A 144,179-nucleotide genomic window follows, 5' to 3' on the forward strand; every position below is an offset into this window, starting at 1 on the left:
GTACTGCCAGTACCACTTCAATAAAAGCTGCTGTAGACCTCCCTACCTTTTAACAGAAAGAAGCAGGCACGTCTATGCGTCTTTGATAAAAGATTTTTTTTATCAAAACTCACAGTGTTCTAGCCACCTTCTTGTCTTCCATCTCGCGTCGACCCTAACTTCAAGAGCAGCTCTGACAGAACAATATCTACTTCCACTCCTACGATCCGAATGCATCGTATGAATGGCATCACCTTCCCGCCTTTATAGCCAGCAACCCTCATCATGCATCATTCAAGAATGCCAATTTAATGCGATTAAAGCGCTGGCTTCGCAGAAATTCCGGCGTCGGCGTCGTTGGTTGCGAGCGAACAATCAACATTGTCAGGGAGAAAGAATTCGAGATATTGTTGAAGGCAAATCTCAAGCGTACTCTAAGTTTTTTTTGTAACACTACTGCTTTCTGTAGCGCCGCAAGTCGCATTGGGAGTATTAATAAATAAATAAATAAATAAATAAATAAATAAATAAATAAATAAATAAATAAATAAATAAATAAAAACACACTCACAACAATCCTATGTCAAATTATACATACTATTTTCGAAAACAAATCCACCAGGTCTCCAAAATCCGAACTATGGGATGGACAAATGAATTTTTTTATGTATTTACAGTTACTAATAAAATATCAAGAAACGGTGATTTTCATGTTTCATTGAAAATATTTTGAAAAATATTCTAAGGAACATTTCATTGATAACGGTCTGCGTTTTGTATAACATTGTTTTTGGTATTGTAAGCTCAGAATCTGCTTTATATAGTGCCTGCAAGTGCAGCTCATTTATACTGTCATGTTTTCTTGTATGTTTTGTATGCTTTTACGTAAAACTGTACAGGGTAGCCGAGGCCTATGTCTGGGATTACAGCCCTTGCCTCCGGCATCCTCCTTTGTGGCGGTCGTCGCTGCTGCCTGCGTTGTTGATGTTGCTGTACAGTCAGACTGTATACACCAACATACACTCACGTGCAGTGTTTCCTTAAAATTCCTGAGCATTCCAATATCTCCTGAGTATTATTCATCTCTTTCCTTGCTACTTGTACCATACCTTACATCACGATCATGTTTCCTCTATTGCATTATCGGTCTATGTTGGTTCCGAAAGAGGTTCCAGCCTTTACGTAGATTTGTTCTACAAACTCGTCATGTAACGCCAAACATTAAAAAAAACGAAGATTAAATAGTGAACGCGGCAAGGGTTTGCTTGCTTGCTTGTTCCTTGCGTTGGCTCTTGCCCACTACGGGGGATCGGCCATGAAACCGGCGGTTAATAATATATTCAAAAAAATTGTTTTTTTAGCCAAAGAATGAGGAATAAATCAATTGCCGAAAGAATAAACGAAAATTTAAGAATGGCTTGTCGATATGGAATAAGGAGCAGAATAATACAGCAATATGAGAAACAATGAACGAATGAAATGAATTCTGGAGTACGAAATTTTGTTCAGGAATAAGGTAACAAGGAATTCTTCGTGTTTCACCGAGAAATTCGCATAGGGCTGAGCAGACGTTCCTGTTGCTGAAGCCAGAGAAGCCGCTCCAAGGGAAAGAATATAGGGTGTTGCGCACTGCACTCTTGTTCCCACTGATTGGTTTTCGTTTTTATTTTCGTTGTTATGTATCAGCACGTTTTACAGAAAGACGGACATGCAATGAAACAATTTTCTCAATTATATATCCAGCGGCATCGTGCTGCGGATGGGCCAGTCCGATTTTATTGATTATATTGGCGCCTATGGTACTGGAATTATTAGTAAGCGCAAACAAACAGTAATTAAGCAAGTGTCGCGTCTCGTCGAATGAGTCACATGACGAATGCTGGGCTGTCGGCTTTTTATTGGGGGGTTCTGAAGTTCCGCACCGCTTCCCACCGCATTTGACCGTGTTTACTAGCGCGTGCTAATGACAGCATCTAGCTTTCCAACTTCTTGTGCGACAAATGATCGAAATACTGCCAACAAGGATCGTGCTGCGTTCAAGTTGAGTTATAAATATAATTATTTACATGCCAAGTTATTGGGAGTGAAAAGCACGTCGGCCTTAATGGTTGTTTCGCGGAAAAAAACGCCGATATCCGAAGGGGGTCTGACGATAAGCTTGTGTGTATTTACGAAATGTGAAACGTCGTGCTTCGACATCTCATACACCCATCAGTCCAAGATGTTCGCTTTTACATGTTTGCACTTTGGTGCGTAAGCCACGTGCCGCATCCTATGCGATTTTATCGACGGTTGCTGTCGTTGTGACGATCCAAGCATCTAAGCCTTTGCGTCGCGGAACGATGTCAAAGAGACGCGTGCAATTTGAGTTTCTAAATACTCTGAGAATTCTTTGGTGTCTTCATTGATTTCTGCGATAACATCATTTTCGCGGACACAAATGTCAACCTGCAGAAAGGCAAATTGTTTCGGTTAGAGAATTGCGTAAAGAAGATGACGTAGTGCGACATATGGTCCACTGATTACCTGATTCTTTGGTTATAAGTACTTCAGTTCGACAAAAAGAGCTTCTTTGTCTTCCTCGTCATGAATAAGTAGACCGAGCGAACCACGGTATGACGAAGACATTCCTGAAAGTGCAGCAGCTCGAAGTTCTTTAACGGTATAGCAGCGGTTATCCTAAGACCACGATGGCTCAAGGTGGCTTCGGGAACCTTGTCCTCAAAGTTGTCAAGGGACCAGTAAGTATTTTGTGCTTCGAATCCCTAGCGGACTACTACAAAAGTCACCTTCAAACTTGATAGTAGCTGGTCGAGGTAGAACAAACAGCGAATACAATATCTTGCTCGGTAATTGCATAACGTAAACGTTTCCTTGTCATTTTCCGTTTTTCTTGTTTCTCTACTGTTACAGGAAGCCTTGTTATTCTAGCACAGACTGATTCTCTAGCTCTCATGAGTGTGTCCACATAAGATTGAACACTAGGTCCCGGTCACCATTCCCAATTTTGATGAAATTTTGTGTTGGGTTGGAGGTCAGTTTTGTGAAAAAAAATTTTGTTCGTCTGAAAAAATATGTATATTCATTTTGGCCGCAAAAAAACACCTTTCCGCCAATTTCGCAATTTATGAAATTTCAGTGCACCTGGGGGAAAAACGGTGCAATCTTTAGTGACAATATTTATTCCCCTCAAAAAGACAACTGAAATAAAATGGTATGAGTCTATTATTTGCCTTACCTGCCGAAGCACTTTTGAAGACAAAATCACAAACACGGTGAATCGCACAAAATACCTCTATTGAGGAATTTATGCTGCAAACAATGAAACATTGGATAATAAAAACCTGTATATATTGAATTTGATACTTTCGCTCTCTGTGAATGTAATTTCCGTCGTTTTAGCATGCTTCGTTTTCCTCCATATTTGTGCTAAAACGTAAGTGGTTTATTAAAAATGTCGAAGTTTGACAACAGTTTACTCAAAAAGGCCATTTTTAATTTTTTTAAATTCCTCTGATTGAAGTCACGGGCGTCATCTACCATTCTGCGCATTATTTTGGTTGCTAAGAAGTTATAATGCGTCAGATGTGACCAGGTCATCCCAGCGGCCTCGCCGTTTATTATGTGCTGAAAATCGGATATAAGTTGTTCAAAATAAATGCACGCGACATAATCACAAAGCATCAGTTCCACAACAACAGATGCGCAGCCAGGTGTCATGGTTCAGCAAGCTCTGCCTTGCGATCAGCCGCATGCAAAACCCGCGTCTGGGGCCGCTCCATGCTGCGGGTGTTTACATTACATGAGTGCCGCTTCGACTGCAGACTAGTTCCGCTTGCTTGCCAAAACTACGCTCAGAGGACGGACGAGATAAAGAACGCATCCATGTGAAAGGTAAAGGGTGTTAAGTGCCAACAAAAGCCATATTATGCAATGAAACCTCTGCTGGCAATATTGCAGTGGGTCCCTCCGTAGTGCGCTCATGTGTTGCTTCCTCTCTTCTAATGGGCTAAAGATAACTAGGCTCACTTTATCAGCAAAACATGAGACACAATCAAACGACTGACATCTAAAGAAAGTTGTCATACGTGCTTACGAATGTCGAACAACTCATACTACAATAGCTCTCCATCTAGTGCCAGAACACCCTTGTCAGCCGGTTGTGAACAGAAGTGTGTCCAAGCCTTTGCTTTACTAATGCCCCGCTTTTAAAATACTGTATTCTTATGTGTCCAGTGGTATAATATTAAACGCAATCCGCACATTTATCACGATATTTAGTGGCTTCGGGCAAAACAGCAGTGCGAAAAAATGCGTGCGTGCTGTATACTGAAGGCACTCACTGCATAATTGCAGTCATTTTTCGTTGCATAATATGGCTTTTGTCGTCACTTAACTGCTTTTCACTTTTACAGTGATGCATTCCTTATTGACACGTGAGTGTCGAAGCGACACTCATGTAATGTGCGCGCCTACAGCATCTAGTGGCCACTGCTGCGGGTTTGTCAAGCGGCTGATCGCAAGACAAAGCTTCCTGAACCATGATACCTGGCTGCGCATTAGTTGTTGTGGAGCTGGTGCTTTGTGATTATATCACGTACAATTATTTTGAACAACTTATATCCGATTGTTAGCTCATAACAAACGGCGCGGCCGCTAGGCTGACTTGATCACATGTCACCCATTTGAACTTGTTAGCAACGAGAATAATGCAACGTTTATTTTTGCGCAGAATGATAGATCACGTCCATGACTTCAATCAGAGAGGTTTAATAAGAATCAAAAATGGCCTTTTTGGGAAAACAATTTTCAAAGTGCGGCGTTTTTGGTAGACTATTACGTTTCAGCACAATTATGAAGTAAAACGAAGCGCGATGAAACTACAGAAATTATTTGAGGAGAGAGCGCAAAAAAACAAAATTAATATGTACACATTTTTATTATTCTAACTTTAACTTGTTAACAGCAATAAATTCCTAAAATCCAGGTATTTTGTGCAATTTGCCATGTTTGTGATATCTTTGTTCAAAAGTGTTTCGACCGGTAAGGCGAATAATAGACTCCTAAGATTGTAGTTTACATGTTCTTTGAGGGGAATAATTATTGTGAGCAAAAAATGCACCGTTTTTTCTAGGTGCGCTGGAATTACAGACGTCGCGAAATTGGCGCGAAAGTGTTTTTTTTTTTTGTGGCCAAAATTTCCATTTTTTAAGGCGGACACATTTTTTCACGATACTAACTTCGAAACCGTGGTTAGGGGTCTAATGCCTAGGCCTACAGTAAATTTATTCAGAATCAGGAATGGTGACCAATACCTCGTGTTTGATCTTTTCTGGACACACTCTCATACATTTTGTAAACCTACTTTAACACAAGACACCGCTTCCAAACATTCACGCAGCACGGCTTGTATTGAAAGCTTGTGCCATGGTCAAATATCCATAGGCGCATTTGTGAGCCGCTTGTCTTGCTGCCATTAAACAAGCTTATGCTCACGCATGTATCAATTATTAGTTGTAGTCCAATTTTAAGTGAAGTGTATTTCAATCTTGAGAATTCAGGTAAAATGACAGTCATCATTCAGTATTTGACTCGTAATGTAGCATCGTAACTGCAGTTGTTCCACGCTTGGATAAAATGAGTGCTACAAGTCACGCCAAAGGATCACAATGAACAGAGATGCTTGCCGTGCTCACTTGCTCTACCACTTGACCGTACTTGTATGGACTGTTTAAATTGCCTTTTCGAGGATGAGACATGTATACCGTAATAAAGACTGCTATAACATAGAATGTACGGCTACTGAATTATGACGCGCTAAAGAGGTCTCCACAAACAAACGTTGAAACCTTTAGTGAGGGAAAGATGGCCGAAAGTTTGCCTAGATAATACATCGATAACAGAGAATCTTAAAGCAAACAAAAAGAACCAGGCGCCCGGAATTCATGATTTGGCCGCAGGTGTACACAGCTAAACTTGGTGGGTAAAAAGTGTTATCAGGAATGGCAGAAGTGCTACTAAAGAAACGTTTTTATGTTTAAGGTATTTATCTCATGCATAAGTAAAATTTCGAAAGTATGCGTTGATCGAAGCTATGAGAAAAACTATAGGCATTAATATGTGCACATTTGCTTTAACTGAAGTCGAACAATGAGACTAGATCAACTTAGGAACAGACTCCTCGTTCCGGTATAACAGATTAACAAGGCACGTAACTGCATGTTTCTCCGTGCACTTCGATCGCTTTATCACGGCAGCAAACTCACGTATCACTGCCTATCTTTTTTCACCGGGTAAAATGACATAACCCATTTTGTAGCATGAAAATATACAAAAACATGTAATCTATTGAACATTCCGTTATACTTGTACATCATAGTCCTGTGCAGTATGGCAATTTTAATAATTTGTTGATATGTTCTCACGGCTTCCCTTCACTTCAGTTTGAGTACTTTCCCTACACAATGACCGTCGTCCGTGATGGTAAGAGACAAGTTTACGGCATTACCGGTTCCCTCTTTGGAAATATCACGGCGTCGCTCAACATCAGGTACGATGTCCATTATTATTCGAGCTCTCTGGGACTGGCTTTTGATTCTTCTCCTTACTAAATGAAATTGCAAAATAATCCAAACATAATACTCACAACCTAATAAGTTATGTGGTTTTGCATGCCAATACCGCGATAAAATTGCTAAAGGCACAAAAATACTGAAGTCATATTGTTTAACTCATTAAACAAAGATACGTGCCTTTCTGAAAAAAAAAAGGTTATGTGAAGAATAACTCTGCCTGAGGGAATCACCTGTAATTATCAGCGTTCACTATGTCGTACAAAAGAAAAAACAAAGTAACAGTCGCCAAGGCAGAAAATGAAAGCAGTTTTGAGGAATAAAAGAAAATCATGTGTGGCTTCTATTCGCTGCATATTTGTTGTTTCTTCCCTTTTTAAGTGTGCACTATTATTCGAAGAAGTGTATGCACGTGCCCCAAGAAGGTAAGCACGCATGCTGACTTTTTCTTAAAGGATCTCAGTCGCCTAAAGGTCAGAATGGGGATATTAGCATCGTACAATTACACAATAGTTTCAAAGCTAAGCAATATTAATAAAATGTGAAAGGACAAGATTAATGTGAGAGCACTGAATATATTTTAAGAGACTCGCTGTTTTACGGCTGAGAGCTTATTTCCATGCAAAATTTTATTTTCATTATGCAAGATGCATTAGCGCCATCTTGTCAAACTTAGCCTTGCATGACGACGCCCCACTGAAGCCCAAAAATGTGTGCTCGAAGAACGGCAATTAGGCGCAAAGTATAGTGCTGCCGTTGTATTTCGTCTTCGCTTAAACATCCCGAAACACAGAAGCAAATCATTTTCTCTTCCTTTACTCCAGGGGTGTAGTAAAAAAGTTTTGCCAGGGGTTTCAACCGGCCTTTATGTACAATCGTGTGCGTTTATATGTGTTCGTGTAAACCTAGGCATGCGAAATTGAAAAATTTTGGGGGCAAAAGAGTTTTGAACTCCTCAACCCCCCTCCGCTGGCTAAATATGTCCTTCACTCATAAAGCAAGTTGTATCAGGTTCCTTGCGATCAGAATATTAGGCAAATCATTTTTGTTTCAAACCTGCTTCATAATTAGTTGTACATGTTAGCAAGGCATTAAATTACATTAAAAACACACTACAAAATATTTTACTGCACAAACCATCGCTTGACGCCTTCCTGAATGCACGTATTTATGTTTAGGATCTTAACATACTTTTTTGACCGCGTTAGTAGTTGGATGAAGTTTCTGTACAAATTTTATCATAAGGAATAGACTAGCTGTTGGCATGCTAAGCGTGCAATATGGTAAACTTGGGTTGATAAAAAAAAAGTCTACAAAAAATATCAATGTGCTTCTGCAGCTATGAACTATTAGACACCGTGGACACGCAATGGGGAAACCTACTGGACGATGGCAACTTTACTGGCGCTCTTGGAATGTTACAACGAAACGTAAGCTACGCCTAATTCGTTTCCTTCTTTTTATCGGCAGCCATATAAGAAATGCTTAACCACAATGCCCTACATAATCACCGCTACCAGCCGTCCTTTGGTGTTGTCATGAAATGTATACAACAATAAATTCTGGAATATTACCACCCAAAATCACGGTATTATTATAGAGCATGTGTTTATGGTGAACTCCGAAATCATTTTGGCCACCAACGTTTCTTTATTGTGTGCCTAATTGCAGGGGTGTTGTTGCATTTCGCCTTGATCTAAACGTGGTGCCTGAGGTCGGCAATCGGACGCGCGTCGTTAAGTTCAGCAACACGACACCTCAGCAGCTAAGCAACCACGGTTGGTGTCCCATATGCTGCACAACGTTAAAACACATTAGGCTTATCATAGTTTGCTTTCGCTCTCAATATTGACGGATGTGGCAGAGTGTAAAGGTTCGAGGTGTTCACAGACATCTCCGGTTCTATTTTTTATAAGAATACAGCTGCAGGTAAGTAATTACTTAGGGTCTAAAGGTGCATGTATTGCGCCTTGTCATATTCAGTTTGCAAGAGATCGACAGATTCACCATTCAAATATGATATAGGACGTAGGTCTACATTTCCCGCTGTGGGATTAGTAAGCATATTAGAGATTTAGAACAAGAAATGTCTTTGTTCTGGTTACTGCCATCAAAGACAAGTAGTTATTGATGTTGATTTGGGCCCGTGGCGTAAATATATGCTATTCGGACAATGGTAATGTAATTACTGTTTGGAGAGCGCCACAAAAGCAGATGTTTGTCTGCCGCACAGGCCGATACACCGGAAATATTGCTGACAATGATGGAAACAAGCTAGCCGAGGAAACGATTAAAATATAGAAATAAAAACAATGTTTGAACATTGCTGACGGTAAAAGCTCGTAAGATGCAAGGTTCCCTAGTCGGCATACATGAGTTATGTGCGCAAGACATATTCCAAAAACTAATAAACGCAAGAAAGGCATCATGACCATAATATATCGTGAAAAAAGGTGCACCACACTAATCAACACAAACTGCCTGACAGGTGAAAATCGTCAATACATAACTTTGTTGTTAAAGCTATGCCACAATGTTCAAGTGTGCCGAGACATTGTCGACACAGCGGTACCTATATGGGCCTATTGATACATCGTAAACTTCTTTGTAGCATAGCCCGCAAACAAACGAGGACGAAAGATGAAGTAACAGACAGACACATGTGGTAACTTTGAACAAAGAAATTTTATTTTCATTTTTATTGCCACTGTTGCGACGTATTTATCGTAGCGTCATTTTTTTTCAAAAGTTGTCTTTGCTTTACACAAGAGGCCGATGTCGCTGTTGGACCGTTTTCACTCAAAGTGGATTATCTGCGGTATATGTACGCCGCCGAAGCACACGTCTACGTGGATGTGCCAATCTTATCTGCTCTGCGGAGACCTTATCTCCCAGGCGCATTTTCATCCACCGACTCCTTCGAACCTAAGGTGGTTCCGTGTTTCACTCCAACTAATATCCACATCGCACGCTTTTCCTTCTCTGCGGCTCTTGAAGTTGAAGTTGAAGTTTATTTCAGGCAGAAGCAAAAAAAAGGTACAATTTGACTAGGGGCGAATTGTACCTTTTGTAGGGTACATTTCGAAGAGTGGAAAGGAGATCCCATTACAGCAGGCTTAACTACATACAAAGTTTCCATGCAGTGGTTGTTGAATCCATGATAATTACATTACGCAAGAATATGCGAGGCATACTTTACAACACGACAAACGCGGCGTACTGGAGCTTGTGTCCCGGGCTTTTAGGGATCCTATATTTTGCAGTATTTCTTTAGAACGCAAAAATAACGATTCAGAAGAACGAAGCCCAGAAACTCTGAATTGGATGATACCTAAATCGCTCTAGAATTGTCCAGCTGGAAATCTTGACTTTAAGTGTTTTTTTATGTGCGATTTTGGTTGAACATTAACTAATTTTAAGACTAAGCAGATTTCAAGATGCAGTGCGGTATACGGCGTACAACATACGCCATACATACCACTCCAAGTCCATGGAAGAGAAATTGGTTTATTGATGCCTTTGCTACTCTGCCTAGAGACGGTATCTCCCTCTCGCCACTTATTAGATGCGAAGTATCTTAAGGCGGAGCTCAATCCGGTGGTGGTGGTGGTGGTGGTGGTGGTGGTGGTGTGCGGCGTGACCACCCTTACTGCGCATGCGCATACCCTCTCCACACACCTCCTCTCCCCTTCCCCTCTCCACTTTCTCTCTCCCCTCCCCCTCTCCCATACCCCATCTCCCCTACCTCCCCTCTCCACTTTCCCTCGCCACTTTCCCTCTCCCCTCCCCCTTTCCACTCTTCCTCTGAAACGCGGGCTAGACATGCCGAAATTCTCTCCTGCGCAACGCCGCGATGAGCTCGAGCGCATGCGCGTCCCCTCCCCTTCTCGCTCCTCTCCTACGCTACCCCCCTCTCGCCCGCCTGTCGACCGCGTTCCCCGCTCGCCGTGTGAGAATTAACGGCCAGGCTAGATGGAAGATACGACGCGCGTAGCGTCCCTCTTCGCGTTCCACGACGCGAGGTCGGTGGCATGCCCAACGAACGCCAACGGAACGCGATCGTGCAAGTGCTCCGGCTTCGCATCGCCTCATGGTCCCCTTTAGCGGAAGATGGTGTAATTTTTTCTTCAGAGAACGCATGGGCAATGTCAGTACTGAGTGTTGAGCCTAGCAGGATTTCGCACCTTTCCTCTACAGGCTGTTCATTAGCATGCGCACTCGAAAACGCGCGAAACGAAAACGACACAAGGCTGAACGGGCACACAGCAGAATGGAAAAGCAAACGCCATGATAATGATCACGTCCTTCTATATCGCCTCGACATGTTCGTTTACCTTGGATAAGTTTTGCTGAAACGATAGAAGTGAGCAACATATAGCATGTACCAACTTTTGCCTGGCGAGTAACATAGTTTTATTGAGGATTTATTCGCCTGCTTAAGCTTGTACCTCGTTAACTGTTTTTCTAGTAAGCTTACAGGCGCTCCATTATTGTAATTCATCTTGGTATTTGCAATGCGTGTTCTTCCTGTGTTCTTTTGCGGCTTTTCACTATCTCCGCATATTGTATTCTCAACCTTCAGGCAACACGTCACAACGTAGGAATAAACCAGTGTTGAGTACTGCACACAATCCTCTTTCTTTATCTCTATATACGTATTTAGTACTCAGTGTAAGATGAATTTATTACCTGCCACCAACTCATCGAATTCAGCAGTCTTTCGCACTCTTCTTCCTACAAACCTAGACAATGACGATGCTCTTCGCGTGCATGCTGGTACTGGGGCTGCTGTCAACATGGGCACTGGGCGCCACACGGCTGAAATGGGCAATGAGGATGTACACGGTCTTCTGGGTGTTCGCTGAGTCACTCTTCCTGAAATGTGAGTGTCTCAGATTTCTGGCAATATTGGCATGTAGGAATGTTTTCACTAAACAAATAGATCAGCTGAAAACGTACAATCGTAATCACGCCCTATAGAATTGCCGTCGCAACTGTGAATACTAAATGCTGATATCTTAAGCAGGAGCCACTATGCAATTGTGCTTGAATGGCCCCAAAATCAATCCGAGGTTCAAAGACGAGAAAGTACCTTGTTTCTCGCCTTCGCTACTATGCCATGAGACGATATTTTCTTCTCGCCTCATATTTCTTTGGTAGTAGTAGTAGTAGTAGTAGTAGTAGTAGTAGTAGTAGTAGTAGTAGTAGTAGAAAAACATTATTGTGTACAGAAACTACACAGGCTAGAACCCCAGTGCCCGCAGGGAATATGGGGGTGAAAAGCGTAGCCTGTCCGGCAGGGTGGTGCCCCTGTTCCAAGGCCCCACTAGCACGAGCCATCCGTTCAGCTTTTTGGATCAGTCGTAGGGGATCTTTCAGGGCCGGGAGACAGCAGCGCTTGCCATTCATCTCATGTGTCATTGGTGTCGTGCTCTTCTCCATGCTCCGCACACTCCCACGTGATGTCAAAAGCTGTTGGTGTTGCTCCACACCAGAAAACGCATAGACAACGCCAGTACTAAGCGTTCAGCCTAACATGAATTCGCGCCTTTGGACTACGAGCAGTTATCTCCGCATGCGCATTCGAAAATGGACTATAGAAAAGCGAGACAAGGCACAACGGGTCGCAGCATAGCCTTAGTTGCTTTTGCGCCACAATACCCAACGTAGAACGGCCGTGCGACTGCAAGGAAAGGCATGATAGGAGACAAATCATAACTGAGATGCCCCGTACATGAACCAATTGAAAGCTTGTACCCTAATGACGTGCCGTGAATCGAACTGCTGGCGTGACGAAGTCAGTCGAAAAGATGAGAAACGCCAACAGAAAATAAAACGCTCGTTCTCTGTATTTTCAGAGGCTGCTTAGGGGTCTATAAGTGTAGCAGGACATTAGCAGAAGGACCGCATATAAATGCATTGGTAGTGTTTGTTAGACAACTACCACCCATATTTAACAAGCCTTTGTAATTGAGTCATTAGTAAGCAATTCAAAATACAGTAGTAAGAATAGTAAGCAATAGTGACTGTCACGACATTGTCATTTTTTTTTCATATGTTGTTTGTATAAATAATGTTTCATTCAGACGAAGTGCGCCTTGTAGCCTGTTTGAAAAAATCCTCGCAAAAAAAGCCACTCGCAACTATGCGAACAGTAACCAACTCAACAGAAAACCCCTTGCTGGTATGGGCCACAGAATTTTCTCAAACCCTACAACTCGCCACTGATCCACTAAAAATAAACGGATAAAAGAAAATAACCAAATAAATAAGTGTATTATCCCATAAATAGGTGTCTAAATAAATAAATGAAATAAACAGCCCGCGCGCTGTACCTCCGGTACACACAAATCGATTAGGTAGTGCTTTTAAGGAACATGCGCGGAATTTAAAAGAGAGTCTTCGTACCTTTCATCAAAATTCTGTGTAACCTCAGTGCAGTTTGTCACACAGCATCGCTGGTCCCACACCTTCACTGGTCCCACACCTTCACAGAATATTTAAAACTATTCTTTTTCGTACGGTGAAAACAATCACCACCGCTTAGTTTCTTGTTACGTGTAGATACTTCTAGCCTTCGTTTTCAACATGTGCTGTTGCTTTTTTAATTGTATTTACAGATGTTCCAGTCTTTTATTGCGTTGGTATGCCTCTTTCTCGTCAAGCCGTTTTGAGTGCAGAGCACTTTACGGGCCCGCCTTCTCATCTCATCTGGGGTGATCTCGCTCAAGATCAAGTGATAAATACAGGCCTAAAACAAGGCTTGCGTAGCTCAAAACCGAGTTTCAAAAACCAGTGTTGTATGCGTTTCCGGAAAAAAGTAACTAAATACGTTACCGTTACTCGTTACGCTAAAGAAAAAGGAACGCGTTACCGCCCTGCGTTACCAATAAAAAGAGTTAACGCGTTACCGTTACCGAAAAAATGTAACAGAGGTTACTTCTGCCGCTACTCCATATCCAGAAATCTTAATCAGTGCGTCTTCGCCTCTAGAACCTACAATAGCTACTTTATAAAACTCATATTTACATATCACGTTAAAGTTGTCGTCCAAACAAAAATCCAACCCCAGATACTGATTAAACGAGAATAATTTGCAGAAACGTGCCTTATATTCCTAGTACTACAGTGGCCTAAAGTTGCCTGTACAGTTACATGTGATGGCTTCTAACCCTGTGGCACACGGGGAAGCTGTTTTTCGGAGTGGCTGATTAAACACAAAGTAATCGATTTCATCATTAACGCTGTCTCGAATGAAAACGTCACTGAACATCTTGCAGAATTAGGACAGCGTGCTTCTGCTGCCAAGATCAATGCGCAAATTTTGTAGCAATAAAGCAATGCTTAAATGGCATAAATCTGGGGAAAAGTATTTGCGCACTTAAACAAGCTTCTTTTTTTTTCAATTTTACCTGTATAATTGCCGCAAAAATTGCGACTGCGTACGTGAAAGTGTTCGAAGCTCAGCCTCGCTTGCTCCAGAGTTAATAACCAGAAACGTAGGCGCCGTTGCAAATATCAAGAAGTAAAACTAATTTTGAATACGAAGTTCATAGACAGTGCTAGAGTAGTACAGGAACAGTTTTCTAATGTTATTACAAAGCGCTTAATAAAAGATACAGCTGCCTTTCAAAGCTTTAATCGACTGCTTGACTCCCTTATTAGCGAATACGTCCACACCACGTCGGCGGACGCACTCTATGGTACTCCCGTATTCACTTTCAGGAAGAGCTGATGAAAGCGCGGAGAGTTGTCTTCGAGCCCGCTCATGGCGCTGCTATGCGACACCAAAGGCAGACAGTCACTCATCCTCAGTTGGCGATTATGTTCTGAGGAGATTTGCGAAGAAGTCATCCTTCCTTGGGCTGGAGGGGCTCACACCGAGCCCTCCATGTCAGCAAGCCGAGCATATCTCGACAACTCGCTTTTGACGTTTACAAGGACCGCATTACACTTCGCTTCATGGACAATCAACGAAACATGAAACTCGATAGCGAGGTAGCCGAAACTATATCAAATCCATTTATGACATTTCGGCAATTTTCTCCCCATTCCGATTCCCCCGCGTACAAAAGGACCCGTCCATGCAATCTCGCTTTGTCAGTGCTTGGCGGGCCGAGAGCAGTCCTCGGCAGCGGCAAAATAACGTCGGGGCAAGCTCTGAGAAAAACACTCCTACAAGACAAATGAATTTTCTGTAAGACTGCGAGTATAATTTGATTTAAAAGTAACGAGTAACGTAACACCTCACGTTACAGAAAAATGGTAACCAAAGCACGTTACCCGTTACAGTTCGGAGATAGTAATGAGTGCGTTACTTAGTTACTGAAAAAAGTAACGCGTTACCGGTAACGCCGTTATTTGTGACGCGTTACCGCCAACAGTGCAAAAAACTAACAAAGTCTAAAATAATACAATTACACAAATAACCCAGAATTAATCGCAATGATAACCTAAAATTGCTAAAAATGCTTCACGAACATGGGGCTGAGACCCGCGTCGCGCAAGAGGAGGCGCCATCGCCTCGACAAGCGCGCGAGCGTGACTGCTAATTCCACTGGTGCCTTCGTAGCTATATCTGAAGGGGGAACAACCTGACAGAACTCGCTGCAGACGACAGGTATCTCAACAGCCGTAACAAGCAGGAAGTCGATACAGCGCAGCAAAAAGTAGCGCGCGTGTCATACACCCGGTTTGAGAATCTCCGTAACAAGATCCTAACCGTGTCGATGAAACCCTACATGCTTACCTCAAACATTGGTGTCTTCGACGGTTACGTAAACAGCGCAGTGGGAACTCTACGCACGGGAATAGCTGGTTGAGCGTGCTACGCACTTACTCAGGATTCACAGTACTAGAGCTATTTTTTTTTCTTCGGAAATATGTTTACATTGGTTCGTTCCTGCATGTACGCTTTCAGCTACAAGCACGAGGCATCTGAACAATACGGCGTCCCGCATTCTTTTCGCATCCTGGATGATTGGCACTTTCATCATCGGCCAGTACCTTACTGGTCAGGTGAGCGCCAGATGCATACTATTTTAGAGACATGCTCTTTTTCTCTCTATCTGGAGTTCCTTTGCCGAGCGTTAACATCAGATAAATCATTAGCTTCATTACGTTTATTGTTACTTTGTGTGCGGCCGTCCTGAGGAGAATGTTGCATGCAAGAAGTGCATGCAAGATAAACACGCCCTATGCGTATACCTCACAGGCAGCCATCGATTGGACAATGAAGTCTGCTTCAGACATCAGGTAATTGTTTAAGGAAATGAGTGTAGGTCCGATAGTGGTGTCACCGTAGATGAATTAAGTCGTCCATAAAGTTCAAAGATTCCACATAACTCACACTTTAAACTTAGTTTAATTCCCCACGCAGTGTCAAATATTCCGTTGTTCGTATACTATCACATATTCGACCATGAGACTTAAATTACGTCCAAGCAGTGTGCCAGGGGTATTTCGATCACGCTCAAACCCCACGTGCGTTTTGTGCGTCGCCCAAGGCTCCTAATAGCCATTTCGCAATACGCCGCATAAAAAAAATTCATATTCTGATTATACTTAATATGCCGGTGCATGTAGCTAGCGTGACCATGCTTTGTCCTGCCACCCATACATAAATGACAGGTCACTTTTCCTTAAGGCATAATGATCGGTGTGTGCATTATTTGGGGTGTTTGGTGTACATTGTTTCGCGTGTGTACCAAAAACACCTACCTGATAAGGTTGTGCGCATAGAGAAAATAGCAGTCAGTTTCGTATACTCTATTTAATCTAGACAACCCTGTGTCTCTGAACTATTAGCGAAACCAAACTTAGAGCTACTTTCAGAGCAAGGAATAATTCCGAGGGTTAAATTCATTTTATCATCTTTACCATGAACAATTCAAAATTCCACAGCCAAGTTATTTACTTCACCCTTTCCCACAGTGGTCAAGAACATACCACAGTGAAATGGTTCGACAGTCTTGAAGACTCGTTAATACAAGCAAATATTCACTATTTCCCTCAGCGACCCCATACTGGAACAATTTACGTAATAGTGATGCGAAGCGGAATACTGTACCACCGTTTCTTACTAAGCTGCACGTCAGTAGTTTCTGTTCTGAGTTCCTTTTTTTTTGTTTTCCCCTCTGTAAGCACTCCTGCACGGGCCGTTTGAGCCTACAGTACGTTGAAATAAAAAACATGTGAACCTGAACGTCTCTGAAGGGTGTTAACTGAAGTAGTGTTTAACTGTATCTGCTGCCATGTATCCACTGATCTTAGCTGGTTGTAGCACGGTAGCCGCAGCTCGTTAGAACGAGGCTATTTCGCTCACCTTGATGTAGTTTAGCAAAGCCGCGCCAACAAGCATGGCTATTATTATTATTATTATTATTATTATTATTATTATTATTATTATTATTATTATTATTATTATTATTATTATTATTATTATTATTATTATTATTATTATTATTTAGTGTTCCATCTCCCCTTCCCTGTGGCTACATAGGTGAAGGCAGCGTTGCTGATCCGTTCCCCAGCTCCTCGCATTGACACTCTCGAGCAGATGTTGGAAAGGCGACCGCCTATACGACCAGTGACACTCACAAGCACACCCCTGATGAATATGCTCAGGGTGAGCCAGACTCACGCGACACACTGCGAATGCGCAGTGGTGTGCTTGAAGACCATTCGTATCCGGTCCGTAACGTTCTTCTCTCGTCATGGTTGCAGCTCTCCGGGCTGGACTCTTACCGGGCACTGCACGACCGCATCCGGCGCATGCGCAGCGAGGTACCCATCACCGACATCTACTCGCTCCGCACCCTGCGCCAGGTGGTCGCTGGTGACACGATTATCCTCATGGACGCCACTGGCAACCGGGTGTACGTGGCGCCTCACTGCGAAGCGCTGCAGCCGGCGTACTTCCACATGTCGCAGCAACGGCTAGAAACGGCGGACTTCCGCTGGTACATGAACAAGCGTCTGGACCCCAAGCTGGTAGCTGCTATGGACCGCAGGTGAACATTCCAAAATTATGAACCCACTGTAATAAGCATATCCACCGTGTCATAGCTTAGCCGCGATACATATTATAGGCCACAAGGCGAAGGCGGCGTTTGTGGGTTATCACCATCAACCCTGTAGCGACGCCGAATTTTTTTCCTCTGGTCAACGCTTCCTTTAGAAAAAAAATCACAGCATATCCACGGGGTGAATGATGATGAGTGGGGCGAAGCTACGGAGGGAATCATCTGTAAACCGTGAAACTCTTCCGTGAAATGCGCCCAGTACATAATATAAAGAGTGTGAAACATCGTGTATGTATTAAACATGAAACTTTTATTGTACTGTTGGTTTACGTGGTCCCTTCATTATCACTTGTGATCGGTGAAATGCAAGGAACAAGTCCGCTCCCGAGCGAAAGAGCGCCAAGAGCGACCGCATTCCCCGCTCGCCCTGTGCGAATTAAAGGCAAGGCTAGAGGGAAGACAGGACGCGCGTTCCACGACGCGAGGTCGGTAGCATGCCCAACGAAAGCCAACGGAACGCGATCGTGCAAGTGCTCCGGCCAGTGGAGTGATATACCCATAGGGCCAATGGGGACGTTTTTCCGCTTCCGGCGACGGTGGCGGTTCCTGGGCTGGGCGGTAGTTGACTGGATTTTGGATTTCTGCTGGAGGCGAGCCAATCCGAAAGGAAAAATCCAATATGGCCGCGCCCGTTTGCGGTCGCTTCCTCGCTCGTGGTGCCGCCGGCCCCGCGGCCGCGACGTCGGTTCGAGCGTTTGCGCACTAATTGCTTCTGCACTGTCTTCTCTCTTTATTGCCGATGTACGTACGTAATGTGTGTAGTTGTTTTTCTGCTTCGTTGTAGCCTCTGTGGTAGCATGGCGAATGGTGGCGAGCGGCGCCGTCGCAGCTGCATAGCAGCCGCTTTCGACGCTCGCTCGAGAAGCAAAAAGCGCATATAACTTTCTTCACATGACATTTTATTGAAGGAAACGTAAATTGCTGCACGTTTAGGCAATATTTGGGCTATGATATCGGTAACAATCACAAAAGGAAACGAAAAAGATTCGAAATACTGCTGTGGTAAAACCTGAATACAGGAATGCGTACATCGAGCACGCGTACAATATAAATAGGATACGAAAACGCATAATACAGCATAATACAATCACATAAGCAGGGTAAGCATATAAAGTGCTACATCAGCGTAAATAAGTGTACACATACGAGTTGTACAGATTATGACTAGCAGCATGAAGCGAAACAATCCCGCGCATTGAAATATATCATGTGAGAATGGCAGACTGGGCTTGTTGGTTACACATATTTGAAGTTTTAAGGCGCGAATAAGACACGGACGAAGAATAGGAACACACACACGGAGCGCCAAGCACAGAACATATATATCCACCACGCGCGCCGTCAACGTGCCTCAATGCGCAGTCGCATTCAAGTAGCGTAACTCTTTTGGTGATAATGAAATGGAGGCAACGCTGACGCATTGGTCACCTGATTCGATTATTTTCTTGGCTTCAATAATTAGTCGCACTGATTTATCTGGACTTCGGCCGACTACCGCGCAAGCGCTAAAGTTCGCAACGCAATGACAATCCCGGCAGTGTATCGCGAGGTGGCCCTCTCTGCCATTTCTGACGTTATTATTATGCTGTCTTAGCCTGTCATTCAGGCACTGTTCGGTCTGGCCAACGTAAGTTCTACCACACGACAAGGGGATCTCGTAGACCACGCCCTTCTGACAGCTTACATACTTGTTCTTGTGGTTGATAATACAGGCCGGAGCTTTCCTGGGGAAAGGGTTAGTCATCTTGCAGAGCCTGGAGAGTTTTAACGGGGCAGAGAAGACCACCTTTACATCAACATGATCGGCAATCTTTTTCAAATTGTGGGATACGCGGTGTACATAGGGAATCACAGCAAGTTTGACATTGCTCTGGGGCGGCTCCTCACTTTCGTGGCGGTTCCGCGACTTCCTCAACATCTTCTCCGCCACAGACACCAGAATGTGCTGCGGGTAGCCTGCCTCCTCAAGACGGTCAACCTGCTTGAGGAAACTGTCAGCTGCTCTGTGTGGGCAGGATTTCTTGAAAGCATTCAGCAGGCACATGTTGGCGATGCTACGTTTAACAAGCTTAGAATGGGACGAGCTAAAAGGCAGCAGTGCAGCAGTGAGCTAAAAGGCAGCAGTGCGCTCCGTGTGTGTGTTCCTATTCTTCGTCCGTGTCTTATTCGCGCCTTAAAACTTCAGAAATATATCATAACAAAACAAGTTGTTCGAATGGTTGGTGCATACTGTGCAAAAGATAATGACGCAACGCAAGCCGAAGAAAACAAGGGGTATAGGAAAAACACCCTTTCCTGTACTTTTTTTTTTATTGCCCTGCGTTGTGTCACTCCCTTTTGCACATACACACACACACATACTTTTGCATATATGTACACAAAAAGTGCACCTAACAGTCATAGCCTTTGGCTCATGTAGACGAACCCATGGAGCATAAGTAGATCAATGTCATAATATGTTGTGACTGATGCTGCAGTTCTACAGCATATTATTTTGTAAAAGCAGTGAGACAAATCTACCATTTGGCTCAGCTATCCCTGATCATGTTTTCCTCCAGGTAAATGTGTTGTAGGCAAGCTCACGTGATGTGAACAGGACACAGCATGCTTTAATTTTCAAGTAATAAAGGGAGAAGAACGCAACAAAGAGTGGTCTAGACTCAGTTGCAGAGGTGACCTTTGAAATTTGTGGAAACATTGTGGTTGTGACTGGTGCATAACAGGAATGATCACAGGTCATTAGTCAAGTTCGAAGTTGTGCGAAATACTCAAGGTAACATGAAATATACACGAAGATAAGCATCTTATCAAAGAAATAAGTAGAGTAAAGTGCAAAGTTGAACGCAGCTTCCCTATTATTTTTCTACCAGGTATCATGTTGGATCCATCACAATGTCAGAAGATTTTCTGAGCAGCACTTAAATTGCAGATGGGGAACGCTGCACAGTTTCATCATAATGTGTCACTAACTAGAACTGCATCGCTTGTCATTCGTTCGTTCAGGAAGTGGAATGTCAGAGTTTGCAGAGTTTAGTTAAACAAGAAACACAGTTGCTCTACACAAACAGTACGTTGTGAATAGTTTCAGTGAGTATGGATGCATGCTTCTATTTCAAACTAACATGCATGTCAACCGAGTCGCAGCTTCTGCACAAACCCCTCTGGAATCCTCACAGAGCTGAGCACTTCATCAATGTATCTTTTATGCCTGTGAATAGCTGACACCATCAGTTCTTTGCAGTGGCACAACAGTCATGACCAGAGGTTTGTAATTGAAAAGTGACAGAGCCCCTGGGTGCTGAAAATCTTTTGGACTTGGTGAGCACCTGAATTCATGCATGCTTCAACCTTCGTGGCCCGTCGCAGTGGTCTAGTGGTTACGGTGCTCAACTGCTGGCCCCAACGTAGTGGGATTGAATCCCGGCTGCATATCAATGGATGCAATATGCTTGAGGCCCATCTGCCTAGATTTAGGTGCACGTTAAAAAAACGCCAGGTGCTCAAAATATCTGAAGTGCTCCACTACTGCATGCCTCATATTCGTATCATGGTTTTTGGACATAAAACCTCCACATTTTTTATTAATCAACCTATTTTTGCAACGTTCATTGTGAATTAATCACACTGTTACTGTTTGTAAAGACTGCTTCAGTGTAAAACGAGTCGTCAGTATTATATAAATGTTGGCATTTTTTGGGAGGCTGGATGTTTGATTGCCTTCCAAACCATGTCAAGCAAACAGAAAGAAAGCAGAACGAGCAGGGTTTTCCAGTGCATTTTGGGAAGTGTTGGCATTTCCCAATACTAAAGCAATCCAGAACCTCTGGTTGTAATACTCATGCTGATAGGGGCACACAAGGCTTCAAAAAAAAAGTTAGTCGGTTAAACTTGTATAATACAAAAGTAACGCAGCAGGAGCAAAAGTAGTCAATGCATTACATACAACCACAGCAGAATTATAAATACACATATATAAATATATACCTACATAAAATATACATATATACATAAAAATACGTACATATACACATAAGAAAAGAAATAGTGCAACACATCTAAAAAATGGATAGGAAATGGGTGCAGAAGGCTGCACTAGAAATCCAATTTACATAATCATGTTCTAGAAAGGCACAGGATAAATTTAGCCTGCTACTTTACGTCATTGCTGGCAGAAGCACTGTGCCTTGACTTTGTTTCTCGTGTGTTTTTGTTTACAAATGTAATGTGCCAATGTAGCCTTGTGCGGCAGAATATTAAGAAATTTCTCAGTGCAGCCAACTGAACAGAAAATAGCTTGCCGGATTGGCATCCTTTCCACCAGATTTTTGCACACATTGGAAAAATGTGCACAATAGTTGATTTCATGTCTGGAGGCTGAATCTAATTCCTTTATGTAATTCAGACATGATTCAGAGGTTACTGCAATGGAACCGAGGAGTTTCTCGGGTACACCACTTTCCTTGAGTAGTGCAAAGAATTGGTGTCGTCCATGGAGAGAGCCTCCATCCACTTCAAGGAGTGTTCTCTCACATATGCACTCACTAGTCCTCAGTTCAAGAAAGCTGTTCACAAGAGTACCAGCGACATGGTACACAACATTTTCATACACCATGTCGGTCGCATCTTGTGAAGATGCCTGCACATCAGATGAATCAGAGGCCTGCTGCGTGCTGTGGCTTGTGGTTGGTGTGCTGCTATAGTTGACAACAATGCAGATGCACTCTCCAAGTTGTTGAGGAAAGCAATTGTTGTCACCTCACAGTTTCCTTGAGAAAGCTTGAAGAGCTTGCCAATCCAAATATGTTTTAGAGCCGCCACGAATTGGTACACATTTGGTGTCTCATTGCAGCCATGTTTTTGACAAATGATTCCAAAAAAGTTTTCTAGGGGATCTTGCTGCAATCAACGTGTGAAAAGATGAGTGAAATCAAAGTCCTCTTTTAAACCAGTCCACAGCAACAACAAGGCTTTGATTCTAATCTGCCAACCTTTAACAGTGCGCGGCTGCTAGTCCCGAGGACTACCAAAGTGCCATTGGGCAATCCAACTGATGCATGACTCAAGGGAAGCACGGTGTTCCGACCCATCAATCATTGCATACCGCAACTTGTCATCCTGATTTTTTGGGGTCGAACTGTTCTGGCTGTTAAAAATCTTATCCATTCTTTCTGTGAACAGAGCTGTAAATTTAGCATCAAGAGGAAGCTCTTGAATGGCAATGAGAGTGGGGAGTGCCACAGAGACAGATTCACTGAATACTTGTGTGGCATACTTCACTCTTATGTCAGCCACGGCCGCTGGATGAAAAAGCGCACTTTTTATCCAGCGGCCGTGTGTCAGCAAAGGGCATCTTGTAGATATGTTGCTCTTTGAGCTTCCTTAGCAATCTTTCTTTTTTAGATGTTCAGTTGGTGTGTTAGAGGCGTGATTTGCGAGTATTTTTGTAAAGGTTTCAATGTACGCCCAGTCAACAACCTCGGAGCCAATCGTGAGCTTGTGTTTTCTCAAATTATTCCGCGTGCATTTTATCAGGTGTGGGATGTCAAACATGAAGTATAGTTTGCAGTTGTTGACAGTAAAACATGGTTCATGAAGAGAATGGATCAGCATTCTTGACAGGCTGACATTGTTTGACCCTTGATCATAGATGACCACTTTTACCAAAAGACCTTTTTTTTTTTTCAAGCTGCATAATTACATCTAATAGCAGCTTGTGCATTGCAAGAGCTGACGTTGCATTGCGGGACACTGCAAAGGCTACTGGCTGCATCCAAATTCTCGATATGCCAGACACAGCCATTAGAATGGCTGCATTTGCCACACGAGAAGTCCTTGTGTTTCCATCATATGTGTAGCCAATCACTATATCTTTTGATTGATTGTACATCAAATGTCTTTTCAAGGCTATTTAATCGAATAAAAGACAGCATGCTTTGTCTAGCAGAGGCCAAGCTTTAATGACTGATTCTATTGCATCCATGGCACCTGGAATGATACCAGGTGTCATTGGGATGTCTGCCAGCCAGCACCTGAGTGTCCGCACATGTGGCAAGTGAAGCATTTCTCTGAGGAAGCGTGAATTGAGAGTGAATTGTTTCATCCATTTGGACCAACGTTTTTTTTTTTTTTTGGGGGGGGGGGAATTTACCAAGCCTGATTCGTGCTTTAAGCAGTTCAAAAAAGGTCCTTTGACAAATCCGGTTCAAGCTTGTTTAAAACCTCCTGCTGCGTTACTCGCCTCGACTCGTCCCTTTTTTTCATCTGACCGACTGCCTTGCGGTACCTTTCACTTCGTGAGTGAAGTGTTAGCAGCTTCTTTTTGGTGCGAAGGGTGTGCACAGAGCTGCGTTTTCTTCGCCCACTTTCTTGGCGTTTCTTGCATCTGCTCCGCGCTGCTGCCCTCCTTGGAAAATTGGAGGCCGCTCGGACTAGGCTCAGCTGAAAAAAAAAATACATGGAAGAATGCGAAGGTATAGGCTTTCATCAGTCTTGTAGAGAAAACAAAATCACGATTAAGCTATCAGGGCGCAATCACAGGGCTACTAATATACGGACCACTATGTGCTGCCATGCCATTTTTCATTGGAAGCAATGTGTATTCTGCGACTGAGACAGGAATCATAATTGATTTATACATTCCAAGCATTTTATCTTCAAAGAATCATCCATGATTAAGGAAATATCACAAAGCATTGCAAAAATGAACATTTCATGAAATGCTGAACAGAGGCAATGACATTTACAAAGTGGAGGATTTTGAATTATTCATCTCATAAATAGCTATCTGGGCTGCATAAGCCACATTTACATGAATGCACACCTTGATTGTGCATCATATTTCGCTGGCCTATCTCGCAGAGCTACTTTCATCACAACAAATCGGACAGCACAATTTTCAGTGTGAACCATGTAGGTCCAACTGCACCCACCTTATATTTGAAATATAAATAATTGCGTGAACTAAATCACGGGTTGCAGGCCCTGAACTATATGTATGGTTTTGTCAACATTATAGGTTGTGACAATATTACACAGGCTTAGGTGTCCATATCTACTAGGAAAACATCAAGACTACTGGTCCATACTTCCTTATGCAGATGCAGGATGTGTACTTTGCAATAATTCTCTCTCTCACTTTTTGCACTTACCATCACTTGGTGAAACCTGTGACGGTGGTGTGGGCCTTCTTGTGGTTGTGCTTGGCGAAGCGGCTGTTGAAAAAGAAATAAATATGCTATAAAAGGCTGGCAAGCAGGTATTTTAATACCCTCACTTTGCATTGCACGTGTGAATACTGAGCAACAGACTTATGGAGCAATTTTCACATGTGCCTGAGGAAAACTACTCAGTGTTTTCATCTCTATGAAATGAGCTCAACAAAGAAAGCACTGAGTCTATGCATTGATGTAGAAAAAGAAAAGATATCTATACCACGCAACAAAGTTTTCTTGCAGGGAGGTTGGTTTGTTGTGAACTCATACCGAGCTCCACAAACACTAGAGGAGTAAGGACGGAAACAGGACAGAGTACAAACTATTTATACTGTGAGATGCCAAAAGCCATTTTCGCTGCTCTATCTCCCTGTTTCTTCATTTTGCGTTTGTGCAGCATGCTATCAGTTCATCTATACCATGTAAACAGTGCATTCAGACATTCTTACTGGAAAGCATGCAAAATGCTTCTCTATGAGTGCAAGCAAACAACATTTTTTTCCCCTAGAGTACATTTCCTGCATTTAAGGTTTACGTACAGCAATTGTTCTCATAGCACTGGTAATTGAAAAACAGCTGTGGCATTTCTACCTACTGTTCTAATTTCAGAGAACAATCTGCTCGAGTGTGCAGGTGTAGAATACAAAATAGTACCGCTCTTTGTTTTTATTTTTTGCAAGCTATTCGTGCAGTATTACAGTGGCACCACCAACCAAATATTCTGTACCCTTTCATTCCAAGCAGAAAGGTGAAACAGATCCTTGTTCGGTACACCTACCTTCCACACTAGGGGGCAGTCTCAGCAGCAGGGACGGCAACTCGCTTGCAGTAAACTGGTTGTCTGCAATTAAAGTACTCGAACTTAGTCACCCTACGGTGAAAAAACAGCTGGTAGAGTAAATACACTTGCAAGCTTTTAAAGGCATGGCACTAAGCTTAATAAATGTGCTTGCTTTTAATCTCCACTAAATTATAATTACAGATAATTACATATATCCCGACAATATTCTCTGAATTAAAACTTGATATATGAAACACAACTCGATCGAGTTCTTGTTTTTCCACTGCTTTTGCGAGTCGAAACGATATTGAAAGCTTATAAGGAATTATGGTGTGTAAACGCCTAGCGCAAACAGCGCATTGAAAAAAAAATACAGAAAAGTGAAAGGGTGGCGGTGGGGATGGGTCCAGATTAGAGAGGGAAAAAAAAAAAGTGACCCCGCGCGATAAGCGCGGCCTGTTTCATGAACATCCAAAACCGAGCTTGGCCATGCCTTCGCCCGTTGGAAGCATCACGAGGGAGTAATGAAGAGATAAGCGAAACTGTTTCCGGTAGCTTCCCGAGAGCGAAAAGGGGCAGGTGGGTATCACGCTTGGTTCAAGGTCCCCCGTCGAGCAGCGCGGCAAGGTACGCCGAAGGGAAGGAATGCGGACAATTTACGGCGACAAAAATCCGAGCAGGCGGTCGGTGTGTAAACAGACACACAGATGAGGAACGCGGTGGTTTTCACTTGTGCAACACCGCAGCGCACATTCGAATCTGAGGGCAGCGTCCCGAGATCGCTACTGGGGCCTCCGCAATAACTTTGCGAGCGATACTTTCGTCGGCTGCGAGCACCACCCATAAACTACACGGACATGTTGTATACGCACGCATTAAAGCGCTTAAAAACACTGCTGCAGCGAGCACAACAACTATCCCACTCCGTTAATGTTACTAGCACGCATAAGTTAAAGTAACACGTAACAAAACACCCTGAAGACACGGTTGCATGACACGGTAATCCGAATTGGTTAGATTTCATGAGATAGTAGAGGTAACGTCAGGCAGTGAGGCACGCACATATATACTAACGTGAGCAACCATAACTAGCGAACAGCTCCGCTTTTGAGAGGTGACGCGCGTCGAGCCACAAACTGCAGCCCGCCCACTAATTTTAACTTATTATCGTAACCACTTCTCAAACAGATAGCTGGAGCAACGAGTGGCAGCAAGAAAATTCGCTGTTCATTCAGCAGTTTCAAATCATAACGGTCAACGACAGTCAAATCAAAACTTTGCGAACATCTTGGGAAATATATAATAGTGAAAGTATAAATACCTGTGGTCAGCAGGGATTCTGAAGAAGTGTTCGCCTTCATTCCCCGAGGAATCGCACCACTTCACGCCGCAATAAAGGTGCGACATCGCTGCTCCTCGCTGCGGTGGTAAAGTTTGCGTTTCTATGCGCTCTCGTGCTTGCGCGTCGTCTGCTTGTGCGCTGCGCATGCGTGATGGCGGCGGTACCTAGCGGAGCCACGCACAGTCATGTTTACAAAACTTCTTTAAAACTTTGCCTTGTAATACTCGTGGCTGGTTATAGTTTAATGCAGAAGCACGTTTTTATTTACTGCTGTGTACTACCGTGGCCGCGTTATTTTATTTTAATTAGGCTTACTGAGGCCTTCACTCCCCGCCCGTACCAGGTTCGCTGCGATCGTTTCGACGGTAGCGACGCCCCATGGCTCGGACGCCAAACTGCCATCATGCCTCGGGCCTGCTCCGGCTTCGCATCGCCTCATGGTTCCATTTAGCGTCCCAAAACCGAACATATTGCTCAAGGTGTGCCTTGCGTTTTTCGTAGAAATAATTTCTTTATCATGTACATTAAGACGAAAAGTTGAAAGCTCACTAGAGTGTATCGCCCGCAAAGTATGTCTTTTAGTGTGATTTAACTCTCGTACGGCAGGGTCCTCGCGCCGTTGCCGGTCCACCTCGCCCGTTGACGATCGGGCGAGGTGGCTACATGCAAGTACTATACTACACTTTAAGAAAAACATCTGGCGTTCTTTCGTTCTGCTTTTACAAAACATCTGGCGTCTTTCGTTGGTTTATTTCATCAATCAACGGCGTTTTGAACAAAATTTTTATTGTTTAATCACGCACAGGGGAAATCTCACCAGGCACTACCTTGGAGGTAAACAATGGCTGCTAATGGCAATGAGAGACAGAAGAAGTCGGCTTTTAGCTAACACTTACACTTCTACTTCTACTAACGTTTCCTACTGGAACATGCCAATGGCTGCTAATGGGGAATGAGAGACAGAAGAATTCGGCTTTTAGTTAACGCGCACGCTGCGAATTTTTTTTTGTTCAACAACGCACAGGAGAAATCTCCCACCGGCACCACCTTGGAGGTCAAAGCGTAAGACTTGTTACTCACTACTACGATCACGACGACTACGAGGGACGAACGGGTGCCGCCTTAAGGAGCTTCGCCCCTAAAAATCTTGGTGGTTCGGGAGGAAAAGGAAAAAGGCACCTAATTTCTGTCTGCCTATAGGCGACACGGCGCAGTCAAGGAGGTTAAAAAAAAATTCTGGAGCGGAAGCTCTCGCAACGCCTTGCCAGCACAAGTGAAGCCAGCTTTTGCCCACCAAAGAGCTCGGAAACATGCTCTTTTCTGGTGGTACCTACTAAGAGATCAAATGGCTTTGATCTGTTAGTATAAATACTACGTTAATTATAAAATAAAAGATAGTTGTTGCCGACAAAAGTAACCCGTCGAGTGGAGTATTGGCGATTGATCTCCAATAAAATTTGCCATGACTTTGAGGCTTACTGATGAAAACTAGTAACACAAAGACACGCTTGGAGCAGTATCTGACCCGTCAAAGTTGCCATATTAAACTCGTCTGGCGTGCGTGGAAAACGCTCGCTTTCCTTCGCCAAAAGCCTATGATTTATCGTGCCCCTACTAAGATGGCGGCCGCAGCCGCCATCTTTTGGTGGGCACGGCTTCACTCTTGCGCAATAATCGCCACTCCAGCAAATTTTTTTTAACCTCCTTGGGCGCAGTGCCTTATAGGGGTGGGGTAAGGGGGGATAAAAAAAAGTAGAAAGAAATAGGGAAGGAAGTGATCGGAAGTCGGCAGGCGCGACGAAGAGAGAAGTGGACAGGAAAGATTGGGGAGCCGGTCACAGGAGTTCACGGACGGGACCACGATTCAGCCAGGGGCACGATGCACGTCGGTGACGAGGCGGCGAAGGCCCCGCCGATGAGAGGCGCACGGCATGGCGGTCGAGGCAGCCGTCACAGAGCGTCGACGGCGAGAGGCACGAGCGCGTCCTGAACGGAAGAGCGGGGCATCGCGGGCGACACGTCCGTCTCGCGTGAAATCCTCCGAGCAACTAAGAAAAATGCCTGCGTGTGTGTGGGCCAAAAGCCTCCTGCTCTTCCCTTTCCCTCTTTCCTCGTTTTTAATGGCGGCGGTACCTAGCGAATCTTGCGGTTGCCTCTTGCAACACACATGCGCGCATGCGCACTCCGCCACCTCAACGCCACTGAAAACAAAAGGATAGTACATGACGCCATCTCTCGACAGGCGGCCACAACTCAAGGCAGGACGGCTGGAATGGGTTAGCGAGCGACGCCTCACGCATCTTTCTAGGGGAGGCATTGCTCTAATCGACAGCACGTGTGGCGTCATGCCACAGAAGCATACAGCAAGCGCTCAAATAACCGACGCAAAGGCGCGGCGATATCTGACACCCATTTGAAGTCACCGCTTTGGTACTTCGCCGCAGTCGTGTACTACCTGCCCAAGGAGCTACGCGGCGCCGGATTGGCCGACGCCAACTCGGTAGCGCTTAAGTGTACCGGCAGCACAGTAAGAGCTCAGTAGCCGACGTGATGCCTGCTCAGTTCGCCATTGTAAGTACGACCACGCGCACATAGTGAAATGGGAAGCAAGAAGAGCCGACACATAGATTGCTCAATCATTTTGCGCCCATACTGAAGCTATGAATCGCTGTTTGATATAAGCTACCGTTATCAAATCACCTCCGGAAGAAAAAAATGCACCAATTCAAAACCCTGTGTGTTGTTGCAAGTGGCTTTCAAATTTAGAGGTGAATTTGAATCAGCTGCACATAATCTGCGCTACGGAGAGAACTGCACGCTCGCTTTGCACGGCATGCAACTGACTCGTGCACCGTCTTTGCACTACATTCCGTGTATAGGGCGATGGCGACGGACACACTCAAAAAGAAAGTTCAGCTACTTGGTGGGGAATTATCATAAATGTTAAGGCGTGCGAACACTGGGTTTTTGATGACTTCTTCTCTAGTGTCCATGTCTGCATGCCTTACATTCCATGATGAACGACACACCAAGCGCTAGCAGCCTCAAATGAAAACGCACCCAATATAATGCCGAGTTGATGATGAGCTCTAATTATGATACCTCACATCTGCCTAAGCATTCCATCTACGAATGACGCGTATGCGTTGTACACAGTGCAGTACTTTCACGTATGGGCACGCGACCATGACGAATATACTTTTACGCATTCTTGAATCGCAACTGCGCTTAATTATGACAGCAAACAAGTGTTTTGGTCCCGTCGTTACAACGTTTGGTCACACACAATCTCGACAGCCGTCTATGCAGCGAGCTTTTAAATATCTTATACATTTCTCGCGAAGTTCACAACTCATACAAAAATGTGCAGAGGTCATTGCGAATCACTCACGGTGCGCGTTCGGGTTCAACAGTGCGGGTGACACCGAGGACTCAGCATGAAGGGGTCGGCCGCCGATCAATATGGCTACCGCAATACATAAAACGACGACAGACCATCACGCACGCTTCAACGCGCTCCAATGTGCGGATTCTGACGTGCTGCTCCGCTATGCGTGCAGTTCTGAAGGCTCACCAACACTAAGGCGCCGTTACTCCGCTGAGAAAAGCAGACTGTTCACACTGCGCGAGATATTTGAAAATCACGGAAATAACCTGAGCGAAGCTGACCCTCAGGATGTCGCCGTGACCGATAGCTGAGCATGATTCTGTTCGCTGATTCGCTTGCCTCCAAATGGGAAATGGGATTACCTCAAAACTCCGTAAGCACGAAACTTGCGTTTTGCCACGGCGCAAAAAAAACGAAGAAAAAAAAAAAAGAACGTTACCTCTCTAAATTTCCCGTCTGCACCCGCACTCGATAACCGGGGAAAATCACAACTTTTGACCATTTTCTTTTGTCTCAAATAGTTCATATTTTGCTCTTCGGAGGCAAAAGGGCATATTGATTTGTGAACGAAGAAACAGCGCTAGAACAAGACGAAAACGAGAGGACACAAACACGGCGCCTACTAACAACCGTATTTTATTTCCTTTGCACGTAAATATATACAGGGAAAAACACAATCAGTATACACACTGGGGAACAAGATATCGCTGTAACATTGCCAAATCAGCGTTTTGAAAGACATCATTTTATTTTCGCCAAGCGATAGCGAAGCTGCGGCGACACAACAGTTTCCACTTTTCTGAACGTAACATGCCTCAACGCTTTCACGTTGGCGTTGCTCTGCATAAGTGCCTAGTACTTCACAATCTTTCAAAACTGGTTCGGAATCACACTTCCTACAGTGATCTACCAGATTACTGATCACGGACCCTTTTAGCGAGCAGGCATGTTCTCGTGCAGACTGAAATGAAATGATGTATTTTTCAAAACGCTGATTCGGCAATGTTACAGCGATATCTTGTTCCCGGATGTGTATACTAATTGTGTCCTTCCCTGTGTATATTGAAGTGCCAACGCACTAAAATGTGATTGTTCGTACGCGCCGTATTTGTGTCCTCTCGTCTTCGTCCTGTTCTAGCGGTGTTGATTAGTTCAAAAGCCAGTATGTACCAACCAGCCCAATTCAACGCGCTAAAAGAGCATGCCACCTGCGAGAACTCCCGTATGGGCAGACTTGTGTTTGCATTGCAGGCTGTTTTTGTGTGTTTGTGTTTGTGTGTGTTCTTTCGAGCAGACCATTCTTTACGGCATAATAAATGTAAGACAAACCAATGCATACGAATTCGACCCTTTCAGCATGCAAGAATGACTGCAATATTCTGTAATTGGACATAACTTGATTACATATGATGGCCAGGTGAAATGAAACACCAGGAAGAAATTTAGGAAGAACTATGAGCTATACTGCAAGACCTTTCTCCTGCGGACTTCTCACATGCGGCGTAGTGGTTATCTTAACATGCGAAGCTGTTCTTATTTGGGCATTCATGTCCGGAGCCGCGGTAACGCTGACCATGAACGGGTATGTGGCACAGAAATTGGGTAAACCCCACTACTCACACCTGGTTCACTGAAAATGAAGAAGAAAACTCATCAAATAGGTATGCAGCACTGTGCGGCCTATCAGAAAACTGTCGTCATAAATGGGTATGTGCAAAAGAAATTGGGTAAATCCCAGTACTCCTCACTGGTTCACTAAAAATGAAGAAGAAAACTCGTCATAAAACTAATATGTGCCACTGTGCGTGCTATGAAAAAACTGTCACCATCAAAAATCGGTATGTGCCACATAAATTGCGTAAATCCCACTACTCACCACTGGTTCACTAAAAGTAAAGAAGACACGTCATCAGAGCGTCTGCGCCACTGTGCGGCCTATCAAAAAAATATCACCATCATAAATGGGTATGTGCTACAGAACTGGGTAAATACCACTACTCACCACTCGTTCACTAAAAATGAAGAAGAAAACTTGTCATCAAATGGATATGTGTCACTGCGTGCTATGAAGAAACTATCACCATCATAAACGTGTATAAATCACATAAATTGGGTAAATCCCACTACTCACCACTGGCCCACTAAACATGAAGAAGGCCACAGTTCAAGCTTCTTTGTAAACTGTGTAAGAGAGTGCTATGGTCAAGATGCAACAAAACTATACCACCACTTCGAAGCTTAACAAAGATTGTTTAATAAAGAGCAGTGATACAACAAACCTGAAACACTTTGCAACACATAGGAATGCGTTAGCCTGGCGAGAGAACGCCACCAGCTTTGTTGTTTCATCGGTGTGCGAGAAGCTAAGCTGGTTTAATTTTAATAGTACTGTGTGAAAGGTGGACAAAAGGGTACAGGCAGAATTCTGGGTGTATCTCTGTTTCCTGTGCCATTTTTGTCGTGCTAACCATTTAATATAATGCATTCCCAAAACAAGCAAGTTCTCACCATGTGTTACTTAACCGAAAAATGGCAACACTGGTCGAGACAAGTCGTCATTTATCCAACACTGATATTCATTTATTCAGCTCTAGCTAAAACCACCTGATTTTAGCCATTATTTACTCAGCATTACCATTTTTTGGTAAGTTACTCGTCGCGGCAACTAAACACGCAACCCGCGAGTTCAGGAGAGCGAACAACTGAGGACAGGAAGCGGCTCCTTCATGTACTGAGATCTTTTCACCTTAAGTGGCGTCTTTATTAACCATTTGATCAAAGCAAACGTTAACCAAAATGCCGAAGAACCCGTTTTAGCTATTTGCTTACGTTAATGTTTAGGCCGGCTGAATGACGTGGCTGTACTTTCGGCAGCAATTGTAATGTTTTCCTTGCTTTTTTTTATGCTATCTGTCTGATGTACTTGCTCCCTCCGGCAACTGTAGCGCCCATTCCATTTCCGTGCCAAGTGTTTTTGTTACGCAGTCAGGGTGCTACTGCCCTCCACCTAACATCCAATCTTTTTTTTTTTCAGAAGACCTAGGCAAATCGGGCATCCGCACTAAAAGTACCACGCAAGGCAGTGTAATGTTTGAAACAATGTCTTCTCACTATGCGCAGGATTCGATGGCTTCTGGAATGCAATGTGCCGTTCATGCATCACCACGAGATATTCCGGAAGCCGGCCACCTGCTTCCTTGACCAATTAGCAGGAAGAGGAAGTGACGCAGCTGCCGGGAGCTACGAAGTGTTGCGGCTCGAGGACGTGCAGGCCGCCATCCTCATTCTCTTCTGTTCTCTGGCATTCAGCATAGCTGTGCTTCTCACTGAGTTGCTGCTTAACTTTTGTCAGCGTTCCTGGGTAGAGAAAAAGCTTGGCGTCAATAGTGGGACGTATTTTAATTCAGGAAACAAGTTTGTGCTGAGAGAATCAGCGTAAGAGCTGCCTTAGGCTAGTTTAGGCGTATATATATTACGAGAAAATTATATCTATAGACTGAAAATACAATCACGCTAGGACACCTAATGCATAGTTTTGTTGAGCAAAATAGTCTTGCGCATGAAAGCGAACCGATCGTGTACGTTCAAAAGTGGCACCTGAAGCACTGACAAATTTGACCAAATCAGTCAACGCGATAGAGACTGACGACAATACACTGAGACTTCGGTGTGATGGTTACGACTTGACTATGACAACAATTATGGGGGAGTGACAGGAACAGATTCGTTTAGCTGGTGTATTAAAACAGAGAAAGCGTGCTTCAATTTTGTAATTTTCATAACACGAACGCTGACGTTCAGCACTGTAGGTGCTTAGAGGTGTCAGTACCTGAAAGTGTGTGTAGTAGCAATGTTACTGAGAGTGTAGCTGGTCTGACAAACTTGGGGATCGATCACGCTATAGTGTAAAGCTGCAAGGTTAAGCGTGGCAGCGGAAACGACGACGTATGTCCTTGTTTTTTCTGTAGGCCATCGTTTGCCCTCCGTGATGCGCATGATAACCAGCAGTAGTTAAGGTGTTGCTACGCTGACCTTCAGGTAACGGGTCTCATTCCCGGCAACAGCGGCAGCAACAACGGCGACGTGGAAGAATACCCATGCAGTTCATTTTCATATCAGAGAGATCCCGGTAGTAACACATATCACTGAGACCCCCTCTACTGCATGCTTTGGGCACGTAGAAAAATCGTAGGTTTGGGCACGTAGAAAAATCATAATTCAATCCATTTTGTGGGAAGTTTTTAACGCGATAGCGTCAAAGTGCTCGTTTGGAAAAAAAGATGCCCCCACCTCCCCGAAGGGAATCGTGAGGAAATGCGAATGCATTTCTTGCTCCGAGAGTACACGGCGTAGTAATTTTAATGGCGTAAAGCTGCACACATCGACGCGCTCAAGTGTCTCCCTTTTGGGCGCCTCGTTCAACGAACGCTTTCAACGAACGCTTCCTACGCGCGTTCGTAATCACTTCAGGGATGTTGCCACCGCCTTCAATGCAGCACAAACGCGTTTAGAACGCGCTGTTTTCAGGCTGTGCCAAGGCAGCACAAACGCGTTTCAAACGCACTGCATTCAGGCGGTGGCGCAGGGAGGAGAGAGAGCGAACGGCGAGAGAAGGAGCGGCGAAGCACTGCACCTTCCCTTTCGTACACTCTGTCCACACACGCGGGAGCTCCGCCGAGCTCCCACGATGCGAGCGCCCTCACACGCCAGAGCGCGCTCCTCCTCTCCACTCACTCTCCGCTACTCCGCCCGCACCACCTGCTCCGGTTGCTAGGGGCGAGGACAAGCGCGCGCGCCCGAAGCTGTTGCCATGGGAGAGGGAGTGAGAGCGGAGAGGCACGCGGACAACGCCGGATGCCTTACATAGCCGGACTAAGAAATGCATTCGCATTAAAAAAAAAATTCGGTATTAGCGTCGGCGGCGGTTGATGCCACTGGTCTCGTAACTTTCTGCCTCAGTCTTCTGCGCTTGCGCTGTTTTAGAATCCAGTATGTTACTCTTAATGACCGGCATTTACCTTGGCTTCTGAATACATGCATCTTCCTGTCCCCTCATCTTCATTACCCTTTCTCCCCCTTCCCCTTTTCCCTTGTGCAGAGTAGCAGGCTAAAGCGCTCAAGCTAAGGCCAGCCTCTCTGACTTCTAGTAAATTCGATCTCTCTCTCTCCCTGCCAAACCCCATGTCTTCTTCATCACACCCTATGAGGCGTCAAAAACACGTGTTTGTTCCCACCCTGTCTACTCTCTTCTTGTCCCTTTAGACTATACCTATCATCTTCTTTACCATGGCTCGCTGCGTCGTCCGCAATTTAAGCGTAACCCTTTTCATAAGCCTCCAGATTACTGCCCCGCATTCTGCGCACGTATTAGTAGTGTATAAACGCCGGTCTGTCATTTACGAGGGCGCACTGAAGGGCAATCCAGTCAGCCGGAAGCGTCTTTTATGGACTAAGCATTGCCTTCGTACTTCGCACATAAGTTGTGGTATACTGCTAATTACCAATCTTGGGCAACTGATACGCTCTGTATCTTATGTACTTCCTGTCTGTATAAAATTGATGTTAATAAGGCGATAACCCCAGATGCCTTATCAAACGCGAAAATTGACCGGTGTCCCACGTCGGCGTCCACCGTCGGCGGCGTGAACACGAGTGTTGCAAAAAATCATCATTAAAAGTGCGATCTATCAATACAAGAAAACATTTGCAAGTTTTCGATGCGTTTTTATAGCATCTTTGATCCCAGAAGGGTCGGAGTCAAAGGACCCGCGCATACACAAAACTGTTCTCGGATGGCTAAGACATTAGTGATAAATAACGATGAGAACGAATGACACGCACACCATCGGCGTAACCAATGGGGGGGATAGAGGGGAGGGGGCTGTTCAACACCCCCTTTCCACAGAATTTTTTAGCTTTGCATCTCTATGTATATACACGCACACATGCAAACACACGCATGAACATACATGAAGGGCAGTTGAACCCACCACCAACGCCATGGAAAGACTTTCTGGCCACTCCCCTAACGCGCACCATACAGACAATTCGCGAAGTTTCAAACCACGCCTACACGCCCAACCCACCTTCATTTTTTCACTCGTAGCTGGAGGTACATGCTTCACAATAAATGACTGCTCGAGAAAAGGGAACCGCGAAGAATGTTCACAAAAGAAACGTGGAGTTTCAAAGGTAAGGGCGCGAGGAAGTTCTGTAATTCAGGGGCACATATGGTTCTAGAAACGAAAGGGCGCACTTGCGAAAATAGCATGCATTATACTGGTTTGTGAACCGTTTTGGCCGTGGCACAGCCTCCGTCAGAATCAAAACATTCACTAGCGCGCGTGCGAGCGCTTGCGTGCGTGTGCGTGTGTGTCTGTGAGTGTGGGCGTGTGTGTTGGTTAGTGGCACATTAACTACTTTAGGTCGCACGTCAGTTCCATCGGCAGTGAATAATTGCCTCGATGGTATTTCGACCTAACTGCACCATTGACATTTCTGTTGCAAACTACTGAACAGAAATTCTGTTCATGAAATATTTCCTCAGTTGTATTTCAAAATAATTGCGTCAATGAAATTTTTGTTGCAAAGTGCTCAAGATAAATATTGTTTACCAATTTTGTCCTCAATGGTATTTTGATTTAAATGAGTCAATAAGATTTTTATTGCAAACTGCTCAACGGAAATGTTGTTGAAGAAGTATTGAAGCAAGTAAATGAGTATTGCGGAATCATTGATAATCAATGAAGTCAATATTTCTATCATAGTCCGACAATGGAAAATCATCAGTCATTTTCATCAGGGGTCTCAAACTCGCCTCAGCTAGCGGGCCGCAGAAATGAAATTTAGTCCCGCAAGGGTTGGCACGGTGTGAAAACGGTTGAAGTGGGGAGAGGGGCCGGTAAGGGGGTGTTGAAGAAATCGTCACCTAAAGCTGCCACTCGAAAGAACGCATTTACTATATCTCATAGATGGAGCATTCCTACAAGTGATATCGCGTCAGGAGTCTAGAAACACGCCGATACTTATATTCACGATAACTCAAATCTGGATGCCGAGTCTGGACTACAGATATTTTGTTCCGCGCCTATGCTTCAACACATGGCGACCGCATGGTGTGCCTCACGAAAGAAATGTTTGATACCAGTCTTGCCTCTGTAACTGACCCGAGCGAATCGTTATTACTGTTAATAGGCGAGTAAATAATGCGAGTACCAATCCGCAAAGAGAGAAACATTTTATTCATTGTGAAGCCGCAGGCCGCATCTTTTATACCCCTGCTCTACGTGGTTTTGCCTGCCTGACGCCGAGCGACGACGTGAGATGACAGGAGATCACATGAGATCGTATGAGACTACAGCCCGGACCACTGAAGTGCTCCGTACTTAAAAGACCAAGACGGACAAAAGGGGGGTTTCGACACGAGCACTGACTCCAAGCTAAATGTTTATCTGAAAAAGAGAAAAAAAAATCAAGATTATATACAAATGTCAACCTTCCAACAACCAACGATCGCTCGTGCATAGCTCAAACCACTCGGCAGAAGAACAAGTCATTAGAAATGAAATCAACAACTGGGTCAAAAACCAAACAGAAGCGAAGAATAAAAAAAAAACTGCAAGAATGCCTTGCCCAGAAAATTCATAAACACAATCTGAAGAACGTGATGATAAAGTAAGCCGTTAGCATTTAAAGACCTTAATTATCGCTGGCTAAGAGCGACAGACGGCATGCTTAGACGTCATTTTCCTTCCCTTTCAATCGAAAAGTATTCTAAAATTTCCCTCGGGATCTGTTACGTATGACTAAATAACATGTCGGTGTTTTTCTGCTAGCGTTTGGCACAAATACTTTCTGGAACCCGAATACAAGTGCAAACCGCGTCAACCTTTCAGCAAAGACACGCGATTTATTAATCTCCCGGTCATACAGTAGCTTGTCTGGCCTTCATAGACTAGCCCACAATGCAGAGGTAATCTTCATACGACACATGCAGACAATCTTCAACGAATGTGCATACGAACGTGCAATACCGCATTACTTTTCCTTTCTTCCAACTTACACACCGTCAAAGAGGCCACATGCAATAAGTCATTCCTTATAACTACGCAGTCAGACTATTCATCTGAATGCTTATAAAAGCGCGTATTTAACAGCAGCGATAACCTACGCGCAGAAGAAGCGCGTCTTTGACATCTGCTCCGCCAGGTGTCGCAACAATCGCAGCTGCTCACAGGAAAACCGTCTGCTCTTTTGAATGAGCTCATTCAATTAGTTTTCATAAGTAATCCTGGCAGTTAATTCACCCTAAAGTAAACTTGTCTACGATATCTTATGTATACAATATAACTCCTAACATCAACCAGACCAATCGATTTCGTACCAGTTTTATGTTTTAGAAGACTTCTGAATATTCAGAAAACCGGAAGTAAGTGCCCGGCAGCAAGTGCCCGGATGAGGAACGAGAGCGTCACTCGTTGATCGTGCCGCTAAAACTAAAAGAACAAAAATTAAAATTCACGAGCATGTACAAATGGGCTCACGTTAAAATACGAGCCTATAGCAGATAACATACATAAAAAACGTCGCCTGACGTGCCAGAGTTCGCATATCGGAGGGAACGAGGGCGAACTCTTACATTTTTTTTACTAGCTCAAACCTCACTCAGATTTTAGTGGATGTCTAGAATGGCCGTCGTTTGTTGTTCGCTCGTGATTGCCACAAGTTTTGCGTCTATGAAAATGAGTATGCGCAACTGCTTTTTTTTTTTTTCGCGGCAATCAAAATAAACAGGAACAAGTGCATACGATTATTATTTAATTGTTCTTTGTTAGCTAATGTATGAAGCGATGCCCACTCATGCACTGGAGTGAGAACACAAGGCTGTCGCAAGCTGCCCAATATTTTGACAATCATATTAGTCGCAGTGCATTACCGAGCACTATATTACGGGACAAACGTAATATAGTGCTCGGTAACATCAGCCAAGACATTAATACTGAAAGGCGCGAGAGAAGTGAATTCTACAGAATGCATATTAATCACACTACCCTTTTATTTTTGTCTTTTATTTTACCTTTATCTTTTATCTTTTATTTTTTCCATTAACTAACGTAATAATTATGTTTATTCACTCATGCTTCTAATATTTGGCTGCAGACGCAATGTATGATCGCAGAGTTGGAGGGCACCTGGGGAAACCACCGACTGAATTGTTTCGTGTATGAAACGTCTCCCGTTGTATTTTTTTTATCCGCGTTGCAATGAAAACCCGCGAAATATAAATAAGGTCACGTGGCGGAGCGCTTGCGCACAGCTATCTTACTGCTCTCAAGCGTGAAGTCGGCGAACAAGATACACTGCCGCGTTGTATGGTTGCTTGATCGCCTCGGCAGCGTTCATCCAGCAGTAGGTTGCCTTGATGCCCGCGCGCTCCGCTGAGGGCGAGGACAGTCGCGTCGTCTGCTACGACGGCCGCCATTTCGCCTCCCGCCGCAGCTAGGCACCAAGCGAAACGCGCTGCACAACGCGCTTGCGGTGCACGGATGAGTCCGGAAATAAGTGCACGCTAGCGAGCTTTTTCATTTTATTTACTTTTTTGAAGTTTGGATACCTTTAAGTGCTGTTCTTGCGTAAGTACGTATTAAGGGAGCATGTAATTTATGTAAGCTGTTGGCCTGTGCATGTGTTCTGCGCTAGATGTAGATGTAGACTTTGTAATGTTGAAAACGAAAGCCGTACTTAATTTCCTCGTAAACTCTGCATTCCAAATACACAAAGAATCGTTTAAAGTATTTATATACATGTCAGCAGCAGTAGCTGCAGCAGTATATATATATCCCAACACACGCATTTTAGTGGTGCGAAGCTACGTAAGCATGACTAAGGCGGCCTAATTTGGTAAGTTTACAAACAATTTACTCGTTCATTATAAATGGCATCATACATATTGTAAAAAGGACAAAAGGCCGAGAGGCAGTATGGTGGAAATCCTGTTAAGATGAATCGAGAGCTTCTTTATAAATATTATTGCTGACATTTCTTGCTCCTAGTCTGGGGCCGCATTTGTATCGGCACTCGAGTTGCACATTGAGTCCTTATCGGAATGATGAATACGTGTTTACTATGCCAGAAAACTTTGCATGCACGCGCAGTATCTGCGTGTGTTTCCTTTTGTATCTGCAGTTTTTTTTTTGGATGCCCGATTGCACGCCCACGGTATTGAGTGTTTCCAATACTGTTCTTCATTCTGTGCTGCATATCCACTGCGTCGTGTATTTGTATTTTCAATTAAATATATTATCTGGGGTTTTACGGTCGAGAACAATATGATTACGACGCACGCCGTAGTGGAGGGCTCCGGAAATTTTGACCACCTAGGGTTCAATAACGTCCGCTAGCATCGCTCACTACATGGGCCTCTAGCATTTCGCCTCCACCGAAATGCGACCGCCGCGGCCTGAACCAAACCCGCGACTTTCGGTTGAGCAGCCCAGCACTGTAACCACTATGCCACCAAGGCAGACGTCTTTTACAGCGAAAGCTGTCATGAGATCATTTCAGCGGCCGCTTTTGGTGCCGTAGTTGTCCGCCGCCGCCGCCGGTGTCCGTAACCACTATCGCTCGAAATAAGAAAAAAACGAAATAAGAAAAAAGTTCCAGGATGGAACGAGGTTCGAACCTGGGCCCTTTGCGTGGGAGCCCAGTATTCCACCTCTGAGCCATGCCGGTGCTTGAAACAAGCGTTGCAAAAAGGTCCTATACAGGCTTCATGTCAGGAAGGAACCACATTAGCATATGCAGTATAGCGTAGTAGAGGAGTAAAATAAGCACCAAGCGTAGGTTGTTGAATGCTTCCAACCCATTACAAAGGGCTCCGCCGTAATTCTTCATCGTCATTAGGCACAGCATCAACAAAGTGCGCATAATGCCTTACAGGTGCTTAGCAGGTACCACGGCTCTCCGTAGAATGACGAAAAATGGCATAGTGCCTGCTTCTCTACTTCTCAAAAATTACAATGATTTTTAGTGTAGTGGGTTCCTCGCAAGTGCACTTGTATTCGTTGCCAAGGAAGCCCATAGACGCATGATCCATTTCCTCGGAGTCTCAGTAAAGTTCTTCGCCCACCCCTTTCTCTCCCACGTCAACGTATGTTATACAGCATGGCGGGAGAGGGAAATAGCGACCGGGCGTCACCCAATGCAAATTGCATGACTGGTGGACCGTTTAAAGCTTCCAACCCATTGCAAAGGACTGAGCCATAATTCTTCGTCGTCATCAGTCGTCGCGTCAACAGAGTGCATATAATGGTCGTGTAGCTGGTGCCTCGCTTCTCCGCAGAATGACGAATAATGGCTTAGCAGGTGCTTCCCAACTTCACAAAAATTATGATTTATGGCGTAGTGGGTACCTTGCTAGTGTGCTTTTATTAGTAGCCCCAAGAGAGCTTACAAGAGGCTCTAGAAACGCCGCTCTTCCAGCTTTCGCGGTGACTGTGCTGCTGTTTCAGCGCAGGCCTGGCGTTTTTTTATTGTAATAATTGATTTTCCATGAGGTGCTCATTGTACAACTTGACTTTGTTTCTTGTATTTTTTACTGACATAGCGTGTGTACTGTACACAATGCTGCCCTGTCCCCTTGTTGTTTTCATGCGCTTTCTTTGTATAGACGCTTCGAGAGAACAGTTTGTATGCGCATTCCTGTATGAGCCCTCATGGCTTACATTATTAATAAATAACTTATGCTTCCTCAAGAAAATAAAATACTGTGTGTGTGTGTGTGCGTGTGCGTGTGCGCGTTTTGTGCGCATTATAGCTGCAATGACAGTAGCAATTGCACAAATAAAACGCAAATTACACAATAAAACGCAACTGCCACTAGTCGCTTCACAGTGATCGTAAATGATTAAAAAAAATCAGGAACTGCGTAATGATTTAAGACAGGACGAAAATGTAACCTTCAAAGAGAGAAACAGGGAGGATAAAAACATTTAACTGCATAAATACATACAAGGGCATCAGACAAGCACAGAAGGCGTACGTGAATGCAAGAACGGAATATAGTAAACAAGAACCCGCCTTGGTATTATTTATGGCGCTCAGCTGGTTACCCGTAGGTTACGGGATCGAAACCCTGCCGCAGCGGCCACATTTCGATGGAGGTGAAACGACAGAGGCCCATGTGCTTAGATTTAGGAGTACGTTAGAGAACAACAGATGGTCAAAATTTCGGGAGCCTTCCACTATATACAGCTCCACTCATAATCATATCGTAGTTTTTGGGACGTATATTCTCCCAACTAATTATTATTAGGAAAACAGAAGGATCTGATCGGCGGTCAAACACGCATAATATATTCCGTGACACATTTCACATCACCAAAATAGCGAAAGCAAAAATCAAAGGCAGATACAGGGCCATCATCCGACAAAGCCGCAGTAGCGCAGCAGGTGACCTTTCAGATTTGCGGGTGTTCATCAGCCGGAAAAAAACTAGCACGCCATTAGTGCGTCTTTGAAAATAGCGGTCACATGTCACTTGAATGTACTTACACATGCCTCATTGACATTTTGAGAATTCGGTAAGTACTTGTGTTACAAATGTTGTTATGACTGAATATTTCAACGTCACTAATGAAAATATCAGTAGTCACTGTACCACTCTACTGGATCGAACTGGATTGTCCCTCTAACCTACTGCCTCAAAAGGTAGAGGAGAGTCGACCGTCTTTAAATACCGGTGCCGAGTAGCATAATGTAGAGTGCAATCGAAGCTGTCTGTAATATTCTAGTCATTATGATGCCCGACGGCCCTGCCATTATACTATTTTCACTGCATATGATGAACTGCAACTCGGGCAAGTTAATCTAAAAAAAATGTTATTGATGCTTTCTTTGGTGTAAAATTTGGAATTATGCTTGCGTCGGACAATTGGAAAAATTCCTCGCACCAGTTTTAACTTTAGGAAGGGTTCATCATCACGATTATCATGATCAGCCTGACTACGCCCACTGCAGAGCGAAGGCCTTATCCCGCCGCTGTGCTTTTTGCTGCCACGTTATCCCCGCAAGCTTATTAATCTCATCTGCACACCTAACTTTGTGCCTCCCGCTCGCGCGCTTGCCTTCTGTTGGAATCCACTCTGTAATGACCAGCGGCTACCTCGCCTTTGCGCAACATGCCCTGCCCGTGTCCATTTTTTCGTGTTCATTTTGACTAAGATGTCCATAACACCCGTCTGCACCCTGACTCTCGGAGGAATGCGCTAGTGTAAACACGACACTGACCCCTTGGGCGCGTTTTCCGATGTCGCAGCCAACCCATGCTTCGGCCTTGAATGGCCCTCTGGAAAAGATAATCGTTTCTCATATTCGTAACGTCGTTCAATATCTCACTGATATTTAAGAAAAAATCCGTAAAACAGGTGGTGGATGCTCGAGCCAACGTTTCGACAAGTGGACTTGTCTTCTTCAAGGCTGGAACTGATTTCCTTAGCTATCGTGTGTATATGCTTCGTGCCCTCTCCAAAAGAGGGGAGAAGGGGTGGGGGGGAGAGAGGCCACCGCGACGATTGGGTGAGTCATAAGGAACAAAAAAAAAAAAAAAAAAAAAAAGGGGGGGGGGGAGGACGGGAGGGTGTACGTTTCACTGAATGATTGTCAATGGAAGCACGTGGCATTTCAACAATAGCAGGTTCGAAAGCTTAGAAGAAGGGATTAACTCTCATTCGTTTTCGTTGTGTATGTACCATAGCGAATAGATTCGAGAGCCCCCTTAGAAACGTTAATGCCTGCTGGCTGGAGTGTATTGAACTTGTGAATAAGGTATGACTCTGTATATTTTCTGTCTCTTGGGGACCGGAAGTTTGACTGAAGTATGTAAAGTTTGAGATCTTCGAAGTTGTGACCTGCTACATTAAAATGCTGTGCCACTGCTTTGGGTAACTTTTTCGCTGTGTCCGCGCGATGCCCGTTTAATCTAACATTAACAGGTTGTCCCGTTTCGCCAATGTACCGTTTTTGACAATATGAACATTCGATCATGTAGATAACGTTTGAACTAGTGCAGGTGAAACTAGATTTTATATGATGGATTTTATATGATGTCCATCATATAAAATCTAGTTTCACCTGCACTAGTTCAAACGTTATCTACATGATCGAATGTTCATATTGTCAAAAACGGTACATTGGCGAAACGGGACAACCTGTTAATGTTAGATTAAACGGGCATCGCGCGGACACAGCGAAAAAGTTACCCAAAGCAGTGGCACAGCATTTTAATGTAGCAGGTCACAACTTCGAAGATCTCAAACTTTACATACTTCAGTCAAACTTCCGGTCCCCAAGAGACAGAAAATATACAGAGTCATACCTTATTCACAAGTTCAATACACTCCAGCCAGCAGGCATTAACGTTTCTAAGGGGGCTCTCGAATCTATTCGCTATGGTACATACACAACGAAACGAATGAGAGTTAATCCCTTCTTCTAAGCTTTCGAACCTGCTATTGTTGAAATGCCACGTGCTTCCATTGACAATCATTCAGTGAAACGTACACCCTCCCGTCCTCCCCCCCCCCCCCCTTTTTTTTTTTTTTGTTCCTTATGACTCACCCAATCGTCGCGGTGGCCTCTCTCCCCCCCACCCCTTCTCCCCTCTTTTGGAGAGGGCACGAAGCATATACACACGATAGCTAAGGAAATCAGTTCCAGCCTTGAAGAAGACAAGTCCACTTGTCGAAACGTTGGCTCGAGCATCCACCACCTGTTTTACGGATTTTTTCATCGCAGCTTCCATCTTCCACTTCCTGCCGTTTTTTGATATTTAAGAAGTCATTTACGGTCGTGATCATAAGGACAGTGCACTCCCACGTGGTTTACACGTCCCGGTAGTTAAGGAACCAATGTTGCGCTGTGATGCAAATGTAAAAAGAAAGAAAAACCCCACGACACAAACTTACAAAGTTTCCGTGAATAACTTTCACAGCTTCCCAACCTACATCTTTGTCTTTTTTTCTCTTAGGGTGGCGGTGTCAGTGGCATCAATTGGGGTGGCAGTGTCGGCCATGCGCGTTTATTTAAATGTTGCAAACATTACATATCTGTATATGATTCCTCAAGCTATGTGAAATGTAGCGCGAACACCCTAACGACCTCTACCGATATGCTCATCATCGCCCCGCAGGATATACATCGTATCGATCAAACGGACGCATCTGCTCTGACCTGAGTGCCAACGTTACGCCGGACATTTACCTACACCTGGCACACCAGTGTACTCGGAGTACCTGATAAGCACGTGATATGCGCTTAACTACTCAATTTACACGAAGACGCCTAACCACCTTTTGTGCATTGGCACAAATCCGGCATAGGCTGCTACTAGCTGACTGCTTCCCACGAAGTTGATTCCCACAATGCGTGTGATCTGTCGGTTTGTTTTTTTTTTTCTCGACTAGGCGCCACGTATTAAACAAAATGCGCGTGCATATCTGTATATCTTTTAATGCGTTCAGCATTATAGAGGGAATTTTCGAGTGGCAAATTTTCTTTGCCGTTTGAGAGGAATGTTAATGTCTTGTTATGTAAAACAGGGTGGGATTCTTTTACAGCTAGTATTGTGTACCCAAGGCTACTCGAAAGCAGGGATGAAAACGGAGACATTGTGTTAAACATCCGGAAGGGTTTTACGCTTTACCTTGAGAAAAGCACACTACTGTCAGACACATTTTACTTGGATTCGTCAACTGCAGCTGGTACACACCGAACTATCGTAAGTCACATTCGTAGTTATTGTTACATCCCCTATCGCAACCCTTGTAGTATGTAATCTACGAGTCTTGCATACGTAAATATATGCCTCAGGCGTATAGTTCCCTGAAATTAATGTTTCTTTGCGCACAGGCAATAATACCTGGATGAAAAGAAATTTCACATCTATAGTAATTCTTGCTCGGCAACATGGTATAGGACATAAAACACAGCGCGAAAGCGAGAAGAATGAATTCAGTACCCTCAACGGAGTGCGAAGAAAGTGCTACTGAGGCGAAAGCCATAAGTGCTTTATCAGACGTTGGCCTTTAAACGGGGTGTGCGGTAGCGCAGAAAATAACGTCACCACGCGCACACTGAGAAATAAATACCGGGGTTCAGGTTGTACTGAAATCCAGGCCCGCTTGTACGTCCAAAACGTCTGAGCCTGAGTGGCACATCTGTCACTCAGACTCAGACGTATTGGAAGTACAAGTGTTTTGAATGCTACAAGTTTGCCGTAAAATGAGCCTTTCATTAGCGAAGCCAGTATTGCGCCTTACCAGATAAGATACACGCTATCTACGATAAGATACAGTCAGCGCTATCAAGTAAAATGGTCGTATGCGCCGTTCTCATGTCACTCAAATGCTAACGACAAGGCAACAATTTAGCTGAGGCCGTCAGTGCGACTCTCCAACGTGGCCGCGTGGGTATTCTCGATGAAGAAGATGTCGATGACGGCTTGATCATTTTTCTATAAGATAGGGGGCACTCTGGCCCGTAACCTTGAGATATTGTTTTAGCTTACATTCACTAACTTCAAGACGTCATGCCCAATCGAAAAGTATAAACCATTTTCGCTAACATCGCTAACACTATTACTATGTACGAAGCTTATTCCTTTGACAAAATAAACAAAAATGAAATCGGAACAGATTTCGACGACGTAAGGAACGCTTTTGCGACTTAAATAGCAAGCGGGATTTGATAAAAAGGAGTTTAGAGCCATTTATTTACCAGCTAGTGAGAACCGAGCGACCTATATAATAAAACGACACTACTCCAAGTGAATCCATGACATGAACAATCGATTACAAATCGAAAATTTCGATGAATGAAATTATGCTCTCTGCTCATTGCCTTCACAAGCCCATTGTGCGGCATTAGGCGGTGAGGAAACGGAAACACCAGATAATTCGTCAAGCTACGCCGCCTGCATAAAAACACATCGCTGACCCATCCGTCATATGAATCGGTATAGCAAGAAAGTGAATCGTGTCTAGAGAGACGTAGTTGAGTGTTTATTGTGCATTGACATATGAGAGCTTGTACAATGTCTATTAGAGTTCGGCAGCTATAGCACCGTCAAACATAAAGAAGGACGCACGAAACGAACGCACAAGTACACTCAGGACGAGGGTGAACTAACAACTCTCACCCTTGTTACTTTTTTTTGTGCTTGAGCAGCGTGCTCCTTTCCCAAACGGAGCCGCTACAGCCAACGAAGTGACGTTGTGCGCTCTGTAACCTCAACACTACCTTTGCGGTGAGCGCACAAGACGTACAACCCACCCGTTGGTTCGATTCCCAGCGACAGAACATTATCTTCTAGTTTGTTCTTTGTCGTCTGTTCGTGTACATTTAACAACGTCATATCCGTGACGAAAATACATCAGTGTGAAGACTTTGTCGACCACGATGTAACACAGTGTCGTGCTAAAAACTCAACCGAGGACACTTTTGTTTGGCATTAAATTTGGAAGCTTCTCGGTGATATTTCATGTTTCTTTTTCGTCTCATTGACCTTAACGGCAGGCACAGTTGTACGGTTCCCGTCATTAAAAGAAGCTTCTACACACATAGGTCAATATTGTTTCAAACTGGACCTTCGAAGTGCATCAGTGCGTGTTTGATCACGTGAAATGCTGCATACTTCAGTGTATTTAAACAATAACGTCAGCACCACAACATCAGTATACATGCGTCTCGAAGCAGCTCAATTGTTGACTAGCTGTGTATGATAGAACCACGTCAATTACACGTGACCACTAGTTCGGTGAAAAGGTGCTTCTAAAAAATTGAAAATGTCGCATTTACATCGTTTTAGTTACATATAAGTAAAATACAAATAGTGTTGACGTAGTTTATACAAATACCTGGCACCGAAATGAGTGCTGGTCTGTCCTGGCTATTCTACTTCAACTGTGCCAGCACGCGACATGCTCAGACGTTTTTACTCGAGTGATAATATTCCGTAGGTATAGCGATACTGAAATTAGGAGTGCAGTAGCTAACTTGCTTCGGCATAAAAATTCACATTTCTGGGGCTTTCGCTCAACGCTTAACCAAGCGTAACAAATTTCACATTACCTGGGCCCTAACCTATACACTGTAATAAATTATGCACTTTATTTTGAAGTACATCTGATAATAAAATTCAGACTTCTTGATTTTCCCGTTATCTGTCCTCGTGTCATTTCGCGTCTCATTGTTTTTCAGCTTAAAGGAAAAGAAATCGAAGCAAATTTGTATCATGATAAAAAACATCAGTCATCTCTTGTGGTCACAAGAACCGTCGATGGTATTGAGGTGGTAAGTATTCAACCATCTATTCTGCTGCGAGCCTGCATCAACCGCCATCATGAATTGCGTATCAATAAAGAGCCTTAGGAAGCTATCTAGGATGCATGTGCGGGTGCACTTGTATTGGCAAAGATCGGTGGAGGCACGCATGTGCACATGCGCAAGTGTGCATATGTGCCAGTTCGTACCTCCCTCTGTGCGCAAAAGTAACTAAACGAAATATGGCAGTATCCCACACCACCAGAGGGTATAATGGTATTCAGCCAATTTAGAATAAATGAATAGAATATATGCCCCAAAAGACTTCGTTCCTAAAAAACGCCAAAATTTTTTAAAATGAGGAAGCATGCCACTCTGTGAATGTGGACGACTGGCGAAGCCGTTTAGCTCACCAGAAAGAGGTTACACAGAACTTCGAACCATGGCAGATCACACACACTGCCACTAAATACGAAATGTCTGTCCGGAAAGTTCGTTGGGAAATTAGCGTATTTGAAGGGGCACTGCAAAACGTTTCCTAGGGATCATCTGATGGCTTCATTCAAGGAGTTTATTGCCTCACGAATCAACAGCCGCAAAACTGTTTCGAATCCGTCAAGTACGAGCGGTGTTACAGGGATCTGTCGCACACTTTAAGCGCTTCCTCTCTCCTTTCGTACCAGCGAGTGCGCTGAAAGCTACGCAGGGAGGGGATGGCAAGGGGGCAAGAAGCTACGAACCTTCACAAGCGCGCCTCATGATCATGAGCCCTTTTCTTATTATTGCGATAGCAATTATACGGACAGTCTCGGCTGGATTTTGCCGTCGCCGTCGCTGCCGTCATGCACCATATATGTATAAGTACGTATATATATATATATATATATATATATATATATATATATATATCAAAGCCCCAAAGAAAAATTACGAAAAAAATCCTTCCGATGCGCGAAATCGAACCAGCGACCACTCGTTCCGCAGCGCGCGACGTTAACCACTACGCCAGAAAGCGCAGTTCCTTCAGGTAGCTAACGGCGAGCGTCATATACACACCATTTACCGCTGGCAGGACTCGGAGACGGCAGGCGTTTATAAGCGTTTCTTCATTACCATCGAGATGGTGCGAGGAGCGCGACGGGCGGATTTAAAAGTCGTCGGCGAGCTCGCTCGCTTCTTATATTTGCGCAGGGAGAACCTTGCCCTTCCGCTGTCTGCTCGCGCGGTTTTCTCGTGGTGATGGGAAGAGGAATGTTTCAAGCTTTCACCGTGATGTCCGCGCTCATGTTACGGAGTCTACGAAAGTAACTCGAGCTCAAGGGACGCCGCTAAACGAACAAACAGACGATGAGTGCGAACTATGAAGTGTCACAGCTCGACACTTGAAGCTCGTAGTTTCCTTCGCTGCTTCGGCCGCCTTTGCAACAGGAGCGCTGTTCAAACTGAGAGTATCCATTGGCGAGCCTCACTTCGTATAGCATTAGTTTCTTGCTATCGCATTCATTGCTCCGCCCTTGCGGCGAAACTGTGATTTTTTTCTTCGAAAATGTGGCTTAAGCGGTATTCACACGAGGGAGAAATCCTCGGTGGATAAAGGCGGAGCCTAGTGACGTCAGCTCGCGAGGAGAATTCGCCACAAATGTCCCCCACAAATGTCCGCCACAAATGTCCCAGTCTATTTGCACCTCAACAACTCTGGGTCACGTGACCCCAAGTTGCGACGTCACATATCATTCATTGGTCAAAGCGATCGGCTTCAACTGGCTGTGTCTTATTTTGACTACGTCTTGTCAAGCGACTCTGAGGTCACGTGATAAAAAAAAGAAAAAGGAAGGCGTGTTTTTTTGCCATCATGGTGGGCGTGCACGAGTTCAAGTTATCTTGTGATCGTCATCCACGCTTCCACGCTGCGTGCCCTGGCGGATTAAAGAGCCCGGCGAAGGAAGCCCGCGTAATCGAAGTCACTCCACTGTGCCGCTCTTGGACTTGTCATGTGCCGTTGCGTAGGTATGAGAGTAACGAGTACTGTCGAGGGTAGTGCCAAGCGTGTTGTGTCACACGTTGTGTGTAGGGAGCCTACATGAACGGCCGGCCATATAGGCTGCCTAGTTGTGTGGTGCTATGAACGCCAGGGCACGCGTTAGCGTGCCGCAAAGAACAGGTGCGTTTGCCGGCATTTGCTGCTACCACTGTTAGCGCCATATGCTTTACATCGAAGGAATCTACTGAAGTCTACAGGTGTACAGCCTGAAGTCCTCCCGATGGCCATTAGGTTGAGCCTCGCGATGTTACACAGATAGGCGCTTCTCATTTTCTGAAGAAGTAACCAGTGAGCAGTCGACTGTTAAATTTCATCTGCAACCTACAGAGGTCAAAGTGGAAATTATAAGGGCTCGTTTTGCCTTGTTAGACACAATATTCATGAGAACTGATCGTGAACTGAGAACTATTATTGAGGTCAAGAAACATGTCTAGAACGCCAGAATGGCACGCTCCAGCACTCTCTGGCACCATGTATACCGATAACTAGTAGACAGCCCACACTTAAGCATTTCACCTTGGCGGCCTTGCATGCGAGAATTTGGGCTCTTTCAAACCAGTTGTAATCAGAAAACATCATCAGTGCAGTCCGGAGCGTGCCATTTCGGTGTTTTAAACAAATGTGCTGACCAGTGACCTGTACTGTACTACGTTACGTACCCGCACGGCAACACACCCGACACGCCAGTGAGGCGAGCACTCGCTCTGGCCCCTGCCTGGGTGATCTAGTGGCTATGGCGCTCGGCTGGTGATCCGAAGGTCACGGGAGGAATCCGCGGCGGTAGCATTTTGGATGGAGGCCGTACCCAGGAATTTTTTTCGGGGGTTGTTTGTGTGCAGAACGGCTAAATTTGGCAACTGGTGGTCGCTGTGAAGGAGTGCAAATATGTTAGTGTCACCCGAAAAGTTAAAGCATTGAGAAATTTCGGGGGGTGTCGGAACCCCCTCAACCTTCCCCCCTTAGTTACGGCCCTGGTCGCAATGCAGTAGTGTGCCTTCGAAAGGCTTGTTTTCCACTGAATCGTGTTTTTGGATTCACTATCATGATTGCGTTCAGGCGACCAAAATGTGGTGCTTGTGCGCTTAGGTAGGATATGCGTGCACGACGCATATCCTACCGGTATCTGGTTGGTATAAAGAGAGGAGTGAAGGAATGAACCCTATCAGTTGAGAGTAGGGCTGTGTTCTGTCTTCTTTCTTGGGTGTCATTTTTTTCCGCTAAGAAAGTACCATATATTCTCACCAACTAGCCCGCCAACACATTCTGTTGTGCACACTGGACACCCACTGCTGCTCTCTGAAGGAGAAAGTGCAAAAATGTTACCGAAATTCCGCTATATCCCCCACCGCCGAGCGATCGTTTGTCCTGTCGGTAGAAAAGGTCCCCGTGTCCTCCGAGGAGGCGCAGGGGGATCGCGCCCCCTCACTAATCCGTGACGTCGCGGTCACGTGATCCGCCATGACCCCGTGACCCCGAGGATTTCTCCCTCGTGTGAATACCTTTATACTAGGACATGTTTACTAGCGAAAAAGACGAGGACGACAAGAAGGAATACAGGACAACGCTAGACTTCAACTAAACTTTATTACACATAACATTCAGGTATATATAGACAACTTGGCGAGCGCATGCGCGCAAAGGTCCTGTTAATACCGAAAAAAATAATCAACACAGAAGAGTTATCAGTTTCTTTCCAGATAGCCAAGTTCCTTGTCAGAGAGAGCCAAAGAGGGACTGCTGACACAAGCGTCAGCTTCTTTTTTAATGACCAAAGCTTCAAAAATCTCCCTCTCCCCCTGCGTTGCGAAGCTGCGCAGCACTGCCGTTTTTTCATAGTATGGAGAGCATGAACATCTCCTACAATGGTCGGCAAGGTGTCCACCACCGGCCAACGCCTTCACTGCCGCTCGGTGCTTCCGCAGCCTTACGTTAATGCAACGGCCGGTTTGGCCTACATAACACCGGCCACAGGACAGCGGGATCTTGTACACCACTGCAGTTCTGCATGGAACAAAACGAGTGGCGTGACTCACTTTACAAGCCTTGTCTTGGCTTAGCCCGTTCACCGCCGCACACATACGTACAAGCTTATTCGGCGCGGTAAACACGACGTGAACGCCGCATTTTTTTGCCACCTTCTTCAATCGGTGCGAGAGCTGGTGTACGTAAGAGATAGGCACAGGACGTTCCCGTGATTCACTCCCGTTTTGTCTAGCGGCTAGGCCGCCAGCCTTCACATCCTTCACCAGACTCTCCAGCACGGACGTAATCAGCGGTTCCGGAAAGCCGGCCAACTTGAGGCGTTCAACTTGGCCTTTCACGAGGTCTCCTACCAGGTGCTCGCACGACTTAGCAAGCGCCGCTCGCAAGCAGTTTTTTGCTATGCCTCGCTTTACAATCTTTGAATGGGCCGAATTATATCCCAGGATCGATTTTTTGGAACGAGGTCGGTATTCCCAGCAAATGTGGTCACTAAAGCTAATTCGCAGATCTAGAAATTGCAGACATCCCTCATTAGGCTTCTCTGACGTGAACCTGAGACCCTCACCGCATCTCATCCCCTCACCGCATCTCGATAGTGTATATATACCTGAATGTTATGTGTAATAAAGTTTAGTTGAAGTCTAGCGTTGTCCTGTATTCCTTCTTCTCGTCCTCGTCTTTTTCGCTAGTAAACATGTCCTATTATTCACGTTACCAACTAGCCCAACTTTCCGCCTTAAATATACCCCTATACCCCCAAGGTGATTGCGAGCGAGCGCGCGGGGACGTCCGCCATCCCGCGGCGGCCGCGGTAACAATGCAGCTCACGATGCTCCAATCAGCGAACGGCCGTGGAGCTCGGCTTTATGGCGCAGTCACTTGGAATTACGGCGTCATTTGCCGGCAGAAGAGCGGGCGATTTTTAGCTAATATTGAGACTTAAGTGTAAATTCGAAGTCGTTTGCTGCATGCGCTATAATGCTTGGCTCACATGTTCTCAGGAACCTCGGCTATCTATCTGTAGTTTTTATTGCGATAGCAATTATATGGGCAGTCTCGACTCGTCGCCTTCTTGTCCCTTCCGTGTGAAGCCCAAGTTGATAAGATTCCACCGCGCATCGTATGTTCTAGGCGGGTAAAAGCGCGCGAGCGGGGGCGACGAACGCGGCCGAAGCAGAGATAAAACGAGCCGACACATTTCCGTCGCTCGGAGGGTGCATGCGATAAGCTCACCCCGCTCGGGAGGCCTGCTGTCTAGACAGACAGAAAACACCTCGCTCGTCTTTAACGATCATGAAAAGACGCGAGGGGGCGCGAGCAGCAACTTTGAACTAGAGTCACTGGAAAATCAGAGTACCGCAAAGGTAGGCTGCACGCGGGCAACATTGGGCGGCCGCGGCCACTTCCCTTCCAGACCGTCCGGCGCGTTGCTAGCGTGTGTTGAGAAGTGACCGATCTTTTAGCCTCAGCGCCGTGTTACGCTCGGCAGAACGGCATTATATGTGTGTGTTTCTTCAAGAGGATATTAGAAGTGATTTCGAGTCATCGACAGGTATGGATCGACTGCGTGGTTAGCGGTGTAACTAATGAAACGTACGGCGAATGTTGCCATGTGCTCGCGAGCTCTCTTCATGGCTTCATCGGTCTCTTTTCGTGTCACGCCCGGGCGTGTTCGCTAGGTCCGTATCTGTAAACATAGTTGCATTAGCGCAGTGACATCGTGCGAGATGCCATTTACTTCGACATTTGGTGAATCTTGACTGTTTGCGCTAGCTTTGCAGTCGGTGTTCAGGTTCACTGCACTCGAGAACGTTATCGAACAACATCGAGAACATTCAACATTGCGTCCTTCGAATGATCGCTGACGCATAGCTTGCTTGCGCACCGTGCTTGCTGTTCAACTGGTTGATATATATGTTGTAGAACTTGTGTGTGTACGGTAATTGGAAGTTGTGCGCGACGTCTTGATTCGGAACGCCAGCAGCCGAACGCACGGGCGAATCGGCGTGCGGTAGGTAAGGTGCATCTTATCTTACGATACGTAGAAAATTGGCCATCAAAAATTATTGACATCAATACTTAATTGTTTCATTTCCTATTTCTTGTCTCCTTAATATTCCCAACGTTGCAATGAATTTGCAAATATGTTGCTGTGTTCCGACAAACAGTTCGTTTTTTGGCGTTGCCAGCGCGTAAACAGCTGGGGTTCAGTTTCTGCACTGCTGCACTTTTTTTTTCATAATGCACTCTTATTAAAGCTTCCTCGGCACGGTGCTTTATCTTCTTTTGATCAGAAATAGCACATCCCGAAGTTTTTAAAGCGCATGCTACTGCAACACAGTATGTATATATATATAGAGCTAGAGCTCGCATAAAATCGACTCCCTCAATACGTGGGATCTGCTTTTTTTTTTTTTTTTTTTTGCTGTGACCATTTCTCACCAACTATACAGTATTTTAAGGGTACGCTCGGTGCAGTGCAGCATTCGCAGCATTTTTTTGCAACAAATGTAAAAGTACGCTTGATAACATTGCCTTATACCAAGTTTATCAACAGAGTTCCACGCTTCTGTTTTGTGCAATGCCAAAGATCATGCCACAATTGCCTTCAAGGTATACCAGTAAACAGTTATTATTTTAATAAATCTTCGTTTTCGCTCTCGTGCGCGACACGCTTATAACTCGGATAGCATGCGTAATCTGTTCAACAGATCGAGATATAAACAGCCGAGCAAATAGAAAGGTATGTAGTTTTCAATATCGCTGACCACAGCGAACCGAAAAGGTGAAGTATCCTGTCGCATAAGATCTTTTCCAGCAAAGTTAGTGTAGTTCACTGCAGGAAGGAGTGTTATTCGAGGGGGGCGAATTCGTTCAGGCCAACTATGCAGCCACGTAAACGGCGCTCTTTTGACATTAATTTTTCCCACACGGCAAACGAGATTCCCAGAGTAGCTCACCAGTCACGTTAGATTGATGGTGAGCTACTCTCTTCTGGCATCTGCATGCAGTGGCGTAGCCAGGGGGTGGCACACCTGGCCCGTGCCCCCCCCCCCCCGAAAAAAATGTCTGCTTACGCCCGTCTGCACCTGCATGACGCGTTTAAAAAAGCGACGAAGTACTTCTGCGAACCGTGGTAATGCTAAATGTCCGGCCACGCTCTGCACTGAACGCGCCTGCACCCAAAGCGCTTGGAAGGGATATGGCGGTGAGAGGTCACGTGATGCGAGTAAGCCAATCGCGTCGGCGGCGGCGCGCGGAAAACAGATGCGATACTCTGAAATTTTTCCAGTGACTCTACTTTGAACTTTGAATCTGAGGGCGCGGTCGCGATCACTGGCGCGCGCGCGCTATCTCGACAGCTATCACAGCGGGCGGCTCGTATACACTTCTACGTGCTGCGCTCTCAACGCGAAGTGAGTATACGAAGAGCATCTCTCGCTGGAGAGGCCATATTCTCTTACACCGGCGCTTTGTAGCTACGCGAGATCGGACACAAAACAGTTAGCTGCCATCCTTACTTCGTATAAGACTACAATTTGTTGCTATCGCATTCATTACTTCGAACTTACGGTGAAACTGCTACTTTTTTTTCTGGCCATACTGAAAAAGTGTTGCAGAGCCCCTTTAATGTTTTCCGTTTACCAGAATGTGCCTGTTGGCCGCGACATGCATTGTCTTGTCTTTTGTGCGGCACATGAATTGCCTGTGTTCCCATCATCATCGTCAGTGGACCTATGGTCAGTAGTGGGGCTTCCCGAATGTGTGTGACACGTCCGCTGTCCCTCGCTAACCAACGTAATGGGCTAGCCATACACAATTTCACTGCGAAAAAATCAGAGGGAAGAAAACAGTACGTGTTCAGTTATTTTGTCCTATAGGCCAATAGAGTATGCAAGAACATAGTGGCGTACTTTCACAGATTAATATAAGTGCAGTGTATCTTTTTTCGGCATCGACATGAGACGACGGTGTGCATATATTGCGGTTGTCGACTTCTTTGTAATAGTGAAAGTAGAGACGGAACGGCGAGAAAAGATGCGTCCCAGTGGCGTAGAAGATGAGATCGGTGCTCGTAGCCGTTGCCTGTCTTCAGGATTACGGAACGCGTTTTGTTACGGCGGTAGTGAGGTAGTTGACCACGTCGCTCTTGTTTGAAACCAAGCTGCTATTCGAAAATTTTCCGGAGTCTAGGACAACCTGCTTTTTATAGTGAACTTTCACAAGAGCACATGTTCGAATGGTGGTGTGGTTCTCAAAAAAAGGTGTCAAAGGGATAATTGTCACGTAATCATTGCGACTGCCTTACAATGAAGGATTCATACAAGGAGTGAAGGTGGAGCAGTTATCTCTGTTCGCGAAGGTTTTGCGGCCTTTGTTGTGTTAAACTGCTATCCTATTCGATAACATACACGGAAAATTATTACAGATGAAAGGTAAGGCCCGCAACGTTCGGACGGTACAGACTGTTACATAATTATCTGCCTACTTCTGGCATGTGTGTCGGTATTTCTGTGTGTGTGCGTGCGTGTGGGTATGTTTCATGATGCGCGTCTCAAGCTACATCTCTTTGTAGAATTGTGTTCGGAAGATCGCATTCATTACTCGAAGGTCAGCTTGGCTACACCACTCCGACAGCGGCCGGCAACGCAGCCTGCCTCGACCTTTCTCGAAAGATCGTGCCAATGGCCCCTATATGCGGGTGTGTCATAGCAGGAATGCGATTCAAGCTTCTATATATGTCAGCTTGAAAGAGCATTGTTCTGCATAGACATTGAAGACATGTGGTGAACACATGAGCAGAGAGACAGGCGTCACGTGTTGGTCCACGTGCTCTTCTCGCAACTTCGTCTTGTAATGCGCTGTACAAATAAATGCGCGCGTTTGAAGCTTTCGCAAAGAAATGTCTTTCCTGGTTGTTAATACGCGAGAATCCACGAGTGCTACAGACGATGCTTTTTGCGTCATAAAATGGAGCTCAATAGCATTCGTTGTATCACCAAACTGCTATAGATGCATTTAAACATGATTACATAAAGAAACAGAAAACTATAGAATGCCTCTGACACTGACGGCTTTATTTTAGGTTATGCATAGCTCTTCAACTCTCTCCCTCTCTCTATTCTTCTATTAAAAGCGAAAGCCTTACTCCTTTCTGTACATGACATGACATCAGAAGGACTTTATTGAAGGCCTGAAGACCTCCCGCCCGGGGGAAGTCGGGATGAGCCGATGGCTTCATCTATGATGGCACTGGCAGACCTAGACCCACCGCAACATCATGGGAATCCTTGACGCCCTGAACTTGTAGATGTCGTGTACGCTTGAGGGCGGATTCCGAGGAGTCCTTGGCTTGAAGTACAAAGCCAGACAGTGCCTGCTTTCGTGAATCTGACCTTCAAGCTAAGCGAAAAACAATGCCAGCCAAAGAGCTTCAAGGAGCCGTGACAGAATTTCAAGTTCGAGGTGTAGCCTTCACTCGATAGCTTGGTATGCAAAACTGTTTTGAGCGAAGTATGAATTGCATCCGTCGTGTAGAAGTTATCTTATTTCGAGGGCGAAGAGCGTACGAAGGCTGAATGGGGCGTTCAGCACCCTGCGACATTGACAGTACTAGGACGCGTTCCACGGGCCCGCAGGTCGCGCCCCAAGTGCGGAGTGATAATGTGCTAGTAACAATAACCTCTACGATCTCCGTGTTGTCATCGTGGGGCCAACTGGCGGCGACGCCTGGCAGCGGCTTGACTTCGATAGCCTGGGTTGGTGCGTCTCAAATCCTGCGTCTTCGCCGCGCCGCTTCGAATCATTTCTGTGCTGGTCAGCGTGAGATAATTGGGAGCGACGATTTCAACTGTATTAAGTGCCAGCATGTCGTGAAACAGTAGCGCGCGACTTACACCAGTGCCGTTCCAAACGTGATCGCTCTACAAACTTGGTCTGACTGCGTTCAAACACCGCCGTTGTTACATGCGAAGCATCTCTTGCTCGGGGGTATATCCCGCGGAGGGCTCGTCCGCACTCACACTACGCATGCGCAACTCCTCCCCTCTCCCCAGAAGCTGCGCGTTACTCTCTCCACGGGAAAGGACGGAGGAGGCGAACCGGCCAAGCGGGTTTCCTCTGGGCTGCTTTCCACAGGAGAGTCGGCGGGGGAGCAGGAGGGCAGCGCGGTGTGCTTCCAGTGAGGGAGGGGCACGTCTGAGGCGGGGGTGACCCGCGGCTGCTTGTCTCACTTTCCTGCTGTGGGGGTACGCAGGGGTTTCTGTACTGCTGCGCACAGCATTCCTCCCGGTTACTGCTGTTTGCCTGCTCCAGAAGCGGGTTTTGAGGAGAGGGTTTCTAGCTCTCTGGGTGCCTTTGCGCCGAGGCTGGCGGCGAGATAGCCGCAGTTGTCTGTTGGGCCGACTTTCCTGAGAGGGATCAAGGAGGGGTCGTGGGGAGTGCTGTCATGGCGCTCGCCTGACCCTTTCTGGCTTTACCTGGCTGTGGTGCGTTCTTCGGGGCGGTCAGAGCCCGGGCGGCCTTTCGGGTGCGTGTGCGGTACGCTTGCGCAACTATCTTCCTTCCCTCTCTCCAACAGCTGCGCGTTACTCTCTCCGCTTCTCTACCAGCCCCTGTTTACGCTTCTCCTGCGTTCTCGCTTCTGCTCTCGCGGCGCAAGCGCAACTCTCCTCCTCTAAGCGGGTAGAGCGCAGCGCGAATTTCAAGATCCACCCACTGCACCTCAAGTACTACACGCTGCTCAATAAAAACCTTCGTTATCCATTTCACCTTCGTCTACAACGTTAATGACGCCGTTAATAACGATCAAAGGTCGGTAGCATGCCCAACGAACGCCAACGGAACGCGATCGTGCAAGTGCTCTGGCTTCGCATCGCCTCATGGTCCCCTTTAGCGGGAGATGGTGTATTTTTTTTTACTTTTTCTTTCTCTGCCATTGCCTTTCTTCGCAGCAGGGTAGCAAGTGAATATTATTGCGGTGATAATTATATGGACAGTCTCGACGGGTTTTTGCCGACGCCGTTGCCGTCGCCGTCATGTCCTTCCGGTGTGAAGTCCAAATTCATAAGATCCCCCCGCTCATTATATGTTCTACCGTGGGTAAAAACGCGCTAGTGGGTGCGACGAACGCGGCCGAAGCACAGATCAAACGAGCCGGCCCTTTTCAGTCGCTCGGAGGCTGCATGCGATAACAACACCCTGCTCGGGAGGCCTGCCGTCGAAGCAGACAGGAAACGCCCTGCCCGTCTTTAACGACCATGGAAAGGCGCGAGATGAGAGCGGGATTGTCGCGTGAGCAGCAACTTTTAACATTGAGTCTAAGGGCGCGGTCGCCATCGCTGGCGCGCGCGCTATCTAAACAGCCATCACAGCGGGCGGCTCGTATACCCACCTACGTGCTGCGCTCTCAACGCGAAGTGACTATGCGAAGAGCATCTGTCCCTGGAGCAATCATACTCTCTTACACCAGCGTTTTGTAGTTACGCGAGATCGGATACAAAAGAGTTAGCTGTCAGCCTCACTTCGTGTACACTACAATTTGTCTCTATCGCATTCATTGCTTCGCCCTTGCGGTGAAACTGTGGCTTTTTATCTCACGGTTTACCTTCAGGCCTTCATGTACTCTCTTTATACTGATGGACCACAGCAGAAATATTTTTTTATTCTGGAGGTTTCAAGTAGGGGTACTCGCGCGTCGGCATTCATTGACCCTGGTGTATTCTTTTGGTCAACTTTTTCTTCCGCGCTCAGCTGAAGCGGATCTCAGAGGCTACGTAGAAAGAAGCTCGTGGTTGAGATCTGCTCCGCTAGGTGCCGCAACGATCCAAGCTTCTCACAATAGAACAGCCTGCACTTGGGGTAAACTCATTCGATTCAATTTCACTAATTATCCTGACAGTTGATTGGTCCTTAAGTAAACGTATGCTCCGAAATAGTGTACATCCAATATAACTCCTAGCTTCAACCTAAACCATCGATTTGGTTCTAGTTTTATTTTAAAACACATTTTCTGATTATTTAGAAAACCGCGAGTAAGTACTCGATCGGAAGTTTTCGGAAAGAGACAAGAGTTCACTCGTATCTCGTGCTACTAGAATGTTTATTAGCAGCTTGTTAATAAAACCTGAATGCAGTTCGTTTCACACCGCATTTCATTGTAACTGTAGTATACACTGAGGTCATTGGAATATTTCACAAGAATATTGTCACCAATTGTGCAAGCTTTACAGAAATACAAATTTCAGTACTCCATTGAACCGCTTACTTCGATGGGGTGTTTACGGTTTCCTGCATCGCCTTGTTCCTAAGAAAGCATCATATCACGACGCAATACCGTTTCATTTTCCCGCTTCTGTTTTTCTTTCAGCGTGGAATTCTAAATGCCGAATTCACGATAGCTCCAGCGTATGTCTCCGAGCGCTCTAGCAGTGGTGCCATTGCACACAACATCTCTCAGAACAAAGAAATGTCTCATCTAGGTATTCCTGAAGGTGAGCTGCTGAAAGGGGCTTTGATTCATTGCTACACGGATCCAACACAGCGTCTTTTGTGAATGTTCGATTGCGGGTCAAGTGTTTAATGGGCATTTGTGTATGAGAGAGAGATATAGAGTGGTTCAGAAAAAAACTGAATAGGTCGCTATTTTCTGCCGCCCGTCCTGGGGGCATGGCTTAGCGCCTTTAGCGGCAGAGAACGAAGGGAGTAAAAATGAAAGGAAGAAGGAGATAATATTATGACAACAGAGTATATTGTCAGTGCAGGCGGTAGCTTTTTACAAAATAAACGTTCATAGCTTATTTCGCTCTTCCTTCTGTGTCGAGTGCCATTAACCATCCCTACGATGCAGCTGCCCTCTCTTATCAATTTAAGGGAAAGGTCTGTTCGCCTGTCGGCGAGACGGTTCACCCGATTTCAAAGTCGTTGTACCTCAACTTCCTGTCGTTCGCCCTGTGTAGCGAGGTAACGACGCGAACATTTTTTGCCTTTCTGGTCGCACATGGCACACCTGCTTTCTTTTTCTTCTCTTTTTTTCCCTTGTGACTAAATATCAGTCTACTACTCACCGCCATCAAGCTGTCAACGGGCATGTTTCTCGCGCTGCTGAATCGAGCTCCCAGCAAGCCACACTCGAATGAAGAGTTCGACGAAAGTTCGTCTGGTCAAGTATCGTGATGAGGATGATGGTGCGGTATGATGAGGATGATGATGCTGACCAGGGCGCTCGACACTTTCTTGTTGCCCACGTGCCTTTGGTGTTCCTTTAATCTCCTGATGAAGTTCCAGTTTCGCCGATTTAACTGCAGCTACAGTCTGCGCATGGTAGCTTGTAGAAAACACCTGGGCATCCCTTGCTGTCTAGGCAATCTTTCAGGTTCGAAGCTGATTCTCGGCTTGTCGGAGGGTATGTGCACACACGAAGGTAATAACATGAAAACATACGGCTTAGAGATTCGCTGACCCCAGGAACATATGGGACGCCGGCGCGTCCTCGAAACGACTGGCCCTGGGATGGCCTGGGATTGAGGACACGATCTTCAACATTCTTAATAAATATCTTGGGGTGCCCTGTCGTCAACAGGTCTTGGTGTATTGGTTTAAGTTATTTCCTCATTTCGTCGTCGCTTGAGCAAATGCGTGTTGCCCATGTCACCAGAGAACAACGGATTGCTTGTGACAGGCTGGGTGCCTGAGTTGAAATTCACGTATGTCCTGTATGCGTTAGGTTCCAGTGCACAGCAAACGAAAGGCTAGTTCCAGTACGGCTCACCTGGACATCGAGGAAGGGAAGGCTGCTGTCACACTCATATTCTACGGTAAACTGTAGGCCGGCATCTGTGGAGTTGAGAAAGCGGAGGAGCCGTAGGGCATTAAACCTATTGATAATGCAGAAGCAGTCGTCCACGTAGCGGACGAATATCTTGGGCTTGGGAGCGAAGTCGGCGACGGCCTTCAATAGCTTCCATGATAACGTTTGGAGTAGTAACGGAGATGGAAGCCCCCATGGCAGTTCCATGGATCTGCTTGTAAAACTGCTTGCGATAGGTGAACTACGTGTTGCCGAAGCAAACTTGCAGCAACTCGCACATGTCCTCTACCTAAAAAGGTGTGCACTGCGCGAGCGTTTCGTCCGCCAGCAGGAACTCTGTGCATGTTGCTACGGCAAGTCAGCAGGAACCGATATGAAGAGCGATTTGACGTCGAAGGACACCATTACGTCGTCTTCATCCGGGTAAATGTCGAGCGCTTTCTCTACGAAAGCTGAGGAATTGACAATGTGTGTAGCCGTTTTTCCGTGGAGCGGGCCCAACACTTTGTGTAGATAACACGAAAGTCAGTGCAGCGGCGACCTTGTGAAGTCAGGGATGGGCTGTAGTGGAATGCCTGGCTTAGTAGACCGTAAGTTGCAGATGCAGACCCATTGGTACACAGGAGGCGATAGTAAAGGTGCTTCTGCTGCGGCGGAAATAACGTAAAAATCTTCGAGAGCAGTTTCTGTAGTTTCGCTTGAAGGCTTGTCGTAGGATCTTTCTGCATCGTTACGTAAGTATTCCCGTCTGAGAGCAAATCCATCGTCTTCTGATCGTACTCACCTCTGTTGATTACCACAGCCAGGGGCGATTAACCAACCAGGGGGGGGTTGGGGAGTAGAACCCCCCCCCCCCCCCGCCCCGAAAAAATTGCTGGCTGCGCTTCTGACCACAAAGGCGTTTCCCTTGTCCGCAGAATGTATGGCAATGGAGGTGTTCTTCCGGAGGCCCTTGATGGCCTTTTTCTCAGCCGGTGAAGACCGGGCTTGAGGGCCATGCGTACACCACTTCGACAGAGCAGCGAGAGCGCGATTACGAGCTTATCTCTTACTTGGGGAGGAAGCTGTGTGACGGCTCGCTCCACGGCGCAAACCACTCTCGTCGGGTTTAGGGAGGCGTCAGAATTGAAGCTCAGTCCATTGCGTAGAACGGCAACTTCGGGTGCAGCAGGTTAGTACGAGGACAAGTTGAGAACTACGGCTTTAGTTTGGGCGGGGTCCTGCGGTCTAAGTGTGTCCAATTTGCTTTCTAAGCGACTCTGCAGTTGCGTTCCTATAGCGTCGCCATGAACTTAGCGTGAAGCTGTACGTCTGGGAAGTCGTCAGCAGTGACGTGTTCCAGCTCACGCCTCGAGCAGAACGTTTTCGTCTTCAAATTTTTTATTGTCTGTAAGCATTCTTGGGCGTGTGCCGAAAGTAATTTCTTGTCGTTTCGTCGAATTATCTTGTGGCCCGCGTTGACGCTACCGGTGTACTCCAGCGTAGACTTTTTGGCAGAAGGCCTTCCACTTTACACGTGTGGTTTTATGACAAACGTCCGTTGAAGGCGCCTATTCTTGATGTACAACACGAACTAGTGATTCGTGGTTGCGACGTCTTGTCCGTAGTGAGTTCTGTATGATATGCAGTCAAGAGTTCGACGAAAGTTTGTCATGAGGATGAAGATGCGGTCACTGACCAAGTAAAGGTGAAAACACATGGACATTTCGGGACCCGAACGGCTTCCTTGATCATACTAAGCGGGCAAGAGCCGTAAGTCGCTTTTTACTGTAAAATGTGACGTAATGAACGGGTGTAGCTAGCATGTAGATTGCCATCTATCCAGCCGCACTGAAAAGAGCGGCGAATTACGGAGTATCTTCCACGCTGACACAGTGATATGCATCACTGCTTCTGCTGGAATATGTAGGTATGCAACTATGAAGTCAAATATCATCAGACAGACGTATGAGAACAGATGTTAAAAGGTTAAAAGAAGGCAAGAAATACAGGGCGGAGCTTAAGATTGAACTTTAATGAATGGGTGAATTTTCCTTTTCAGGCAGACGATTCGTTTCTGTCATATTACTTATAAACACAGCACTTGAGGTCATAAAGTTCTTTTTTAGGGGCTAAACATCTTAGCGGGGTCTCAGCGTGCATCATCGTCTGCTGTCGTGACGGCCCATTTGCTTGAGCGCAAAAGAGGGCGCCACCGCCTCAGCGCTCGCCACGTGGCGAGAGCGTGCGAAATGCGCGCGTTGTCCATGGAAATTCTCTTACTGCAATGAACGTTGAACTACCAGCTCGCAAGTAACGAGAACGCGCCATCACCCGTGCCGATACTTATATTCATAAATCACTCATAGGATGTGAATCAGCTTTTAATGAGTAAGTTCACTCTATCTGAAAGAGATACGGACAGCGAATATTGATCTCAATCTTTTTTATATATTTCTCAGATGACGGCGTTACGAAAAGCGGAAGCCTCGAATGCCGTAAGTAGACTTCATGTACGTATGAGTAGTATCGACGGTTTTAAATATAGCCGTATAAGTAGCTGTTTTGCACGCGGTCACCTGTCATGTTTAAGAGATGGCAATGAAGCTTCAAGGACAACATGGCAAGTGAGAGCGCGCGAAGATACAAGGTGCACAATCGTTGGTATTAGAACTGATGCAGCTTAGAGAACAATGTACACCAAAAATATCCGACTACTCAGATTCATTCAGCACATGTTTTTTTTTTTCGAATGTGGCTGTTTCTTTCTCGAGCTAGGAGCGCCATCACGCAGTCACGTAAACGTTAATGCTAGGCAGTGTCAAACGTCACGTAAAAGTTAGTGCTAGGCAGTGTTAAGCGCCTATTGTACTATACACCTTTATCACAGTACGCTCTTTATATGCATCACATAACATTCAATACTGAACACCATTCGCTTTTCCAGACACTGCAAGAGCGAAACGGGAGCATTTCCCACGGAAGTTCATAGTGGAACTTTGGATTTTGACGTCAAGTGAATACAGGGCAGCTTTCAACACGATTGACGATTTTCTCCTCTACATCGCTACTGCCTTTAATGCGGTGAGTTTACCGCAATCTTGTATAGGACAGAATAACTGTCGCGCAGATAAAGAGCGCCTGCCACAACTTATCAAGAAATATCATTTGTTGTGTATGCTTCTCCTAACTTCCATTTGAATGTGTAACCGGCATAATTATACAGGTATCATTTGGTTGTGCTTAACAGGGACATCATTGGTCTCACTGCAATGCAGCCGTACATAAGCATGTGTTTGGCACTCTTTCATTGAATTCCCACGGTATGGGCCACTGTGAGAGACTTCTGTCGTCTTTCGAACACCTTGACGAAGTTCATTGGTCCGTTGCCCACGCTTCAGCAAAGAGCCATCAACTCTCAACTTCCGCACAGGATTTTATCGTAGGGAATATCTTCAACAGTTCTTTCAAGCCTGACTTGTTCTGTCTTTTTTTACATTTTTGCTGTGTTGTTTGGTCGTTTCATGTTTGCATGTTCGTATAGTCTTGCGAAATTTTAGCATTAAACAGAAATGTTAGCAATTACATGCGTTTTAACATTTACATCCGACATTTTAGCACTGACAGCAGTTTCACGCAACGTTTGAACACTTACAGGTATTTTAGTTCTCGTAGGCAACGTATTAGCACTTACAGGATACATTTTAACAGTTACTGGCGAGACTCTAGCATTGATAGGCATTTTAGCAATTACAGGCGACATTTTAGCACTTGCAGGCATTTCAGCACTAATAGGCGACATTGTATCATTTACAGTCGAACCTGAGCCATGAGCACTATTGCGAAATGGCGAGAGAACGTGATTATAAGTAGGTTCTGGCTTCGTTAGCTTGTGTTTAGCAAACCAGCCTCTAGATCGATTACCCTTCTTTGTTCCTAACATGGCGACAGAATAGATAGCAAGATTTTCGCTCCAGGCAGCTCCCACACGGTCTCTACTACGAATAAACAATTTCAACATGCGTTACACGGTAAAAATACAATATGGTTATCAGGAATGCCGTTGCAGAATACTCCAGAATAATTTTTACCAGTTGGACTTCTTTACCGCGTAGCCTAATATAATCACAGAGGTGTTTTTTTTTTTTTGCCCCCATTAAGGTACGTTCACACCCAACGCCGAGCACACAAGCGGGCAAGCGGATTTTCAAAGCGGAGCGGCTGCGAGGCTGGGCGACTGTTCATACCGACCGCGATGCCTTCCGCCCGTTCCGCCCGTTCCGCCGCGGGAATGAAGCAATCCGCCAATCCGCGGCGGACTTGTCGCCATCTTGCGGCACTACGCAATACTTCGCGCGCGCTTCTCGTGCCCTGATTGGCTGCGGCTAAAGCGGCCCACTCTTCCTCGCGGAGCAAATCGGTCCGGGCGCGATACGGGCAAGTTACCGCGGGTTTTCCGCTTTTGCGGATAATCCGCGTCCGCTTTCCGGATCCGCGCTAGGTGTGAACGTGCCTCTATAATGCGCCATTGCCGAAGATCAGACGCTCGTTCTGAAACTCAATACCACGACACCTCAGCGTCTATGCTGCCGCGGCGGTTATATACTCACTTAAATGATCTGCAAGGCTATCAGTCGTAGTAGTGTCACTCCACAATTTACTGTAACCAATGTTTTTAAACATTGGTCACAATGAGCCTTATATTTGACAGCGGGAGAAACTTGTGTTGAAACTGTTTCTTCTACCTCTATGTTTCTCCCTTTCCCGCATAATAAGCCATGTGAGAACACAAGCAGTACCACCACATCTTGTGCCGATATTTCACTACGATAAACCATCGGGCAATCCTCTTGATCTCCTTCAAAACGAACAAAACTATTGCGACTATCTTGTGACACTAAGCATAAATAAATGTGGCGCACATCGGCTTGCCGACACCAAAAAAATAACCTTCACTGAGCTTATCTGAAGAGTAACTTGGCAAAACGCCGAAACAAACCAGTGCTGGACATGCTCGACATGCGCATGTACGCCCAGCAGGAAACGAGGGAGTATACTGTTTTTCCACGCTACACTTTCACGTTAAATCTAATGGTGCAGGTACGAAAGCCCACCAAGATGTTTACTTATAATCTATGCTAATTTTCTACAGGGAGGATTGCGCCGAGCCCACGTCATATATCTCTGCTGATGCCATTATCAATATTTTTACCACATCCGGGAGTATTCTGCACCAATTTAGTCGCCTTAATGTTACGTTATTTCTCGCGTTATTCCCCGCAAGCCTTTGTCCCCCGTATGGAGGACTCTTCAAGGCATTCACTCACATCCGCAACAGCGTCATCCCTTCGTAGCGCTGGCACTACATCAACGTCGCTCACAGCTTGAGGTCTCTGGTGAATTTTGTGCCAAGATCGCTGGGGACATCGCTATACCGACCGACCTGTTACCACATGACGTTCCGGTTGCACGAGATCAGCAAATGGAGGTTCCATTCTCTATGAAAGAACTTCATGCAGCACTGAACACGTGCAGGCGCTCGTCGTCCCCAGGTCCAGATGGAGTGACCTATGCTGCCTTACGTCACCTGGGTCCGAAGGCACAACGCTGTCTCCTGGACATATTCAATCAATCTTGGCATGATGGCGAAGTCCCCGACGAGTGGAAGTGCAGCCGACTGGTGCCTTTGTTGAAGCCCGGAAAGTCTCTGCTGGATTTGGCATCATACCGGCCCATCGCACTAGCAAGCTGCGTCGGCAAGGTCATGGAGAGGATGCTGCTGACACGCATGGAATGGTACCTCGAACATTATAACATCTATCCTGATGCTATGGCTGGCTTTCGACGGGGTCGATCTTCAATCGGCAGCGTCATTGACTTGGTGACCTCCGTTCAGCAGCAGAAAGCTAAGAAACGGCTGTCGGTAGCACTGTTCTTAGACGTGAAAGGTGCCTATGACAACGTGACCCACGAGGCCGTTCTCGAAGCTCTCGAAGCAGCAGAACTTGGAGGTCACGTCTTTCGATGGGTAAGAAGCTACCTCACAAAGAGATCCATGTTCGTCGTAACAGAAGATGGGCCTACGAATAAGCATTTCACAAGTCGTGGGGTGCCACAAGGTGGCGTGCTGAGCCCGACTCTTTTCAACCTAGTTCTGGTGGGGCTCACCGAAACGCTGCCACAGACGGCTAATATATCTCTCTACGCTGACGATATCTGCATCTGGGCGTCAGGCGTGACACGGCCTCAAGTGCGCGCAAGAATACAGAAGGCGGCAACATTGACATCTGCATACCTTCGCCAGCAAGGTTTGACTATCGCTACAGAAAAATGTGCAGCAGTGGCATTTACACGCAAACCGATGTCTTTCTACCCAGTGTGCATTGAAGGCCAATCAATTGCTTATAAAAGCAGCCATAGATTCCTAGGTATCATTGTGGATCGCGACCTAACCTGGAGTCCCCATGTCGCACATCTGAAGAGAAAACTGATATGCATTGAGAACATATTTAGGTTCGTTGCCGGAAAATCATGGGGACCATCCGTGCATTCAATGCTGCAGCTTTATACAGCCCTCTTTCTCGGAGTTCTACGGTACAGCCTTCCTGCCCTGTCCAACACGTGCAAGACTAACATCCGTGCACTACAGAGCGTGCAAGCCCAAGCACTTCGGACATGTCTTGGCCTTCCAAGATGCTCATCGACTGTTGCAACTATCGCTATCGCACAAGAACAGCCGGTCGCAACTCATATCATCGTTGAGACGCTGAGAGCGTACATACGGCATTTGTCACGGCTACCGTCACATCATTTAGCGTGTTTGCCAGCGCGGAGGCCCCATGCTTCATTCTGCGGTATTGTGACAAAACACTACGACATATTACCACCTGGCTTCAAACCTGCGATGCGTCCGGTATCTGCGTTGTGGACTCTGCATCAACCTGACGTGTGCTTATCGGTTCCTGGAATCGTTAAGAAGTCACGCATGTCACCGCTAGCCCTGAAGCAGTTGTCTTTACGTCTGTTGGAAGAAACCTACATTGATCGCATGCTGGTTTACACCGATGGCTCCACTAATTTCAACAGCTCTACCGGAGCGGTGGTTGTTCCATCTGACGACGTACTGTTACAGTTCAAGTTTTCTCACATCACGACGTCGACAGCCGCAGAGCTCGCAGCGCTTCAAGGTGTGGTCAAGTACATCCTACAGCAGCCACCTAATCGATGGGCCATCTTTTGCGACTCCAGGTCAGCCTTACAAACACTGCGGTTTGCTTTAAGGCACGGATTACACGAACAATCCGTGTACGAGATAAGGCACGACTACCACCAAGCACTCGAGGAAGAACATGATATTATATTTCAATGGTTGCCGAGTCATTGCGGAATTGTCGGCAATGATCGCGCGGATGAAGCTGCACGATCGGCTCATGACCAAGATCTGCGGACACCCATACCACTCTTGAGAACAGACGCCGCGTGGCGACTACAATCACTCGCACGCCGTATCACTCTTCTGCAATGGAATACGCCGGGTTTTTCCAGCGCGCGCCTGTATTCGATTGACCCAAATTTGCAACTTCGTTTGCCATCGGGGCTCTCAAGACGCGATGCAACTTTACTGTGCCGCATGTGGTTGGGCGTGGCATTTACGAATGCGTATTCGTGTCTCATTGGAATGGCCAGCAGTGCGGCATGCAACATTTGCGACTGCGAGGAGACGCTTGAACACATTCTATGCCACTGCCCATCATACCACGCTCAACGACGTAGTATGGAAGCCAAGCTCCGTCACCTGGACTCAAGACCGCTGACAGAAAAGAAGATCTTGGGACCTTGGCCTGCGGTCTCGCATACGCGCAAGGCCACGAAAGCCCTCTTGTGCTTCTTGAGGACCACCGGACTTCACGAGCGCCTGTGAACTAACAGCGCGAGTTCGTGTTGTGTAGTTCATCCACCCCTTTCATACTCTTCTTCTTTCTTCTTTACCCTTTCTTTTCTATTATTTCCCCTTCCCCCCACCCCAAGTGCAGGGTAGCCAACCGAGCCAAAGCTTGGTTAACCTCCCTGCCTTTCCTCTTCGTATCTCTCTCTCTCTCTCTCTCGCGTTAAAGTTATCAATATAAGCAGTTACAGCCTCCCTGGTGCTTAGAGCTCGTATTTCTGAAGTCAAATTCATTTCCTTTATGAATCGAAACAGTAATCGAAAGAAATACCTTAAGGCAAAAATATTTTCAATGTTTGAGAACATTTCGTTGTCCCTTTAATGCTGCTGTATTGATATTTGATAGTACAATAGAGATAAACTTAAGCCATCACCTCTTATTAGAGTTTGCAAGTTCATTAAAACTAATTCGCGCTTACCCAAACACATCCCTGAATCTCGTTGGCTAAGATGATATTCTTATTTTAGGTTGCCCTCAGGTTCATAACCATGACGAATCCGAAAATACGCTTCCAGCTTAACGGCATTACAGTTGATAATGTAAGTAACGCTTAATTATATTGGAGAAAATTATTGGCACGTCATTTCTTTTAATTGCTTCTGCATACTTCGTTTGTTCAATTTCATAAACTGCATTGCATAAAGGGCAGAGTGTCCCAAATTTTTGGATTTGGAAGTTATGTTTGCGTGCGACAGCGTCTTTTCTAAAGTTTTTTTTTTCATTTAGACATAAATTATTAAACACGCGTTCATGGGTCTTCTTTCTGCAATGTTAGGATGACGTCCTTACCAAGGATGAAGTTTGCTCCGTGCACAACGAAGGAATACGGCGAATTGTAAGAGGTGCCACTTGCGGCGTTGACGTTCAAGACACACTGAACAGGACTACGTATTTCATAAATGAGGATATAGAAGCCGACATTGTCTTCCTCCTTACAAGGTAAGCTTACATGGAACACAATGTCATGGTCACATGTGCTTTTAGTCTGCACACGCTCGAGTGTGAAAAACATCGACGTTAGACAATGCCTCCAGTGCGAGTGAATTTCCTGTGCTTGTGCCTAGACAAAAATGATATAGCGTTGCCACTTCAGAAAGAGACATTTGAAAATAAGAGTTCTCAGGAACAACAGAAGCCTTTTTCAAGATATTAAAGTGATTTTGCTGGCTATTTACCAGGAATAGCAGAAGTTACGAAATCATAGTTTCCTATATGATTTAGTACAATGAATGTCAAGAGATGCAAATCTTGCTCTAACTGCCCATACTGGGAAGTGTTACGCCATTGATAGAGAGAAACATAATTCGATAATCCAATATTTCTTAAGTTCAAATAAAAATAATGACATCCAACTATTCACTCCGTCCAAAATTTAAGGAGTACCTTGTCATGAAAATATTAGCTGAGCATCCCACATAAGCTAAGTGCATGCTCGTATGCCTAAGTCGGTTGCTGGTAGCAAAGTGGCTGTAACCAGTTATACTGCTCACTATTCCATTGTCATTTCTGTACTGTCACTTTGCCTGATGCACGCCATCAAGGAACATTCAAAAGTTAATACAGCAAAATGAACAAGCACGCGGGTATGAAACATACAGAACACTACGAGCGCGGTAGTGTTCTGTACATACATTCATCTAAAAGCTATGAACCAAGTAGCCCAACAGAACGTCTTCAAAAATGGAGCTGTTGGATACACAGAAATTATGCATTCAAGTTAATATACGGCGATCTTTATTGCAAGCGTGAACCGATCGCTGTTAATGAAGTGTGCAACCCTAAACTCGTTTTCTATATCAGCGAGGAAATCGGAATTGACGTATACATTTATACAGATAATTGCTGCTCTTACTAAACCACCTTGTTGCCTACGTGAGCGGTTTAGAATGCCGTCATTCAGGACTACTTCTAGAAATGAAATATCATCCTACGAGATACGCAGCCTCCTCTAAAACAGTTATATGTATGTATGTATGTGTGTAGGTATGTATGGAGAAAAATTATCTGCACTTTAGTTAAGCGGAGTTAGCCTGACTTTGGTACTTTCGACATAGGCTGTCACTCTTCCCGTGAATCGGGTGGCAATCGCCGGGCAGATTCCAAGGGATGATGTATCGGCCCCCCGAAACGCACCAGGAAAACGCGGACAACTTAGAGTGGGTCATTTTAGTGCGCCAGCGAACGCCGGTTGTAGACCAAAGAGCGAGTCAGATCCAATAGTTGATAATACAAACAAAATATATTCTCCGTTAAGACAGTACAGCATCACACAAACATGCACACTCGGCTGGTATCACTTACAGCTCACAATATAATTTAGATAGTGTTTAAACAACAGGAAAATAAACAAACAGATCACGCGCTACAATTGCAATCTCATGCATTACAAGCTATTTAAGAACACTTAAAATCCTGAATATTCACCAACGTATCCAGTCCACAATTCATGGACGCAGCTTGAATGCTTCTCTTCCAGGAAACACTCACTCATACTCCAGCGCTGATCGTCGTTGTTCCCTTGCATCATCGGTCCCGATGGTTTCTCTTCCAGGAAGGACTCACATAACTTTTCACTGTTCATACGGCATCTACATGAGATTCTTCCAGATCGATGATCGACTGACCGCACAACACCATAAAACACGTCTCCTTTGGCCGACGGAAGCACACTCAACATAACTTCACCATCTCCGGACCGACTCCTGCTTCCGTCCACGGTGCGCGCTTATATTTCCTCGCTCCAGGGTTCCAGAAGCATCGCGTCTGTTCTTTGGCGTGCAGGACAGCCAAAGCTAGGGAAGGGTCTAGATTCTTCTCGCCCGTTCCACTCGTCGTGGCGTCACTCGGCGTCGCATCGTGTTTTCCGTCACGATGTTTCCAGACTTTGCCGGGCATTTGATCCGAGACTGCTGGTTGTCTGCGGCTATTTCGACTGTGTGAGGAAGTACACCGGTGCGCCTGCAGCGTCTTTCCATACTTGTTTTTTCGTTGCGCGCGCTCTGTTACGGGTAACCGCCGGCGCCGGGATTTCGCGTCGTCGTTTTAAATTTTATTTATTTATTTACAGTATTTTTTATTTACAGTATTTATTTATTTACAGAGTGGGAATGGTAGCACTACAGCCGTCAACATGTTTCAAACACCGTTCCGTTTTTGGGTGCAGATTTTCATCGGATTCGCCGCGTGGGACAGCCTCACTGGTTCTGCGCAAGCGCAAGTGCTGGCAATCTCGGCAGCAAATGACGGAGGCATCAACTCGCCCAACCGGCTGAAGAATCACCCGTTCCGCTGTGAGGCTACCGACACATTTCGTGGAAGCTGGCCGCGTCTTACCGCAGCGCTGTCATCCCCGGCTACCAAATCGACCGACGCATCACCATCAGCAGGCCTTAAAAGCAGCTGGAATAGCTTGCGCCACTTCAGTGGGAATGGTAGCACTACAGCCGTCAACATGTTTCAAACAGCGTTCCGTTTTTGGGTGCAGATTTTCATCGGATTCGCCGCGTGGGACAGCCTCACTGGTTCTGCGCAAGCGCAAGTGCTGGCAATCTCGGCAGCAAATGACGGAGGCATCAACTCGCCCAACCGGCTGAAGAATCACCCGTTCCGCTGTGAGGCTACCGACACATTTCGTGGAAGCTGGCCGCGTCTTACCGCAGCGCTGTCATCCCCGGCTACCAAATCGACCGACGCATCACCATCAGCAGGCCTTAAAAGCAGCTGGAATAGCTTGCGCCACTTCAGTGGGAATGGTAGCACTACAGCCGTCAACATGTTTCAAACAGCGTTCCGTTTTTGGGTGCAGATTTTCATTGGATTCGCCGCGTGGGACAGCCTCACTGGTTCTGCGCAAGCGCAAGTGCTGGCAATCTCGGCAGCAAATGACGGAGGCATCAACTCGCCCAACCGGCTGAAGAATCACCCGTTCCGCTGTGAGGCTACCGACACATTTCGTGGAAGCTGGCCGCGTCTTACCGCAGCGCTGTCATCCCCGGCTACCAAATCGACCGACGCATCAACATCAGCAGGCCTTAAAAGCAGCTGGAATAGCTTGCGCCACTTCAGTGGGAATGGTAGCACTACAGCCGTCAACATGTTTCAAACACCGTTCCGTTTTTGGGTGCAGATTTTCATCGGATTCGCCGCGTGGGACAGCCTCACTGGTTCTGCGCAAGCGCAAGTGCTGGCAATCTCGGCAGCAAATGACGGAGGCATCAACTCGCCCAACCGGCTGAAGAATCACCCGTTCCGCTGTGAGGCTACCGACACATTTCGTGCAAGCTGGCCGCGTCTTATCGCAGCGCTGTCATCCCCGGCTACCAAATCGACCGACGCATCAACATCGGCAGGCCTTAAAAGCAGCTGGAATAGCTTGCGCCACTTCAGTGGGAATGGTATCACTACAGCCGTCAACATGTTTCAAACACCGTTCCGTTTTTTGGGTGCAGATTTTAATCGGATTCGCCGCGTGGGACAGCCTCACTGGTTCTGCGCAAGCGTAAGTGCTGGCAATCTCGGCAGCAAATGACGGAGGCATCAACTCGCCCAAACGGCTGAAGAATCACCCGTTCCGCTGTGAGGCTACCGACACATTTCGTGCAAGCTGGCCGCGTCTTACCGCAGCGCTGTCATCCCCGGCTACCAAATCGACCGACGCATCAACATCAGCAGGCCTTAAAAGCAGCTGGAATAGCTTGCGCCACTTCAGTGGGAATGGTAGCACTACAGCCGTCAACATGTTTCAAACACCGTTCCGTTTTTGGGTGCAGGTGAGTACAGCACCTCAACTTCACTGTAAAAAGTCAAACAATGTTTGGCTGCTAGTGCTTCCAGACCCACAAACATTGTTTCAATTAACATGTGAATGTGTGTTTATCGCTAAGTTGTTATTCATGTCTGGCGACGTAGAGCTAAACCCTGGCCCCCCCAGAGACGATCCTAACAAAGAGTTGCTACAGCTCGTTAAATCACTGCACGATAAATTTGATTCTAAACACGAAGAAGTGATGTCTGCCTTGAGTGAAGTCAAAGAGGCTCAGTATTCAATGGAGCAACAAATCGCCGATATCGACAATAGGCTCTCGGCAGTTGAACAAAGCATTCGATCGTCAGAGGGGCAACAGGGGGAAAGCCTCGTGCTTCAAATGGCCGTACTGAACCAGCGGCTCAATGAATTTGAAGACCGTTCACGTCGAGAAAATCTAATATTTCACGGCATAGTAGATGCCGCTGCTGAAACTTGGGCACAGTCCGAAGAAAAAGTTTACTCGATATTCAGCTTTAAGCCTGAACCCTGAATAGCAGCGATGATCGCATTTCCCGCGCGCACAGGCTTGGCCGTTTTGTCCCTAATAAGTCCAGACCTATTATTGTCCGGTTTTCATCATGTAAACTAAGAGAATCATGAAGAGTGGTAAGCGCGACTAGACAGGGACGAAGAAAGAAAACAGCGCTGTGTCCTTGTCTGTTTTCTTTCTTCGTCCCTGTCTAGTCGCGCTTACCACTCTTCATGGATGCAAACCAACTAGCCCGCCAACGTGTTTTAGCTAAGAGAATCAATTCTGTCTTCCAAAAACAAGTTAAAAGCAAGTAGTGTCTCCGTGAGTGAAGACTTTTGTAAGGCAACCAGAACTGTCAGAACGAAATTGTACGATTTTGGCAAGAAAAGCGGCGAACTTTTCACTGTGAGGTACAACAAGCTGTATATCAACAAAAAAATGTTACATTTACTCCCCTGATACCGACAGTGTCTGTGAACTGCAATTGGGCAATGCTGCCAGTACTGTTGAACTGTCGTCTGCCGCTACAAACCACCGTCCTGATTCGTCTTTTTCCTAACAGAAGTTAGGCATCAGCAACGCAGCCAGTCTTCTCAAGGCTTATCATTTTTATTGTCAAATGTGCGCAGTTTAATCAACAAACGCGACGCTCTAACACCTATTATTGATTCATGCGCCGCTGACGTGATTGCATTGACGGAGACCTGGTTGACTGATAAAATTTATAGTGAAGAACTGTTTCACTGTGACCAGAATTATGTTGTGTACCGTCGTGACCGCGATTTAAAACCAGGTGGTGGTGTTCTAATTGCTGTTGCCGACAAAATAGTGTCTGATAGGATTGCACTTACAACGTCCTTAGAGTTGGTTTGTGTGCGTGCCGTCATAAACCACCAAAACACATTGATCTGTGCTTGTTATCGGCCGCCAAATGCACCAACTACTTTCTGCGATGAGCTGCATGACGTTCTTAATTTTCTCGTCTCAGAATTTCCTCACTCTCCGTTGCTTCTTCTGGGAGATTTTAATTTTCCTAGAATAAGTTGGGCTTCGCAATTTCCCTCCGTTGTTGGTTCGTCCGCCGAAAGTGAATCTTTATTAACTTGTGCTTAAATTTCAATCTTGCGCAACTTGTATCTGGGCCTACTAGAAATGGCACTACTTCATCGAACACACTTGACCTGGTCCTTGTCAGTAATCCTAATTTAGCGCATTCATTATCTTGTTTACCCGGGATAAGCGATCACTGTTTCTTACATTTTTTTTGTAAAGGGCCGCGTTACTCGTCAAAAAACCAATCCAAAATTTATCAGAGATTATGCGAGAGGCGATTACACAGCAATTAATAATCAGCTTGCATTATTCATAGACGAGTTCATGCCAGAATTTTTTAGCCGTACCGTAGAAGATAATTGGACCCTATTTAAAAACAAAGCCACATCGCTTGCTGCTAAATATATTCCACTGCGCAGGCTTTCCGGAAGAAACGCTCCCCTTGGTTTTCGACGACACTAAAAAGACTATCCAACAAGAAAAAACGCACTTTTCGTCTTGCGAAACGCTGTCAAACACCTACACGTTGGAATGATTACTCAAACGCACTGCATGCATATCGAATCGCGTTGAGAGAAGCGAAGGTCACCTTCTTTAATACATATCTACCTTCCCTTCTTTCAACTAATCCATCGAAATTTTGGAGCACTATTCAAATAAAAAGATAAATAACATATCTCTTACAGATACTGGTGGTTGCACAATGAGCGATGAAGAATGTTGCAGGGTTCTAAATGACACCTTTGCGAAATCATTTTCTGACTGCTGTACTGACACAGTCCCGTACATGTGCAAAAAGGATTTTTTTTCCTATGGATCCACTTGTTGTTGACTTTGCGGGGATTTTAAAGTTAATTCATAATTTAAAACTATCCTCTTCCTGTGGCGCGGACGAAATTAATTCCAAATTTCTAATAAATACTGCTGTGTACTCCTCTGTGATTTTTATGTACCTTTTCACCCAGTCTATTGAGTGCTCGACTTTGCCCGCAGATTGGAAGGTGGGGAAGGCGGTGCCTCTGTTGAAATCAGGTAACCCGCATTCTCCTCTCAATTACAGGCCCATTTCACTTACCAGCATACCTTGCAAAATCCTTGAACATGTCATATTTTCTAATCTCGTTTCATTTCTTGAATCAAACTCTTTCTTCACTTCATTTCAGCATGGGTTTCGCAAGAACTACTCCTGCGAAACACAACTAATATCGTTTATACATAGCATTTCTTCCTCTTTAGACAAAGGCCAAGTAATTGATTGCATTTTCTTAGATTTTGCTAAAGCTTTTGACAAGGTGTCTCATCGCTTACTACTTCTTAAACTCAGTACTCTTAATATTGACCCTAACATTTTCAATTGGATAGAATGCTTTCTAACTAACCGTACTCAATTTGTAACTGCTAATAATGCTGCATCCCAGCGCTGTGACGTAAAGTCAGGTGTTCCCCAAGGCTCCGTTTTGGGCCCATTGCTATTTTTAATATATATTAATGACTTACCTACTGTTATTAATAGTTCTATAAAACTATTTGCCGACGATTGTGTTCTATACCGTGAAATAACTAATCAGCATGATAACTTTATTCTTCAATCAGACCTAGATAACATATCTAAGTGGTGCTCACAATGGCTTATGTTCCTAAATCCATTAAATGCAAAATCATGTCTTTTTCGCGTCGCACTGACTCATCCACTTCTTTCGGCTATGCTATCAATAACATCAACCTTGATTACGTAACTTCATATAAATATCTCGGAATACAGCTAACCAATAATCTTTCATGGCATGCGCACATCGAATACATCACTAACAATGCCAACAGATCCCTCGGCTACATACGCAGAAATTTTTCTAAAGCCCCCTGCCATTTGAAGTTAATGCTGTACAAAACACTAATTAGACCTAAGCTTGAGTATGCGTCATCTGTGTGGGACCCCGGTCAAAAAACATTATCAGCCATCATCGAGTCAGTTCAAAATCGGTCAGCACGTTTCATTATTTCAAACTATACCCGCACATCTAGCGTTTCACTAATGAAATCAAACCTTGGACTAATTGATTTGCAAACTAGAAGAAAAATTTCTCGCCTATGTCTTTTTCATAAACTCATTTACCAAAATACTTCACTTAAACAGGAACTCATCTCCGAGCCTTCATACATATCGTCACGTCTTGACCATCAGCATAAAGTTTTTATTCCTTTCTGCCGTACTAACGTTTTTTCAGACTCCTTTCTGCCAAAAACCAGTGCCGAGTGGAACCACCTTCCCCCCTCCATCGCCTCCATTGAGGACGTGTCATCCTTCAAGACTGCACTAACCGATCATATCTTAAGCCTCCATTAATTGAGTATTGTTTGAACATGTATTCTAATTAATTTGTTGTATTATTGTGTTCTGTTTTTTACTACATTTTTTGTTATATTACCCACCCCCTCTGTAACGCCTTTATGTGCCCTGAGGGTAATGTAAATAAAATAAAATAAAAAATACTGCGGTCCCGAAGGACCATGCAGGTGGTAAACTATACAGTTGCAGATTTGCAAGCACAAGTGGAGCCGCAAGGCACACAAGCTCACAGAAAAGGGAAACAAAGCTAGCCTATCGGCTTATCTAGATGTATTACAAGAAACCAGCGCAGCCTGCCAAGATAACAAAATAATACAGTTCATAGGAGAGTGACGCATACTATAACATAAAAAAACAAGAAAAAAGCAACCCTACCCCTCCCTTAAAAAGTTATTACTCCTGTAATTGAGTGCAAAACATATAGCAACAAGCAATCGTAGAACAAAGAAAAGTTAACAAAAAACGAACTCTTCCCGAAATACGTCGGGTGCGTAAATGCAGCATTTGCAAATTATGAAGTAACACTACATCAATAAAGCACGTAGTGAAAAAAAGACAAAATACAAAAGTAAAAGCGAAAATAAAAAAGAAAAGTCACATGAACATTCAGTGGTTTACTGTATTTTTAAATCAGTAAGTAGCACACTTTCAAATGCAATTGTAGATTCTAAAGAAACAATATTTCGGGCAGTGAATTCCAATCAGAAATGGTTCGTGGAAAAAAAAGAGTAGTTGCCAAGGTTAGTACGCGTTTGATACAGACAATGCGTGTATGGATAACCCGAGCGAAGAAATTAATAAATCGGAATTACGTACAAAGCACGATATATCAAAAACTTACTTCATCCACTAAAGATGAAAAACTACATATTTATTAAGACAATCATCGCATTCTTGAAAACTTATTCGGCGGAACTGTAAACGATGTTCGTACTTCTCACAATAGCGTTGTGTCGCAATTTATCGACCTCAAGATCGTGAGCTCTTAACAATTTTTTTCCTTATTAGCATCATCGGCATTCTGACGCGAGATGCTCACCTTTATTTCTAATTGGTGTGAAACAACAAAATTATATGACACATGTTTTTTTCTCGAGATAATTATTCTTTCATTTAATATTTTTCAAGCAAGGACCTGGTCGCCAAGCGTATAAAGCACAACGTCACTATTCTTAAAGACGTTTTAGGTAAGTGCGTTTGCTTTGCCATGAATGTTGATTGTACTTTGCTACCACAGCGAGCGTAGATTACGTGTAAGAACCTGGAAAATTTATGACAGCAACACGACCTAAAGCCGGTCGCCTGAGCAATATAAGTGTTCACTAAGCTTATATTATGTAGCTTTACCTACCGGGAGCTTGCACTGCCCGGATAAACTATGTGTTACGACAGACGATGCCTTCATCGTTATAAAGATTTCTTTTGCGAAAACGTTCCCAAAGCGTAGACCACCACTAAGGCCCATTCATCTAAAATGCCTAACGAGACGTTCAAAAATTTCCACACCGACCACAATGTCCACTTTCATAATTAAACATTAGAATCGCCTCCCCTGCCAGAAAAGTGGGGGAAAGCGAACCCTGACGTGAGCGTCCCCGACCAACTATTTTTCTTGATGTCCTGGTTTTCATCGCAATGCGCAATGCGAACTCCTAACCTTTTCCTTTCTTCATGGCGGGAATTGTCCTTTTATAAGCGATCCCAGAACGCCCTGCGGGCGCGCGGAGCACTGGGAAAAGTGTGTTTACGCCGAGTCTGACGGCTGTTCTGTCACGTGCTGCTCATTGGCGAAGTGGGGAAACGAAAGGAAAAGAACACGGCGCCGCTCAATGTCGTAAATACTACACATATCCGAACGTATCTGCATGCATCTCTGCACATGAAATTTGAAAGGAATAATGCAGTCAGTGTATGTATTACCGAGCGAAAGTATATGGGAGGTAGCAGTGAAGCGGCATTCGCGTTATCGCGTGCCGATACAGTTAAGACGCACTATCGCGAGCAATATGGACTCAAACACCGACTGTACACATATACGGCATGGTCTCCTGGGAGAAAAACACGTCTGTTGGGCCTTCACCCACGCGGTTAGCAGCAAAACACTTGTGTTGGTACAGGAAAAAACGACGGTTATGTGTGAAACAATGAAATGCCACAATGAAAGACGTTATTGCAATGTGGCAAAGTGAAAAGGCATGTGACCTCGCTAAAAGATCACATTTCCACATCCGAATCGGCTGATCGTTGACAAGTACACGATCGAGAGAGCATCTCTTATTGCAATATCGCGCATACAAATACGCATTTGACTTGCGCAATAGGGGGGGGGGGGGGCTATTTGTGTGCACCGGCATTTCCGTAGACTCCCTGGTGCCGCGTATTTCGCAAACCAAGCCGCCACGGAAATGTGCTGGGCTGGATAATAATATGCATACTCTAACATTGTGGACTAATTATGGCACTCATGACAGCATCAGGCCACGTACAGCAAAGTGATAGACTTCATAATCCAGCTTCAAGGCTCTTCCGCTAGGCTGCGCGACATACCGGTTTTTGTTACTTTTACACACGAAATAAATATATGAATCCTAGTCGCAACGCGAAAAGGATGCTGGGATCGGTCACTATATTTTACGGTCTGTTCATTTATACCAGGATATAATCCCACGTTCTGGCCGGTTGTCGGTCCCTTTAGCGAATTCAAGAACCTTGTCCGTTATACGGAATATTGTAAAATCAGACGAAACCGCGGAAACAAAAAGCAATGCCATGGATTAGTTATAAACGAGTTTTACTGCATGGCAGGCTTCGGAGCCACGTGAGCGTCCAAGAAGCTCTACAGTTGCTCGGAACTTTTGGCCGACTGCATCTCAGTTGCCGCCAACAACTTTGGCAACCCATACCTGTCCAGACACATGATGCTCAGAAATGCGTGCGCCTTGTCGCTGTCAGGAACCTTGTTGATAATAAAACAGATATCAACCTCTCATGGTATGCGTCCAGTCACTTGCAGTGGCATCAAACGACTCCGTCCTGCCCAGCTGTCCTTGAGACTGCATCGACCCTTCTTGTTACCTTCTTGAAAAAACTGACAGCTGTTCTCGATGCCGTCATCTAACCCTCGTTGTTGATGTCATGTCCTTACTAGGAACTGAACAGGCTCGTGTTTCAAGGTATAAATTAGTATTTACACCTTGAAACTTACTGGCTCATGGTTACATAAGGAATAAACCCATAGCACAGCGAGCGCAACCTTTCAAGCCCTTGTATTCACGTGCGCACTAACAGGTGTCTCCTACTGAGGCGCGCTATCGAGGACGCAACAGCGGTCTTTTGCTTTTAGGCAGTACGCTATTGCTGCTTTTTAAATGCGAAGCATTTCTTAGCGAACTTCTGCGGCTTTGAGCGTATCTATCTATCTATCTATCTATCTATCTATCTATCTATCTATCTATCTATCTATCTATCTATCTATCTATCTATCTATCTATCTATCTATCTATCTATCTATCTATCTATCTAGCCGCCTACGACTTTGTGCTCTCCTGCTCGTTTCGTAAATCGAATGTACACCAAAATTAGTATGGCGTAACATGACTGTATGACGAACATGAATGACGAGTCATAACATGAAAATCATGATATGCATGTCATGAACGACATGATATACATGCCACAGTCTTGGTGATCTTACGGCCGTTTCGTTACCTTGATATATACCAAAATTTATACGGCGTGACAAGAGCGTATGACGAAAACATAACAGGTCCTAACGTGCAAATCATGACACGCATGTCATGCACAGCATGATATACATGCCAGGCTCATGATGCGCTCGCGGCCGTTTCGCTAGCTTGGTATATACCAACATTGGTACTGCGCGACGTTACTGCGTAACGAACATAAATAACATCAGTTAACATGAAAATCATGACACGCATGTCATGTACAGCATGACTTACGTGCCACGCTCATGGTGCGCTGGCGGCCGTTTCGCTAGCTTGGTCTACCCCCGAAATTTGTATTGCGCGACGTTACTGTGTAACGAACATAAATAACATGAGTGGCACGCATTTTCCTCAATGACAGACAAGACGATGTATGCAGCTCTTCGCTGGCTGCTTCACATTACATCGATTCCCACAATGCGTGGGATCTTGCGGCTTTTTTGTTGGCCGCTCTAGAGAGTCGTGAGGAAGCATAGTTTATTTAAACCTCATGGGCCGTTAACGTGTTCCACGAGAGTTTGTCCGGAGAATCTCTACATTTTGTTGGCTTGCCCAGATTAAACAACAAATTTGTTTTTGCTGGCTGAGAGTGATTTTCTCGTGAAACAATGAGATCTTTTATCCCAGGCAGTCAACATGGAAAATTGAGGCTTGAGAAGGCACTATCTTCTTCCATACATATTCTACCGTAAGCATAACACGTCTTGTGTAGTTCTCCTTATGCTTAAAATAGCAAAAAGAATTTTTCTAAACTCAGATTGCCGTCACTAAAATAATGGGGCAAAGGTTTACTAGTTATAAGTGATAAGAATCACCAGAAATTCCTATTTCAGAGAATAATTATTTTTGGAATTACACCCACATTTCCAGGATTTCTACGGGAAACGACACTCTAAAAGCAGATGCACCCTCTAGGAATGTTTTAGATGCGAAGAATCTTATGAGCGAGCTTGATCCGGTGGCGTCCGCGCTCCACTGCGCATGCGCCTATTCTCTTTCCCACTCCCCTCCTTTACGCAGGTCTTCGGTCGCCTTCTCTCCTCTCCTCCCCCGCGCAGCAGCCTGTAAACCCACTCTCTCCTATCCCTCCCCCATTTTACAAAAGCGCGTGCGCTCGGTCGGCTTCCGTCATTCTCGCTTCAGTCCCGTTCAGATGAGTTGTGACGGGAACGTCGGCGCCAGTTCCAGCAGCACTCCAACCTCTGCCGAGATCGAGATCGTCGCGGAGCAGCAGCAGCGCAGGGCTCGCTACGTAATGATGACACAAACACTAAATACAAACCGCAAACACTAACGGAAACGCCGAGTGAACGTAAACTGAAACTTGGTGTGCACCCAGAATGCTGCTTCGCATCCCCTCATGGTTCCCTTTAGTGGGAGATGGTGTAATTTTTTGTCCCACAAGAGTTATCGTTATTCGGCTTGCCTGTGTTTGCTTTGTTAAAACTCCACCCCAATCACTTCCCCATCGTGAATGTTGTGGCCTGCTGATAGTGCGCACAGCGTTTCTGACCTGAAAGTACGGGACGCGCGGCGTTAAAGCAAGGAAGTCCATGAAACACGAATGGCTATTCTTATTGTCAGACAATAACACCCTCCCTATGTTTTCATATTGTAGGTTTTGCCGTAGTTCACGGCAAACGGTGCCGTAAACACTACAGATAAGCACTAAGAGCATCATATTATCAGACACTTGTCAGCACTCATTACTCGCCCCATTGTGCAACGTAGTCGGCCGTTGAGTCATCGGACTAACGCTGTAACGTCGATGAGGACACTTCTGACCTGTTTAGCATAAGCTCACCATGTCACCTTAATGGCGAGTGAGAGCAAGAAATTTTTATCTAGATGGCCATATATATATATATATATATATATATATATATATATATATATATATATATATATATAATATATATATATATATATATATATATATATATACATATATATCATATATATTATGTATAGCTCCGGCAAGAGAAACTGTAATATCAGACGGTAGATAACAGCGCGAACAGCAACAACGTTCAGCACGAGCACTCTCTGCTTAGCGCTGACGATCCGACTGTATAGGGTGCACTTCTTCATCACATCTTTCCCCCTCGCTGAAGACGGAGTCAGCTAGGTGTACTAAGGTGTCGTAAGAACAAGGGGTTCGTGGTATGGTTTGAGGCGATCCACGTGAACAGTTTCGCGGCCTGGGCGACGCAGGTCCGCAGTGGGCGTGAGGGGTTCAATGAGGTAGTTGAAGGGAGAAGTTTGCTGTAGGACACGGTAGGGTCCATGGTACCTGCTGACAAACTTCGAGGAGATACCTGGCGCAGAGGTGGGCGGCACCCACAGCCAAACAAGAGAGTTGGGCGAAAACTGGTTGGGGGGCTGTTCGTCGTCATGTCGAGATTTCTGTAGCCCCTGTTCTTCAGTTGTAAGGGAGCGAGCTAGTTGCCGACATTCTTCTGCATAGCGAGCAGCTTCGGAAAGTGGTGTGCCCTCAGATGAGTCGGGTCGGTAGGGAAAAACGGTGTCGATCGGAGACGATGGTTCTCGGCCATAGTGTAAAAAGAAGGGAAAAAAGCCTGTCGTCGTCTGGGGTGCCGTATTGTAAGCGTACGTTATGTAGGGAAGAGTAAGGTCCCAGTTTGTGTGGTTAGAGGCGACATACATAGAAAGCATGTCGCCAAGAGTTCGGTTGAAGCGTTCGGTCAAGCCGTTTGTTTGCGGCTGATATGCGGTAGTACAGCGGTGAATCACATGACATTCAGCGAGAAGTTCTTGAATTACATCCGCGAGAAAGACGCGTCCTCGATCGCTCAGGAGTTTACGAGGAGCACCATGACGTAGAACAAAGCATTGAAGCAGGAAAGACGCCACGTCACGTGCCGTCGCGGCTGGCAGAGCGGCCGTTTCTGCATATCTCGTGAGGTGGTCTATCGCCACAATAACCCAGCTATTTCCAGCAGATGTATATGGCAGAGGACCGTAAAGGTCTATTCCAATCCGGTCAAATGGTGGCATTGGGCACGGCAACGGCTGCATTGGGCCAGAAGAGTGGCAATGATCGGGCTCGCGGCGTTGGCATTCTGTGCAAGATCGAATGTACTTTTGCATAAATGTGTACATGCCGCGCCAATAAAACCGAAGACGTAGACTAGCGTAGGTTTTAAACAGGCCAGCGTGTGAGCACTGTGGATTGGCATGGAAAGCAGCACATATGCTAGCGCGGAGTTGCCTAGTTATGACAAGTAGCCATTTGCGGCCGTCAGATGGTAGTTGCGGCGATAAAGGATGCCATCACGGACGGCGAAGTGAGAGGCTTGTCGGCGTAGCGCTCGAGATGGCGGGCGAGGGAGTGCATCAGAGAGGTAATCCATCAAAGACGCGATCCACGAATCTTTGTGTTGCTCCAAAGCCATGTTGACGGATCCTAATGGTGAAAATAAGTTGCCTAGAATGGAAACACTCGCAATGTCAGTGGGAACAGGCGAACGCGAAAGACCATCTGCATCGACATGCTTCTGGCCTGAGCGGTACATAACCCGGATGTCGTACTCTTGGAGCCGGAGAGCCCATCGTGCAAAGCGGCCGGAGGGGTCTTTGAGGTAGGACAACCAGCAAAGTGCGTGATGATCGGTAACGACATCGAAGGGTCGACCGTAGAGGTAAGGCCGAAATTTTGTGATGGCCCAGATGATCGCTAGGCATTCTTTCTCAGTTACTGAAGAGTTTGCTTCCGCTCTTGTGAGTGTGCGACTCGCGTACGCAACAACATAGTCTTGGTAGCCGGGCTTTCGTTGGGCGAGGACTGCTCCAAGACCGACACCGCAAGCATCCGTGTGGATTTCTGTAGGAGCACTTGGATCGAAATGGCGCAGTATGGGTGGTGTTGTGAGTAGCTGACGCAGAGTCGCAAACGTATGATCGCAAGCCGGGGACCACGCAGATAGATTGGAGTCTCCCTGAAGCAGGTCTGTCAAAGGTGCCATGATCGAGGCGAAATTGCGAATGAAGCGGCGGAAGTATGAGCAAAGCCCAATGAAACTACGCAACTCTTTCAAAGCACGTGGGCCTCGGGAACTCTTTAACAGCACGTAGCTTAGCGAGATCAGGGAGCATGCCATCTTTCGACACGACATGTCCGAGAATGGTCAGCTTGCGTGCCCCAAAGTGACATTTCTTTAAGTTTGGCTGGAGGCCAGCTTCAGTGAGGCATCGTAAAACCTGCTCCAAGCGACGAAGGTGCGTGGGGAAGTCTGGCGCAAATACCACTACATCATCCAAGTAGCACAAGCATGTGTTTCATTTGAGACCTCGTTGAATAGTGTCCATCATGCGCTCAAATGTCGCGGGCGCATTACGAAGGCCGAATGGCATCACATTAAATTCGTATAAGCCATCCGGTGTGATAAATGCAGTTTTTGGTCTATCTATCCATAGGCACTTGCCAATAACCAGAGCGTAAATCGAGGGAGGAAAAGAACTCTGCACCTTGTAAGCAGTCTAGAGCGTCGTCGATCCGGGGCAAATGATAAACATCCTTTCGTGTTATCTTGTTGAGACGACGATAATCTACGCAAAAGCGTATCGTGCCATCCTTCTGTTTAACTAAAACAACTGGTGATGCCCACAGGCTATTTGAGGGTTGAACGACGCCGCGCTTGAGCATGTCACCTACTTGTTCATCAATGACGCGGCGTTCAGTCAACGATACACGGTATGGTCGCTGCCGTAGTGGTGGGTGAGTACCTGTGTCGATCTGGTGGCATACAGTCGATGTTCTGCCTAGACAAGTGCTCTGGCTGTCGAAAGCTGGGCGAAATTTGTCAAGGAGGCTTACAAGGGCACGGCGTTGCTGCGAGTTGAGACCGTCGTCGATTACATGGTTGAAAATATCACCAGGTGATGTGCCAGTCAGGCGACTACAGAAGAGGGCGTTGACCTCTGATGAACCATCAGGAACGGCTAACGGAGTGAGGGGTTCGCAAGGTTCCATTGTGCCGATACATTCACCGCGAAGCAAGGTAATCGGGAATGGGAATGGACTGCCCACAGGCACGTCGGTCGCACCATATTTAAGGGTAAGAAGAGCGGTTGGGAGTGGTGAGAGGTGGCGATGAAGAAATGTAGCGGAAGGCGTGAAGAGGGCGGTAGCGTCGGAGGCAGCAGAACATGATACAGGGGCCAAGACAGTAGCGTGCGGAGGGATCTGGGTGTATCTAGTGATAATCACCTTCGCGCAGGAAAGAGGACCGTCGGCAGGTAGAGCATCGTCAAGTGATGAGAAGGCGACTTCTGCACGGGCGCAATCAATGACGGCTTAGTGACGAGACAGAAAATCCCAACCTAAAATAATCTCGTGAGAGCAGTGCGGAAGTACGACGAACTCGACTGTGCAGGGCACTCCTTGAATTAGGAGTCTGGCAGTGCACGCCGCGACAGTCTGGACGGGCTGTGCTGTGGCAGTGCGAAGAAACGGACCAAAGAAGGGGATCGTCACTTTTCGGATTGAGCGGCACAGTTTTTCGGTGACGACAGAGATTGCGGCACACGTATCGATGAGAGCAAGAACAGATACACCTTCAAGAACGGCATTAATAACATTTGGCGGCGAAAGAAGAAGGCTTGTACTTAGCGACGGTGACGCAGTTCTTGCCTCGGGAGCTGCGCCATTTAGTTTTCCTTGTCGGGTGCAGATGGACGTCGACGCATCGGAGAGAGCGAGCGACGACGGGGAGAAGGAGAACGGTGGTCGGGAGCTCGTCGAAGGCTTTGTCGCGGAAGTTGCAACTCGCGGTCTGAAGCGTAGAGGAACGTGTGTCCGTACTCAGATGCACTTAGGTCGTCACGTAAATGTAGTTGTCGGCAGCGGCACAGGCGTGCGACGTGTCCGGGTAGGCCACACGAAAAGCAGATTGGCCAGTTGTCAGCTGTGCGCCAGGGATTGGCCACTCGATGAACTGGAGGTCGTGGCGCTGTAGTGACGTAAGGAGGAGTAGACAACGGAGGCGGCGCGCGCCACGTCGGTGGTCGTGGTCGTGGTCGTGCTGCTGCTTCGGCGTACGTCAATGGTGCGGTGACTGGTGGTGCCAGCTCTGGTGGAAGGACCTCAGACAATTGATCTTGTATGATGTGTTGTAGAGAGGGACTGAGCGACGTACTTCGTTCCGGCAGGCTGGGGATGAGCGAGAGCTGGCGAGCAACTTCTTCGCGCACAAAAGCTTTGATCTGCGAGAGAAGGAAAGGGATCTGGCGAGGGAGTTAAGTCGGACAACGATTCTTGGTGCGGGACAGGGCGGCGGGTGACGAGGCGCTGACGGCGGAGCTCGTCATAGCTTTGACACAGCTCAGTAACTTGGGCGACAGTACCCGGGCTTTTGTAAATCAGCATCTGGAATGCGTCCTCGTCTATTCCCTTCAAGATATGCTTGATTCTGTCCGCCTCGGCCATGGTGGTATCGACACGTTTGCACAGGTCGATTACATCCTCAATATAACTGGTGAAGTTCTCGCCAGGCTGTTGAGATCGCGATTGTAGGCGCTGTTCCGCGCGAAGCTTTCGAACAGCAGGAAAGCCGAAGACTTCGCAGAACTTAGTCTTGAACGCTGCCCAGGTCGGAATGTCGGTTTGGAGATTCCGAAGGAACAAGTGAGCAATGCCGGTTAGGTAAATGCTGACGGTGGCCAGTTTCATGGTGTCGTCCCATTTGTTAAGGACACTCACGAGTTCATAGGTAGATAGCCAGTCGTAGACGTCGTGGTCATCAGTGCCGCTGAATATTGGAGGGTCCCGCTGACGGACTGCGCCGGAGCATGTGGTGGCCTGGGGAGCAGGAAGCGGCGGGCTTGTGTTGGATTCGGTGGTCATGGCGGTGGTAGAGTCCGGCTGCGCAACTCCAGGATGCCTAGGAGACCCAGCACCTCCACCAATTATAATAAAGAGCTGAGACACGACCTCGACAAGAGAAACTGTAATATCAGACGGTATATAACAGTAGGCCTAGCCAGCGCGAAGAGCAACAACGTTCAGCACGAGCCCTTTCTGCTTAGCTCTGACGATCCGACTGTATAGGGTGCACTTCTTCTTCATCAGAATATGTATATATATATATATATATATATATATATATATATGTATATATATATATATATATATACACATATATATATGGGCAGTGCCTGTTCATGCGGCTCTTTCTTTTACACATTCAGGTGTGGCTTATCTTGGTGGTGTGTGCTCTTCCTGGAACGCTGGGGTTGCTGAAGACATACCACAATCGTACAGTGGAGTCACAACTATGGCTCACGAGATCGCACATTTGTAAGTTGTCTTTTAATGCAATTGCAAAGTGCAAAGAGCACATGCCTACCCACCATTGTAGCTCGGCGGTTAAAAGTTTTGCGCACTTAAGCTCGAGGACACGGGCTCGATTCCCGGTCACGTTGGCCGCATTTTAATGGAGGCGACATAGAAAAAAAATGTGCTCTTTTTTTAAGTGCATTAACCAACCCTAGGTGGTCCGATGTAGTACTGATCGACTTCCCCACTGCCATAACTCTCTGAATCGTAGCGCGGTTGTGTGGCTTAAGAGTACGTAATTTAATCATATTATCGAAGAACACGTGTTAATAAATAATGAAATATATAGTTACAATTTCCTTTCCGCAGTATATGTCGCCTGCGCATACCAGCCTTTTCTTCTCACTTTCGAGCCTAAACATGCTTGAATTCAGCATAGAATATTATTCATTGTTAATTGTTCTCGTAGAAAAAATTGAATTTGTGCCCGTATAGAACGCAACACACAAGGAAAGGTTTATGAAAAAAAGCTTCAAATGTTTTCATCAAGACACACGCTTGGTGGCTCAGAATTCTCGTATGAATTAGTTCAATTTGTTGATTGGAATCCGTGCTCAAACCACTTGATGTTGAAATCTTTGAGGCGCGCTTGACACTCTGAATGGCTTGGCCGTTTAGTTGTACAAGAAGAAATTACAAGAAGACTTTACTACAATTCGAGGACAGTCTCGCCACGACATCAGTTTATCAGCGTCATATAATAATATCTGGGGTTTAACGTCTCAAATGCACGATGTGATTATGAGAGACGCCGACGTGGGGGCTCCGGAAGTTTCGACCACCTGGGGTTCTTTAACGTGCACCTAAATTAAGTACATGGGCTTCACACATTTTCGTCTACATCGAAAGTGCGGCCGCCGCGGCTGGATCAGCATCATTCCCTATTTCAGCATTACTGCTATCTTGAAGATCGAGAGGAACATTCGCCTGTAAGTCTACAGCACCTGTGGAGTACTTCATAGGTACGGCGGTGAATTTCGCTACGCCCAGTGCGTTCGTTTTCAAGTTAGGGCACTCATTGACGTGAAAGTTTAGGCTGTTGTTCGCATATATTTTCTTTTGGGGAGAGGGGAGCTACCCCCCTACCCCCTCCTTCTGCCGAACTCCTGATGAAGGGGGCGTTTTACCGAGAATAAATAATGAAAATAGGGGTTCTCCTAGTATAGTCGAGGCCTTCGGCAAATGCATCCCCCCTCGCTCCCCCGAAAAAAAATTCCTCGCTACGGGCCTCGAAATATGATTGGATAAACTGGAGGGTTCCCCTTCTTTTCAGATTGGGCTCGGTACATGACGGAGAGACTCCAGTGCCAAGCATGACAGGGCATCCTGGAGCGACAAGGTGTCCTCGTAGCGAGGGATACCTCATGGGCGACGAATCTCCCACGAAGAACGTCTACAGGCTTTCGGACTGCACTAAAGAACAAATTCAATACCTGTTCAGGTGCGTGAAGGCATACCTTATATGCGGTGCCTCTGTACCCTACTGCACTAGCAAAGTTATATTGGCTTTAACAAACGAGCTTAGCGGATACCATCATTGCAGTGGACAGTTCACAAAAACAAAGACAAAGGATATGTTATCGATCACCCGACCACAGTTGTTGTGTCACACTACAGCGCTTTTGATTGGTAAACAGGTGCGACGGTGATGGTGACGTAATACGCGCCGGTAGTCACTCGTTATATAAGGGAGAGGGCGATAGAAGGTACAGAAGATGAGCTCGCTTTAGAGCCTGTCATGTGCACGGGTGATGTGCGACGGAACAATATGGAGCTTTACAGTAAATATCTTTAATTAACCACCCAGTAGCCGGTAAGAAGGAAAGACAGAGCAACACAGGAGGAAATACTAAAAGCGTCTATAAAGGCGCCAGAAATTTATTATTGCGACAGCAATTATATGGACACTCTCGGCTGATTTTTGCCGTCGCCGTCATGCCCCGGATATGTATATATATGTATATATATATATATATATATATATATATATATATATATATATATATATATATATATATATATATATATATATATAAGCCTAAAGAAAATAAAGCGAAGAAAAGAAATTCCGAAGAACCCGACTAGGGATTCGAACCACCGACCCCTCGCTCCCCAGCCCGCTGCATTACACAACTCAACTATGCCCCATGCATGCGCCGGCGAAATAACGGCGAGCTATTTATATACACCATTTAACGCTGGTGGTAGGCAAATCTAAGAGGAGCTTGAGCCTGATATATATATATAAAAGCCTAAAGAAAATAAAGCGAAGAAAAGAAATTCCGAAGAGCCCGACTAGGGATTCGAACCACCGAACCCTCGCTCCCCAGCCCGCTGCATTACACAACTCAACCATGCCTCATGCATGCGCCGGCGAAATAACGGCGAGCTATTTATATACACCATTTAACGTTGGTGGTAGGCAAATCTCGGAGGAGCTTGAGCCTGATATATATAAAAAAGCCTAAAGAAAATAAAGCGAAGAAATTCCGAAGAACCCGACTAGGGATTCGAACCACCGAACCCTCGCTCTCCAGCCCGCTGCATTACACAACTCAACCATGCCCCATGCATGCGCCGGCGAAATAACGGCGAGCTATTTATATACACCATTTAACGCTGGTGGTAGGCAAATATCGGAGGAGCTTGAGCCTGATATATATATATATAAAAGCCTAAAAAAAATAAAGCGAAGAAAAGAAATTCCGAAGAACCCGACTAGGGATTCGAATCACCGAACCCTCGCTCCCCAGCCCGCTGCATTACACAACTCAACCATGCCCCATGCATGCGCCGGCGAAATATCGGCGAGCTATTTATATACACCATTTAACGCTGGTGGTAGGCAAATTTAGGAGGAGCTTGATCCTGACATATATAGAAAAAAGCCTAAAGAAAATAAAGCGAAGAAAATAAATTCCGAAGAACCGGACTAGGGATTCGAACCACCGAACCCTCGCTCCCCAGCCCGCTGCATTACACAACTCAACCATGCCCCATGCATGCGCCGGCGAAATAACGGCGAGCTATTTATATACACCATTTAACGCTGGTGGTAGGCAAATCTCGGAGGAGCTTGAGCCTGATATATTACAGCGAAAGCTGTTATGAGATCATTTCACCGGCCGTTTTTGGCGCCGTAGTTGTCCGCCGCCGCCGCCGCCGCCGCCGCTGCCGCCGCCGCTGCCGCCGCCGCCGCCGCCGCCGCCGCCGGTGTCCGTAACCAGTATCGCTCGAAATAAGAAAAAAAAACGAAATAAGAAAAAAATTCCAGGATGGAACGAGGTTCGAACCTGGGCCCTCTGCGTGTGAGCCCAGTATTCAACCTCTGAGCCATGCCGGTGCTTGAAACTGCGTCGCAAAAAGGTCCTATACAGGCTTCATGTCGGGAAGGAACCACATTAGCATATGCAATATAGCGTGGTAGAAGAGTAAAGTAAGCACAAAGTGTCGCACAACGCGAATTCTGTAACCAGGCGTCACACAATGCGAATTGCGCAACGAGTAGGTTGTTGAATGCTTCCAACCCATTACAAAGGACTCTGCCATAATTCTTCAACGTCATCACGCACAGCATCAACAAAGTGCGCATAATGCCTTACATGGGTTTAGCAGGTACCAACGCTCTCCGTAGAATGACGAAAAATGGCACCGTGCCTGCTGCCCTACTTCTCAAAAATTACAATGATTTATAGCGTAGTGGGTTCCTCGCAAGTGCACTTGTATTGGTTGCCAAGGAAGCCCATAAGCGCATGATCCACTTCCTTGGGGTCTCAGTAAAACTACAATGATTTATAGCGTAGTGGGTTCCTCGCGAGTGCACTTGTATTGGTTGCCAAGGAAGCCCATAAGCGCATGATCCATTTCCTCAGGGTCTCAGTAAAGTTCTTCGCCCGCCCCCCGTCTCTCTCCCACGTCAACGTATGTTATACAGCATGACGGGAGAGGGAAATAGCGACAGGGCGTCACCCAATGCAAATTACATAACTGGTGGGCCATTTAAAGCTTCCAACCCATTACAAAGGGCTGAGCCTCAATTCTTCATCGTCATCAGTCGTCGCCTCAACAAAGTGCACATAATGCCTTACAGACGTGTAGCTGGTGCCTCGTTTCTCCGCAGATTAACGAATAATGGCTTAGTAGGTGCTTCCCAACTTCACAAAAATTGTGATTTATGGCGTAGTGGGTACCTTTCTAGTTTACTTGTATTGTAGCCTCAAGAGAGCTTACAACGGGCTCTAGAAACGCCGCTCTTCCAGCTTTCGCTGTGACTGTGCTGCGGTTTCAGCGCAGGCCTGGCGTTTTACATAAAGAAGCCTAAAGAAAATAAAGCGAGGAAAAGAAATTCCGAAGAACCCGACTAGGGATTCAAACCACCGAACCCTCGCTCCCCAGCCCGCTGTATTACACAACTCAACCATGCCCCATGCATGCGCCGGCGAAATAACGGCGAGCCATTTATATACACCATTTAACGCTGGTGGTAGGCAAATCTCGGAGGAGCTTGAGCCTGTTTTATTTCACGCAACGCTCCTATTATTCTTTCAGTTTGAAAACTGCCCGTGAGAAGCGCATGACAAAGTGGCCCTTTTCTGTACCCACTCGTTATGTGGTAAAGGAAAAAACAAAGAACACCGGGCACACCTTGCATCTGACGCCACCGTGTTGCAAGAAACGCAGGGGGTCACTCCACGCGCCGCAGTTTAAAAGAAAAAGAAATATCTAAGAGCGTCTGATTCTCCATTGTCGACACTCGCAGACGTGGCGTTCCTAATTGTCTTTCAATTCGAAAACTGCCCTTGAGACGCGCACGACAAAGTGGCCTTTTTCTGTACCCGCTCGTGATGTCGAAGAAGAAAAAAAACAAAGAGCGCCAGGCACACCTTGCATCAGACGCCGCCGTGTGGCGTGAACCGCAGGGGGTCACTCCACGCGTCGCAGTTTAAAGGAAAAAGAAATATCTAAGAGCGTCTGATTCTCCATCGTCGCCACTTGCAGCGCGTTGCTCAAGCAAAACGACGTCACTGCGACAGGCGCTGCAAGTATCGAGCTTCTTCTCGTTCTTCGTGTGACATTCCTATTTCATGCTATCGCATTCATTGCTTCGCCCTTGCGGCGATACTGTGGCTTTTATGTCAACATCGATATGAATAAACGAACCTATTTCACCCCACAAATACATTCGTATGAATAAGCGGCGAAAACAGCAGGACAAAAGCTGCATAACGGCATATGACTCGCCTCACCTGTTCGTCAGCAGCCTTATGCTTCAAAAAAAAGCCTAAAAGGTTGCCTAAACAAGGGCGCTGTGTCCTAAAGTTTTGGCTCAAAGAACTGAAATTTGGGTGCGGAAGCGGAAAGACGACAACGACGTAAAACAGACAGGACGAGTTCTATCTAACACAAGAACGCGCGGTCATACAGGGAGCAGCCGCCGCCGTTGTTGTGAGGGACCCCGGCGGAGGAACGGCGGTGGAGGCCACCCACATCGGCGCCGCCGCTATTGTCACCATCACCGCCTCCGTTGTTGCGGCAACCGAAGTCATGGCGGAAGGAGCAAGGAACCAGAGCTACGCCGACTCCTATGCCGAAGAATTCCCGGCCATGTACTACGAGGTGCTTGGGCACCATAGGAAAGACCGGAAGAAATATCCAGCACCCCACGTGCGTTTGGACATGTCGCAGGCGGTGGACCTGAGGCGGCTGCATACGGGAACATTCACTAATTCCTACCACCTGCACCTCCTGTCACCCTCGCTGCACCCGTCGCATGGCTGCCCGTGGTGCGAGCATGGACGGGCAGATATGGCCCATGTAATTTGGGAATGCGCATGAAATGAAGATCGGTCACGAAGAAGGACGACGACAACTGAAGGACTCTATGAAGCGGGGCGCCTTGCTGAGCGATGGCAAGCCGCCCTCATGAACGAGGTGCATGAGTGCCATGTTGGGCCATCAAGCGGGCCAGGGCTCTCGCCGAGGACCCCGAAGGATGTTCCTCGAACGTTGGATTCCTGGCAACCTAGCCCCGGGCACAGTGACAACCGTTGGGCAAATAAAGTTTATTCAAGAACCACCAAATGCAGGTTCACAACATGACGTGTCTTCGAGGAAACGTCGCAGCGCCTTTATCGCGACTCGTGCTGATACTCCGCGTTGGCCGGTGCCCGGGAATAGTTAAGACTAAAGAGTTATTATATGTCTCATGAGGCAAATTCCCGAGCCAATAGCTGAGACGACATCATGACGTATCATGGTGGTGTCATCACAAGACATCATCGCTTGCTGGAAGGCGGGCGGATATACTGGAGGCAGTGCGAAGCAATGTTACCTGCAGAAAGAATAACGGCAGGGAGAGGAATGGAGGATCAATAAAATCGAAGAAAAAGATGTAGAAAATGGTGTTCTTCGCCTTCGAACCGTCTTAGGCGAATGCGTGAAGGACGGTGTGAACATACTCTCTGTGAGTGGATGAACAAAACGCATGTTTTGTTCAGCCCTATTGTCTTCTTATTCTATCTTTTTGTAACATTAATTTCCGGGATTATTTTGTTTAAATCATATTATCAGTGGGTCAGCGCATAGCCATCTTCCACAAAGTTCAAAGTATATCGCAAAAAACGTGCCGTGCTGTGCTATCCAGATTTATTTTGCACTTGTGCCACACACGTACGCAAGTTACCCAAAGGACCGTGGTTGCGATGGCGTTGTATAGGATGTCATGGTGACTCATAACTTTTCTTGTCCCCAATCGCCCGCTGGTTGAGCGCACGCCTGAAACTAGGGGCGTCTTGCTGCACTCCCATAGGAGATTACATACCCTTGATATTTCACTGTTTGTTCTAAAAACTGCGCACAATTGTTGACGTGTAATAATTATAAAAGAATAATTAGTGCTATCCCGTAGTAGAATGCTTAGTACTCTAAATGATGATCATGAAAGAACTTTATTTAAAAAGTCCAGCGATGTTGATTCGGGGTGGTTCTCATCCTCGGCCTAGGCACAGGCCGCGAGCCCTTGTGCTCGGCCGGCATCGTCGGCTCGCTGGACAGCCCGCAGTTGTTATTTTAATGCAAGAGCTAAGCAGAGCGTCCTCCCAGCGCGTGCTACGGTTCGATACTGCCTCCTTGTGGTTTCCTTGGGCTTTGTAGTAAATCTCGAGCCCTCCCATGGTATGTTATATAGTGTTGCCGTTGCATCGCACATCTTACATTTGTCTGTCATATTGAGATCAGGGCAACAGAGACTAAAACAACTGGATTTGGGTATGTGTGTGTCTGCAGTTGTCGCCGCGCAACTGCCTGTTTTTATTTATTCTGTTATGTGGTGGTGGGTACTTGAGTCTTCCCAGCTTGTCGGATTCCGTTATTTCATTGTACCTGCACTGTAAAAAAACTCCCAGGTGGGAGTAAAATGCTTGTCCTCTAGCGACCCTCCATTGAGAGTTTTTTGTACTCCGGACTCCGGTGTTTTACTCCTGCTCGCCGGAGTTATTGAGTGGCGCCTCCGAAGTATTTTCGGAGTGACTGCGTTGCGCCTGCGGAGTATTTTTCGCTCTTCTTTCACTCCGGCTATCCGGAGTTTTTTCTCGGCACCTCGGGAGTATTCTTTGCTGTTCTTTCACTCCGGCTGGCCGAGTTGACTGGTTACACCTTCGGAGTATTTTTCGCTGTTATTTCACTCCGGCTATCAATAGGTTTGCGTGGCACCACCGGAGTATTTTTTGCTGTTAATTCACTCCGGCTGGCCGAAGTGACCACATGGCACCATCAGAGAGTTTTTCGCTGCTCTATCACTCCAGCTATCCGGAGTTTTTTTGTGGCACTTCCGCAGTATTTTACGAATATCCTTACTCCGTCCGGACGAAATTTCAGTGCGATGCATCGGCAGTATTTTTTCCTCGGCTGTTACAGTTTATTTACTCTATGCTAATCATGTCACGCGTTGGATACATGAAACAAGTCTCACGCAAACACTGCGGAGTCACTGTCTATTTGTTTTCACAGAGCTCTAGCAGATAAAATTCAAGAGAACACTTGAGTTGTTATTATTTCACATATTCAGAATAAGGTGAACATTGAGGTCGATGATCCAGCATTTGGGAACGCAATACAAGAAGAAACAAAGATGCAAAATGCCACCAAAAAGCAAAGCACAAGATAGATCACGTGAAAGCAACAGCACACAAGTTTTAAGCGCAGCTTGTCCAAATGAAGCCCAGAATATTGCAAAAAGATGCACAACAAACGAAGGAAGCGTAGTTGCGAGGAACCATCAACGACGGACCATACATCCGATTCAATGACGATGCAAGAGTTCAGCTGATTGGTTCCTACATAATTTAGCAAGAAACGTAGCACATGAGAACTGTAAATCATGCCCCAGGCACAAATACTGAGGACACTGAAGCCACAGATACTCATTAAATCTCATACAATGCGCCAGTCCATGAGAACACCCAGGTTTTTACAGCATAGCCAAGACTAAAATTAACGACAAATTTTGACAGAGCGGCGCTCATTAAACGGAGCACAAAGAGAAGACAATATCAAAAGGAAGTCGACATCAAGAAGCAGATCCCATGTACTCTGGTGTCAGCCAGCCGCTCTGTGATAAAAACACACCTCCGCGCCGCGAACGAAGCACAAAACGCGCGAAACTTTTCCGTACAGTTCTAAATCGATACCGCTACTTCTGCGCAATCTTTCAAAATAACCTTTTCTCTGAAATGAGGTAATTTCGGTACTCTCGACGAAAGTATCAAAAATACCTGTCCTTATCAACTTGTTAATTTTAAAAATTAGGCAGATCACACGCATTGTGAGAATCGCTTTCATGCGAAGCAGTCAGCGAGTACTTCTATGCTGCACTTCATGGCTTTGAGCCAAGCGTTACGAGGTGGATCGACATGTTGGTGTAAGTGTAGCAGCTATGTGAACATCGTGGGCCCACCAGGCACGTCGACAACACAGGCGTTTAAATGATAGCTTATGGTGCGACGTAACGTGAGCTCTCACGTTATAGTACATACTTCATTATTATTGAAACTAAGTGCACTTTATGGTGCAGTCATGTGAATATCACACGTAACTTTCGTTCATGTATTCCAGGGGGGTCGAGCAACGCTTCATTATAGCTTGCTGAATCACAGGAATACAAATGTTATGCTTATTGGACTGCTCTAAAAGCGAAGCCAACGCTGTAAACACAGACGTTAATCTGATATGACGCCTGTATCGTAGGAGTACATATGTACTGTTAATTGTTTTCTTGTAAAATTACACTGCCAGCACCACAAACACTATTGACGTTGCACCGCCATTACGCCTGCATAGGCTGTTTTTTCAAACCAGTTAATAGACCTGGCATGGCTCTGTGATAGAATACGTGATTGACACTCTGCATGCTTGGGTTGGATTAATGCTGGGAATCTTATCTGTATTTTTTCCATTGGGTCGGGTCAACGCTGCCGACGTCGGTTTTTCTGGACGCTGTCTCACTTAAATGACCAGTGTGTGTTTTCGCCCTTCCTGGGTAGACGACGACGACGAAGTTTCGTGCTTCGGCTGGTGTTTCTCCCAGTCCTGAAGTTTTGTTCATTTTTTGTGCTTCTTTGTGCATCAGCAACACCCAGCGCTGTTTCTACTGGCCCTCAAGACTCCTGCTTTGCTGGGATACCCTCCCTGCAAAGCCTGCTATGGAGGGGATGGTGGTGGACCCGTCTTGTGCCAGGGACAGACCTCCCGCTGCAAGGAAGCGCCTCAGCTCTTCAGTGGCATCAGAAGCTGCCGATTCCGAGTCCGATGTTAAGTCGGATGACTCGGAAGCCTTCATACCTGCTAAACATCGTCGTTCAAGACGGAAGTCTTCAACATCGTCCTCAAGCGAAGAGACTGTCATATACAGCAACATCGTGATCACGACAGTAGCCTACGTGCCTGTCGACGTGTCGGTAAGCCTCAATACTATCTCCAAGCAGAAGCTGCATGACTTTTTCTTCAACTTGGCCCCTGGTCTTATTCAAGAGGTTCGAGTGAACCCAAGGAAGAATATCATAGCCGTTGACACAACAGATGAGAAAACGGTGCAAACCCTACTTGGTTTATCTCAGCTCTGTGGTGTCAGCACGCGGGCTTATATACCACAGGGCGCAAATGTAACCGCTGGTGTTATATCCGACGTCGACCTGGAACTTCAAGACGACGTTTTGAAAAGCATTATCGTTTGCACGCCTCCATGCAAAATCATCGGCGTTCGAAGGCTGGGCTCGTCAAAGTGTGTGAAGGTTCTTTTCGACTGTGAAAAGCTTCCAAGTCATATAAAAGCTGGTTTAGTGCGATACCCAGTTCGACCTTTCGTACCAAGGCCTCTACAGTGCCGTAAATGTCTGAAGCTTGGACATGTACAGGGTTTCTGCACAAGTGTTGTGGTCTGTGCTAAATGTGGCGGAAATCACAATGTAAATTCTTGTGACAGTTCGACATCTCGGTGCCCTAACTGTAACGGCGAGCTCTTGGCAACAGACAAAGATTGTCCCACCCTGAAGAAAAAACTAAAGGTTCTGAAAGAAAAAGCCAAAGAGAAGGCATCGGGAGAAAGGATGTATAACCGCAGTGCTCGTCCAACGGCCGCACACGGCAAAACTGATGTACCTGCACGTTCCAAGAACAGTTCAGACAGCGTGCGTCAGAGAGAAGGGCAGAGGCGGAACTTCCTCTCGGCGACATCGTGGCCAGCGCTTCCATCGAAAACGTCGGAACCCGTCTCTGAAAAGATTGCTTCTCACAAAGCGTCGGAACCAGCTTCTACTAAGGCCCTGCCTACAGTGGAAAACACTGCAAATAATACGGTCCCTGTCGAAGACGATGCCCACCTCATCAACTTACTTAAGATGCTTGTCAACGTTATTAGAGCACTCATTACCGGTCGCCAGACACCAGCAGCATTAGCCGCAGAGCAACTTTTGGAGGCACTCGTTCCAGTTCTCGACGGCCTTCGCTAAAAACAGCATGAACAGTCGAAAGCCCCGCCCTTTCGTGCTGCAATGGAATGTCCGATCCTTACGGCCGCGGCATGCCGATCTGGTCCTAAGGCTCCTCGCAATGAACACCCCGCCAGATGTTATAGCGCTTCAAGAGAGCAATGTCAGGAAAGACGAACTGAGACTTCCTGGTTTTGTGGGCGTTCATAGTAACGCACAATGCACAGTGCCGGCATGTGGGTCTTTCCAATGCACGGACGCCACGCATCCACGAAATCCTTCAAAAGCTTCATTATACGTACGAGCTGACCTAGATTTCTCAGTTATTGACACAGGCGACATCTGTGACAAAGATTTTGAATGTACTGCTGCTGCTATAAGTCTCAGAGACACAACTACGACTGTACCAAGCATATATTTTCGACCCACCCGATCTTCAGACACCACATTACTGGAGTCTTTAGTCTCTCGGTGCGGCTCATCATTTGTTCTGTGTGGGGACTTTAATGCTCACCATCCTCGCTGGTGTTCTCGTCCACAAGACAGTCGTGGGGTGGAGATCAATGAACTGATTATTAAACATGATCTGCAAACGCTCAATGACGGTTCACCCACATTTGTCGGCAGAGGAAAGGAGCATTCTACCATCGACCTTGCGATATCAACCAGAGATGTGTGCCTTGCCTGGTCATGTGAAGCTTATCCATGGGGCTCGGATCACCTACCAATTTGGTTGACTCCAGGACACACACCTAGCCGCCAGACTGCCGCCTACAGAGTGACAAACTGGGACAAGTTCCGTCAGCTGCTTTCCGAGGCGCCATCGCACGACAAGATGTTCAAACTGGTGAGCGAGTGTTTACAACAAGCTACGGCGCGACGAATGAGGAGCATAAATAAGCCAAACCCTGATCTTAAGCTATTGAGGCTACGCGCCTGTCGACGCCGCGCCTACAGAAGGGCGCAGCGCTCTAAAAGGAGATCAGATTGGACGGTGTATAACCGCCTAGATGCAGCCATACGGCGACACACAAAACAACTCCGTCGAAAGAGCTGGGCCGCGCTGTGTAGTTCGCTGAATGCGGCAAACGGTTTCGGAAGAGTATGGCGCATACTGAAAGCTCTCCGAACCCCTGATATCTGCAGGAATCCAATTGCAGCTTTGTGCATAACGACCGGACGGCCTCCGCAAATTCTCGCGGAAGAATTTGCCGATCTTTTTGTTTCTACTGTGTCAAGAGACAACTCTAATGGTGACCTTGAATCCCTGATAAGTGCCGATACCATAACGCTTTGCTATGGTCCTGCCTGTCAGATGGACGAGGCAGATTTTACCCTCGAGGAGCTGCGACACGCGCTTTGCATATCATGTCGCCGCACTGCCCCAGGTGAAGACGGTATTACGTATCAAGCCTTACGAAACATCGATGAGAGCTTCCATCACTACATCTTGGACGAATATAACAAAGTGTGGCGAACGTCTGTGATCCCCGCTGAATGGAAATCATCTATCGTGAAGCCAATCTTAAAGCCTGGGCGCCCTGCAAAACACCTCAAATCATACCGGCCCATATCACTAACTTCTAATGTTATGAAGCTGATGGAGCGAATGGTGCTGTTTCGTCTAGATGGCAGACTACAGGAGCTCAATTTCTTTCCTGAAGTTATGAGCGGCTTTCGTCGACATCGTTCAACCATCGATAGCATCGCAGATCTCGTATCAACACTTGAATCTGCTCGAGAAAACAGGCACTCTGCATATATGCTCTTCCTGGACGTTCAACAAGCTTTTGATTCGGTGCCACATAAGGAGATTGTCTTTGCACTTATGGCTGCCGGAATTTCGGGTCGACTGCTTAATTTTGTGCGTAACTTTCTATCGGAGCGCAAAATGAAAGTACTCATCGGAGGAGTGACAAGTGAATCGCGCACTGTTAAATGCGGTGTCCCCCAAGGTAGCGTTCTGCGCCGCTTCTCTTTAACAGTGTACTTGCTGGGCTGCCAAGCCGATTACCTCAAGAATATGAGTTCCCAATAAGCATAGCAATCTATGCTGACGATATTGCACTGTGGATAAGCGGCCCTTCGCAGCAGGGTCCGCGTCTTCGCAGAATTTTGCAGAGAGCGCTGAATACTACTACAGAGTACCTCGAAGAAGTTGGTCTACAAATTTCGCCTGCTAAGTCAGCCGCCATTGCTTACCATCCCAGACAACGTGCTCGACGAAGCATGAGCCGGCTTTACATCGGAGATACACCAATAGAGTGGTACGACAACATCGTTACCTGGGCGTAATTATCGATGATCGCCTGTCTTGGCGGCCTGCCGTTACCTCTGCGAGGCGCAAATCACAGACGCTCTTCAAGTATGTGGCTGCTCTGACTGCTAGGGGCACTGGCTGCGATCAGACGACAGCCCTACAGGTGTATCAGTCAGCTGTGCTCTCTGGCTTGATGTACGCTTTGCCAGTCTTGAACGTGCCACCTACTTTGATGTCTCAATTGGAACGGGACCACCGTGTTGCCCTCCGAATCATACTTGGTTTACCTCGCGAGGCGCAATCTGTTCCTCTACTCACCGAAGCGCACCAGTTGCCCCTGAGGCTACAGGCAGACCAGAGAGCGCTGCACCATATTGAGCGTTTGCACCGAGCAACACACGGTAAAGCACTTCTTAATCGCCTCACTCAACGCCCGGGATCTCGCATGGGGAAAATGGCGGCATTGTTTACTACGATTGCCGGCAATTCAGAAGATTCCACTACCTTCACAACCCCGAAAGAGTACAACCAGTGCACCTTCCCCATTTATTTATCCATTCCCGGAATACATAAAAAGTCTGACCAGCCTGTTTCGGCACTATTTCAGTTGGCCCAGTCGCACCTATTTGAAAAGTTTGATGACTATCTACATGTATTTACAGACGCATTTGTACGCAGCGACGGCCAAGGTGGCTCTGCAGCTTTCTATTGCCCTTCGACTAACATCAGACGGGTGTTTCGCATACCGCATCCATCTTCATCAACAACTGCGGAGCTATCAGCGATTGATGTTGCTCTGAAATACGTTCAAGAAGTATTAGGAGCACCAAAGGTTGTCATACTCACAGACTCTCGTGCTGCCCTTAGCAAACTGTTGAGAAAAGACTGCGACGGTCCAATTACATGCAGCATTGTAAAATCTGCCACAAACATTATTTCTAGTGGGGTGTCCCTCATTTGCCAGTGGATACCTTCGCATGTGGGTATTGCTGGGAATGAAGAGGCCGATCACGTTGCTTCAAGTTGTGCCCACAACGAGTGCGACTGCCAAGAAATTTCATGCCTGATAGACAACGCTCATCTGTTGATCCGCTGACATCTTTTAAAGCAGCACCCTGACCAACGTGTCGCAAGCCGCGGGTTGTTCCCTCCCCGTATTCGTGGTCGTGGATTGCCTCGTTGTGACAGAGCCCTCTTATATAAGCTAAGAGTTGGCTCTGTATTAGTGCGTGAGCGCTTATACCGACAAGGTCGTGTAGACAGTCCATCATGTACGTCGTGTGACTCCTGTGAGACACTAGAACACATAATTTTTGAGTGTCCCGCATTTGTTATGCAGCGAGCACTGCTCATCAAGGAATATGGACTTATTGGTCTCAAGTGTACGAACCTTGATGATTGCCTGTTCCCGAGGGGTTGTGCTGCTCGGCGCGACCAGGCCCATCGAGCCCTACTTACTTTCTTAAAAAACACCGATTTGGCCTCGCGCGTATAGACAATTTTCCTTGTGACTTCTTATTCGTGTTTACGTCTGTGTTATTTGTTTTTTTTCTTACCTATTTTCTTTCCTTTTTTCTTTCCCCCCTATCTTCCTTTCCCCAATGTTTCCCCTTTCCCAAATGAGCAGGCAGGCGTTGTGCCCCTTTAGGTGGCAGTTGTCAGCCTGTTCCCTCCCTATTTCCTCTGTGTCTTCGTGTTTTCTATGTATTCAAACCAAATAATAATAATAATAATAGATATAAACTGTCAATCACCTGTGGCGCATACCCTTTCACCGTGGCCCGTGGTAAACGGGTATGTGCCACACGTGTCTAGAGGAAAGGGTTTGACGATGTGCGCGACAAGATTTTCACGTTATTCATGTTATGACCTGACAGTCATATTCGCGAAATCATCCTACCCTCCCAGGCCAGTTTTGGACTTTTCGTCTACACCAAGTTAAGGAGGCGATCATGAGAGCATCCAGACGTGGCGATGGATAGATAGATAGATAGATAGATAGATAGATAGATAGATAGATAGATAGATAGATAGATAGATAGATAGATAGATAGATAGATAGATAGATAGATAGATAGATAGATAGATAGATAGATAGATAGATAGATAGATAGATAGATAGATAGAAACGCTCAAAGTGCCAAAGGTTCGCTAAGAAATGCTTCGCATTTGAAATTATTATTACTGATTATTACAGTTGAATATAACATATGCTTATCGTCCTACTTCCCGCATATTAGGCGCTTACACTTTGTATGCTTACAGCCACTCCATAGGATAAGCGTACGTCTATTCTGCTTTGCAAGGCAGGCCTCGGGGCAAGTTGGCGTTGTACCTTTCTTTCTTCATTTTCTGCACCCGCTCTGTCATGAAACTGTTAGTAATGAACATTTTTGAAGATAGGTATTGTGTGCACATGTATAGTTTCCAAACGTACAGCAAATTACTCCCACTTTACAAAACTAATTAACAATAAAAGGTACAAACATTACACCACCTATGGCAATTGCATCTTCATTAAATACTGAGAGAAATGAGGCAATGTGAACCAATATAATGAACACGCGGGTCCTTGCAAACGTCCGGCAGGAGGTCACGGATAGTGTTCCACGCTGAGGCGTCACGACGTGTGCGCCAAGATTTGAGGCATTTTCTTTTTCCCTGCTTTGTTCACGGTCCAGCGTCGTTGCATTGTGTAGGTCCAAACTATGTCCCGTCGTCGAGCACTGTTCGTCAGAGAGAGATCGAGAGAAATGTTTCATTCACAGAGACACTCTACTTGAAGGTGAACATCTTGAGAGTTAACTGCCTGGTCGGGGAGATAAACTGACATTTAATAGTACCTCCAAACCCCCTCCCCTCCCCCCCCCCAAAAAAAAAATTACTTACACGGCCTTGGCAGCAGGAAGGAAAAGAGAAAAAAACACCCTCCCCCCTCAGTAACAAGGAAAAGACTGCTAATTTCTCAAGAAGGTGCGCTCTCTTTCTTCATTTTCTTTCACGACCACTTCCCTCCCCCCCCCCAACGACGCTGAGCCGTGCTCTCTAATGGGCTGCAGAAGCAACCGTTTTTCTTATCCTCAAACAATTACTACTACGATAACCCCCCTTCCGACGAAACGTCAAGCGCCGCACAACCCGTTTTTGTGCCAAGTGAACACTGCCTTCCTTTGGCATTCCCCTTCACCCACAAACTGGTCTCGTCAGCTCCCTCTCTCCCTTTCTTGTTATAGACGGAGCATATCCTTCGAAGTGTCAATCACATTTCTATATTGATATCTCGGATAGCACTTATCATATTACAATAATTTTTGCACCAAGATTAGCACCCATATGCGCCCTAAAAATATGTACCAAGCACATTTTTCTATCTTATTGCGCTAAATTTATAAAAAATAATTACTCATTTCAGTGTTTCATCTTCTATTAGTTCAGTTTATGTGAAAGATCAAGATTACTTACACGTAATGACAAACATTGACCTGGCGTTTATTAATATCTAAAGCGGACAAAAATCACCCTTTATTTATACTAACTAGACTAAAAATATCTTTTTCCCAATCAGGTTTACTTATAACACTTAGTAACTCTTTCTGAATCGAACCACAGTTATGTTTTCTATTTTTTTAGTAATGCATATCTCTAGAGTCACTCCGCGCTCCAAATATTACAGTGGTGTGTTCAAAGTTACCGCAGTTATCTATATTTCAATGCGAAGCATCTTATGGTGGAGTTCAGAGCGGTGGTGTGCGGCGTGACCGGTGGTGTGCGGCGTGGTGTGCGGCGAAACGCTGCTTCGCATTGCCTCATGGTTCCTTTTATCGGAAGATGGCGTGATTTTTTTTAACACGTACGTGGTTCAAACAACGCGTTTTCGAAATTTTCACTGAATTTTTTACTTCCATCCTGTAATGCTAGCCAACACTTGGTAACCTGTTTGGTTATCAACATAACAGTACCCAATTTTAGCACTTTTCTACAAAAATGACGCAGATAATTCAAAAAAAGCTCACTCACCAGTTTTGTGCTGCTACTGCGACCGTCCGCGTGTTCGCCACTCTCGAGATCACAATGTGTCGTTTGCTGCACGGCACTATCACACGATTAAGGTTCCCGCAACTTGTTGCTGTCGATGACAACCTTCGTTGACGCTTGAAGGCGTTCGTAATGTCCAAAAGGTGCACAGAACGATTTCTTTTTTCCGAACGCAGCCGAAGGCTTCGCACAATCCTCGCTGCACTTCGATTCAGGTACTTGGGCCTGTGCCATGTTGGTTGTTATCAAAGGGTTTGATTTCAATAACTCGATGACGCTTGGTTTTCAAATGACAAGTAATGTTATGTACCTATGTACAACCGTTAGAAAGCTAAAGAAGGAACCTTAATCTATCATGGCTTGAACGTCTCCCTTCACTCCTCGGCCGCCAACTCCCCCCGTGCCGGCCACATATACTTTGCCTCTCTCCTTGTTAACTGCACCATCTTGTAAAGCGCAGGGGTGTACAAGCCTGGTCGTCAACCCGTTGCCAGAACATATACGCAAGGGGTCCCAATCACCCAACCTCTACCGTGGGAAGGCATGTGTCGGTCAGAGACCCGGCGATGGTTCGGACAAAGGGGAAGATGATTAACAATGGTTTCTGGCGACAGGCTGCCCAGCGAGGATTCCTACGTCACTCTACAGCAGCCAATGAAAGCCGCTGAGCAATGCGCTGGAGTAAGTGCGGAGTATCCAGCGGAATATAATCACGAAATGAGCTCCGTTTCCCTACGTCCGACACCCACGGGAGTAAAACAGCACCGAATGAATGTATATACTCCGGTACATTCCGATGTGTTCGAGGTTCAGTGACGCCACCGGAGTTTAGCTCGAGCAACAACCCCCAAGACCTCCCAGCTGGATATTTTTTTTTAGTTTACAGTGTAGTCATGCTTTCCTCCAACACCCACTCTTCCACGCGTGGTAACTCGGCCGAAGCGGCGTCGGCATTCGTAATAGCTCGGTTCGTGAGCTCTTGAGCCCCCGCGTGTGCCGCCTCGTTGCAGGCCGACGGGGTTTGTGTGTGTGCAGGCGTCCATATGAGGAAAGTGTCATTTTAGGAGCGGGCTCGCCAGGTTCTTGAGCTGGGGCGAGGTCCCTAGTCGTAACCTCACTTCCAAAGGCGGCCGCTACAGGCGCAGCTCGCGTGTAAGAGACGTCTTCTTCCTCTTGTTCTTCGAGTGCTTTGATGATAATAACGCAAGCAAAACCACAAATAGCATAGCCAACTGTAGCATGCGGCGCTCGCTCCACTCCGTCGTGTGCTCTAGTTTGATAGGAGACCGCTAGAGGGCCACAACTGCACGCTTCCTCTCACTTTCGACAGTCGTCAGTTAGTGCGCTTCGATACTACTAATATGAACGAAGAAGACAAGGCGGCGGAGAGGAGGGCTCGCAATGCATCAGCAGCGTGGGCTTGCCGCCAAGACCCTGTTGTGAGAGCCCGCGAGGCCGCAGAGAGACGTCAGCGTCGTGCCGACGCCGAGATACAAGAGGACGAAGCCGAAGCAGCGCGGAAACGGGGGCAAGAGAGCCTCGAAGAGGTACGCGCGCGGGATGCAGCGGCCAAGCGCCGAAAGCGATCGCTACCTAAAGTTGGTGACGCCGACGCGCGCTTCAAGCGCGATTTTCTCGACCATTCGTTCAGCCACAGCTGGAAGGTCCGCGACCGCTTGTGGTTCGACAGCAGCCTTACCACAGCCGCTACCATAAAACCGTGTGACGCCTTTATATGACAGTAGAGGAATTGTACGGAGCATTCACGGTTTACCCGATTATCTACGAGCCAGCTTCTCAATCATCATTCACTTCGTGGATATGGCGTGATTTGTTTCGGATTTTTTGGAGGATTCGCAGCACCTCGTGGGAGATCTGGCCGCAAGCATGGTTACGTATCGCCGTTTGCGAGTGACTAATTATCACTTCAGCCTTGGTGGTGGCCACCACGAGGACGACAGCCACCTCCTCGGCGGTCTCGGTGAATGGAGTTTGCACCGTAACGCTCGCCTTGCATATTCCCTTCGCAGTTTACTCTAAATTGTCAGAGATAATCTTAAGGCGGAACCATTAGATGACTCATCAAACTCGAAAGGTGACAGTCGGCGTCAACAAGAGTAACGCAAAAATTATCATCACGTGAGGACGTAACCATCAAAACTAATCATGATGTCACAGCCCGCAAAAACGTGTGACGTCTTCACGACGTCACTATGAAGTCAATTAACATGACATCACGTGATGGCGCTATCATATGACATCATCGCTCCGTCAAAGATGAGCCGATCACGGAGGCATTGCAAAACCAGGGAACGTGCAGCAAGCTTGCAATGCCTCCTATCCCGGAGGGATTGAGAAACCACGTTTAATGTAGAAAGCTTACGGGCTGGGGGTGGGGGGACGAATATGATCGACTGAGAAGATATAGAAGAAGGTGGCGTTCACCTTCAAATCGTCTTAGGCAAGTGCATAAGAGACCATGCGACCTTTAGGGACAGTTTAGCGCCATCCCATAGCCGAATACACAGCACTCTAAATCTTCAGACATGTTTTTATTTTTCTAACTACCACACTATTGTGAATGTAATGTCTATAAAATTTGTATTTACTAACAAAGCCACCAAGGTAATGTAGTGTCGGTGCGGCGTTTTCCTCTCCGTAATCGTTTCATTGGCGCTGCAGTTTCAGAGGGGTGCTCTAAGGAACCAGTTCCTGCATTGAGTATCGGCGTGTCTCGCAGGCGCTCAAGCAGAGCGAAAGATAAACAGGCGAGGAGAAACGCCCCGTGTGATACGTCACGCGCGCGTCCACCAATCATAGTTCAGAACGCAGTCACGTGGCGGAGCATAGTGCTTTCTTCCGACACCACCAAATGGCTCTGCCCGCCGGGCATCTTGGCAGAGGCGGAGAAGAGAAAAAGACGCTATTTCTGCAACCCTAAATGGTAGCACATCTCAGCGTCTGCAGGGGAATGGGGAGGAAGCAATAATGATGGGAAGAGTTGAGGAGAAGAGGATAGTGGCGTCCGTAGCAAAGGACATGGCGGGCGGCTTGTACAGCCGCTTCTCCGGCGGCTTGTGCAGTCCTATGCGCCTACACACGAGTTGGAGGTAGCGTCATCTGAACCATTGAAAGACGCGTCGAAATATAAAACGCGAAGCATTTCCTCACCCATTACAGCTGTGCTCATCATTCAGAGTCATTAAATAAAATTTTCTCGTCTCTGTAAATAAACTACACGCGTAAGATAATGCTTGGTACCTAATTAGTTGACCATATTTTCGTCAATAGATAAACGATGGACCAAGCTATTATCATTGATTCGTGTAGCTGTGTGATACCGTGCTATCGTTATCAATGGTAAGCCTTTCACAAAAAACATTTGGGACGTAATGTCTAACTCTTGACCAATCTTCATCTAATTGCAGTTCTTCTATTGAAGAAAAACATTGCAGCCTCTTGGCTTGCCAATATGGGAGGGGGGGGGGGAGAGAGAGAATAAGAATAAAAGAAAGGCTGGGAGCTTAACCAGGGCTGAGCCCGGTAGGCTACCCTGCACTGAGGACGGGGGGAGGGGGAAGGAAAGTTAGAGAAAAGGAGGAGAGAAAAGTCACTCTTTCAGCCGACGCAAGAGTTCCGCGTTTGACATCACAAACGGCGAATCAGTCCGGTATCCTTGAGAAAGCGCAACAGCGCTTTCGTTGCCTGTCGGAACTGTGATGGGCAGCCCCAGGGTCCCAATATTTTCGCGACAGTGAAAGCGCTTCCGTCCATTTGATTTAGCGCAGTGCTGAGGCGAAGCCTCTCGTTTGCGTATGTCCGGCAGTAACACAGAAGGTGCTCAATTGTTTCCTCAACGGCACAGTCGTTGCACTCGGCGTTGTCGGCCATCTCTATCCTAAATGAGTAGGCGTTGGTGAATTCTACACCCAGACGCAGACGGCACAATACTGTCTCTTCTTTCCGGGAAAGACCAGGTAGTAGCCGCAGTCGTAGAGATGGGTCGAGAGAATACAGTCGAGCAGTTATTGAAATGCAATACCTGCTTTGAAAGCTTGATATATGTATGCTAAAAGTTGTTCAGAATTGTGGGCAAAGAAAAACGACGTTTCTCCACATCTGTTTACCATAAATGTCCATGAAATCTGTGTTTGTGTGCAACATAAATTGAATGGTGCAATGAAATGAAATTAATGCGCTTTCATAGACAAGACACCATCTTAGCGGGATATACGACAGATGTCATTTTCCTGGATGTGCAGGCTTCTACCGCTGAGCTGTATTAACTTACGAAAGCAGGCGAATGTCAAGAACAACAACTATCCGGGTGAAGTTGTCGATCTCACAAATTTTTGCCGTGTGCTACACCCAGACGTAGCAAACGTCTGGCCTGAAGACGTACGTATACCTAAATTTTATATTTTTCTTATTACGTAACAATCCTATTATTGCGATAGCAATTATATGGACAGTCTCGGCTGGATATTGCCGTCGCCGCCATCATGCACCGTATATGTATAAGTATGTATATATATATAAAAGCCCCAAAGAAAAATCATTCAGAAAAATGCTTCCGAAGCGCGGAATCGAACCAGGGACCTCTTGCTCCGCAGCGAGTGGCGCTAACCACTGCGCCACGAAACGCAGATCCTCCGTGTAGCTAACGGCGAGCGTTATATAAACACGCTTTACCGCTGGACGGACTCAGAGACGGCCGGCGCTTATAAGCGTTTCTTCATTACCAGCGAGATGGCGCTAGGAGCGCGACGGGCGCATTTCAATGTCGTCGGCGAGCTCGCTCCCTCCTTCGTATATTTGCGCAGGGAGAACCTTGCCCTTCCGCTGTCGGCTCGCGCGATTTGACATCCCTGTTCCCCTCGTGGTGAGGGGAACAGGGATGTTTCAAGATTTCACCGTGATGTCCGCGCTCATGTTACGAAGCGTACGAAAGTCACTCGAGCTCAAGAGACGCCGCTAAACGAACAAACAGGAGATGAGCGCGAACTATCAAGTGTCACAGCTCGACACTTGAATCACGCTAGTTTCCTTCGCTGCTTCAGCCACCTTTGCAACAGGAGCGCTGTTGAAACTGAGAGTATCCATTGGCGAGCCTCACTTCATATAGCATTAGTTTCTTGCTATCGCATTCATTGCTTCGGCCTTGCGGCGAAACTATGACTTTTTTATTTAGCCCACAGACCTTTGAGGAAACCTGAAGATTACATATTTTAGAAAGCTCCTTACCTCCCGTTACTTTTGTTACTTCTGTATGCAGTAGCTCGTTTTAGGCCGAGGTGCTACTATATCGGAAGAAAATTATTCTCACTGCTTTAAGGCTTCGACTCATTTGCTACATTTATATCACATGTGCAATGTATACTCTAAGGCAAAATTACCCGAAAGCGGTGTAACGGAGCCCAATAGGCGTACGCCATGTAAGGATGGACTGTTGAACGAGCAACCATAGAGGGACGTGTGCCGTGTGCAAACCATTTAGTCTCCAAAAGGAGCAACGGTGCGGGAGACGCAGTGCGCGTGCAGAAATACGTTCCGCGTGCAAACCGTTGTCTAGGAGAACTAACCGTCCACCTCGCTCTTCAGTCAGTCTTTCCACATGTGTTCATGGTGGCGTGTTGGCGGTTGTGTCGCGATCGACAATTATAGTTCGACGATGTAGGAGCTATGCCGCGGCGCCTTAAGTGCACGCGAAATGCGTCGATGAGCTTGTGGTGCTGCTTTTACGTTTCGCCGCACCCATGAAGTCTGGAGCTGGTGTCGACACGCCGCGTTCTATTTCTCCGGCGTAGTCACGGCACTGCGTCGCCACCAACTGGGAATGGCGGCCCAGAAGACAGTAGGCCTATTGGAACTATGATTTCAATCTGACTCTGGGAAGAAATCGGCGCTGGATCCTTCCACAAGTAAGTGATCTTTCTTTACTCTGCCGTATCTGTCGCGCGCACGAAACGCACCGCAGTTGCCGACAACGGGCTCGATCGTGTAGGATATAAAGCGCGCGAAATCTACCGCGAGAGCTGGCTTGGGCATCAGCTCACCTTTGTTTTGTGACCGCCTGGATATTGGCCGCCATTGTCATCGGACGTCCGCGAGCTCGCTCACAGAGGATTCGCCGTGGTAATGAGCTACGAGCTCGCGATATTGGACAGGGGCCTCGCCGCTGCACTGGTACTCGTGCAAAACGCACTGCGGTGGCCGGTAACGAGCTGGATTTTCTGTCGCGCGCTTGAAATGCACCGGTATGGGCTGGCGTACGCTTTAGTTAGCCGACTTTAGCTGTGCTTCGGAACTGTGTGGAAATTCGTCGCCATTACCATCGGCTTCCTCGTCGTTCGCTCGCAAACAGTTCGCTGCCGTTCGGGGCGGCGGCCCCGCTTTCACTCGTTCGAGGTTTACCGGTTCGCTGGCGGCAGCGGTGGCTGACGGGCTTGCTCGAGCTGTACGAACCCACTCTGCAGAAAACTCGCCGACACGGTCGCGGGCGTGATGGCTGCCGCCGACGCGCTTGAGCTTTGGTTATGTTGACATCACGGTGAAATTATTTAATGCTACATTTTCACCTTTTCACCTTTTTTTTTCACCTATTTCACCTTTTTCATTTTACCTTGCACGTATTTGGCATGTGCGTGCATCTTCATCCTCTCTGTCACAGGTGACTATTTGTAATCTTTTTCGGCTTTGCAGGATGCAGCCTTTGCCACAACGGGCAAACTGTTGTGTGCGCTGGAGCAGGAATGTCAGTCATCTGTCGCTTGCGTTGGAGCAGCTTCACAAAGAGGACTGTACGAGAAATGTCAACGCGGGTGGTCCTGTATTGGACACTTGACAGTGAATTCACTGAACGGAGGCATAAACTTCATATGTACAAAGAAAAATAAAACATTTCATTGCCTCACTTTTGTCTTTCGTGGTCGCATTGACGTCGAAAGCAGTAAAACACGCATGACTAAATGTTCTTTCGCATGTTATTTTCGGCCCCATTTGTTGCTCACCGCGGAAAAAAACACGTGAAAAGGTATCAAGCATTGCGGAGATCAACTGTAGAAAATGATCTCTGAGCGATTAACGGGTCACATGAACTGGGGATAAAAAATGTCGTCGAAAGACGATAGTTTCCTGCCGGCCGTACTACATGAGTCCTCCTTCTCTATGTTGAATCGCAGCATCCGGCTCCTAGCATCGCATTTGCAGCGCAGCTCAAAAACACTAGCATTTTCAGCGCCGTGCAAGAAACACAAGGGTCTTTAGAATTACGTATCCATGTATTTTCTAGTAAAGGAACACACCACCTAATACTTACGTATTGATGTTGCCCCTCAGGTATGCGTAAAATTTGCTTTTTGATCGACAGCGTTCACAAGTATGAACGACGATACCAGTGCAAGATGGCTGGGCGTTCAGAAAGTGGTTAAACTTTGGCCGCGTGGCTGAATCGGGTGACAGACAGACAAACAGAAAGACAGACAGACCAAAACTTCTGCGTCAAAGTTCCCCAAGAAAGACTTTCGTCTTTAAAAGTTCTTCCCAATGGAGTATTTCAGTGGACTGATCGTTCGTCTGGCGAGGTGCAACTGTGGGGACTAACAGCTGCCCGGTAACGTGTAAATATCAGGACTAAATGTTAATTCATTAAGGTAATCTGTAGGGAATAACTGTTGACCTGTAAGGTGTGAATGTGAGGAGTAAATTTTAGTCCATTGAGGTGATGTGTGGGGACTAACTGCTAGACCCGGTGCCGTTAGTCCTTAAAGAGATTAATGGTTGTGGCAGGCCGATTAGTCCCCGAAAGGATGAACCATACACCCTTTTAACACCCTTTGCCTTAGAGTTTCCGCAGACACTTTGGAACACAAATTATCAGTCAATACTATGTTTTTTTTTAAATTAGTCCGTGTTACTTTGGGTGCCAAATTATGTCTTCTCTCACAAAAAGCAATAGTGTAAAATTCTTCATGGCACTTCATTCTACTCATTAAACAATGGTCTCACTACGCGCATGCGTTAAATTATGTCACCCATTTCATCATGTACATGAAAGCCTGCAATTTCTTTCGCAATCTACGCAATACCATGCGCAAGCTGTGCAAACAGCAGCGCGCTTCACCAGCAATACAGGATTACAGGAGCAAGGTCTACGTTCACCGCTTTGATTAACGCAGTGAAAATGGGGGGAAATGCTCCTGATTTTTCTAAACACAAGTTTGCCCTGTAAAAAACTTGGTAACTTGAAATATTTTGCATGTAAGCGTACACCAAAAGGACATAAAAGGAGGAACTTTATTTCATTTTCACATGTGCAAATTAACTAAATATTGTTCTCTGCACGCGCACAGAGGCCTGGCGATGGCTATAAAAAGTGCATGGTTCACTGCTGCTGGGAAGACTATTACGAAGAGGATGATTACACGCTTACGAATTGTGAAGCGCATATGATGCTGGAAGGAATGCCTTGCGGCGACAATAAGGTGCACGCCTCTTAAGTTCTTAGCATGTCATCCTGCGTTCTTGTCCTTATTGTTAACACGCATCAAGCGTATCGCAGAAAGCAAAAGCGGCACTAATGCAAAATTTAGGTGTCTGAGAGTAGCACTCGCAATTACTCTGTTTTTAAACTTGCGATTAACGGTGTGCCAGCTTCTTTTTTTTTCTCAGTCAATGTATTCATCCTTGCCCACCACTCTACGGTTTTCGGCGCCCAACGTTGTTTTGCACTGCCTCCCGGATCGGAAGAATTACATGCGTTCTTCACCTCAGCTGACTTTGCACGGCATCCGGGGGTGCCACACCTTTGACTACGCAATGATTTCGTGTTGTGACGTCATTACGTGACGCCATAGCGACGTCATACTAACGTCACAAATCTATGCTATCTGTAGCGCGAGGCCTATGTGATTGGTTTCTGAGACGTAATTTGTGTTTCTAATATTTTTCATAATTACACTACTCCAATCTTAACTCACGACATACCTTAATGTCCATTCCATTATATACGACCCTCAGCTTTTCCCAGTGTATCCGTTCCTAATTTTTTTAAAAATTTACCACAGTTTTCGGACAGCTCGCGCCGACACTTCGCGGCTCCATTGTATGTAATCTAGCCTGGTCACACACCTTGCTTGACCGGGTTGTCTGTAATATAGCTAGAATAGATCCCAACATCTAAAATTAAACCGGAGCGTTCACTATGCATTCTCTGGCAGGTAAGGCGCAAATAAACACGGACAGAGAAAGGACAGAAACATAAAAAGCGCTACTCAAAACTGGATTTATTCCGGAAGAGAATACGCATATATGCACACACATCTCAAACCACTGGACATGCGCGAGAAAGCATGAAGAAAGGCACCCAACCGTCATCGCTGCGTAATTGTTTTATTTTTGTCATCAAGTGTTGTATTATATTGATGTCATGGATTGTTCCTGCTATTAGGGGCTTTTGTGTATCCTATGTGCAGTTGGAGCGTCCCTTCAAGTGATCTTTTAGTTAGCCAGGGGCGTAGCCAAGGATGGGGGGAGGGTTTCAACTCCCCTCCCCTAAATGTTTCAATTTTGCACGTGTACGCACACACATACAAACCTACGCCCGAACATACAAACCTACGCCCGAACAACTATAATTTAAGCCCTACCCCCTCCCCCCCTCCAAAAAAATTCTAGTTACAGCCATGTGTAAACGACCATGACCGGGCACCATTCCTATTCAGACTTTCCTCTGTCCGTGTTCTTGAGCGTCTCCTGCCTGAAAATGCTGCAGCACGTACTGGCTCCCAACTAGCACCTTGTTTTACTAAGCTTTTTTTTAACTCTCGTTGATCTCGTCGGCTGCAAACACACTGTTTTTAGTTAACCGTAGGATATATTGGGAATACTCTAATTTTCCCGCTGTCTAATATTTTCTACCGCCCTTTGTTTCTTTTACAGACATGCAGGCGAGGAGTTTGTGGAGTACACATATGGAGTGATGTGTACAAGACATGGCGCACTTTTAACACATCATAACTTCTTTATAGAGGAAGAGTTGAGGAACCAAGAAGGCCACAAATTTGATGAAGATAAGCTTCGTTCATCGGGGATATTGCGATACAAAGAACGCCGTTGGAAGCTAAGCCTTACGACTAGCCTTGGCAGAAAAGCACACATTTTAAGCGACTTTGAAGCATCAGTTGTTTGTGCTAAGTTACATTTTCACCTAATCAAAACGCGACCAAAAAGATGAGATCGCATCGGTTTACAGACCGCCTGCTCGGCGGGTCGTTCTGGTGGTTACAGATAATAAAGCAAAAAATATCTTGCATGGCTCCGCTTGGGCAAAACGTTGCCGGCGATGTGTGTTTGCTGCGTATTCTATGGCCAGTACCACCGCAGAATCAGTCAAAATAAACCTTTAGCAGTGCTGGCGAAATAGCGATATAGTGTCTAAGCTTACCGCTATTACCGCCGGCCCTAGCAAGCGGACGTTTTGCTGCAAGGTCAGTCAATGCGTATAATCAGCCGCCGTCTAAGCATAGCGGCTAAGTTCATGCGCTGCTAAGCTTGAGAATGATCGCGGCTTTTAGTGCCTGATTTTGTGTGCGTGACTAACTTCCTTCCCTATCCACATTTTATCCCCACCGCGACAATTGATTGTTGGTTTTCTGGCTAAAGCAATTTATCATATTCACTATAATCATTTCCAGCCATGGGAGCTGCATTTCGATGTGCGCGAATAAAAAAATCCTGTATACCTAGATTTCGGTGGACATAAGCAAAACGAAAAAAAGTCAATATTGTTGCGGGATCCCAGAATACGGCATGTCTCAGAATCACATCGTGGTTGTGACAAGTAACACAACAGGAGTACAATGTCGATAATGTAGTACTATACTCGGGACAACATTTCTTGACAGCACTGTTGAAGCTACAGAACCGAAACGCATACCTGCTACCACGCCAAAAAATAGTAGTTATGTTTACGGATAATTTTCTCAATTGCGTTGCTCCAATAAATGCTGCTTTATTTAACATGAGACCCAAATAGTTGCGGGAAGTCGTAGGTAAAATACACTGATTGTTCACTTTGCAAGAATGCCTTCCTTTTCTTTCCATTTCTTAGACAGCACCACCTTTTCAGCACGCCCGTTTTCCATAGTAAACATGGCGTCCATGACGTAGTGGGTCAGTGTGCGGCCGCCGACACGCTGTTTAGTTCCGCAAGAAAAATATACTCGTATTATGACACTAAAAATGTCCACCGAACAATCGAAACGTTTCTCCCATTCCCATTTTTCGTGCATATAATTTTCTAAACGCGTTAACGATGGGAGCGAGCAAGACCGAAATCACCCGCAAGCTGCCGTACTACTTGTGGAGCACATTATTGTGCGGAAGCCCTGCCTCCGTGGCAAGATAAGTTGTCGCGGAGTATAGAAACGAGAGGACGAAAAATGAAGGCAACACAACATTATCCCTTGCGGTATATATGAAATGAAAAAAAATCGAGACCAATATTTTCTGTTATGGAGGGTGACCAGTAGCGCTGACGCTTATTTCATTGTGAGAACTTTCCGCATGTCTTTTGAAACAAGGTGACATTTTTGTCAAGTTGGCTCCCTAGAAAATTGTTCGAAAATCGATGTACCTTCCCTCAACAACTATCCAGCAGATTACGCTGTAGATTTGTCATGTCATACCGCAACCCCCTCCAGATAATCTCAATCTAAACATTGAAAAACTGTTCCAGTGATAACTCAAGAAAGGCTAGATTGACTGGGAAGTCCCTCCTGCGCGTAACGAGGCAGCGCAATAGTTTTCTTTTTTTTTTTTTTTGCAAAGTAGGTGCAGCAGCAGCAAACTTTCTTTTATAGGGATACTGCTATGTGAAGTTAGAGCGCAAAATTTCGCGGTAGTACTGTCGATTTTCTTAGAAACGGTGCATTCATTATTGAACCCCAGTCCAAAGTCTGGGTCTCATCTAAATTATGTCTCCCTACTCTGACTTTATCTGGGGATAATCCTGCACAGAATGAGGACCTAGCATTGTAAATTCAGGTCCACAACAGTCCCCAGAGAGCCTGCGTTTTTTTTGTTTTTTTTTTTGGTTTTGTTTTGTCAGACGCACTCGCAAAGAGGCACCACCTAACGACGGAGGATGCAATCACTGCATTGATTTTACGAGAGCAGTTTCCTACGCTAAGGATAGGTGCCGCCCGGTGTATGCCGTGCAATCGAACTCTGTGCGACCAACATTGTGATAAAGGCAAGTACTCCCCTGCCTTATAATATTATTTGGGCGGCGCTACAGAACGATGACACATGAGACGAGTCGTTTGACAAGGTTTGCGCGTTGCACACAGCGCTGGATTTGTTCTTCTTCAGACGCTTGTTGAGGCGATAGCGTTTCAGATCCCGTGTCGCAGAAAATGCGGTGTCTGTGTCGGCGTCGTTGTCCGTGAGCGCAAAACCTCCATGGAATCGAACCTAACCTGGGCCGCACGTAATACCAGCGGCTATTGAGTCAGTGCTACCAACCACCTCGCTGGGTATCCTATGCTCACAGCTTAGGTAACCTGTGCTCACTAAGAGGTTTCAGAATATAACATATCCTTTGTGAGTCCCAGGCCCATTTACGTCATCACGTGCCACTCATAAGGGCGAAGAATAAGCGTCCTCCAAGTGCTTATTGTTTGTGATACCATCCGCTTTTTTATCCCTTTTGTCATCAACCTGTCGTTCATGACGGTTTTCAAGGGTGCGCGAGTAGTGAATTTTAGAACCAAATTGAATACGAATCGAATAGCGATGACACAGAATAAAGTATTACTACAAAATGATGATTGATCCCTCTGTCATAGGAATCGGTATAACACGAAAGTGAAACGTGTCATCACAAAAGTAGTTGATTGTTCATGGAGCATTGGTATATGAGAGCTCGCACAATGTGTACTGTTGTATGGCAAACATAGCCCCGCTTAATGTGGACGCACTCACGTTGACGCCTAGTGGCACATCTCCGTACCGACGACTAACGCCCATGATCATGATTAAACCCTTGCAGTAGCTGAAGTTCTAACATATACGTGGACACCAGCATATGGAGAATCCCGCGCAAATATGGCACCAACAATCACTCATCCTCGATATGCACTCCTTCAAAGTGTCGTGAAACGCGAAAAGAAACGCTACGCGCGTAGTGTCTTCCCTCTAGCCTGACCGTTAATTCTCACAGGGCGGGCGGGGAACGCGGTGCGACAGCCAGGCGAGCGTCGGCGAGCTATTTTTCTATATAGGTGGATGGCTGTGAGCGAGGCTTGGGCTAAAGCCACCGCCTCACAGTGTGTTAAAGCGTTGACGAAATTACACTTTATTGGAAACGTGCCGAATTGGACGGTCGTAGCAACGGCGCGTTCTTTCTTTTAGGGGAGAAGCTCCTTATGCCGTTGGTCTGTCCATCCTCCGTTTGTTTGTGGCGTTGTAGCAGCCACCTCTAGTTCGTGAGAAGTGCGCGTTCTGGTATGCAGTAGAAAAAGAAGACGACGTTGACGAGTGAGACTCTCATGCGTGTTCGCCTGTGTGGCATTCTTTCTTCTTTACTGCGCGCGTTCTGGCATGCAGTAGAAGAAGACGACGTTGACGAGTGACACTCTGGTTTTGCGTGTTCGCCTGTGTGGCGTTCTTTCTTCTTTACTACGTCTCGTGTTTTCAGTGACACCCGAAGACAACAATTCAGAAGTAACGCGCCATAGGGCGCGTTACTTCTGAAACGTTACTTCTTGGCACCCTTTTCTCTATAGCTCGGAGTCGCCAGATGCAAGACAAGGCTGCGGAACTGAGGAGCGCGGAAGGCGGCGGCAGCGCGCGGTCGCAGACAGAATCCTGAGGTGAGAGCCCGCGAGGCCGAAGCTGCACGTCGACGCCGCGAAGTAGATTCCGCCGTTCGAGCCCGCGAAGCCGAAGCTGCTCGACAAGCTGCACGGCTGCGGCGAGAAGACCCCGTCCGTTCGAGCCCGCGAGGCCGAAGCTGCTCGACAAGCTGCAGGGCTGCGGCGCGAAGACCCCGCCGTTCGAGCCCGCGAGGCCGAAGCTGCTCGACAAGCTGCACTGGCTGCGGCGCGAAGACCCCGCCGTTCGATCCCGCGAGGCCGATGCTGCACGGCTGCGGCGCGAATCGGATCTTCAAAATGTGAAGGACCGTGAAGCGGCGAGAAAGCGCGCGTATCGGCAGGCAGAGCCCGAGGCTGTGCGAGCACGTGAAATGGCTGCAAAACACATCAGGCGGGCTCTGCCCTGAGGGCGCCGACGCGCGCTTCCAGCGGGACTTCCTTGATAACAGTTTCGGCCATAGTTGCGGTGTGTGCAACAGATTGTGGTTCTCAAATAATCTAGCCACAATACCTTCCATCAAGAAGGACCACGCTCCCGCCAATGCCATCGCCGTGCTGCAGCGCGAGTTTACTTCGCCCCACTCATGATCATTCACCATGTGGATATGCTGTGATTTTATTCTTTCGGGCCTGGTGGCAAACATGTCACCGCCCCGTTATAAAGGGGACGCTCATAGCATCCATTCATTCTTCGAAGAGCACTGAGAGGAAAGTGTGAAAGATAAAAGGCGCGTAGCTTCCGTCATGTGTTTGGCGGTAGCTCATTGGGCTAAACGCCCAGCACCCACCGGCACGGACCGAGAGGTCATAAGTTCGACGCCCATCAACGGAACTTTTTGTTATGCCTTTTTTTTTGCCATTTCATGACATTGATTTTTCTGACGCATTTCCGTGATAGAAATACGTCATGATTATCTTGGTGGACCCCGGCATACAACACTTTCGTGTTAAAATTCTCGAATAGTGAGGCAACTATTTTGAAAGCTATCCTAAACTTCTACGACATTTGGAGATCGTGCCACATATTTCTGTGGCACGATCTCCTTAATGCTATTACGTTAAGATTTCCAAAGTGTATTCTTTCCTTTCCCAGTTTAACGAACCGTGAATTGTGTTGAGCACATAACCACATTCCACAGGCCGTGGTTTGCAGGTATGACCACACGTGACTAAAAGAAAGGGTTTCATGACCTATTGGAGAGGTATGTCGCATTATTCATGTAAATAGGCCACGACACTGAAGTTACAACGTCACACCCACTATTGATGCCCTTTCAGGTGCTCCTTCTATTGTTCTTGGGCCAGTGGGCACCCATCACGCCGGCACCACTACGACTGGTTTTTCAACAAACATCTTGGTGTCCTGATGTCACAGAGGATTGTTGTGCGACCACACCGTCAGCAGAGTATGAAGCACCATCACTTCCACTGCATCCCCCACTGCCAATTCTCGATGGTACAGCGTTCTCCATTCAGCAAGATGCAACAGTCAGGTGACCAAGCAGCTCATAAGCACAATTATTTCTTCGATGCATGGGGCCGTGGCACTTGCAGTTACGATGCCATGCTTATTGTTGATGTTCTTCAAGTCAGTACGAAACACACCGGTACCATGAAGACAATGTTTCCTTGTTGTGGCGTTGTCACTATCCAATTGTTTGAAATGCGCTCGTGCTGCCCTTTTTATAAAATCAAACAGTTAATTTTCTATAGCATCGTTACAACGTGAAGGATATACAGAAGAGGCTCCCAAGGTCAGGAGAAAGTGCTGGTGCTCTTTGTACATGATGATTACATACACACAACTAGCCCACAAGTACATTTTAAGCATTAGATACAAATGGCCAAATACCGTTCATGTACCTTTGACCTCTCCTACTTCTCGGTGGCGGCGTTGAATCCCACTGTCGTGTGGAAGAAAATATATAGGGCAGACAGGAAGTTGCCTTAGTGAGAGACTAAAAGCATAACTACAATGCAAAGAGGGCAATTAGTGGCCATCTAGGTCTCCACTACAGGGATTGTGGCTGCAAACCAATCTTTTCCGAACCAAAAGTTCTAGCAAAAAACAAAGATGTTACAAGTAGAGAAATAACTGAAGCTGCATAAAAGAACGCATAGGAGTAATTGTGTCAGCATGCCATCTCTTACTCTTTCACAAAAAGTATTTGATCTTTTTAACCATACGTTATATGTTTAGCACCTGCTTGCAGTGTTCAACGGCGATGCATATTGATGAGTGATAGGGGCACCAATCATGTTAGTTTCTTTAAAAAAATTATCTCTCTTTTTTAACTGCCATGGTATATATGTGGCCTACATGCAGAAAAATAAAATCAGTTGTAAGTCAGCGCTGTTGTCGTGCCGTCTTCTCTTAGTGTACTGCGATAATTTTGCGGTTTTTTTTACTGCTATAAGCATGAGCCAACTAGCCCAAGCCTCAACCCTAGCATTCAGACATCCCTCGCCATCAGGCACGGGGATAGCTGTTTCTCACTAAAACGATCCGCCGAATAGCTCTGCCATGTCCGATTGCTGGGATAACTGCTCAGATTAAAGCTTTGCCTGTTTGTATTTCCTGGTGCACACAAAATTCTCCCATTGCTTTAAACCCTTTAGTAACATTTCAGTATACGTGCACAGCCTATCAGTATGCTGCAGTTAACCTTTGAACGAACAAGCGGCAACCTTAGAGAGGTAAACTGCACATACCATTTATGTACCATGACTCTGTTGCACAAAAACTTCAAGTGGTCAAGTTATTCTAGAATGCAGCACTTTCCACCAGCCATCATTCCTCTCTTGCAGATTAAAGGCATGACACCCCATAATTTCCGACTTTATTATAACCCATGCAATTTATAGCATACCACCTTTGGCATATACTGGGTGTCCCAGCTATCTTTAGCCAAGAGTTAAAAAATACTATATTAGAGGCAGGCGAGTGAAATCAGTTGCAAATCGCTGACAGCCGCCTTGCGCACTACAGACATTTTTTTTCGTTTTGTAATTAACTAATTTGTTAATTAGGACGTATAAACAAAATTGCTAAATATTGACTTTAGGTGAGAAATGCTGCTTGCAAACTTCGAGAGCGTCTTCAGAAACCCCAATTCCATTATTTGCTATAAAGAAAGTCTCACGTATACCATTTTTTCCAAGCAGCAAAGAAAGCCCGCGAAATACAAAAAGTTACACGTGACTAGCGCGCGCGCGCGCCGCGAGAATGCTGCCCTCAGCCGTGGTTTGAGCAAACGAAATCAGCTGCGGCCGCGACTCGCCGGCTCCATTGCAGCGGTAGGCCGATATGTTGCCGGTGGTTTCTTGGCCCGTTGCCAGCCAGTTGGCGCGCGTGACGATGGAAGTTGTAGCAAGCGCGGGCCAAGAAACCACCGTTAACTTATCGGCCTACCGCTGCAACGGAGACGCCGAGTCGCGGCCGCAGCTGATTTCGTTCGCTCAAACCACGGCTGAGGGCAGCATTCTCGCGGCGCGCGCGTGCGCTAGTCACGTGGTTCTTTTTGTATTTCGCGGGCTTTCTTTGCAGCTTGGAAAAAAAACGCCAGGCCTGCGCTGAAACCGCAGCACAGTCAGAGCGAAAGCTGGAAGAGCGGCGTTTCTAGAGCCCGTTAAGCTCTCTTGGGGATACAATACAAGTACACTAGAAAGGTACCCACTACGCCACAAATCAAAATTTTTGTGAAGTTGGGAAGCACCCACTAAGCCATTATTCGTCATTCTATGGAGAAGCGAGGCACCAGCTACATGTCTGTAAGGCATTATGTGCACTTGTTGACGTGACGACTGATGACGATGAAGAATTATGGCTCAGCCCTTTGTAATGGGTTGGAATCTTTAAACGACCCACCAGTTATGTAATTTGCATTGGGTGACGCCCGGTCGCTATTTCCCTCTCCCGTCATGCTGTATACGTTGACGTGGAAGAGAGACGGGGGGGGGGGGGCGAAGAACTTTATTGAGACCCCGAGGTAATGGATCATGCGCTTATGGGCTTCCTTGGCAACCAATACAAGTGCACTTGCGAGGAATCCACTACGCTATAAATCATTGTAATCTTACTGAGACCCCGAGGAAGTGGATCATGCGCTTATGGGCTTCCTTGGCAACCAATACAAGTGCACTTGCGAGGAGCCCACTACGCTATAAATAATTGTAATTTTTTAGAAGTAGGGCAGCAGGCACTGTGCCATTTTTCGTCATTCTACAGAGAGCGTTGGTACATGCTAAACGCATGTAAGGGATTATGCGCACTTTGTTGATTCTGCGCCTGATGACGATGAAGAATTATGGCAGAGCCCTTTTGTAATGGGTTGGAAGCATTCAACAACCTACTCGTTGCGCAATTCGCAATTGTTTGACGCCTGGTTACAGAATTCGCGTTGTGCGACGCTTGGTGCTTATTTTAATCTTCTACCACGCTATATTGCATATGCTAATGTGGTTCCTTGCCGACATGAAGCCTGTATAGGACCTTTTTGCAAAGCAGTTTCAAGCACCGGCATGGCTCAGAGGTTGAATACTGGGCTCCCACGCAGAGGGCCCAGGTTCGAACCTCGTTCCATCCTGGAATTTTTTTCTTATTTCGTTCTTTTTTCTTATTTCGAGCGATACTGGTTACGGACACCGGCGGCGGCAGCGGCGGCGCCGGCGGCGGCGGCGGCGGCGGCGGCGGCGGACAACTACGGCGCCAAAAACGGCCGGAGAAATGATCTCATAACAGCTTTCGCTGTAAAATGGTATACGTGAGACTTTCTTTACCGCAAATAATGCAATTGGGGTTTCTGAATAGGCTCTCGAAGTTTGCAAGCAGCATTTCTCGCCTAATGTCAATATTTAGCAATTTAATTAAATAAGCCTGCAGTGCGCAAGGTGGCTGTCAGCAATTTGCAACTGATTTCCCTCGCCTGCCTCTAATATTGTATTTTTTAACCCTTGGCTAAAGATAGCTGGGACACCCTGTATAGCAAAAGCGCACATAAGCTGCTGTGTTTACTGGTTACCTTCCTGAAAGTTGTGACGGTATACGTGCCTTGGAAACTAAAATGCACTTGAAGGCATTAATGTGAGTTTCACCATAAGACACGCAGATCGTGTCTGTCTCGTTGCTCGCGTGAGATAGCGAGATCGCTCCGTAATTTTTGAGATTTGAACTTTCTCATGCTGTAAATTCAGCCAAGGAAAAAACATTTTTGTGAGGGAACTACATATATTTTTTTTAAATTAAAAGATCACGTACGCCAACACGCAGTTGACAATGCAGTCATCATAAATATCCATACTGTAATAAATATGAAACCGCAAGGGTTGAGACGGCCGTGAATTTGCGATACATTCGCGATACATATTATTTAAATATTTTAGTATTCATTTATCACTACCGCTAATTATTCAGAGTGTATCAATATATCAGAATAATAATTAGAATAATATTATGTATTATGTGAATATTGTAAAAAAGTACCCTGTTCATCAACTTTTCCACTCATCTACGGTTTTGCGCTGTACTACTTCGAGCATTTATGACTGAGCCATAGAAGCAGTGGTGCTTACAATATCGATATTCGTAACAGCTCTGTGCTTTCCAATTTTTCTTGCATTTATTTCTGCTAGCGTAGATTTATCGATGCCAGCGCCATCGTTGGTGACTGCATATAATTCCTGAGAAAAAGTTAGCCAACACAGCACGGCTATTATTATAGCAGAAAAGAAACAAATATATACCGAAACCATAATATGTCCTATAGTGCTGCATAAAACGCCACGTTTAGCTTAATGCGTATCAGGAAGCTACTTGAGACGCTGAACGAAGCAACGGCCTGCTGGCCCTGCCCTGAAATGAATAGATCCCTAAGTGCACTTCCTTGTATCTGTAAAGAGATGCGTCAAACGCTCCATTGTCGGCCTAACACGGAGGGTGTCTTAAGACGCCGATGAAGGTGATCGCTATTGAAGAGGTCTATTGTCCCTATTGTCACCTATTGCCAACTATTGCCAAGAGGTCTTTCTTTTTATCCGACACGTACTCACGTGCTGAAACACTCAAAGTGCACAGTTGCTTTTTCCCATAAGGAATAAAGTGCTGTGACTGCGCCTTCTGCACAATAGGCACTTGCAGTAAAAAAGCTAAGCGATGATTGTTCTACGTCCCAGAAGCAGAAACATTATATTGTGATGGTGTGACATCAGGTTAATGCCGCTGCTAAGAGCTCTTGCTGTGAAAGCGCTATCGGTAAGGTGAGCCTGAAAGAAGGAAGCAGGCAGAAGGTGCTTTTCATAGAAGGCGATATTTTTGCTCTTCGAACTGCAGCCGCAAAGATGGATGATTTAATTCTCCCAACGCTTTTGCTAAATAGCTTTTTAGAGGTATGTACCTTTAACGTGGCTGCATTAGCCTGAATAACAGGTAGATATTGCAACACCCACTTCTTTCTGTATTTTCATGAGACTGGCCCCTTAAACATACCTTGATGATCTGGTAGAATATTGTCGCGTTTTTTGTAGCTTTCTGGTTTATTGTACTCAGTTTTTAATGTTTTTAGAAACATTTTCATTATACAGCCACTTCCAAAAGATTTGCAAGAGTACGAAATTGTTCTGATTATCTCTCTTTTTTTGTTCGCAACCTGCTTTTTTTCCCCGTGTCGCCACGACTGCGATACAGGTTCGATTCATCTGCTAAAGCAAATTTTTTCTTTATTTTTTTTCCGCGTGTATATGTTCATGAAAGAATGAACGAAAAAAGCAATGCTGGCTTTCTATGGTTTAGTGGCGAGCTTTGGGAAGGTGCGGATTAATGTATTGCAAACTTCGCAGTCATGATGGATGGCCGCAATTGCTGTACGACGATCGCTCTTTGCACGAAGATTCGGGAGTAAAAAAAATCACATTGATGGATGACCCCCATGTTCTGATTTGCCGCACTCAGGACACCCTTTTCTGTTTCGACATTTCCTTGCAGCTTAAACTGTCCGGAATGCGATGGTGAATGCGGCGTATCATAAACCTTTCTATTAAAGCCATTCTAATATGTAAATATTCGTGGCTATATAGTCATCGTCGGCAACTAGGATGCGCTAGCACCGTGCTTCCGGCTACCACAGTAAGAAAAAAGAAGATTGCTTTAACTCTTTTAAATGCCAATGCATTTCTCAGTCGGGGGTTGTCCTGCGTCCCTGGCCGGCGTGCGCACAGGCGTTATCTCTCCGCGCGCGCTCCTCCTCGCCCCTAGCAACAACTCTCCGCGCCTAGCAACTGGAGCAGGTGGTGAGCGGCGGTGGGTAAGGGAGAGGAGGAGCGCGCGGGCGTTTGATGGCGCTCGCATCGCGGAGCAGCGGAGGGTAAGGGAGAGGAGGAGTGTACCGGTGAGGGCGCTCGCATCGCGGAGCTCGCTCGGCGGAGAGAGAGCTCGGGCGCTCCTAATCTCCGCACTCGGACCTGTATATAACATGCAGGAAGCGCGCGCTTTGGTGTTTTGATAGCGATGGAAGTCGCTGATGCCGAATCTCTCGCGGCAGCGATACCACTAGGACGAAGGGTAACACAATGCAACTCGAGCATTACGCCTCTACGTGCACACTGTCGTCTCTCTTCATTAATCACACGCTCATCGGGTGTACCCAAACGTATTCGCATTTCCTCACGATCCCCTTCGGGGAGGCGCGGCTTTTTTTTTTTTTTTGTGGGTCCTGGCTTGCCACGTATATATCTCTCGTTAAAGAGACGCAAGAACTCTATGGAGTTCATCATACTCTCATGGGAGAGTGGTAGACAGACAGACAGACAGACAGACAGACAGACAGACAGACAGACAGACAGATAGATAGATAGATAGATAGATAGATAGATAGATAGATAGATAGATAGATAGATAGATAGATAGATAGATAGATAGATAGATAGATAGATAGATAGATAGATAGATAGACAGACAGACAGACAGACAGACAGACAGACAGACAGACAGACAGACAGACAGACAGACAGACAGATAGATAGATAGATAGATAGATAGATAGATAGATAGATAGATAGATAGATAGATAGATAGATAGATAGATAGATAGATAGATAGATAGATAGATAGATAGATAGATAGACAGACAGACAGACAGACAGACAGACAGACAGACAGACAGACAGACAGACAGACAGACAGACAGATAGATAGATAGATAGATAGATAGATAGATAGATAGATAGATAGATAGATAGATAGATAGATAGATAGATAGATAGATAGATAGATAGACAGACAGACAGACAGACAGACAGACAGACAGACAGACAGACAGACAGACAGACAGACAGACAGACAGACAGATAGATAGATAGATAGATAGATAGATAGATAGATAGATAGATAGATAGATAGATAGATAGATAGACAGACAGACAGACAGACAGACAGACAGACAGACAGACAGATAGATAGATAGATAGATAGATAGATAGATAGATAGATAGATAGATAGATAGATAGATAGATAGATAGATAGATAGATAGATAGATAGATAGATAGACAGACAGACAGACAGACAGACAGACAGACAGACAGACAGACAGATAGATAGATAGATAGATAGATAGATAGATAGATAGATAGATAGATAGATAGATAGATAGATAGATAGATAGATAGATAGATAGATAGATAGATAGATAGATGTGTGTGTGTGTATTTGCCTACTCGTAATATCAAATGGCGTAAAGGACGATAACTGCGTTTTTAGACATTTGAAAAATATTTTATTTGTTGCCCGAGTAAAACATTTTTCTACCGGCCCACAAAAGCGTAAAAAATTGTTCTTTAGTATCAACATGACCCTCTTATGTATACAGTGCACTCTGATAACGATCTCGGTGCGTCCATCACGTGGCCTAAAAAAAGGCAAAACGGCGCTTACTTTTTTATAAACGCGCTGCTTTTAGCCGTCTTGCATGTCGACCGTCTACGGTGACGTTTATTGCTGCCGAGAGTGCAGAAAAGCTCGGCTGAACGCATCAAAAATAGAGCCGTTACCTTCTGTCTTCAAATCACAAAAAACGAATCAATTGCTTGTGCTACACGAATCGTGTAATGTGGCGCGTGAGCCTCTTTCGAAACGACCCAACCAGGGACCATATAGTACAGAGCTTCAACGAGCATCGGGACGCGTTGTTGTGTTCTCTGAATAGCCGTCTGTGGAATACTCAAAGGCGTCGTAATGGTTGCAATACGGACGTCGTGTTTGCAATAACGCCAGTAGAAACGCCGGAATCTAGCACAAAAGTAATTGATCGGTTGTTTTTTTTTTTCCCTTGATGCGAGGTATTCATTATCGTACAATCATTATGATTACGGCATATAGGTATGTTCCTTTTTTACGAAAATAATGATAACGTAGAATGTCAAGAACTAGCGTATAAGCCAAAAATAAACGTTACATACTATTCAGAAATAGATATATACTTTGGAGTTGATGTGGCCTTACCTGTTTGACAAACGAAGCATGCCAAAGTTTAGATTACTCGAGGATAAGCAGACGCTTTATGAATGTTATTAACGCGAAAACACTAGGTGCCTCATAAGGCGCTGACCTTGAAAAATACCGCGTGCATTTCAAAAAGTCATGTAACCTCAAGCTGCAACAATGATGATGATGATGGTCATGTCTAACTTTGGAGAGCTCTTAGACGATTGCATGATGGACCTTGCGAGTTTTGTTTGTTTTCTGTACATAATGTGAAAGCGATTTTTGTTTTACGCGGGGACATTCATACTGCGATTACGATAACACAGGAATGGTAATATTATTACAAAACGTTATTTGCTGCTGTTTGCTTATGAAGCCCCAGAGGGTAGAGACCTCAGTCCACGGCTCCAATTTCTACAGCGATCCAGCTGGCCCGGTCAATCAGTTTTCGCTGGTTGTTGAACGCTGTATTGCTGTGTTGAAAAGAGCAGCTTTCTACGGAGTATGGTTGAATGTTCAAGGTTGTTTGGGTGAATTCGGACATTTCCACGTGAAATGGTACAAGCTTTAGTGTTCTGCACAGAAAGTTTATCGGTCAGGGTAATGTGTAGGGCAAAAGGTTCGGCGAAGTGCAAGGTTGGGGAACGTAATAGTTTGGAGCTGGCGCCAAGCAGCAGCATGTGCACGAGTTACCTTCGCGTGTGGCGGAGGTAATGTACTATGGAATAAATTGTAGGGCTCTAGTGTTTGTGCATTTGAGTGGTATCATTTCCCCCTTTTCCGGCTTGGGCTCGCCTTCCGCTGGCACCTGGAGGGTGAGGCCTCGAGCCGTCTCATGAACGCGTTTATTGCCTGGGACAGACGCATGCCCCGGTGTCCGAACGAGGTGGACTAGTGGGATGAATTGGTTTTGGTGAAACAATTTTTTGAACATGTGGTTGAGATACGGCTTTGTCCGTAGTTCGGCATGTTTGCTGGAAATCTGTGGTACTATTAATTGCCTTATCGGGGGGTTGAGCGCGGATGCTGAGGGCTATGACACACTGTTCGGCTTCCGTGCAGTTGTCCATGCGTATTGTTCGTGTGCAGTAGCCGCTTCGCCTGGCCAGTCGGCCACCGCTACAACTTTTGCTTTGAGGATGTGGTAGTCAGCGGCATCCGAAAAAAAAGCGTCATAGTGCAGTGCCTTTGAAAGTACTTCACACCAGCCCTTATGGTGTTCTCGGTGCATATTTCGAGGTATGGGCGCTACAATGATGGTGTCTCTGATGGTTGATGCTATTGACCAGGGTTCAATTGGGGCAAGCTCTGATGTTTGGTGTCCTATCATTGCCTGAGGACGTCCGTTACAGTTGGTGACAGCTGTACTCGCTGTATCTGATTGACTTTCTGGGCTTCGATCATTTCGGTCATGGTGTAAGGGAGTCCTATAGCTGTGATAGTCTGGTTGTTGAGGCGTAGATAGGGAGGCTTGTCACCGTTTTAACGGCCCTGTCTATGAGGATGTTTACTATGGTCTGTTCGTTTTTGGGTGGGTCGGTGGTAAGGTGCGTAATAGATTTTTCGGCTTATGATTGAGGTTTATATTATGCAAATAACGTTCGCTTCTTTTAGGCCGTGACGGTGGTTGTTTAACCTTCGGGTCATACAGATTACCCGATTAAATTGCTTCTTCGGTAGCGTCAGCGTGCACGTCGGCTTCGCGTTGGCTTGGACGTGTAGACCCAGTAAACGAAACTTTTGACATCGTGGAAAGAAAGAGCACGCTGCATTATTGCGGATGAACATCGTGACTTACCGAAGTGCAGTTATTTGGTAATGATGAAAAGTGTGGTTGAGACATGCAAAAATCTTTATCATTGTTGGGAGAAAACAAGAGACCAACCAGGCGGTTGTTTTCATCAGTTTCTATCACCTTTTGGCTCCTACTTTCTTTTTATTATGTTTAGTCATCCCACATGTTCTAGGAGATGATGTGTGTCATTGTTAAATTCGTACTTATCAGTGCACATCTGCCTTATTCCCGTTAATCTTATTGCTAACGTTTACCTTAGGCTTCCTCTATAATCAAAGAGCGAATAAGGGCGTTAATTTGCTTATCGAAAGCATACAAATGCACACAAAATGACTATCCAATAATATCTAGAAATTAAACACTATGACGTAAAGCGCCGACCATCAGAATCTCGGAGGCACCGTTTGAAGCCACTGTCTAACTGGACGTATACCTTTTACCCAATGGCTAAACATATAAGACGAGGCATACAGTTGAAAGTTCTTCTGAGTGGTGTGACCGTTGATAGGAAGGTAACCCAAAAATAGGAAGTCGAGAAAGCAAGCGCAGAAAGAGAATCCTTCGGGATTTATTTGTGAACTCTGCAACTTCATGTAGCAACAGCTAATCTCATTGGACGGAGCCATTTTGTAAAAAAAACGTAGCGTACAATGCGGAGGCAGGCAAAAATTAAATGCGCACAAATCCACGAATTTCTAACGCAGGCAGTGCTTCTATTGGGACGAGAACAAATATAACGTTGTTGCAACCAATGCAACATAAAAAAGCGATCACCTTGAAAAAACACTTTGACACAAAGACCTTCCTATCACGTGTTGTTTTTGGACGCTACTTAATGCCTTTCGAAGGAAAACCTTGAGGATATCCGAGTATTTGGTAGGAATTTTTTTCCGATCTCCCTTTTTTATACGCTGTCCGCCTTCATAAAAAATGTCCAACATCACATGTTACGCCGGCTTAATACAACCTTGTACGAATGGACACAGCTTTATTCAACATCTGGCAAGGCTTAACGCGACCCGTGATGTGTTTATTTTCTTCTGAAGCCGCACGTTTACTATAACAACTTGGCGCAGATTCGTATGCAATCAAAGAATCATTTAGTTTTGACTGAGAAGTTACACAAGCAGTGATGAGATAACCAGTGAACGGTCAATGAGAGATTGTATTTAAAAAAACAGCATCTCCCGCTAAAGGGAACCATTTGTGGATGCAAAGCAGCGGGGAGATGGTTCGCTTGAGCGAGAGATGGTGTAATTTATTTAGGTGCTGGCTCGCCAGGTTCTTAAACTGGGGCGAAGTCCCGCACCGCAAGCTGCTTTCATCAATTCAAAGCGTCGACGAACGTGAAGAGGAACGCTACGCGCGTCATGTCTTTCTTCTAGCCTGGCCGTTAATTCTCACAGGGCGAGCGGGGAAGGCGGTCGACAGGTGCGCACGAGGGGGGAGCGTAAGAGGGCGCTCACCGCGGCGTTGCACAGGAGCGAATGAGGCGCACGAGGGTGGTGAGGCCGCACACCACCACCACCGGATTGAACTCCGCCATAAGCTGCTTCGCATCTAAAAAAGTGCCCCCACCTCCCCGAAGGGAATCGTGAGGAAATGCGAATGCATTTCTTGCGCCGAGAGTACACGGCGTAGTAATTTTAATGGCGTAAAGCTGGACACATCGACGCGCTCAAGTGTCTCCCTTTTGGGCGCCTCATTCAACGAACGCTTCCTACGTGCGTTCGTAATCACCTCAGGGATGTTGCCACCACCTTCAATGCAGCACAAACGCGTTTAGAACGCGCTGTTTTCAGGCTGTGCCAAGGCAGCACAAACGCTACATACGCGTTTCAAACGCACTGTATTGAGGCGCTGGCGCAGGGAGGAGAGAGAGCGAACGGCGAGAGAAGAAACGGCGAAGCACTGCACCTACCCTCTCCTACACTGTCTCCACACACGCGGGAGCTCCGCCGAGCTCCGGCGATGCGAGCGCCCTCACACGCCAGAGCGCGCTCCTCCTCTCCATTCCCTCTCCGCTACTCCGCCCGCACCACCTGCTCCGGTTGCTAGGGGCGAGGATAAGCGCGCGCGCCCGCAGCTGTTGCTATGGGAGAGGAAGTGAGAGCGGAGAGGCGCGCGGACAACGCCGGACGCCTGACATAGCCCGACTAAGAAATGCATTCGCATTTAAAACAGCTCGTTTGCATGCTTTGACATTATAAATAAAAACGGAGAGACACCATCACCCTCGAATGTTGCGCCGAGCGGAACAGTACGCTGCATAATGAACAGAAATGCTCCTATGCAACTTAGTGGCCAGTGCGCCCCATGTAATATATGTGTTTGGCGTTCGTATCGGAGATGAACGGACGGCGTGGTGAACAGGAAAATGGTGTTTTTCTTTGGCAATAATAAAACTGAGTATACGACGATGTGGTGAGTTTCAACTGAAAACGCAGAGAGGTTGCACAGTCGGCTGGGCAAGACACATTTTACGAGCTTGTACGTGTATCAATGGAAAAGTTCACGGACCATTTTTGACTAGTAAATGCTACTATTTGACAAGAAAATTCTTTGTCTTTTAAATGCTACTATGACATTATTTGACTAGTAAACGAAGTTCAACGGCTTTCGCCGCCAGATTTGGTTGAATTTCAATACGCCACATTATTTACAAGAGGCCGCTTCTTCTATATCTAATATCTGGGATGCATTCTTCGCATGACGAACATTAATTCTTCCATTTGACATAGCCGCGTCACTAATGAAAAAGTTAATTGAACTTTATTAGTTGCTGTTCTAAATGATGTCTCTAACCATCTTTCGGCCCTGGCGGTGTCAATTGACACCATCACACAACATTTCCCCTAGCACCTCCGAAATGAAGCCAAAACCTCTCATTCTTGAGGACTTACTTCCTCAATGATCCCCACTGCGATTAATACCAAAATGGTGGCATGCTTGCACAGCTGGGAGCCGCAAAGAAGAAGAAGCTTGACCGAAGTCATGGGTGACGCCGAAGCGGGTCAGCTGAGGCGGGTAAGCGCCATTTTCGGGTCGACGTACCGATGCTGTTTCAATGAGTATCACACTGAAAAATGAGACGTGGTTCACATTTTGTGTACTCTAGTGAAGAGCAGGAGAAAAGCTGCCATTTTTGTCATTTCACAGCCGCTGAGCCTTGATGACCTAATTTGATGTTATGTCTATCAATCCATTAATACGTGTACCACTGGCTCAATTTTTCGTTTGTGGCCTTCTGAGGTCATAACTATTAGGAAAACACGCACAAAGAACGTCCCCGACCAAAATAGAAAATCCAGGGCTGAAAGGGTTAATTAAGATGCCTGCGGCTACCGAGGTACTTGTGAAGACATCGAACACCTTTTTTCCGTTTTATCGTGTAAACGAAGGACGAAAAATAAAACATGATTGATTGATTGATTGATTGAACACACATCGCATTTCCCTGTGTTTTGAGGATTTTGGACACATTTCTTGAAACAACATGTGTAATTGCGACCGTTTTGCAGATACCGAGCTTATTTAGAAACCTGCAGCGGCGAACGTGAATACCGTACTATCATGAAAATTTATGTAGCTGTCGTGCGGCGCTGTCGTAAAACCAAATGGCGCTATTACGGGCACAGAGTGTATTTGACAATTCCAATCATACATATGCTGAGATTATCATAGGGCGAGCGTAACATTGAAGCTGTTCGCGGTTTCAGGGAACCACACTTACGTTAAATTTTTTTGTCTGTGGATAGGAACTTGGCAAAGAACGTTATTACTCACGCCACGTTCGTGGAATGCGAATGCTGCGTCCGTTCCAAATTCGCATTCTAGTTGCTCTGCGGATATTGCAATCGCACGATGCGATGGGCGTGGAAATAAGAAATTTATATGCAGATGCAGCTATTGGAACGGATACTGTCTTAAAATAGGCTGTTTGTTGATGAGAACATCCCGACGAAATTGGGTTTACATAAAAAAAACTGGCTTAAGGCTTCTCTCGCGTTATCAGACTACGTAACTTCACTTGAAACTGGTAAGGAGACTGGTGTTGTTGGAGGCTCGCTGATGTTTTTTTTTTTATTTTTAGTGTGACGTTTTCGGATGCTTTCTGCTTAAAAACTAGCGCCCGGAACGTTAGTAAAATTGCATTTGCTTTCTACTGAGTTACGTTAGTTTCCCAGCAGGGGATGTGGTGTACTTAGGGGGGCAGAATTCAGAATTGTGCTTGTACTATACATTTTAAGCCACGCTTTTATAATTCGCTGATTTCCGTGTCGTGCGCTCAAAACCCGGCGCCGCAGAGCGTAGAGAGGTGCGGCTCTCGGTGGTGCGCTTGTCACATGCATATTTGCATGGAGCGTTTTCCAGTAAGTGATGCTATCTCGGCTTGTCGGCAATCAGTCGTTTTTGATGAGCCAGTCTGATCTTTTATCTAGGTGACTTGTGAACTCATGCTGCCACAATGCATTTGTTGCCTACGTTGCCTACGTTTGTTGCCTAGGAACGCAATGACCGTCGTTGTGGCCTGTAGCAACTGAAGCGTTGCGCTGCTAAGTACGTGGATGAAGGTCCAATTCCCGGCATGGAGGAAGGAAACAGTCAGAATGGAGCATTGCGCAACGCGATAGAGGGAACAAAATACATAAAGAAAAAGAAAAATAGTACGCTTGCCCCCATTCTCGCAATAGGCCAAGCGCTCTTTATTTGTTTTTTACACTGTTTGCACGGAAAAGCGGATGAGTGCGTTTCTGTGTTCTGTGTGCGTGTTTAACACTGTGAAAGCATTTTGTAAAAAAAAAAATGAAACAGTCACCTGAAATATAGCTGCAAATAAACACCAACCTTAACTTCTATAAAAAAACACGTTACTACTTCATCAGCTTCCATACCGACATGAGCACTGTCGCCTTGCTTTCTTTCATAATTTATATTTCCCTAATTGCTGTCTGTGAGGTAACATGATATCATCTCCAAAGTACATTTCATCATGCATTGATAATAGTCATCAGTATGAAGTTATTCAGAGCCACACCAGAGCCGGTGACGAGTCATGCACTCCCAAGAACTCCAAGGTATAAAACCGCCTTCCCAGCGCAGTTGTCACAAAGACAACACAACTTCTTTCAGCCATAGAAGATGTCATCGCTGCGGAATTTAAGTAATGTATTTTGCTATAATATTATTTACTTGCGTATGATTTATTTCTCACTCCTTTTATAATACCTTGCTCTTGAGGATATGTGAAAAATCACAAAAATAAATGAAAACAGATATGACAATCAGAAATATCGAGTTCTCTTCTGTCAGATTTGAGAAGTCTAAACATTCTAGGTATCCGAATCATCGCAGTTGTTGCAGTATGTTAATTCAAAACTGCAAATAAACTTCAACCCGTGTTAGCGCGATAATTCTATGTACTCGACGAATCATCTGTCAACATTTCCAAGGCCTCCGTGCCGGCAATATAAAACGTAATTACTCGATGCACGTGTATGCGTCAACCACGGTAGATCTCATCCTCTTAAAGCCTCGGTTCTAATTAAAATGTGCCGCATGAGTGTGGATGTCCGTCAACTGGAATCTAGCTCTAAAGTGACGTGGAGGAGCGGAGAACATCCCGTGATGAGATAAACGTTTGACGTAAACACTGACATGTCCCCGCAAAGCGTGTAGGTGGTTTCGAGCGCTCATGCTGATTACTACGGAGCTCTCGCACGCGTGTTTACTAGCGGGCCACCCCAGAATGCACCCCGAAAAATAGATTTTGTAAGTTTCAAACTTTCGTGTTTACGCCCGACGGAGAACCGTCGTTGTACGTGCTCTGACAGCTAATAGCGCAGCTCGCGGAACAGTGGTACTTGCTGCAAGTGGGGAAACGTGCCCGTCCCGTCGTTTTCGAGAGCATTTACCGAGTAGACGTGTGTTTTCCGCAACCAGGCAATCTACCGTAGTATTTCTCTAAAGGTCGCCGTGTGTAATAAAACAAGTGAAAGCATTTCTGCTTAAGTGAAACACTTAGCTTGTTCCGGTAAACAATTAGTTTTATTTTTTTTTTATTTTTCAGCAAGCTTAAAACGTATTTCATATTGGTATGTACACTTTGCAAAGTCGCTTTTGGCAACATAAGAAAAAGGCGCTGGAACTTAACCTCAAAGGAGACGGAAAAAAACGAAACCATTTGAACTCAACGGAAGCTTTGCAGACAAATAGAATCGAAGGGATAGTAATAAGGATTAGAATTTTTATTATTGAGCTTCCAATAGTATAACTTTGAATTAAGCAAGAACGTAGAAAAATTACACCATCTCCCACTAACGATAACCATGTAGGGATGCGAAGCAATGCATGGGTCGACTTCAAGTTCCGTTCATCACGGGCACCTTGCCCGACGTTAACGCATCCTTGCTAGTGGAGCACACCATGAATTCACTGTAATTGCTGTTGCTGTTACTCGTCCCGAACTCTTGTTGGAGCACGCCACGTAGGTTCATCACGCGTCTGCAGAACTTAGTTCCCCGACGCCATCACGTGATTGCTGAGAAAGTGTAAGGGGGAGAGGCCACAGCGACTTACCCAGCCCCTTACACTGGCCAGAACCAGGGGCGTAGCCAGAAATTTTTTTCTTGGGGGGGGGGGGGTTCAACCGTACTTTATGTATGTTCGTGCGTGCGTTTGTATGTGTGCGTGTGTATATACACATGCAAAATTGAAAAATTTCGGGGCGGGGGGGTTGAACCTCCCCTTGACTCCGCCCCTGCCACAAATCTTCAGTTTTGGGCGAGGAAGTGGATAGGAATATCCTGTCCAAGTTTTCTGCAGACCCCCAGGCAAGTGTCCGTAGTGTGTGTGCTGAAGCTGGTGTCTCTAAATCTTCGGTGTGGAGAATACTAAAGAAGAGACAACTTCATCCCTACCACGTGCAGCTGCACCAAGCATTGGAGTCTCGCGACTTCCAGAATCGCACAGACTTTGCAAGCTGGATCCTAATCAAGACCAAAGAAAACCCAGGCTTCGTGAACGAGGTACTTTGGACCGACGAAGCTAGCTTCTCGCGCAATGCTCAAGTGAACCTCCACAACGCTCACTATTGGAGTGACAAGAACCCTCACTGGGTTTGGCAGGCGCGTCACCAATATCAGTGGTCATTGAATGTGTGGTGTGTCATTTACGGTGGTACTATAATCGGACCTGTCTTCTTCGACAGCACACTTACAGGCGAACGATATGTCAAGGATATCTTGGATGGACCACTTGAAAATTTTCTGTGCGAAGTTCCACAGGCTAGGATTAAAGATATCTGGTATCAGCATGATGGAGCTCCTGCGCATGGAAGCAGCAAAGCGTGCGATTGGCTGGATAAAGTTTTCCCGCAGCAGCGGATAGGGCGGCATGGGCCCACTGCTTGGCCAGCAAGGTTTCCAGATTTAAACCCCTTTGATTTCTTTCTTTGGGGGTACGTCAAGAGTCAGGTATACCAGGCACCAACCACAACATCAGGTAATCTAAAAGAAAAAATAAGACAAGTTTGCAACTACATTCCTGAAACCATGGTCAAGAATGTCACCGAAAATCTGATAAACAGATGCCAGAGTTGTATTGCAGCAGATGGCGACCTCTTTGAACATGTTCTGTAATCGCGGCTTAATTTTACGAGCACCGATCACCGAAAACAAAAAAAAAAAAGTCTCCTCATGCCGTTCGCCTACCAACGCCACCCGTGACTAGCTTCACGTCGTCGCCTCCTTTTACGCATCTCAAGTTCAAAAGAGACAATAAAGCTATTTTTTTGTTTTATTTATCCGTCTCAGGCGCTTATCTCGGCAGCGCTCGGCCAGCAGCGTACATTTGCACCGTCATTCAAAGAAAGACGGACGCCCAAACATCGGCCACTTTCAAAGCACCCTGTCGCTTCCCCGTGGCAGCCGCGGGCGACCTCGTTCTCCGGTTGCACGTTTGAGAGCAGCACTATAGCAGTGCGCTCGCGGTCAGTCACGTGGCCTCTTTTCAAATTTCACGGGCTTTCTTTACAACGCGGAAAAAATAACACCGCGAGTCCTATCGTACAGGAAACAATTCAGTCCGTGGTTTCTAAAAGTGCTCTACAGCTCAGTGTTCATATTTTGGATTTTCAGCCAATAATTATAAAGTTAGGCAATTAAAAACAATTAACTAATTATTTTAGGGGAAAATAAAAAATAGCCTGAGTATCTATAGGCTAGTGCGAGTAGTATACGTTTGGTTCAATTTGCCTCTGAAGTGCCTTTCATTTTCAAAGTCTTGGCTCAAGTTATGTGGGACAACCTGTATACGGCGAAATAATGTGTGCTTACTGCCAGGCAAAGCATTCGATAATCTACTTACGCAAAATATACCTTTAAGATAGGTCTTTGATGGCACGTAATCTTTGTCCGATCGTTGTTATGTTGTTGTTTTTTCCTATTACGCGGCGGATGTTAGCTTTTGCGATGTTTCAAGCTTTTTTCAACTGCAAGTCTTCAACGATATCCTTCAATTATTCTTCATTATTTATCCTGAGTTAATTGGTCCTTGAGTAAAGTTACGCTACGATATACGTATCCAATACAACTCCTAACTTGAAATACAACCATGGATTTCTTGCCAGTTTAATGTTTTAAAATAGGTTTTCTGAATATCCAGGAAACCGGAAGTAAGCGCTCGACCGGAAGTGCTTGGAAGAGAAGCAATAATGTCAATCGTTGCTTGTGCCGCTAAAAAGAATGTATGATCATTTGGCGAACACGGCTCGCCCGTACGTTATCAAGCAGTGAGGTATGCGCTACGCACTGAGACGGTGTTACAGCGCAAGCATGTATGCGGGCTTAAGCCGAGCAGAATAGTATAGAATGCAAAACTAGCAAACCTTAATGTAAATGAAGCAAAAGCACAGAGCACAAATAAGCTCAAGAAGGAACCTTCCGGTTATAAGTGCCTCTATAATCTCGGGGTGTTTTTCGACGCGCTCTGCCTGCGTTTAGATTCATTTCCACTTTCCGCGCCGTCTCTCTACTTCTACATGAGCCTCATATGGCCCGGAATATGCTCGTACTAAACAGAGAGTGCGTTCTCAGAGCGCAATAACGCGCCTAGAACAGGCAGTCCGGAAACCTCTTGTAGTTTGTTTCTCGCCCTCAGTAAAATGCAGCTAGTTCACCACCACCGCGAACAGCTTTGATGCTCGCTCGTTTCAAAGCGCAAAGCGGCGGAAAATTAGAAGCTTTACGCAGTACCGATTTTGAGGCGGCATCTGGCTTGATTGCCCAAAAGGACCGCCACATGCCTGGACGATAACGTGCCTCCTTTTTCCGGCGACCATTGCAGGCTCTGTGAGGTACAAGATATAGTGCTTATCATAGGCATGCGCAGTGTGCTCCATTAAAAGGGCACTGCAATAGTTTTCCAAGTAACCATCGAATGGCTTTATTAAAGGTTTTTATTGCCTCACGAATCGACCGCCGCAAAAATTTTCATAATCCGTCAAGTACGATCGGTGTTACAGAGATTTGCCGCACGCTGTAATTGCTTTCTGTCTTCTTTCGTCCCGACGAGCGCGCTGGAATCTAAGCAGGGAGGGATGGCACGGGGGAAATAAGACACGTCATTCGCGCATCATAAATTTGAGCACTTTTTCTTTTTTTTTCGAACTCCCGCCTCACTTTCAATGTGATCGCTAGGGCGTGTGCGGGCACGTGGCGCCCTCCCGTGGAGGTCGCGGTAACTACGCAGCAAACGATGCTGAAATCGGCCAATGGCCGTGAATTTTGGGTGTAAGGCATCATTTGTCGATAGAAAAGGGAACAATTTCTAGCTGACTTCGAGAATTAATTGTAAAGTACATGCCACGTGCTGCGCTATAATCTTTGTCTCGCGTGTTCTCAGGAGCCGTGATTACCGATCGGCAGCGTTTTCTGACCGCGTTCATTATGTGTTGCTGGGCATTTTTAAGGGATGGCGCGGGGGGAGGGGAGGAGCACCTCCACCTCCTCCCCGATTCGGTGAGTCTGAAAGACCACAAGATTCGCCATGGATGCAAAAATAGTAATGAAGCAATGATCGTGCTTCCCACGACAGTCTGCCTTTGGTCCCCGGTATTCCGGGGTTAATGCGGGAAGCAAACGGTTCCTCGAATGCAGCACCAAGAATCATCCGCTGCCATTATCGGGAAATCCAGCATTGCCATAGCTCTTCACTTTATTGCGATAGCAATTATATGGACAGTCTCGGCTGGATTTTGCCGTCGATGTCATGCACCGTATATGTATATATATATATATATATATATATATATATATATATATATATATCAGCCCCAAAGAAAAATAATTCAGAAAATGCTTCTGAAGCGCGGAAGCGAACCAGGGACCTCTTGCTCCGCAGTGAGTGGCGCTAACCACTGCGCCACGAAACGCAGATCCTCCGCGTAGCTAACGGCGAGCGTTATTCGCAATGCCCATGAGCGTCCTCCAGAGGAGGGTTAGTAGACGACATAATGGCAGCACTACGCAGTCACCCCTTGTTCGGCTGTGCTAGCCTCAGTGTTAATGCGTTGGCAAGAAAGGAACACAACGACTTTGCATGTTCCTGCATCAGTGAACAAACCGGGCCCTCCGTGACACGAGAAATCTGGTTCGTTCTTGCGAGACGCGAAGTTTTCGTGAAAATACGTGGCAGCTCGTGCTTTCAGTGCTATAGGCTGCTAGCCCACAGCGTACACATACTATCAGCTTCGCGAGGCTTTCTGTAGCCACGTAGGTTAGTTAAATGTTATCGTCTGACATTTTCAGTTGAAGCTCACCCTGTTTTACTTGTATATAGCATTGCTCACTGTTTCTTGTAGTGCATGAGTCCCATAACACTGTACGCGGGAGGCCGCGCGGGCTCGCGATGTGCTCTTGTATAACTGAGCGATCTCAAGTTGGCGATACATTAAAGTAGGGCCTCTATTCTTCGTCAGCAAAGCGCTGTTACGAATCGTGCGAGCGACGTTTTAATCATTCGAGGACGCGTCTGCTCGACGCCTTTCGTGGAACGAACGCTTTCCACGCCGTCCTTCGCCAGTGTGTTGGGTTTCATAGCCACCGCTGCGCCGCTTGTTTTTGTACGTTTGTTGATAGGTGGCAGCACACTGCAAGCGATTTCCTTGTTGACCGGACTGAGAGCAAAAAGCAAAATGTTCTCAAAGCAAAGTCGTTCGGCGGAGGAAATTCTTCAGATTGCTTTCAGCAGTGATGTTGAAAGAAACCATCTTGACGACGAGGATTTTTCACTGGACGTAGAAGACTGTGAAAGCACCGAGAGTGACAGCGACGATGAACCTTCAGTTGCTAACTCACGAGGAGCGAGTTGCACTTCACGTCCCCTCGTGCGTTAATGTTCTTTCACACTCGTAAGTCACTTTGATTGTATTTAATGTATAATATCCTTGAGCGAGATCAAAATAAAAGCATATTTCCTCTTGTGCATTGCATGTATCGCAATCATTGTGGATATTATGGAGCGCCGCATGCCGCCAACGCGCTCGAGCTCGACCAGCGAA

At 46.0% G+C, this 144,179-nt stretch overlaps 2 protein-coding genes across 2 annotated transcripts; both read left to right on the forward strand.

The window, feature by feature from the left end:
* Window positions 1-43,129: 43,129 nt before the first annotated feature.
* Window positions 43,130-73,055, forward strand: LOC119403257 (uncharacterized). Its single transcript, XM_049418246.1, has 9 exons — window positions 43,130-43,218; window positions 45,976-46,132; window positions 48,613-48,705; window positions 61,068-61,191; window positions 64,949-64,984; window positions 65,434-65,570; window positions 70,900-70,971; window positions 71,208-71,371; window positions 73,040-73,055. The coding sequence occupies exons 1-9, from the start codon at window positions 43,154-43,156 to the stop codon at window positions 73,053-73,055; spliced, it is 864 nt and encodes a 287-aa protein (XP_049274203.1). The 5' UTR covers window positions 43,130-43,153.
* Window positions 73,056-88,532: 15,477 nt separating this feature from the next.
* On the forward strand, window positions 88,533-117,762 carry LOC119402005 (metalloprotease mig-17-like). The gene is made up of 6 exons (XM_049418247.1): window positions 88,533-88,632; window positions 90,049-90,157; window positions 91,470-91,637; window positions 111,736-111,871; window positions 115,825-115,956; window positions 117,413-117,762. The coding sequence occupies exons 1-6, from the start codon at window positions 88,533-88,535 to the stop codon at window positions 117,488-117,490; spliced, it is 723 nt and encodes a 240-aa protein (XP_049274204.1). The 3' UTR covers window positions 117,491-117,762.
* The last annotated feature ends 26,417 nt before the right edge of the window (window positions 117,763-144,179 follow it).

The sequence above is a fragment of the Rhipicephalus sanguineus genome, chromosome 8 (genome assembly GCF_013339695.2).
Source record: "Rhipicephalus sanguineus isolate Rsan-2018 chromosome 8, BIME_Rsan_1.4, whole genome shotgun sequence".
NCBI lineage: Eukaryota > Metazoa > Arthropoda > Arachnida > Ixodida > Ixodidae > Rhipicephalus > Rhipicephalus sanguineus.

What these genes read in the sequence shown, in the direction of transcription:
- LOC119402005 (XM_049418247.1), top strand. Translation starts at nt 88,533, where the DNA reads ATGGACGTCGACGCATCGGAGAGAGCGAGCGACGACGGGGAGAAGGAG. An exon ending in CGCGGAAGTTGCAACTCGCG is followed by an intron (nt 88,633 to 90,048) that starts GTCTGAAGCGTA and finishes TTACACATTCAG; the next exon opens with GTGTGGCTTATCTTGGTGGT. An exon ending in TGCCTTGCGGCGACAATAAG is followed by an intron (nt 115,957 to 117,412) that starts GTGCACGCCTCT and finishes TTTCTTTTACAG; the next exon opens with ACATGCAGGCGAGGAGTTTG.
- LOC119403257 (XM_049418246.1), top strand. Translation starts at nt 43,154, where the DNA reads ATGATGCCCGACGGCCCTGCCATTATACTATTTTCACTGCATATGATG. An exon ending in ATGAACTGCAACTCGGGCAA is followed by an intron (nt 43,219 to 45,975) that starts GTTAATCTAAAA and finishes TTTTACAGCTAG; the next exon opens with TATTGTGTACCCAAGGCTAC. An exon ending in AAGCGGAAGCCTCGAATGCC is followed by an intron (nt 64,985 to 65,433) that starts GTAAGTAGACTT and finishes TCGCTTTTCCAG; the next exon opens with ACACTGCAAGAGCGAAACGG.